Here is a 129,648-nt window from a genome sequence, read left to right as displayed (position 1 = left end):
GCCATAATCATAAATCATTACAAGAAATAAAGGCTTGAAATTTTTAACTACCACATTTTAATGAATCTATTTCATATATGAGTTTCACTTTCTGGAATGAGTGACAAAAATATTGAACTTTTTCACAATAATCGGTGCTGTACTTGTAGATCTCCTCAAGTTGAATCCCATATTCAATTACAAACATCATTATGACCCCTATTGTCTTCAGGCAACCTTTGTTCTAATGTTTAGCTTGTTTTTTCAAATGTGATTTATTAATATAGTTTCAGGAAATATAAAATGCAGCTGAACTGCTTTGCACAAAATGTAGATAAAAGCATGTTAGTTAAAAGTTTGCAGATTAATCAGCAGATATAGCATCCTGATTTAAAGGTTACTAAGAGCAAAAATGCCCAAAGCAGATAAACAACCTGACATGCATCAAACTTATTTTCTGATATTTTCTACATATTTTCATATTTAGGCTTGTTAGGGTACCAATCCTGACTACACTAGATGAGAAGAAACTAAGGTTCTCCTGGTGAGTCCGTTACAAATAACACAGACACCCAAACCCATAACCCTTCAAATAATTATTCCTGAGGTCAAGCAGCCGAATAACTAACACACACCGCAGCACCATCTGAGTCACAAAAATACAGTAAAGGGAAAAATTAAGTTTATAACCTTTTTCAATGTTTTGAAGAACCAGCAATAACTGGAATTTGTAATTTTCTTTAAGGACAGTCTTTCATATCATTGTAGATGAATTTTGCTCGACTCATCTTTACAACATTTCTTCCGATTAATGAGATTTGTTCATGCACAGCTCTCCTACGCTTAAACCACAGCATTTTAATCAGACTGATGTTTGGACTGTGCCTGGGTGATTGCACCTGTGGAAATCTTTTATTTCTCAGCCATTCTGTTGTAGGTCATTATTCTGTTGATGACCCAGTTTGAGCCATGCTTCATCTGTCATTGCCTCGCTTTGATTGCTTCACATTTAATTTTAGCATACTTTGGTAAACAGATGAGTTCATAGCAAGCTCAATATGGTCCTGTGGCTGCAAAACAAGCCCAAATCAACATCCCTCCACCACCATTTTTGACAGTTAGGATGAGGTGTTGCCTTGTTTTAACTTGATTGCTCTCTCCACACAGCAGCATGCATTGGGACCAAACCTCTTTACTTTAGATTCATCTGTTCTAAGGACACTGTTCCAGAAATCTCTTGGTTCATTCAGATTTAACTTTTCAAGACCTAAATCATGCTGCCATATTTCATAGAAAGGGGTTTATCTCAGACAACCCTACCAAACAATCCATAGTAAAGTAATAGTAGTAGTGATTGTAGTACTTCCTGATTTTACTCTCAAAAACTTTGCAATATCACATTTTTATACAAGCTTGCACATTCTGTTTGAATTTGCTGGGACATCAACTTCTGGGAAGATTGTAAGCACTTTGCACTTGGAAATAATCTTACTTACTTTACAATTATTATTTTACAATTAGAAAATAATGTCCTATAAACCTTCTCAGATTGATGGGCAGCAACATATTTTTCTCTAAGGTCATTGCTGATGACTTTCAGCATTGGCGTTGTCCAAACATACACCTTTCTGCTCCAGACCAGCAAAATGACAAAACTCCTGCTTGTATAGTAGTGATGACTTTGATGCTGATCAAATAATCAAGCACAAGTTTGTTTTGTTACAATGGAAATAACAAAGGTGTTCTTAGTTTTTCTCATGACTGTCAACACACTTATGAGAAAAACTAAGTACACCATGGGAAGTTTCTTTTTCCCGTTAATGTAATCAATACATCTGGATAACTTATGTTAATCTGAGGTTTTGTTAAAAAAGAGATTTGACAAAAAAAATGTGCACGCTGCATTTTATCCAAATCAACAAATAAGGATTTTTTTCCTTCTTAAACATTGTCAGAGTATAGTTGAACTCTGAATCATCCTGTGTGTTTTCTCTTTAAACCAGGTCTTAAGAACTAAGAACCTAAGTTTCCTAAGATTTCTCTTATCTACCTTCAGCCACCTCCTGCATGACTTTTCCACCTTGCTTCGGACCCCAGAGAAATAACGTCCAGAACAAAAAAGAGGAGCCTTAAAGTGGACAACAACACAAAAATGCAGTTGGAGGTCCAAATTACTTGTGCCGTTTTATCTGCAGTTCTAACAGTCATCCTAGGTTTATGGATTTCGTTTGCAGCTGATCTAGTTTTGATATCTTTAGTCAGTGTGTTCCTCAATACCAGGTCCTCCGGTAGCACAGGTTTGGTCTTCAGCCCGCTGTTTGGAGCGCTATTCCTGAGGGTGGCGGGCCATCTTGCAGTAATGTTTGTATTTTGGGCATCAGAAGTAATGTTTAGTTTTGTTCCAATAATTGAAATAGTAAAAATCCCATCTCAAGTGTGCCTTTCTTTTACAACAACCTTTGTAGCTTTGAGTGTATCTGATTACCCTGCTTAAGGTGGATGGTGAGTTTTAAAATATTAGACAGAACATCTAAATGTAGTTGAATATATTTACTTATACATTTTAATATTTGATAAGTGTGTTACATCTAGGCGTAAATTCAATTCAGTTTAATTTATTTATACAGCACCAACTCCCAACAGATGTCAAAGCAAGGTACTTTACAAGAAAGATATATCTGATTAATAAATAAAACTTTATGATACAATCAATCATTCATACATACACATATTTCAACCTGGAAAGAAACACAGAAAGGGCAATTAAAGGAGTTTATTAGCTGATGTTGGTTTTCTTTTGGCGCTGGAGCCGGTGGAAGACATGGGTGCTGATAATGACATGAGCTTGAATGAAAATCTTAGGGTTAGAATTAGAGAAGTCTTCCCCTTTGGGATCCTGATACTGGTGGTGGAGTGGAGGCTTGAGGAGATAAGGAAGTCGGAAGGAGCTTGAAGCTTGATGGTGGAGATGGGGTGGAGGAGGGTCGAAGCTCAGCTGAAGAGTAGGAGATTCTGCTTATGGAGGTCTTTTAAAGCGAAGCCTGGAGGGATGATTGGCTGAAGAGGAATGTAGATCAGGAGCTGATTGGTTGGAGCGGAGAATGTGGTGGAGTAGTTAGATAGAGCCGGAAGTGGAGGTGAGTCTTCCAAGTTGAATTTTCGTCAAAACTCCATATTCCAGTTTTATTCTAATTATAATAAAGTGCGTTCAAAGTCAGCCTATACTGTTAATATGTAAAACGGTTTATTTCTAAGGAAATCCCAGCTGATTGCATAGAATGACTTTGCAGCAATGCTTCATCCTGAGAAAGCATGTGGCAACAGTAGAAATGACTCCATTTGAACAGAAAGGATCCTCCAGCAGAACCAGAACCAGACTCAATATAACAGGATATCTTTCGTGGTCGACTAAGAAACAGAGACAACAGATTGGATAAGAAAAACACAGAAACACATCTACTGAAGAACTTTCTATTTTGACGAAAAAGCAAACATTCCTCCAAACCTCAGATACTAAATGATGTTTATAATAATAGTCCAAATAAACTGCTGACAGGGTTTTTTTCTAATCATGGAAATTATTTTTTCTTTTTATGTCGATTAAGTTGTTGGCATATTTGAAAGGATTTAATAAATTCAGATGGAAGTGAATTTATGTCAATGAATAAAATCAGTTTAATTTCTTTAAGCCCAGAGCTAATGCAAAACAACACAAAATGGATAGTAGAGATCCGGTCTTCAGAAAAATGAACTACTTATTTAGTATAAGTATAATAATAAAATGTAGAAATGCTTACAGTTTTGCTGTCATACACATTTCAGGCAGACACATTAGGTGTACCTGTTCAAGTTTTTATCTTTGCTGTATGGCTAGACGTATACATATGTGAATATGTATTTTATGTAGTTTTGAGTTTTGCATCTATAGACTCTGGCCCCATCACTCCATGATCAACAGAGATGGAAGAGAAGCAACTCGTTTATGCAGACATGCAGAGTGATGCAGCTCTAGCTTGCTCCGGATAAAGCCTATGTTAAGAAAACTGGAAATGTGTTTTGTTTTTAAAATAAATGTTTAGTGCTTGTTGCACACATGAAATTATTTGATGTTATTTGTCAGTAAAATGCAAAAGTACTGTTAAAATTGATAAAATATAAGTTTCAAATTATGTGAATAAGTGTGGTTTTATCTGTCTGTTTCAACCAGACCAATAACAAACCCACACAGCTTCTCAGTTCCAGTGATTATGGGCAGGATCCTTTTTCTTGCCTATAATATGAAAGGTCTCCATCAGTGGGCCGTTTTAATCTACATCAAATTATTTTTACATTCGATTTGATTATTCATCCACCCATTCTCTTTCATTTATCCAAGATAGGGTTCTGGGGTTAATAGGTCCAAAACCCAGATATCTCTCTCTAGTGACACTTTCCAGCTCATTCTTGGGGATCCCCCTGGCACTACAAGAGAGAAGATATAAATAGTTATTGAACAGTCATCTAGGCCTGCCTAACATCTCCTCCCAGTGATACATGCACAGAAAACCTCCAAGGGAGGCACCCAGAAGACAGCCTGATCAAATAGCCGAACCTTGTCAACCAACTCCCCTGATGTTTTTGATTATGACCTCTGAAATTTACAAAACTCTGAATGAAAGTGAGTATTTTTTAGGAGAAATACATTACCTTATTCCAAAAATTCTATTTTAGGAAGTATTTGATAAAAACAACCTTTTTTTAAGATTGATGTTTTACCAATAGTTGGTAAGTTTAACTTATGTAGAAGAAAATTGTCAAGCACTAAATCAATGTTATCTCTGTTAAAAAAAAAAAAACTTGACTTATATTTACACTGTAAATAAAAACTAAAAACAAAAAGGCAACATAAAACCAAATTAATGTTACAAAAATTAAATGCTGACAGACCCTCCCGTCCATTATATATTTTTCACATTACTATATATTTTGATAAAGTCTACACTTGACTATATATTGGGACTAAATGCTGGATACGTACTACAGGTCCTTCTCAAAATATTAGCATATTGTGATAAAGTTCATTATTTTCCATAATGTCATGATGAAAATTTTAGATTCATATATTTTAGATTCATTGCACACTAACTGAAATATTTCAGGTATTTTATTGTCTTAATACGGATGATTTTGGCATACAGCTCATGAAAACCCAAAATTCCTATCTCACAAAATTAGCATATCATTAAAAGGGTCTCTAAACGAGCTATGAACCTAATCATCTGAATCAACAAGTTAACTCTAAACACCTGCAAAAGATTCCTGAGGCCTTTAAAACTCCCAGCCTGGTTCATCACTCAAAACCCCAATCATGGGTAAGACTGCCGACCTGACTGCTGTCCAGAAGGCCACTATTGACACCCTCAAGCAAGAGGGTAAGACACAGAAAGACATTTCTGAACGAATAGGCTGTTCCCAGAGTGCTGTATCAAGGCACCTCAGTGGGAAGTCTATGGGAAGGAAAAAGTGTGGCAGAAAATGCTGCACAACAAGAAGAGGTGACCGGACCCTGAGGAAGATTGTGGAGAAGGGCCGATTCCAGATCTTGGGGGACCTGCGGAAGCAGTGGACTGAGTCTGGAGTAGAAACATCCAGAGCCACCGTGCACAGGCGTGTACAGGAAATGGGCTACAGGTGCCGCATTTGTACCAGAAACAGCGGCAGAAGCGTCTGACCTGGGCTACAGAGAAGCAGCACTGGACTGTTGCTCAGTGGTCCAAAGTACTTTTTTCGGATGAAAGCAAATTCTGCATGTCATTCGGAAATCAAGGTGCCAGAGTCTGGAGGAAGACTGGGGAGAAGGAAATGCCAAAATGCCAGAAGTCCAGTGTCAAGTACCCACAGTCAGTGATGGTCTGGGGTGCCGTGTCAGCTGCTGGTGTTGGTCCACTGTGTTTTATCAAGGGCAGGGTCAATGCAGCTAGCTATCAGGAGATTTTGGAGCACTTCATGCTTCCATCTGCTGAAAACGTTTATGGAGATGAAGATTTCATTTTTCAGCACGACCTGGCACCTGCTCACAGTGCCAAAACCACTGGTAAATGGTTTACTGACCATGGTATCACTGTGCTCAATTGGCCTGCCAACTCTCCTGACCTGAACCCCATAGAGAATCTGTGGGATATTGTGAAGAGAACGTTGAGAGACTCAAGACCCAACACTCTGGATGAGCTAAAGGCCGCTATCGAAGCATCCTGGGCCTCCATAAGACCTCAGCAGTGCCACAGGCTGATTGCCTCCATGCCACGCCGCATTGAAGCAGTCATTTCTGCAAAAGGATTTCCGACCAAGTATTGAGTGCATAACTGTACATGATTATTTGAAGGTTGACGTTTTTTGTATTAAAAACACTTTTCTTTTATTGGTCGGATGAAATATGCTAATTTTGTGAGATAGGAATTTTGGGTTTTCATGAGCTGTATGCCACAATCATCCGTATTAAGACAATAAAAGACCTGAAATATTTCAGTTAGTGTGCAATGAATCTAAAATATATGAATGTTAAATTTTCATCATGACATTATGGAAAATAATTAACTTTATCACAATATGCTAATATTTTGAGAAGGACCTGTATATATTCCTTTGATATGTGTTCATCCTGAGCGTTCAGAGATGCTGCATTTATACCAAATCATGACACTCACCTGTTTCCAATTAACCTGGTCACTTGAGGAATTTTATAAACAGGTGTTTTTGAGCATTCCTCAACTTTCCCAGTCTTATGTTGCCCCTGTCCCAGCTTTCTGGAATGTTTTGCAAGCAGCAAATTCAAATGAGTGAATATTTGCAAAACAATAAAGTTTATCAGTTTTAACATTAAATATCTTGTCTTTGTATTGTATTGAATTCCATATAGGTCGAACAGGATTTGCAAATCATTGTATTCTGTTTTTATTTACGTTTTACACAACGTTCCAATTTCATTGGAATTCGGGTTGTACATCCGAGTTGAGAGAAAGCAGGTATTAGTTGTCCACTCCATAAATAAGTCATCAGCTCCAGTTTAATGTTTGCTACTGTATGTAGGAGACACAGCAAACATTTAAAGGAATGTGCTCCACCTCAACTAAAGGGGAGCAATAATCAGAGCAGCAGCCAAGAGGCCCATGGCAGTTCTGGAGGAGATGCAGAGATCCACAGCTCAGCTGGGGAATCAGTTGACAGGACAACTATTAGTGGTGGACTCCACAAATCTGCTCTTTATGTAGGAAAGCCTTCTATACAAGGGTGGTTCTTTTATCAATGCTGCCCTGTGTGAGCACATCCTTCTGCACTGAAATTATGTGCAAACAAATATTAACTTAACAAGTGAATCCCATTTAAAACCTGCAGAACAAAACCAACAAAAAAATAGGCTGAACTCAAGTGTTCTAGAGATCCAGATCCAAAATAGGAATCGGCAGGTCGGACCTTGGAAACTGGTTCTGACAAGGAAGATCACCTGATTGTTGATTCTTTAAACTACACTGCTCAAAAAAATAAAGGGAACACTTAAACAACACAATATAACTCCAAGTAAATCAAAGTTCTGTGAAATCAAACTGTCCACTTAGGAAGCAACACTGATTGACAATTAATTTCACCTGCTGTTGTGCAAATAGACAACAGGGGGAAATCTTTGGCGATTAGCAAGACACTCAATAAAGGAGTGGTTCTGCAGGTAGGGACCACAGACCACTTCTCAGTACCTAAGCTTTCTGGCTGATGTTTTGGTCACTTTTGAATGTTGGTTGTGCTTTCACACTCGTGGCAGCATGAGACGGACTCTACAACCCACACAAGTGGCTCAGGTAGTGCAGCTCATCCAGGATGGCACATCAATGCGAGCTGTGACAGGAAGGTTTGCTGTGTCTGTCAGCGTAGTGTCCAGAGCCTGGAGGCGCTACCAGGAGACAGACCAGTACACCAGGAGATGTGGAGGAGGCCGTAGGAGGGCAACAACCCAGCAGCAGGACCACTACCTCCACCTTTGTGCAAGGAGGAACAGGAGCACAGCCAGAACCCTGCAAAATGACCTCCAGCAGGCCACAAATGCATGTATCTGCACAAACCGTTAGAAACCGACTCCATGAGGATGGTATGAGGGCCCAACGTCCACAAATGGGGGTTGTGCTCACAGCCCAACACTGTGCAGGATGCTTGGCATTTTCCAGAGAACACCAGGATTGGCAAATTCACCACTGGCGCCCTGTGCTCTTCACAGATGAAAGCAGGTTCACACTGAGCACATGTGACAGATATGACAGAGTCTGGAGACACCGTGGAGAGCGATCTGCTGCCTGCAACATCCTTCAGCATGACCGGTTTGGCAGTGGGTCAGGAATGGTGTGGGATGGCATTTCTTTGGAGGGCCGCATGGTCCTCCATGTGCTCACCAGAGGTAGCCTGACTGCCATTAGGTACCGAGATGAGATCCTCAGACCCCTTGTGAGACCATATGCTGGTGCGGTTGGCCCTGGGTTCCTCCTAATGCAGGACAATGCTAGACCTCATGTGGCTGGAGTGTGTCAGCAGTTCCTGCAAGATGAAGACATTGAAGCTATGAACTGGCCCGCCCGTTCCCCAGACCTGAATCCGATTGAGCACATCTGGGACATCATGTCTCGCTCCATCCACCAACGTCACGTTGCACCACAGACTGTCCAGGAGTTGGCGGATGCTTTAGTCCAGGTCTGGGAGGAGATCCCTCAGGAGACCATCAGCCGTCTCATCAGGAGCCCAGGCGTTGTAGGGAGGTCATACACAATATTGAGCCTCATTTTGACTTGTTTTAAAGACATTACATCAAAGTTGGATCAGCCTGTATTGTGTTTTTCCACTTAAATTGTATGTGTGACTCCAAATCCAGGCCTCCATTGGTTAATAAATTTGATTTCCATTGATGATTTTTGTTATCAGCACATTCAACTTTGTACAGAACAAAGTATTCAATGAGAATATTTCATTCATTCAGATCTAGGATGAGTTATTTGAGTGTTCCCTTTATTTTTTTGAACAGTGTACATTAAATGTTACAAAATAGTAAATGTAACTTTTACCTCCAGCTGTACATAACACAAACAATTTGATCAATCTGAAAAGCAAAACTGCATTTGCTCTTAATAGTTGTATTTAAGATTTATGTAATTAGTTGATAAAAATGTTGATTTTTGTGTAGGTTATACTATATATTTAGTCTTACATGAATTGGTCAGTAAAGATTTAAATATATATTTATTGTGATGTGAAATGTCCAAAAGAACAATACTGAAAAATATGCATTGTGTTGGATGTCTTCACATTTATCAAATATTGCAATGTTTAAATGATCCAGCATTACAAAATGTACCACGGGTGTTCCATGAGGATGAGCAATAGGCCCTTTTATGTTTGGTCTTTGGTATCAATGAACTTCCTGAACACTGTCTTGTTACAGATTGTCAAGGTAGGAAAACTTTACTGGCCGTCCGTTAACTCTTACATTACTCCTCACCTCTCATCGACTCTTTTTATTTGGCACCCCAAAGAACAATCCTCAGTCACAGATCAGTTGTACGTTTCCACAAGTTTATTAAAACCAGTCTGAATTCAGAGGGGGAGACATCACACTTACACTGCTACCTGGAAACATCTATGTGTTGTCTCACTGGGGGCTGCGTTACATTACATTTTATACCCCACGCTGCTATGCAGTACACATACACAATCATTCTGTCTGTGGATGTCTCCCCAGCAACAGTATCAAAGAAACAGAGATACATTTCATCATTTAATTAAAGAATTGTTTCCCACACGTCTTCAGGAATCTTCAGGGAGAGGAGTACCATGCCTCCCTAATACCCTGACAGCTTCTCACGATACAGACAGAAAACACCTGCAAGCTTTAACCTTGAATAATAAACACTCATTGTGTAAAAACTGGACTCTATAATACTAGAGGCTACTGTTATGTTTTTTCTAACTATCATAACTCAAAACTCCTAATAATAATCTATAAGCAGCAAAATCCCCAATATATCTTAGTCTTAGCTAGTAATAATAATGCATTTTATATTTCCACACTAAGAAAAGAAGCTTATGGCTGGTTACTGTTTCTTTAAAATCAAACATGTACCTTTAAAATACCAGCAATAAAAGGATCAAAATGCATACGTGTTGACGGCGCGTTATGGTCGATCTGTGTCATGGAATAAATATTAGTTAAGTTATTTTCATTGACTCTGACTGACTAATCTTCTCTGCACAAACACTACCTCTTACATGAACTGTGCTGAGGAAAAGGTTTCTGGGCAACGAGTTGAGGCAAGCAAAGCTGTCCGGTCATTCAAGTGTGGATTGAACCGTACAACATAGGCACGTTTTGCTCCTTCAGTGGCAGAGGTGTGGCGGGGCTACCTGGACATGCACCCAGGAAGGCGTGTGATGCTGCGGTCCTGATGCCTTCCTTTTTAGGCTATCTGAAAAAATCCGCTAGGGTTAGGGCTGCTTCTGGAGGCCTCAGAAAAAAGTCAAGCCATGCTTGTCTTACTACACCCTTTTTATGAATGAATGCAGGGTACTTTTTGAAAAACAATTATTACTTAATTTTGTTCATAGGATCGGTGTGATCGTAGACACTTTTGGATCCAAGTTGAAGAGTTATGTCTGCGCGCTGAGAAGGAGACATTTGCGTGTTGTGTCCCTCTGTCTGGTTGGATGGTTGAGGCCAAAATGTTGTAACAGGGCGTATTTGTTCAAACACTGAAGTCACAGGGAGTCAGCTACTCCTCCTCTTGCTGGGCTGGGTTAGGCACAAGTTAGTGTCACACTGAAAGGTGTGAAAAAGTTCATACTGGCCTTTCTTTATGTACAGTTCAGAGACCATGTTTATCTATGTTGTAATTCATGGCTGGGGTCCCAACAATTATTGTCATGTTTTAAAGAAAATCTCCCTGGGCTTCTGCTTGGCCTTGTCCCCCCTCTATTTTCCAATTTAGTTTACAGATACGGCTCACAGTGTCAGTGTATAATTTCACTCAGCAAATCAGCAGTGATTTTATTTTTGATCCCAACATCACATCAGTGGCATCCAACTGAGAATCTGTGACGAGATTTAAAAAAATGCTGTTTTAGGTGCTCTCCATCCAGTCTGACTGAGTTTTAGATATTTTGCAAAGAATAGGCAAGAATTTCAGTTTCTAGATGTGCTAAGTTGGTAGAGACATATTCTAACATGCTGCAGTGATTGTAATGAAAGGTTGTTATACCAAATTATATATATTTCAAAATATCACCTTAAGCAATGGAAATCGTGATGATCAAATTGCTTTATCTAAAACATGTTGCATCTTCTGGAACATGGACAACTGATCCAAGCACAACTGAAGATCTACTTGAAGATTAAAGAGTTGGTTGCTGTGAAAGTTTATGTCATGTGAAGCCCACAAAGAACAACACAAATGTTCTAAAATGTCAAGAATTACCACAATATGCTGGATAACATGGGATGGATAACAGTTTCTAACAAACCACTGGAATCAGTCAGAAATGCTGACGGTACAGGTTTTAAACTGAACTTCTTTTAAAAAGATTCCCATTAGAAGCCTTTTAAACGTCTCTCACCAGTTCACCTCGAAATTTGCTTCACCATGAAATGCACATGCAGAGACAGACAGTTTTCAGGGACATCAGTTTATTTTAACCCTACAAAAGACATAGGGTGAGAAAAAATACAAAACAAAAAAGTTATAGAAACAAAAAAAAAAGGTTCATTCTTGTACAAGTCTGAGAACTATCCATCAAACATGGACCACAGTTCAATTATTCATATTTTTAATATAACATTTTGTTGTAATGCTGTGTGTACATACAAAATATACCTAACTAAATAAGGCAAATAAATAGAGGTACAATGTACAGGAACAATGGAACATTCCTCAATGGTTTAATCTTTTTTTTTTTTTATCTTATCACAAACATCAACAAAGGTGTACAAAATGCTTTTCTTTTATCCAACTGTACATCTTTCAGTGGAGGATTTTTTTTTTTTGTTCATTTCCAACAGTAGAAAATATGGACTTCTCACAATTATACAAACTCGAAGAATGGGTGCAACCTTTCTCAGGCAATACAGACTGTGGTGTAACAGGTGGGTTGCATTTTGCAAGCAATGTTCTATTAAAAGATCAACAAATCAAACTTTGTGCAACCTTCTGTAGGCATGCAGATCAACGGCATGTGCATGTAATGACAGATACATTGGTGACAGAACCCATCCAAATCCCCCAAAAAGTTTTTTTTATTTTTTATTTTCCACATCCCATCCCTGCTACTCCACTTTCCGTTCTTTTCTCTACACAGCTTTCTTTTAGCAACACTCCTTTGCTGCATCACTATTGTCTTCAGAGGGTGCTGCAAATGGAAATGTCCCATCATCGTCATTATAAAAGTGCATTGAACAAGCTACTAATTTCTTTCCTTTGACTTCAGCCAGTCAATGGCCAAATAAACATCCAAACATGTAACAACACTTGTATTAATACTGACAACTTTTCAAATATCCCTCTGCACTGTAATGTGGGTCAAAGCTCTAAATGAAGAGTTTAGAATGGTCTGATGAAGTCTGGTATACTGACTGATAAACTGCAAGAAGAAGAAGGGCAGTGGTTACAAAAAGAAGAGCTCAAAAATACATCAAGATGCTGGTTTAAGAAGAGTTGATTCCTCACTTTGAATTTAAAGTGTCTAAATAATCTGGTTAAGGGGTTAATCTCTAAAGATTGCACTTATTTCTGCCATCTCACCTGCACATCAGGTTCTCTTTAGTCTGAAGAAAACAGAAATACAATATGATGAGGTGTACAGTGAAAAAATATGGATAAAGTAAAGCTACAGGTAATCATCTGTACATTATACAATCAGTCACAGCTAAAATAAAGTTGTGTTTAGGTGATTGTTTAGTACCTGGAGCTTGGATAGACTTGCAAAGCAATTGCACCATCTTTGACCACAAGATGGCGCCAGTTATAAACCAAATGTCATTTTATGAGTTTATGAAACTGATTTTTGAAAAGCCACAAGCACTAAAACACAGGAATGATTTGTGTGAAAAAAAAAACAGGATGTGAGGCACTTAAAGGTGAACATTTACACGTAATTAGCAGATAAGATGTGAGAATACTGATCAAAGAGAGAGGTCTTAGTTTAGTCCTCTTTTGTGACTACTTTTGGACTCAGGTATGGTGGAAATATTTCTTATTTAATATCAATATAACTGCAAACAGGTGGACCTGGTTTAGTTTAACCGTTACCATGGGAACAGCTGCTTCAGTTCTTCTCCAAACTGAATTAGCATCTCTTTTGCAATGTCTTGAGCCTTTCTGAACAAATTCAAGGAGTTCAAACATCTTAGTCCCATTGCAATAGTTTGGCACCTGAAACTGGTTCTTGCTGGTGATTTAAATTTAGATTAAACAAAAATAGGAAGTTTCATGATTTCTGAACTGGCTTATCTCTGTCAAGATGTTTAGACCTGGACATTTTGACCTGGTTTGTGAACCTTAGAGGCCTTCTTATTTCTCCGAGTCCGGATCGCTCCAGAATTACAACCCGCTTTGCCTCAAACTCCAACAGGTTAATGTATCCTTGGGAAATAGATCTACATATTACAAACCATTAAACCCTGAACACATTGTTGCAACTTGCATCATTCCTGATGCCGACGTTTTGGAAATGCACATGCAAATAAAAAAACACAGTAAAACTGGACAATTTTAAGAAATCATATAATGTTAACTTCTATGTTTTTTTGGCAACCAACTGCCTAAAATAAGCATATACTGAAGCTGTGGGTCTGGTGGGTGTCCAGTTAATTTACACCATTTTCAGGTGCGCTATTGTTCACGAATATTACAGTCTTCTTACAACGTAAGGTTTGACATTGGCATCTGAAGTAAAAGCACAGACAGATGAGTGATTCAGTGATGAAACTGATAAACTACACTATAGTCAGATCTGAGCCTGATGAAAGGGTGACTCCAAGGGTTAAATTTGTTTTTGGCATTCCTTCATCAGCTTTTGTTGGCTAGTGTTTGCATTTAATTGTTTGTCAAAAAAAGCCACAGTGCAAACAAGACATGAAGGAGTGAAAAAGGACAAGCATTTACCTCTCATTCATCAAGCTCAAAATGTTTAAGAAATTCACTTCAACAGCAATGTGAACCTGCAACACCAACAAAGAATGAATTGTGTGTACAAATCCCAAAATGTCGAAACATTAAACAGAAAAACTTCTACACCTTTGCAATTAGCTTGTCTGCATCTAAATATAAATATATATCAACGCCTAATTGCAGAATATTTAGTGTTATACATTTACATTACATGTTTCCTCTTTGCTTTGGCACTGCTTGATGCCAGAAAGATCTTGAAACCATTTACAGGTGTAGTTGAGGCTTAATTCTTGTGGCACAATAAATGTTTTAGTTTCCTATATGAAAAGTTGTTTGTTTCCTGGATAATTTGTGGTTGAGATCTTCTTGGAGATGCAGCCTGCTGTCAGAGGCCACCGGTAAGAATCCTTTGTTATGAGGCTAAAGGAGACTTCTTGACTCCATACCCGTTGTTGTAGTATTGGAAGTTTGCAAACACAGATCCATTCTGTGGCAGTAAAATTTTGTTTTTCTCAGGGAAAAAACACCAGGACTGTGAAAGTGATGGCTTAAACCCCCCTCATCTCTCTTTTGTGTTTTTATTTAATCTGCCAAGCTTCACAAGTTTCCAACTATCCAACTATTCATTTGGCGTCTATGTACAACGTGACTGTCTAATCCCAGAGTTCTGATCCCGATAACCAAACTTCAGCACCAAAGAGCTCTCAGAGGAACAGAGAAGGTTTCTGAGGAAGAGCAGGAGTGATCGACAAGGAGAACCTGAAGCACAGTGTTAAATGGATACAGTCAGATGACGCGTGACAGTGTGTCACAGTGGTCTGGTCCATCCGTCCATCCCAACTGTGGAGATAAACGGGTCGGAAATAGCTTTAAAAGAACAATCGGAGGGGAGTGCATTTTTTGAGGCAGTGTAGCTGTCCATGAATGTCTTTACATGTCCAGTCCAGCTGTTGCCATGATCTGCTCTGAAGGAGGCCATGACTGTTCAAAGATCTGGGCTAAAGTTGATCTTGGCCATAGCAAATTTCAGATCTCTAATGTTATGCTTTTAAATCTACATCCTTTTTCCAACCTTAGTAGTTCACCTTAGTGACGGCTCTCTCCCGGCCACCACCTTCCACTAGTTGGTTGACGGAACGCTTCCGGTTTCTCTTGAATTTGTTAAGGTCCTTGTCGAATACCTCGCCGGAGCGCAGCGCAGAGACAAGGTCGTCAAACTCCCCACCAACTTCTTCCGTGGCCCCGCCTTTCTTAACTCGCCGCTCACGCTCCCTCTGTTCCTTCAGCTGGAGAAAGATTATTGAAACGGTTATTATAGAGAAGAAGATAAATGTATTATAGATATAAATGTATTAAGCCATAGTTTCTCAAGAGTATCTTACCATGGCCTCCATCCGTGCCCTCCGCTCTTCTTCCTCCTTGCGCCGCTGCATGTTTTCCAGGTCCTGCCGAGCTTCGCTAAACGACTGCAAGAAGGTGTCGACGATCCCGAAGAACTCGTCAGGCTGCATCCTCCCTTCATCTTCCCCAAAGTGCTTCAGAGATTTGGCAAACTACAAAGAGAGATTTCAGATTTTGACATAAAAATTGATACAGAAACTAAATATTCTGAAATGACCCAGATCTCTCAGAAATAATCAAATGGTCATGCATATCCATGTCCTTCAAAATAAACTCTGCTGGTATGTAAAATTAATTTTCTTAAGAGCTGCAGGAACACACACAGCGTAGCTGGGCTGCATGATTTGACCACCGTATGTCCAAACAGTCCTGTTCAAGCTGTTCAGTGCTTAGCGCCAGGACGCCGCCTGCAGCCAAACTTTCCCACACAGTTGGCTCTGTTCTGCAGTACAGATACATCCTTAAATAGAAAGAACTTTAGTGCACTTTTACTCATTTAGAGCCAAAAAAATGTGTTCTCCGTAAGCCCCAGAGAAAGATACATTTTTAATTAAATTCAATTAAATTCAGTTTTATTTATATAGCGCCAATTCACAACACGTTGTCTCAAGGCACTTCACAACAGTCAGGTACATACATTCCAATTAATCCTAACCATTGAACACTGCAGTCAGATTCAGTTATTTATTCAAATTGGATAAAAAGTTTTTCTGTCTAAGGAAACCCAGCAGATTGCATCCAGTCAGTGACTTGCAGCATTCACACCTCCCGGATGAACATGTAGAGACAGTGGACAGTCACTGGTGTTGACTTTGCAGCAATCCCTCATACTGAGCATGCGTGTAGCGACAGTGGAGAGGAAAAACTCCCTTTTAACAGGAAGAAACCTCCAGCAGAACCAGGCTCAGTGTGAGCGGCCATCTGCCACGACCGACTGGGGGTTTGAGAGAACAGAGCAGAGACACAAAGAGAACAAAGAACTGATCCAGGAATACTTTCTATGGGAAGGAAAAGTAAATGTTAATGGATGTAGTTCCTTTAGTCGTTTCACCTAGAAAGAAAGAACAGATAAACTCTGAGCCAGTTTTCAAGGTTAGAGTCTGAAAGAGAGCACATACAGATCCTTCTCAAAAAATTAGCATATTGTGATAAAGTTCATTATTTTCTATAATGTAATGATGAAAATTTCATATTCATATTTTTTAGATTCATTGCACACTAACTGAAATATTTCAGGTCTTTTATTGTCTTAATACAGATGATTTTGGCATACAGCTCATGAAAACCCAAAATTCCTATCTCACAAAATTAGCATATTTCATCCGACCAATAAAAGAAAAGTGCTCCAAAATCTCCTGATAGCTAGCTGCATTGACACTGCCCTTGATAAAACACAGTGGACCAACACCAGCAGCTGACACGGCACCCCAGACCATCACTGACTGTGGGTACTTGACACTGGACTTCTGGCATTTCCTTCTCCCCAGTCTTCCTCCAGACTCTGGCACCTTGATTTCCGAATGACATGCAGAATTTGCTTTCATCCGAAAAAAGTACTTTGGACCACTGAGCAACAGTCCAGTGCTGCTTCTCTGTAGCCCAGGTCAGGCTTGACCTGGGGAATGCGGCACCTGTAGCCCATTTCCTGCACACGCCTGTGCACGGTGGCTCTGGATGTTTCTACTCCAGACTCAGTCCACTGCTTCCGGAGGTCCCCCAAGGTCTGGAATCGGCCCTTCTCCACAATCTTCCTCAGGGTCCGGTCACCTCTTCTCGTTGTGCAGCGTTTTCTGCCACACTTTTTCCTTCCCACAGACTTCCCATTGAGGCGCCTTGATACAGCACTCTGGGAACAGCCTATTCGTTCAGAAATTTCTTTCTGTGTCTTACCCTCTTGCTTGAGGGTGTCAATAGTGGCCTTCTGGACAGCAGTCAGGTCGGCAGTCTTACCCATGATTGGGGTTTTGAGTGATGAACCAGGCTGGGAGTTTTAAAGGCCTCAGGAATCTTTTGCAGGTGTTTAGAGTTAACTCGTTGATTCAGATGATTAGGTTCATAGCTCGTTTAGAGACCCTTTTAATGATATGCTAATTTTGTGAGATAGGAATTTTGGGTTTTCCTGAGCTGTATGCCAAAATCATCCGTATTAAGACAATAAAAGACCTGAAATATTTCAGTTAGTGTGCAATGAATCTAAAATATATGAATGTAAAATTTTCATCATGACATTATGGAAAATAATGAACTTTATCACAATATGCTAATTTTTTGAGAAGGACCTGTACAGTTAGTTACAGTTAAGCTCAGTCAATTGCCATTTCTAGGAGAGAGAAAGGGTTCATCGGTAGAGGGTGAGCATTAAGTTGTTGCCAGCAGAAGCTTAGACAATGCCCCTCTCCAGAAAGGTGTCACAGGTAGACACAGAGTCAGGCCAGGTGTAGCTTCTAGGAAGAGAAACGAGAGAAAACAAAGTTAAAAGCTGAAATAACAGCAAATAATGCAAAATTGGAGAGTAGTGTGAGAATGTAGCGAAGAGGGTGAAAGTGGTCATTATGTCCTCCAGCAGCCTAAGCCTATAGCAGCATAACTACACAGATAGTTTCAGTTCAGATTATTTAGTTAAACGGCGCTTATTTACAACAATGTCGTCTCAAGGAACCCCACAAAGGGTCCCACTGATTGTCATTGTTATACTAAAAACCACAAGGATTGGGATACCTCTCTCTGTCAGACTGATAACAACCATCGGAAAAGAGAAGGGGTCATACAGGTAGCAGAAATGAAGGGTGTGATAACCTAAGCCACTCTAACTATAAGCTTTATCAAAAAGGAAAGTTTTAAGCCTAGCCTTAAAAGTAGACAGGGTGTCTGCCTCACGGACTAAAACTGGGAGCTGGTTCCACAGGAGAGGAGCCTGATAACTAAAGGATCTGCCTCCCATTCTACTTCTAGAGACTCTAGGAACCACCAGTAAACCTGCAGTCTGAGAACGAAGTGCTCTGTTAGTAATATATGGAACAATCAGATCTCTGATGTATGATGGAGCTAAATCATTAAGGGCTTTATATGTGAGGAGGAGAATTTTAAATTATATTCTGGATAATCACATAAAAAGGAAATATTTTCCAATAAACACCTATGAAATGTCAGCAATTTTTGACACCATTTAATGTGCATTTACAAGTTATGAATTTATTTTGTTTAATCAAAAATGTATTTATTAAATGTTCACAAACACTGTACCTTGTCTAGTTACTTGTTGAGTGCAGACAAAATTTTACTTCACTTTTTCCACATATTATTATGTTATGCCTTATTCTAAAATGGAGTTCAGGCGGGCTGCCACGTCTTCTGTCTGTTTACTCTATTATACAGGCTTGATTGGGGGATTGCTGCAGAGACAGTTGTCCTTCTGGAAGGCTCTGCTGGAGCTTTGACAGAGTGACCATCGGGTTCTTGGTCTCCTCCTGACTAAGACCCATTCTCTCCCGATTGCTCAGTTGAGATGGCCAGCCTGCACTAGGAGAGTCCTGGTGGTACTGAACTTCTTACATTTACGGATAATGGAGGGCACTCTCCTCATTGGGACCTTCAAGGCAGTGGAATAGTTTCTGTACCCTTACCCAGATTTGTGCCTTGAGAGAATCCTGCCTTGAGGTCTACATACCTTTCCTTTGACTTCATGTTTGGTTTATGCTTTGAAAACTGTGGGACCTTATATAGACAGATGTTTGCCTGATCAAATCCTGACCAGCTAACCAGATTTACTACAGAAGGACTTCAATGAACCCGTGGAAACATCTCAGGATGATTAGTGTAAACAGTTACCAGTTTATGGGGGTGAATTTGCTGGTGAGTAAGCAGACAAACTACTCCACCTAAAAAATATGGATAGATGTATGCAACTAAAACTTCTTATAGTTGCACATGTACCATACCTGTGGGTTCGCTGTTTACTATAAGGAACCTTTAGAGACATGTACTAGAGGACAAAAGAAAGCCAGAATCCGTTTTCCAAATTTTATTTAATATTCTTCTCTTTTCTTTTTTCCCTTTGCTTGATTTTTTTCCCCACCTACCACCACACCACAAAGTGAAGACGTGATTACTTAGTTACCTATTGGTGGTATAAACAGGAGAGAACCGGAGAGGATCCCACAGCAGACAATAACCCTGATGAAGTTCAAGACTGATAGCAACACACTGGTATTGGTTTTATTTGAATTGCTCTGTAAAATAAAAGGCATTTCAACTATTTTTCCACCTACTTTATGGTGAGACTTGTGTCATTTTTATTGCCACATGCTCCTTTTACAACTTGGAGCTTTTTTGAATGTATTAATAAATAAAAGAAATCCTGATGTTAAATAAAGTACACACTAATCAGAAGAAATGCTTCCTGCAATAAAAATGTTGGAGCGATTTTAGGATTTAATCTAAGCAGTAAAATTAATCAGGTAGAAAGAAAATAAAATACAGCATGTCTGCTCCATTTATATGTTGGTGTCGAGTGACAGAGCATCATCAAATCCCTCTTGTTTATAACAGTCTAGTTTTCTGTATGTGGTCTCAGTGCTATGATAAAAAACACAGTTGCTCTTCTCTGAGGAAGCAAAACTATCCTGTCATTATGGGCCTGGTGTCCATGACAACAACCCCACCATCATCCCTCCTCTCTGCTTGTAATTATGTATTTCGTCAAAAGTGTTTCCTCTGGTCTCCCTTGGGTCTGAACAAAATGAGTAAACAGTCAAGAAAGTAAGGAATATGATTTTTACCGTGTCAGACAAAACAAAACCAAAGCAAACAATTATTATTCTCCTCTGACAGCACTTAGCACCTCCCTACTCACTTTAGTGACTAATTCACATTTGAGAGTGTTTAAAAGTATAAAGAGAAAACCTGATATAAATAATAAAGTGCATGAAAAATATTGTCCATGTTGAGGGTAACAATGGTAAATTGCTTGATCTGCATTTAACACCAAAATAAACAGATTTTTAAAAGCTAATTTTTAGGAGCATGACATGACCATTGATATGCAAATGTGGGACATGATTTAATAGATTTTGATAGTTCCATATTTAAGAAATCAAATATTAAATAATTTAAAGTATGTCTTTAAAATGCAAAATATTTTGTGAATATATGTACAGATTATTATTTTCAATAATTTCTTGATGTACCTCATTGAACCACATAGCATCACAGACTCATGTTGGCTGCCATTGAGTTGAGTTAGCATAATTCATCTTTAGTGCCAAGTTATAAACCCATTCACAATATTAAAAACTGAAGTTTTGAGTAAACGACGTGAGTTTGGACAAGGGGATGTAGGATGTGCTTCGATGGGAATAAATTGCTCTTTAAACTACATATTATTTGTTTTCAAGTAGCTGATGAGTGTTAGTTTCAAATTGTGATTTTGAATTTTTAGTAAAAGAAAATATTTAACTTTTATTTAAAACCTCTAAGTACCTCCATGACTTTTGCACCAGTAACCCTTTGTATTGTATGTAGTAATGTCTTGTTTCTATCACAGACACAGATCTGTTGCCATGGAGATTTATTAGCCTCTGCAGGCCAATCTGTTTGGTTATGCTCCACTTACTTAAAGAAGAAACATATCTTGACTCCCATATTTGTATTCCACTGGAAACCCACTAGGTCGTCAGAGGACCTTGACAAACACCCACTTACCAACCACGCAGACATACACAGCTGTGTGTTTGGAGTTTGGGCCGGCAAACACAGGTTCCTTTGTTTTACCGCACTAACTGGTGCCCTATTCTTCCCAGTTCGTCTCCCATGACGTCCAAACTATGTTCCCTCCAATTTTCACCTCTCCTTGAGCAAAAAATTAAAAAAGGGAGGCTCCACATAAAACCCATGGGCCTGGTCTCCTTTCTTTTTCTCCATCTGTCTTGCAAACTGTTGATTTTTCTGAGAAATACAGCTGTTCAGGTCTTCAACACTGTCATTAATTAGAATGGATAGATAGTGTAGTACAAAGTAATATCTATGCTAAAGCAACAGTCTGTAAGATTTTGAGAAATTCAGAGTGCTAAATGTGAGCTGGCGCACCAACAGCTTGCAAATTAAACATGTTCCCATAAATCTTTTCAACACTGACTTACTCCAACATCCCCTCAGTCCCACTGATGTCTTCAGCTGACACACTTCCTACAATATATCAGTACTCAAGCCAGCAGGGTTCAAAAGGCCAGTTGTTCCACTTGTAAATGGATGGAGAGGGGATTTAAAACACTAACTTAAAGAGACAAAGAGAAGGCGAGGGAGGGGGGATTCCTGGGTAATCTTTCAATTCTGGCTTTCCCAGCCCGGCTGAAAGCGCTCCGCCGGACTCAGAGGGATGTTAAGAGGCTTCACGCTTCTCAGATTCCGCTTTTTTGCTTTATTCTTCAGTCTGTCTGACATACAGGCCTGTCAGCGAGGATGACTAGTTTTGGATGCATAAAAGCCACCCACATGGACATTGGAGTTTACACTCTGATGGTCTCTTAAATTCTCATTCTTTGGTGTAGATATACATAATTGTAATTTGAAGCCAAGATATTCAAAGTAAAAACAGATTTGAAAACACCAAACTAATGACACCAGTTTGATGCAGTTTAAATGTAGAAAGTGAAAGAGTTACCTTTTCCTTGGCTTCGCTCAGCTGGTCCTCCAGTTCCGAGAAGCTAAACCCGGCCACTGTGATGAAGTCACCGATCACGGCCACAAACTTATCCCCACGTTCCCTCACCCTGCTCTGCTGGTAATGCAGCTCCTGGTGGGAAACGACAGATACGAGCTGTAACACATTTAGTCTGAAAGCTGGTCACTGAAAGTTTACCAAACGCCTAAATGATTTAGATTTGCTTCAGCCTTCTGTGTGTGGCACAGCCATGCGGCAGAGCGCCGAACATTACCAGCATTTAAACACCTCAGCATGGTGTACATCTCTGCTTCTGTTGAAAAACATAATTACAGGCAGCAGAAGAACCAGCGGGAGGAAAAAGGAAAATAACGCAACACAACTCACCGCCTCGAGAGCCTTCAGCCCACTTTTGATGTTGTGCACTTCTTTTTCCAACTCTGACAAACTGAGGAGTAAGGAGATCAACAAAGGTTTGCCGTTATCAATCATACTTGAGTACACTGCCCCTTCATTAGCCCACACATAATGCCACACAGTATCAAATTAACCTTCAGAGTACAGCTGACTCTGTTGGTATTACAAACCACATTAACTTAAAACTGAAACTTGGGGGTTCTGTATGCTTACTTGACTTTGGCGGCCTCAGGCACGCTCCTGAGGTCTTCCTGGATGTACAGCGTGTCAGGGTAGTTCTTCTCGAAGATCGTGATCAAGTAGTGCAACATGGTGATATTCCTGTCACATCAAAAACAATGTTTAATTAGATAAAAGTAAACTCTTGCTTTACGGGAAAATATCAAACAGTCCCATTTATAAACTTGAAGTTACACTGAGACTTGAAAAAGCTACACTGAAGGTAGGGGCAAGAACTGATCATGGTATTTTTGGTAAATCTTTCTCTTTAAATAGGCTTCCTTACTACATCAATAATAGTAAGAAGTGCAACTATGCTGTTAAACAGTGCATACCAGTGATTCCAATTAACCAAATTTTGAAAGAAAAAAAAAACCTTGCATTTATTACTGACAGCAGTGGAACAATTATTTAAATAGAAATCGTGACAACTACAACCGTATGATACGATTTGGGGGGTTGCAAGCATTCATATAGAGCAGGGGTTCTTTACTGTGCAGTGTAACATTACAAAAACTTAGATACAGAGACAGAAAAGAAGCAACCAAATGTGAAAAAACATAGCTGCAGTTTACAAAGCTTTAATAATGTTTTAACAACAATGTGCACAGGTTATGCACACTTTAACCTTTTTTCTGAAGTGCTAGGCCAATGTTAGCCGGTCTGCTCTCCTTTGTTGTGGTTACTATTACTCGTGTGCAGAAGAGTCGTCCTCCTGCTTCATAAACTAGATGCTTTGCTTTAAATGTTAAAGTATTTAGGGTGCAGTGTTAGAAGGGGCATGCTGCGCTGCACTAAGATATCTCCCACATATCTGTTGGTTGAAAATCAACTGAGTGCGCCCTAAACATACATGAGGACTGGGTCTGGATTAACTTGGCATTTGGTCCAGACCTGGATCGGACTCCAGACTTTTATGGAGTTAAATTTGTCTCAATATTATTCAATCAAACAAAAAACTAATCTCAATCAAAAAAATAATATTAAATAAAAACAAAACTAATCTAAATTAAAAAATATTAAGTTGTGATCAAAACCTTCAGAGTTTTTTCTCACAAAGAGAAAAAAGTTATTTGCAAAACATAAACTTTTATTTGCGCATGTCAAAAATCTTTGGTTACGAGTCTCGCTTTTTTGGTTTTGAAGCTCTCTGTTTTTGGTTGAACTCAACGAATTTTGAGTCCTGGGAACATGAACATCCTGGGCGGGGCCTAAAGACGAACGCTGTAAGACGTTTCCCTATTGGTTAGCGCTGACTAAAGCAGCAGACTCTGATCCCCCGCATCTCTGAACTTCTGCTCGAACTGCAGGGCTTGCGGCGTCGCTTCAGTGAGGAGACATCAACTGTACAGAAGAAAACTGCGGTCAAGTGAGCCGACAGTCAGAAATACGCGGTCACGCCAGCCGACACTAGCTCTCTCTTAAAGATTAGCGTCACGCATACAAGGTGCATTATATATACTACACTTGGGGTAGTTGTGTATTTCTCCAGAAACCTACAGTGAAATTATGAAATACTAATTCTGGTTATAATATAGATAACCCTCTAATATAATTGAAGAGATTGTGTTGTCACCTCTCATGGTTTTGGAGAAATAAATTCCTGAAAGTGGGACAAATGCATATAATGGTTGAGCATTTTGAGGTATTTTGACAAGATATTTCTCCAAAACTGTACAGTAAAATATTTATTCTTTTACATAAAACATGAATGTGAAAGTTGTAAAAATGTAATTAATATAAATGTTCTGTAGGTTACTTTTCTGTTTTCCTCTTATTTTCTCAACCGTTGCCAGGATCTGCGTCCTTTCTGCTCCATTACCGTAATGAACCTTGTATGCGTGACGCTAATCTTTAAGAGAGAGCTGGTGTCGGCTGGCGTGACCACGTATTTCTGACTGTCGGCTCACTTGACCGCAGTTTTCTTCTGTACAGTTGATGTCTCCTCACTGAAGCGACGCTGCAAGCTCTGCAGTTTGAGCAGAAGTTCAGAGATGCTGGGGATCAGAGTCTGCTGCTTTAGTCAGCGCTAACCAATAGGGAAACGTCTTACAGCGTTCGTCTTTAGGCCCCGCCCAGGATGTTCATGTTCCCAGAACTCAAAATTCGTTGAGTTCAACCAAAAACAGAGAGCGTCAAAACCAAAAAAGCGAGACTCGTAACCAAAGATTTTTGACCTGCGCAAATAAAAGTTTATGTTTTGCAAATAACTTTTTTCTCTTTGTGAGAAAAAACTCTGAAAGTTTTGATCACAACTTAATATTTTTTTGATTGAGATTAGTTTTTTTTTTATTGAGATCAGTTTTTTGTTTGATTGAATAATATTGAGACAAATTTAACTCCATAGACTTTGAGAATCATTCGCGGGAGTGTCAAACTCCAGTCCTCAAGGGCCGGTGTCCAGTAACATTTAGATGTGTTCCTGGTCCTACACACCTAAATCAAACGGTCTAATTACATCCTCAGTATGCAGTCAAATTCCCAGGAGTCCTGCTAATGACCTAATTGTTTGATTCAGGTGTGTTGAATCAGAGACACATCTAAAAGTTGCAGGACACCGGCCCTCGAGGACTGGAGTTTGACACCTGTGATATAGAGTTTATTGTTATTATTGGGAGATTATGCATCGTTATCACAGTAATTTATTTTTATGGTATGGAGTAAACCAGCCAATAATGGCCATGACTGGGTGAAAATGTTTGGTCTCGGAAACATTAGCAGTTTTATGACACTTTATTTCCAACATCAAACTCATGTTAGTCTAGATTTTTGCGGCTTTTATTTTTCTGCATCCAGCTGAATAGTTATTATTAAGCCACATATTAAATATTTTTTAAGTATCTAAAGATGTTAACATGCTAGTGGCTCAGTGCAGACCCTGCTATTGAATGAACAAGTTTATTACGTTTTTCTAGATTCTTTTTTTCTTGGCAATAACAAAATGTTCTTGCTGTCGCTACTGCTTTTAATTGACTGGTTCATACTTTTTTATGTGGATTGCAAAATGTAGCCTGAATTGTGGGAAAATATTGTGCATAATAACAGGCATAGGGCCTATTATAAATTACTTATATGTGTTATTCAGAAGAATAAAATGGATTGCTGTATTTTACCTGTTAATGATACATTAGGTCTCTCTGATGTGTTTAAGAGTTGATCTGTGCCAGCTTTATTAAGATTACTTGTTTTTTGGCACATGTGTCTGTGTAGAGTTTGTTGATTGGTTACCGTGGCAACACGCCTCTAAATACAGTAGCAGCTAGGCCCTCAGGAAGGGGTGTGATAATTATGAATATCACTTGCATCCGAAAATAAATGCTCCTACTTATTCTCTCAAACGTTCTGTGTTCAGAGAGTGGGATCGTATAAAGTTTCATATTCAGGATCCAAACCTGTTTAAAAAGCAGAGTGCACAGAAGAATTAGGTCATGGAGGCAGTGGAGTAAGAGTGGTGTGCTTCAGTTCATCTCCCTGTTTATATTAAGACTCATCTGAGTCACTGGAAATCATGCCAGTAGTTCCTGTTTCCGTGGAAACACCAACTGTACCGGACAACATTTCATTACTGTAAGGAGAAGAGAACTCCCACATGCTGTTTGTTTAAGTGCATCTGTCTTCACTGCAACATACTAAAGTAGCTCCATGTTTTTCTGTCAATTTATTTCAAATTCTGATGTTAACTTTTGTAAAGATAAAGAAGATATGGTTGAACAGCGGTGACCCACAGTGCGCTGAGGCACTCTTTGTTCATTCTGTTATTTTCTTCAAACTGGATTAGAATTTAAATCCTATTGAGATTAGATTTGCATTTATAACAAGCCAGAGATGTAATTTTTTCCAAGTTCAGGTCTCTAATGATATTTTACAGTGAATGCTTGCCATTTAATCTGCCTATATATCATATGTTATAGACAACGTAGTTATATTACATTATAAATTAAATTACTATATCAGCTTACAATTACGTTAAAGCAATGGCTAAATAAAGAGATTCTTATCAAAACTGCTTATTTTCAGTAGGTTCGATTATGTTAATATTTCCTAAAGAGGTCTCTGTAAAAAGCTGATCCAAAAGGCACTATTCTGCTCAACACCAGGAAACTGGATCATTTCAGTCCTTAAATCACTGTACGACTTTTTGTTTCTGAAAGAACAGATTTAAAACCTCGTTGATGATTCATAAGAAACTGAATGGTCTTGGGCCTAGAAGCATTTTAGAGTTGCTGGTCATAAATGAACCATATAGACCCCCCAGGTCATTAGAGACCTCTTAACTTTATTTTCGTGGGCCAAAACAAAGCATGGAGGGGCAGCTTTTGGTTTCTATGCACCCAGCTCTGACACACACTCCCAGAAAACCTGAGATGTGCAGAAACTGCTGGTTCTTTTAAATCAGGATTGAAAATCTAATCATTTACTCCAGCTGTTTGATAAAGAGCTGGAAGATTGCTTCATAAGTTCAGTTCTATCTTGTCTTCAGCTTTTTATATTTCATAATTGTTCTTTTATGTAAAGCTTAATTTTCACAGTTGTTCTTTCAATATATTTCATGCTTTTGATGTTTTTGGTGTTTTTAATAATGGGTTTTATCTCTTTCACTTTGTTTTACTGTGAAGCAGGTTAAATTAATCTGTGTAAGTAGTACTAAACCTAAACCTGCCTTGCCTGCATTCGTAGGCCTAATTTAACAAACTGACATTTACAAGCATCATTTTTAGGACATTAAATTAAAACAGCCAAAACAACTTTTCTGACCTGCTTTGAATTGTTTTGGAAATTTATCAAATTATTTATCTAATTTGAAATATGAATATGCAATTTTACTTAAAGAAAAGTAGTAGAAATAGGATAATATCAGTTAATATGAAATTTCTGAATGAATGAAACAGGAAGTGTTTCATTTTGAAAAAGAAAACTGTAAATGTCTTGAAAATGATGTAGCTGTGTTCATATTTCCTATCCCTTTACTTTATAGCATATTAGATTGGATTGGATGTTTTTTGTTCTTCTCCTTCATTTTCTAAATCTATATTTTAAAAGTTTGGCATCGAATGTAAATAGAAGACCTTCAAGATATTTTTCAGATTACAAAATAAAGAGCTACGTGTGGTTTACTGGGTGAATGAGAGAATATCAATTGTCTGAATGAACAGAATAGAAAATGCTTTTACTTTGAAAAGGCCAAAAATACCTTAGTTTGTGATGATTCCAGCTTAATATTGGGAGGAAAGTTTATTTTGTTTGGAGCTAAATGCAATTTTTATGGACTAACTGGGTTCTGCTGCTGTCATTCACCCCTTTTGTTCATGTATTGTAAGTCTGAGTACTTGAGTCAGGTTTTTATAGCTCAAGTCATGTCTGAAATATATATTTTTGTTTGCAACCTACGTGCAACTCAAGTTAAAAGTCTGAGACTCAGGTCAGGACCTCTGCAACAAGGATTAATTGAACATCCTTCCTGGCCCACCTGTCTATGCTGGACTTGGTGTCGACGATCTTATTCAGGCTGGAGACCTTGAATCCAAAGGCATTCCCCCGCTGGCCCTTGTTCATGAAATTTCCGAAGGCCAGCACAACCTCCAGGACCTGAGTCAGACGCTTGCTCCGAGCCACCTCTACAGAGGCGTTTAGGATGGCTGTAGGAAAATTGAGAAAGGAAAAACAACTGCTGAGATCACAAGTGAAACTTATTCATCTTTGTGCATTACATAACAAACTGGCCTTAAATTATTCCTTCCACTCTGTTCCTTTACTCAAACGCCACAGAGACACAGGAACTCCAAATTCAACTCAGTGTTTCCCCAGAATTTCCTTTATTTTAAAAATCATTCATGATGAGTGATCTGTGTTCTCCACAACAACTGGGCAGCTTGGTGGGAAACACATCCCGTCAGTCCATCCTTCAGTAAAACAGCAAGGGAGGACAGGAATATACTGAACATGAGCCAGCGCAATCCGTTTCATTTCCCCTGAGAAAAGACTGCCAGGCAAAGTGCAGGTGGTTCCCATTCTCCACAGAGGATACTGTCGGTGTGACTGTGAAAATCATTAACAAACATCATAGTGTTATTGTTGTGCTTCTTTGTGCTGTGATGAAGCATGGGAACCGTTGGTCTGGCTCTGACTGATGTAGCAGTCTTCTAAAAATGCTCCAATTGAACAGACTGGGTGGTCTGCAGACTTACAGTCTAATCTGCAGTATGTGACAAAGTTACATGAATAATAAAACAAGATGAGATTTTTTACTGTGTGCATCGATGAGCAGTGCGGTCAGGGAATTTTTGGATCCAACAATAGCAATTGTGGAGGTTTCTTTTCTCTTCCCAGGCCAGCACAGAGTGAAATGTATGTCAGAATATATTACCCTAACCTCAGACGGGAAGGAATTGAGTTTCTGACAAGACGTTTTGCAGCACAAACAGAACCGAACTGTCAGTGCAAATAAAATTGCCGACAATAATAGTGTGATGTTCTCATCAAAGCCCAGAAAAGCAGCCCTGGCTCTCAAAGCAACAACTCTAGCACACTGGAAAGCTTTTCTCTGACATCTTTGAAGTGAGATTCAGGGTTCACAACAGATGCTGTCCTGTCTTAACATGAGCCAGCTTTCCAAAACAGCATCTATGGTAACATGAATGCTGGCTGGAAGAGGGAAAAATTGCATTAAACTGAAATGTAGTTGAGCAGCATGCACATACACATGCATATAACCACACAATTAGCATTAAAAGCTTGTTCCCCCAATATTTATTTTATTTTTCATGTTTGTGTGTCGTAGGTTGCAGAAAGACATCTGTTCAGACAAATCTGGACGAGATCAACTGTTGGAAAGCTGTGCCACAGATTAAATCACAGCTGCATCATTTGTATCCGTACAGTCTGACTGAAATCCTATTTGATCAGGAAACTAAACTTTTTCACAGTCTGTGATTTTACAACTTCAAACTTTAGAGTAGTTAATTTTTCTGATAGATAAACACAAAGTTAATCTATATGTGAAGTTTGTTGTTGAATTTAAAAATTGAAACAGTATGGCATAACTACAAAACTATTGTGGCATGGGAATCCACCTAAACTGACAGGCTGGGCAAGGAGAGCATTAATCCGACCAGCAGCCAAGAGACTGATGGTAACTCTGTAAGACCTGCAGCACAGCTCAGGTGGGAGAATTTGTCAGAAGGCCAACTGTAAGTTTTGCACTCCACGAATCTGGCAGATGTTGAGTCCTTGAAAGAAAGCCAGAAGAAGTCCTGTTTGCCACAAGACATTACAAACATATGGAAGAGGGTGCTCTGGACTAAAATTTTACCCTTTGACCTACATGCAAAATGCTATCTGTGGCAGAAAACTACAATTACACATCACACTAAACACACCAAGACACAAGGCTGCGTCAGCATCATGCTTGGGGGATGCCTTTTCTCAGCAGGGCCTGGGAAACCTGTCTGGCTTGATGGGAAGATGAATGAAGCTAAACACAGGGCTATCCTGAAAGAGAGTCCATCACATGCAAAAAACACTGAATACTTCCTTCCAGCTTAAATGGTACCAGACATCAGTTATTTTAACATCTATCCACAGTGTTCTTATTCACTTGCTCAGCAAAGGCTTGAGATGAACCAAACCTGCAAACATAAATCAGTGTTAATCGTTTTGCACTGCTTTGCTAGATTTGTACGCAAGTCGATCCTGACATCCTCTGATATCTTGCAGGTTCAGAAAGAGTAATCTCATGCAGTATTGAGGCAGCTGAGAAACGATGGGAAAGATCTGGTTTAATCTGATCAGACATCTGACTGGTGAAGATGTCGGCTCAGCAGCTGTATATTTAATGGAATTTTAATTTGATTGGATCAAGTTTTCTGAACAAATCCAAAGAAAAATACTTTGTACCTTCAGTCTGGAAATCAGCTAACAGCTCATCTGTTCTGAGTCTTTTAAACATTTCTCAAAACAGACACATTCAGCTGCAAAATGATACGAGTTAAGATACATTTTTCATAGTTGTGCCTTTATGAAAGTTTTTTGAGATGAAAAAAGGAAATTTCAGTTTCATAATATCCATGAGCCATAATGATCAGGTAATTGTTTGTATTCTAAAACTATAAAACCTAAATATGACCACAGAGACACTTCAGAGTTATATTCAAAAACCACTGAACTATCGTGTTTGTTCTTACCTTCAACCTTAGGCTTGGTTTCAGCTAAACGCTCTGCAAACTTCTTCTTAAAGAACAGAGCCTGTAGTCTCTGCTGGTAGTGGTCAATTCTGACGAGCAGAACAAAGACAGGAGAAGAGGAGACAAACCGAATAAGAGGGGTCAGTTACATTTGTATTCAGGGGAGCGAAACTTCAAAGGTAGAAGTCACTGAATCGTGCAAACACCCCTTTCTCACTTTACCATGTTTTCTAAAGCCTCCACAGGGCTCTTGTCAAAAGGAAGAGATGACAAATGGGGATGTAAAACTCAACTAGAGCTTCATCAAAGCAGACGGGGAGACTTTCAAAGAGACGCAGGAGAAATTAAATGCCAAAAAGAAAATCTGTGCTGTGTGCCTCTGACCACAGGAGTTGCTTTTAAGGGGAAAGATAGTGGACAGTGATATATTTTACTTAATTATCTCAATCTTTTTACTGTCTGACTGCAGGCTTTACATGGAGTTAAGGACTTCTGTCAGTCCTCTGATGCATTTTCTTGATAAATTCTTTAAAAAGATGCAGCGTTTTCAAAACAGCTAATGTAAGGATGGTTTTGATTCTGCACAAAATCTGAAGATTTCTTCATTTTCATGTCACGGCAGACATAAAATATGATGAGAAATACCACCATATATCAGATCATTAAAGCTTACAAATAGGTGGCTATTTTAGTGTGACTCAGTACAGGCCCCAGTCGTCGCTGCTGTCTTTGAACTCTAAATGAAAGCTTGTTCTTATTAAGTAAAAAAATTCCTGGGCTCAGAGACTGACTGATTGGTTTTACTCAGGCACACTGGATTCTTGCATCAAAACACCAGAAGGACCCAGAAGAAGTTGGCTAAAAACGTAAACCAAAGCCGTCCCCTGATAAAGAGCGCGTCACATTTACCTGCTCATCTCAAAGAGGAAGCGGTCAGCTCGGGCCATCCTCTCCAGCTCATGTTTGTGCTCTTCTAAAAGATCTACGTCACTTTTCTCAGGGATGAATTTTAGCAGCTGAAAAAGGTGCAGAAGAAATGTTAATTAGAAACATCATAGCAGAAGTCTGTGCTGCAGTCAGCTGAAGTTTAACAGTAATTTTACTTTAAAAAAACAGAGAGATGCGTATGTCAATCAGTTTAAATATTTTGTTTTTCCCAATAGGGTTACGATTACTTCTATGATCCATTATACATGTTATTTTACTTCATGTGTACATTGTTTTGAAATCCTAAATCAGCTTGGTTGTATTTGTTACCAACTATGTGATGTCAAGTTGCTTACAAGTCACTCGTTTTATTTACGTTAAAAACTTGTTTGCATTAATTTTGTGTTGTTTTTTTGACAAATCTGTTTTAAAATTGAAACTTTTACATCCAAATTTTCTTCATCTAAGAAAAATAACTTTTTCCTAAAAATGTTCTTACCAATTTAAGTACAAGCATGTGCTTAAGTGCTTCATACAACTCCTTTTTAAATAAAATAGGGGATATTCTGTCACTTGAATTTCTAATTGAATTATAACATGAAACAGGGAGAATTCAGGTCCCCGACAGATTTCTGTTAAATCTTTTTTCCAACTAGTTCTCTATACTCAAAATCAAATCCACATCGCTGCTATGATGCTGATCATCAAACAGGGATACATACCTGCTCCAACATGTCTTTGGCCAGCTCCTCTCTCTCATCCATCTCTAGTATCGCCCTTTTGATTTCTTCATTTGTCATTTTCAGCCTGCAGCAACGCAAAACTTGCTTTACTGACATTAAATAAAAATAAAACCATAAGTATCCTGATGCTGACACTCTGAACACCAGTCTGAACTTGAGACAACTCCCTCCTGTCCCCCCGAGAGCAATGCCAGCTGTTTTCAGTGGTGTGTGTGCTGGGCTACATCAATAACAGGATTGTCAGTACGAGCATCAAAACTGTATTGACCATCTGCTGACCCCATCTGGGTCAGTCTGTAGCTTCGGGGTCATTTTTTATTGATACAAAAGAGAGAGCAGTGAGCGTGCCGCTTTTTTGTCAGATGCACAAAGGACTCAGGAAGCCCGTTTATTGATCTGCAGAGTGGGGTCAGCATTTAAACTGTCCAAAGGAGGCCCGGGACCACTGCTGGCTGGAGATTTAAAAGGGGGACATATTGTCAAGTGGATCTTAAAAGACAGAAATGGATTCAGCCTCATGTAGCGTTTCCTTTGGGAAAAGGGTCAATTAATGCATCTTCTATACAAGTTAACATTGACACTGATAGCACTTGAATGTTTAATTATAGATTGGATTTAACATAATGCAGTACTTCCAGATAAATCCTGTCTTGGATAAAGCACCCAACCCATTTTGTGGCTTAAACAGCTGTTTAGTGTAATTAATTCACATAGTTTATAAAATGTGGCCTTTTATGTAAAAACAACAACAAAAATCCAACAGAAGGCTGCCGGGTCTTCTTTAGTGCTGGAGACGTAAATCAAACCCAGATTATATCAGGTTATTTCAGGATTATTTTGGTTCTAAATTATTGCAAACAACATGAACCAAATACATTTGAATTTAAATTTAGATTTCATTTGTTGGTATAAATTAACTTATGTATTTTAAAGCTGCAACACACTCCAAAACAAGTGATGGAAAAACATTTTAATTCAGTTCAATATATGATTAATACAATGAGTAATTAAACCTCATATCCTTTATTGTACATATGTCTTTAAGGAGTGATTATAGGTGGCTATAGATGTGGGCAGGGAATATCTCCTGCAGCAGTCAGTGCTGCAGCTGATCTGTTGTTGAATTACTGTGCTGTAAGGAGGATGCTCAGAGATGTCCATTATGATTTTCATTTTATAAGCTCCAGAGAGCTTAAGAGCAGCAAGGGCAGAGCCAGCCTTCTTCGTCAGCTCGTTGAGCTTTTTAACGTAACTGGCTCTGATCTTGATGCCTATACAAATGGTGACAGCTAAGGCTGAAATCTCTACAACAGACATAGGTTCTGCAACATGTCACTTAAAGTCCTAAGCTTCCGCAAGAAGTACTATATGTTATGTCACTTACTTTACACGTCTTCGCTGTTATATGTATAGTCCAGGTAAGGCGTGACATATTTATAGTCCTCTGCCACTTCCACCTCTTCTCCCATGATTGAAATAGTATATGGCATAAACCCGTTTCTCCTAAAATCCACAGTGATCTTTTTTGTCGTGCTCATATTCAACATGTGATGTGATTTTTCACGCCCGAGTCAGTCCATTAAGGTTTAAAGTTGTATTTCTGCACGTAACTCTGTATCACAGACCCTCAGAGGTTTTCTCCAAAGTAATCTCATGTCTATGTAGCTCTACCAGCTGCTCATCAATAACTTTGGCATATAACACTTAGGTTTCTATGCCAATGCATTTAAATTCCAGCAGAATCCCTGAACAATTTTTTAATCATGTTCTGCTTTGCAGAGGCAGGAATCTGCACATCTCCTCTCAATCTTTCCTTTATTAAATTTATAATACGTTTATTGGTCATCATAAAGGTGTTGTGATATTAAAGGTTCATTGTTTACCTTCACTCCTCCAAGATGAATTTATTATTCCGTATAAACTAATAAAATGTTCAGCAGTGCATTTTAGGCCAGAAAACAATAGGCTGGATTTTTTAAAAATAAATTAATTAATGAAACAAGACTTAAAATCAGATCTCTTACTTTGAAAGCAGGATGACACAGTTCTGAGCACGTCTGCCGTCGATAACCGACAGCTCTTTGACCTTTCGTGTACTGACGTAGATGTCATCCATAGAGCCTGTCTCTTTCTGTAAAATAAAAGAGAAAATTGGTTCAATTTGTAGCTTAGATTAATGATTGTTCACATAAAATCCAAAGAATACACATTAACATCTCCTTCTTACTACTTTGTAACATCTTTAACTAATCAAGGAACGACCTTTTCTGGGATTTAATAAGTTGGTAATGAAGAGACATAACCCAGAACAGCAGAAGAAAACGTTTTGCATTGAACACAGACTAAAAGGACTGCACTGGCTGCAGATCAAGTTACCAGCAGATACAGTGACAGCTTCCATAAAGGAACAAGGATCAGAAACAGGCCATGACAATGCAACACCTCATCATAAACTCACAGAGGAACAGTGAAAAATATGATCCAATCAAAGCCTGTTAGATATTTGTTTAACCTTACATAAATGTAGTATTAATATCCCCAAAGGAAATAATAAATTCTGAGAGGTCTGTTTGGACCTGCATGTTAAACACATTCTATTTATGGTCCAGGCTGGTTTCTTGCTTGCCAGAAAACTCTCTGTTTTTGAGGTTGCCAGGCATGACATATGTAAAACAGATGTGAATAGTGAAGAAAGTGTGTCCGTGTTGACCTGGGGTGTTTGGCAGCTGAAAAGGGTTGGCAACAGGTTAGGGGGACAACTCCCATCCATCGAAACAATTCAGAGCTCTCTCTCAGCCCACAGACTGGAACCAACTCTGCCAGAGTGTGTGCATCATAGGCACTTATATGACAAGTGACTAAAATGTTCAACTTTTCTAACAGTTAACAAGTGACACTGACTGAAATGTGAGGGGTTGTGCTTTAAGCATTCAAGCAGAAACCCTGAAATCTACAGCTTCCAACATCAGATTGTGATTACATCTTACAGCACAAATAAAACACAACACTGTACTTGTTTGAATTTAATAGCTAAAGATAGACATGGTGAAATAATATATGTCCGTAAAAGTGCTGATTATGTTCCTCTGTATAATAATGAGTAAACAAATATGCCTTGTAATCTACAGTCATTGCAGAATGCAGAAGACTTTGGTTCAAGTGACAATTCAGAAATTTCTGACTACTTTCATAAAAAAGGACAGCCTATGTCATTGTAAGGTTATTACATATCAGGAAACAGAGCTAGTCCTTACCAGGTTCTACGTTAATTGAACCTAACCTTCAGGGCTAAACAATAGTCAAGTGGGGTGCGACGCTGGTGGTCTAGGGGTTAAGCATGCAACCCATATATAGAGGCTACAGTCCTCAAAGCAGCCGTCACGGGTTCAAGTCCCAGAAAGGGTTCGCCAAATGTCTTCCCCCTCTCTCTGCCCCTATTTCCTGACTGCCTACTGTTGGAAAAATTGAAAAATAAAGGCCTCAAGTGCCGTAAAAAAAAAAAAAAAAACTTAAGTGAACTAAGCACACAGATGATTCTGCAGTTTGTAAAACCACTTTTAGCAGCGATAACTCAGTTGTTGTTCTTGTACATGACTTTAACAGTTTTTGGCACTGTTGTAGAGAAGGTTTGGCCTAGTGTTCTTTCTACAACATTGCTTCACTGCTTAGATCAACCAGTTTTCCCCAAGCTTTACACAGATGTCTTCACATTTGACTGTAGAATATACTGGTGTTCAGGGTCGACTCAAAGAGTGAAACGTGGACAGGTCCTGTGGCTGCAAAAACAAGTCCTAATCATCACCCCTCCACCACCATGTAAATCAGTTGAGATGAGCTGTTTGGTGCATTTGGTTTTCTCCATAAATGGCACTTTACATTTTAGAAAAATATCTCTACTTTGCTCTTAGAATTGCTCAAAAGGACATCGGTCCAGAGGTATTGCGGTTCACTCAGATCCAGGTTTGCAAACCTATTGAGTCAGACACAGAACTCTCTGATTTTTTTTTGCAATTTCTTGAGCTTCATGGTCTTAACTTGAGGTGAATTTTCTGAGATGTTCTACTCCTGGAACGTTTGATAGCTGTCTTAAATATTTTCCACTTGTAAATATTTCTTTGTTAAATGGCGTTATCTAATTTCAAATTGTTTACAAATGGCCTTATGACCATTCCCAGAATAAAGGTCTGCAACAATTTCTTGTCTTGGTTCATTGCTGGTATTTTCCCATCTTGGCAATTAGCAGCTCTAGTAAGATTAAAGTAGAGACTTTGAGAGAAAAACAACCTCAGAGAAAATAACTCATTCAATTTGCAAGCTGCTCTTTGCCTGGCCGCTGCAAGGCAGAAGGTGAGCTGATAGAAGCAATGAAGGCGGGTAACCCTTGTGGTCAGGAAGCTCAAAGATGTTTAACTCACCTGTTTGAAGGATTGGTTAGTTAGCAGGTCCTGCCCAGGCAGTCGGAGAGTGCAGAGACAAACAAATTGAGAACACATGCAAAGATTAGCACTTAAGGCTGGAAAGGCTAAAGCAAAGAACTACAACTACTATATGCAAACTACAAGCTGAAGCTGGAAAGCTTTCTTTGAGAATAACAATTATATATTGTTCAATTTGTCAAGGGCTGAAAATATCTGCATAGGAAGCTGAAAGAAATCGTTTTCTACTATGGCTTTTAGTGTTTTTAAAGAGGTCATGGATGCTTTAATGCCTTTCATTTTGACTGCATCTACGTCCGTCCGACTAGAAAAAACAGAACCATGAAATATGACTATGGTGGACAATCCTACAGAGTGCAGATGTAAATAAGATACCATTTTGACAGAAAGACCAATGAAAAGCTCTAAAACAAAAGTATGTCATGTATAAACACACCATTACAGTCCATTTGAATTTAAATTGAATTTGGCTCTTTCCAAACAGGAACTAGGCTGTCAAAGACAGGAAGATGTTGGGTTTTTATGCGAATGCATCCACTGGGTTCCCCATTTAAGCATTGGCCAGTGCCAATAAAAACCTGCTCTGCACAAATAAATACCTGCAGTATATCACTGTCAGCAACAACCCCAAATGACCCATTGCTCTTTATTAAAAGCTTACAAAGAGACACTGTGATTGTAACCGTCTGTAAAATGCATTAACTTAACAACGGTGATGCCTCAGCAGAGGTGATTGACTGCTCTTTAATCGAGTCTTTGCAGACCTCACTTTAAACAGTTTTTGCTAGAAACCAATTAGAGTAAATTAACCATCCATTTAAACCCATTTAAAGCTGTGCAATGTATCAGTTTGTGCAATGACACCTAATATCGTTGTATGACAAGAGTGCAATTAAGAGTGCAATTCAAGAGGAGAGTAATTGCTATGCAAGAGATATTACAATTATCTTTTCAGTTGGTCTCTGGTTCAACATGATTTACTGAATAAATCTTTTTACTTTTACTACATCTCAGTCATAACTTTTGTGTTTTTCCTTGTGAGTTCAGTGTTGACCCTGATTATAGACCTGCAGTCAGTTCTCACACCAAAGTTCTGTAGACACCAGCAGAAGATACAATGTGCCATTCAGCAGCCAACAGCTGCTCATATTAGCCTGACGCTGGACCACTTACACCCTAAAAGAGTCATTTTGAAACATCCTCTGCTCAGTCATGCACACACACCTTCCCCTACACCTACATTGCAAGGATCTAGTTCAACCCAATTGATTTTACACAGTGCTTACTCAGCATCCAAAACACACACACACACACACACACACACACGCACACACACACAACTCTAGTAATTAGTAATATATAACACACAGTCAAATCCAAACCTGCTGTCTCTGATAGGCTGAGAACATCTTCTCTATGTCCTTCAGGTCCAGAATCTTGAATGCCCTCAGGTCGTCAATTTCATTCCAGATAGTGCCATTGATCATGTTCTAAAACAGGAGAGAAAGGGGGTTAATGTTTAAACTCTCATTACCAAACAAGCTGGGTTTTTTTTAATTAAGAACCAGGCAGATGAAGACATCAGATTCCTGTAAAACACTAAAAAATCAGGGTGAAGAGCAAAGTGATGGAGGTTAAATGTATGTTGGATCAAACTATAGAGAAAAACCCAGCTGCCACATTAGAGAATATGCTGCTATGGGTTTTTGGTCAATTTGTATCCCCATTTCCCACACATGCTTCATCACCCTTTCATCCATTGTTTCTTCCATTTTGGACCAATAATAATAAAAAAAAAAAACATTTCATACCCCTGTCCTTAAATAGTGGCGTATGACTTTATTTTTCATGAATAATGGAGATAAGTAGTTGTAAAATGTATAATTTGATACAATTTTAAATAACCAGGAAAACTTTGCATTACACGCCTTTCTGTTTATTTTGGTTCTGATTCCAGTTTAGGACAGTTAACCCTTATGAAATATGAAAGATTACGACCCCTGATAAACCAAAATAACTCCAGCCAGTTCTCCATTATTTATTTAAGTCATACAACCACATTTCCTTAGTGCAGACCATGAGGAGAATACAGAAAACTACTTTGAATTTTCGTTAGTAAAAGTGGGTACAAAACCTCCTCCTGATGAATGGTGGGTACGAAACATCCCGCAGTAGACAGCACAATTTCATACCTTAAAATGTTTGGCACAAAATGAGCAAAACTATAATTGATGAAATAGGGCTAGCATCCCTTTGATATTTTGTGGATATTTGTTTCTACTTTACACTGTCAGGTAGTCCTCGGCTGACACACCTTGGAAAAAAACAAGTTCTTAGAAATCCAATATGGTTTGAAGATTGGAGATTGGACATATCAAATGGACTGTATCTGTTAGTGAAACCATGTGGATCCTTTCAGGCTGCCACAAACTATAATCCAGAAATGTAGGTAAAACTGCTGTGAAGTGACTAGGAAAAAAAAAAAATCTAGACTTATCTTTAACGTTGGGACAGATATATTAAATCACCATGCATTGCTTACATGTTCATTTTTATATACTATCACAAAATATTGTGCAAAAATCTCATCTCACCTCGCCTAATTTGCTCCAGTTGAAGGACTTTAGTGGATGAGAAGGCTGAGGAATGGACTTTGATCGCATCGTGTTCATGGAGTTGAATGAGGAAGGGATGGGAGGGGGCGGTGCTCCAAAAAGAGGAGGAGCCCCAGGTGGAAGAGGCGGTGCCCCCGGCGGAGGAGGTGGTGGCGGTGGAGGTGGGCAGCTGAACGGAAGTGGTGGCGGTGGTGGAGGAAAGCCACCACACATAGGTGGAGGAGGTGGAGGCACTGGTGCTCCAGGAGGCGGAGGTGGAGGCATGGACAAACTGCTGCCCTGCTGTAGGATAAATAGATAAAAGTTAAATATCTTGAATAAAACCACATTTTCAAGTACTTCTTTTCAAAAACATTTTAGATGGATAATGAATTAAACTTTTATTTTAAAGTAATAATATTATAATTATAATTTAAACAAAATCTGAGAGACCTGATATTAAAAGCATAAAATCTTAATTTATCAATGGCTACATATTAAAGAAATCATACCAATTACAGTAAAACTACCCATATAGAAGGATTTATAAACAGTAAATAATGCTGTTATTGAAGTTTTTACAGTTATAAAGCAGCCATGGGGGACTTAACCAACAATAATAGAGACCCTCCTTTCTTGCCTGTTAACTAATGCAGTATAACTGGTTACTAATGATTTATTAAGTGCTTACAGAACACTTAATGACTGCTTATTAGCCATTTGTAAAGTTGTACCAAAAAAAGTGAAAAAGTTAAGGAATTTTTATTCAATGTACTTCAAATGTTGCTTGGCAGGTCACATATTACGAAATATATATTTATTATTTATATTCATTCAAACATTTGTAACAAAAATGTAATAACCAACACCATTTACTCTGAGTCACCTTTTTAAATATAAATTCTTTTTAAATATGAATGCTTTGATGCATACAATAAATGGGGATAATGTAAATAATACTATTATTGTAATAATAAATGATATAATATTTAATTTCCTTAATTTTCGGATTCTATGCCATGTGTGGTCTGATCTTAAATCACTACTTCCAAATAAATCATTTATTTATGTTATAGCTGTTATAAGAAAAGTGTAATTCACAGGGTCAGACCTCAAAGAAAACCAGAAATCAGTCAGAAAAAGCCTGATTGGTGTAACTCTGTTAAGAACTGATAAAGCAGAAGTTCCTACTGCAATGTCATTGATGCGTGACGACAGGTCCAGCACTTGCTCTCTGGCCGAACGCAGTTCCACACCCTCACGTTGCAGCTTGTCCTTCATCTTGTTCAGAGTCTTCATCATCTCATCCTTCTCCTGTGTCTTTGTCTCACACTCCCTCTCTTTCCTCTCCAGTTTAGCCAGTAGCTCTGCATGGTCTGCAGTTCAACAAGGAGGGGAAAAAGGTTTTCATTTGATGCAGATTTTGTTAATACAACCCATACAGGCTGGTAACAAGCTCCTCACCTTTCCTGAACTTCTCGGCCTGTTCTCGCCACAGTTTTACCTCATTTTCATTGACCAGCCTGTGAAGCACACAGACAGAAATAAGCACAGCCTTGCAGACGAATGCTCACACATAGGGGCAACTGCACTCCAACTGAGTCAAGCCGGGACGTTCTGCGGGAATTTGATCATTGGATTGAAAACCCATTGATCAATGACACTAATCCTCCATTTCCCTTTTAGTGACGACATTGACCAGCATTGACTGAGTTGAAGCAGTTGGTACTTTTAAGCTCAAAAGGGCAATGTTAGTGCTGGGATAATCCCTGCTGGGCTGAAAGTGGTTATGTTTTCTCAGGTATTAACTTTGGGATTTGACTGAGCTTGGAAAGTGGTCATGTAATGTAAGAAATTAGACTTAAGAGAGGCAACAATGATATGAGAAACGAAAATTGAAGATTAGCAACCGGGTATTTCATGAAGTGATTTGGGATAATGAAAGACTGGAAAGTGAAACCTTGAGGAGTGGTGGTAGCCTTGGCTGGAAACAAGAGAATAAACATGTTTCAGCAGCAATAATCAGACATCACAAATTATAATGCAAAATCAGGAAGGAAACAACTACCGAGGTGGAAACCAAAATAAGTAAACAGTGCCTTACAATTGTATTTATTGTCCTTTGACCTTTTTTTTTATATTTTGTCATGGTAAAACGACAAACCTCAATGTACTTGATTGGTATTTTATGTACTAGACCAACACAAAATTGTGCACATAAGTGGAACGAGAAGCACGCAGGTTTCAAATTGCGTGGTGTGCCTTTGTACTCTGATACTCCTAAATAAAACCAACTGAAACTAATTGTCTTCAGAACTCACCTAATTAGTAAATTTAGTTTAATGTCATGATAAGGGGTTTGTTAGAGAACATTAGGGAACACAGAGCAACATGAAGACCAAGGAATGTCGGAGAGAAAATTAATGCAGCGTTACATTATGAAACAATTTGTTAAGCATCAAACATCTTACAGAGCCCTGTTAAACCAGTCATCTGATAATGCACACAACTACAAAGCTACTAAGACATGACGCAAACAGGCTGTGCAAAAAGAGCATTAATCAGAGAAACAGCCAAGAGGTTCATGGTAACTCTGGAGGAGTTGTAGAGATCCACACCTCAGGTGGAAGAATTTAGACAGGACAGCTATTTGCAACACACTCCACAAATCTCCTCTTTATCAAGAGGAGGGAAGAGGAAGAGTTGCTTTTTAGGGAATAAAAAAAAAACAAAAAACCTTTTGACCTACATGCAAGGTGCTGTAAGAGGCAGTAAATTAACAGTGAATATCAACCTCAACACATTGTGCTGACAATGATACATGGTGCTGGAGGAATCATGCTGTGGGAATGCTGTGGTTAGTGCTGAAAATAAACATTTTAGAGCAGTGGTCTCTAACTCCAGTCTTCGAGGTCAAGTGTCCTGCAACTTTTAGATGTCTTAGAGGCTATAAAAGACTAAATACTGCGGTGAAGATTTACTTCCCAACAGGGCAATAACACTAAACATACAGCCAGACCTCTAATGGCATGGCTTAGATCAAAGCATATCCATAAGTTAGAATGACCCAGTCAAAGGCCAGACCTAAATGCAATTCAGAATGAGTGACAATAATAGAAGATTGATGTTCAGAGATGTTCTCCATCTAATCTGACCAAGCCTGAGCTATTTTGCAGAGAGGAATTGTCAACGACTTTGTGGATGTGCAACAAATGACTTGCAGCAAAAGGTGGTTCGACAAAGTATAGATTCAGGAGGCTGAATACTGATGCACTTTTCCCATTTATATTTGCTAAAAAAAAAAAAAAAAAATCAACAATTACCTTCCACTTCACAATTATATACTACTTTGTGCTGGTCTATCACATTTAATCTTATTAATACATACTTAAGTTTGAGGTTGTCATATGAGAAAATATGAAAAAGAGTATTAATACTTTTGCAAGACATTGTAGCTACTTGAGGACACTGATTCACACTTAACTGCTTATACTCAGTTCATAGCAGTTTGATAACAAAGTGCTCAATAATCAAGGTAATAATCTTTCTTAACCTGATTATAAAATCATTACTTCTTTAATTAAACCTGGAATGAATAAAACAAATCATTTTTCTTTATCAACCAGTCAAAGGAATCCCTTTATATTGCTGTGGAAAACTCTGCTTCTACAAACGCCTTGATTTCATGCCCTGCACTCGTGTCCTTCATCATCACAGTGACCGCAGATGATGAATGACTTCTTCTGCAAGTTGTTTTAACAGTTGCTCCAACACGCCCCATCCTCCCTCCGAGTTTTCACGGCACGAGCCTTACATTTTCACCCGTTCACCGTCAAGCCAATGCAATGTCGAAACTTCCGTTTATGTTCTCTTTTTCCAGGCACAATTTATTCTCCAAGAGTTTATGGAAACACACAATAAGACTTTGGCCGAGACGTAAAGTGAGTGGGTAGAGTTTGACCAATGTGGTGGATCTATGACGGGATTCTGCAAGCTCCTGGAAAGGATCGCACTCGAGTGATTGCAAAAACAATGGTGGTTGAATTAGTGAACAAAGCAGGAGCTGGCAGGGGCCAAAGTGAGCCACGGTACATGCTTTATGGTGCTTTCACCACAAAGACTAAACATATTAATCACCGATCAGAAGCTTGGTTTAAACATAACAAAACTGAGAAGAAGACAGATGGTGAAAACAGGAATGGAAGCCTGTCAGAAGGAGAAACTGAGGCAATGTGGTGTGCAGAACATGGCTTTGAATGTCATCTCTTAACACTGCCAACAAAATGTATTAAATGAGCTGAAAACAACATCAGGTCAGCCTCTGAAATCAGTGAAACGTCCACAGTGGATAACAGGAAATGTCAATGATAATTTGGAAAACATTCCTGTTGAGCAACAACCCCAGTGACACATCCAAAACCACCAATTCATAATTCTTGCTTCTCCTGTATAAAATAATGCTGCCTCCTTGTCGCTTCCCCACCTGGTGAAGAGCGCTTGTTTCACTGCGTCTCAAGAAGGCTGACTTGGTCGACTCTGTATGCAATTGGAGCACTTTTCCTTTGATATTTGACTTTTGCTTTTATGCCAACTCACGCTCTGAGTTTGGCTGATATTTCGCTGATATTTCTGCTGCTGCTTTCATATCGTCTCATCTTTTCTAAGAAGTCTAATTCCTATCTCCCTTCACAAGTATCACAGCACTGGAGTGTTGTTCATTTTAAAATGGATTTTATTCCAGAGTTTCTCTTTGTCGCATTGTGGTGTTTTCATCATGTTTTGATTTTAACTGAAAGCAGTGCTGATTGGATGCTTTAACCGCTAATTGGAGCAAGTTCATTAGAATTAAAGCTTTCTAAATGCCGTGGCGGGAGTACTAAAACTACATTATTTACAGTGTAATGATTGGCCAAAAAAACTTCAAAAGACTGCTTTTCTACATGCCAAAACTAAGCCATTCATTGTTTTTACTTTAAAACATAATTGAAAAGCTAAATTTATTTCAGTGATTTAATTTAAAAGGTGAACAAAAATTGAAGTGATTACCTTAAAACAAAACTAATATTTGATTATAAGTGACCAAATTAATTTCTAAAATTAAGTTTTGAAATGTTTTGACTTATTTAATGCAATATCAAAACACAAACTCTTTGGAAACACAATGAATAATTTCATTCTGAACATGATACAACATTTTATTTATTGTTCTTGCCAAGTAATAGGCAGGCTCTAACTTTAGTCATTAAAATATATTTTGTACTGTTTTTTATTTATTTGACATGAAGCTAGAATCCTGTTTTTGCCAGTTTATTACTGAGTTGTAATGTAAAGCGCCAATAAACTGTAGAGTGAGGGATGCTTTCACTTACATGCGAATAATGTTTTTAACACTGAAGTTGTCGAGTGGGGAGACGTCGGGGTCCTCTCCCTTTTCGTCCTGCAGGACGATCTGCTGAAGGATCCTGTCTAAAAGCTGCCAATGCTGCAGGCTGCAACCTCCACGTTTATCTAAGAAAAAGACTCCTGATTAATGCATTTATGTGAGTCCATCTTAACCTCATGTGAAAGCATAAAACCCTTTTCATCCAAACTGAAGAGAGTTTGGACCGTTTCTAATTGCACTCACAGGGCATCTGCAAGCAGTGTTGAAGGATTGAGAGAAGATGTGGGTAGGAATCTGTGTGGCTCAGTTTCTTCTTGATCAGCTCAAACATGGCACCAGCGCTCTTTGTGTCTACATGGGTCTGGAAAAGAAAAGAGAAAGTTTTGTTTATAACACGGATCTAAGTTTGGAATAAAATGTTTTCCAATAAAAGATGGAAACCCACCATATCGAATCTTTTGGCCAACTCAGAGTCATCCTCATTTCTCACCATCTCAAAAAAGTCCAAATGTCTGAAGAAACAAAGTAACAGTAAGACATTTATGCATTTATAGCACCAATGTTTGAAAATGAACTACAATGAAAATGATTGTGGTTGGTAATTTTTTTTCATACATGTAAATGTTAACACAATGTCACAGTAGAACTTCATACCATTCTGGCTAAAATCTTCAGTTTATGGATTTTAGATTTTGTGTGACTGATTGTTTGCCTTGACGTTTTATCCAAAACTGCGAAGATGTCGATGAATTGTGACATCAGGCCTGAAAATTAACCCATGTATGAAGCTTAAGACTAATATGTTAAGAAAAACAATCGGTTGTTCTTGCTGAAAGAGCAACAGGTTGTGCAGTTGTTAAAATGCCTTTTCGATACACAGCAGCACTGACAGCCCTACAACGGATGACCACTCACCTGTCTAGAGTGGCGTTATCGTGCTCTCTGAGCTTATCAATGACCGGCTGAATGCCCAACATCAGGAACTCGTACCTCAGGTGGAGCCGAAACTCCAGGTTGTCCTGAAAGCAGCACACAGTACAACAGAATTAGAAAGAACTGCAACTGCATAATTGCTGGTGTTAATTTAATATTTAATGTCAAAGATTGTAAATATCTATCAAAGATGTTAAAACTGTAACAAATAGGACACATTTAGTTTGAGCTTTTAGAAACATTTAACTGAAAATGTTCCAGAGATTAAGGTGTGCGTTTATCGACGGGTAAGAAATACAAATATGGTATTTGGCATATTTTAAATAAAGATTCTGTGGAATGACAAAGATTTTCCACATTGTGATTTTTACCCAAAGATCTGTGGTGGTTTTTACTGCAACTTTTGAAAGAAAACATAAAAAGGTTTAGACCTCTCCAGCTCCAGCGTTCAGCACCGCGTTGATGAACGACATAATCGCTGTCTTCAAGTTGACTTCGTCCCTGTAGCGGCCGGTGCTTCTGTCCAGCTCATTCAGGAGTGTCTGGATGTTCAGGACAGATTGGGAAATCAGTCAAAATCCAATTCAGTGGTCAAACTGTAATAAGCAGTAATGCAGGCATGCTAAGAAAGCTGCAATATTCTGACAATACCAAAGAAAAGAAGGTAACATAGGGTCAATGCTCTCAGTTCTTCAACCTTTTATCGTCTCTTAAACTGACCCCCAACATACTTTAGAAGTTTAATCATAACTCAAACCAACATTTAAAGCCTCCATATGCTCACAATGATTCAGCTCCTGGGGTGTTAGTGGCATCATTTACCACAAACCCCCCTCCCTGACGCCACTCCCAGGAGGATGTGTAAGATGTGGTGTGTTGACTCAGTCCTACCACTCACTAAACCATTTAGCACTGAGTGACCTCCAGAAGTCTCAAATCTAGTGAAACGAGTACATAAACCTGAAGCCAACTGGTTGACGTGCACATGTAACCATATTTATAATTGCAGCAATGATTTATGTGAGCATCTTGAGATTTTGTGTCAGCCCCATGAATCCATGTTTGTACTACAGTCATATGCTAAAGGTTTGAGCCACTGCTTCTTTCTCCAAGGTGGCAGACTGTGCTGTTATTTGGCTTGAGCAAATGCTCTTTGGGTTTTCTAAAAGTCTTTCTTAGTTCTTCCTCTAAGGATTAGACTTAAAAATGTGTCAAAACTGACAATTGGTTATTGTTTACTTTGGCAGAAAACTAAACTATTCAGAAAAATTGTGAAATGTAACATATCGGATCATGATAAAGACTCATCAGTGTAGGAGTTGTTACAGAAAGAAAAAAGGTTCACACTTAACAAGACTAACTCAAACTTTTGTCAGCATCAGTGAGGTGTTTAACATGATGTTAGAGGAAACACAAAAATGAAAGAACATCCCAAGAAATGAATGTAATTCTTTCACATTGCTACAGAGCGAGAGAGAGAAACACTTATCAGCTAACAAAAAGGCTGAATGGAGTACTGGTTCATCCTTTTGGGTTTGTGATCCAAATGAAATAATTAATGACCGCTCACTGTAGTAAGCTAGAAAAAATATTGTATGTGCTGTTCTTCTGTCATTCTATATGTAACAGTTCCTAAAGAGAAATCAAAATTGGCTAAAATGGGAATCAGCAGGCCAAGCTTTTACAAAAAATCAAGATCGAAAATCGGACACAAAAATAAAAGAATTTAGAATTTATAATTAAGTCGACATGAAAAGATTCCAGGAAAGTCTGGCTGATGGGAAACAAAATCTAAAGAAATGGTGAGTACCTAAAGATTACTGTACATGATCCACAATTACAGGAATATAGTGTCAGTTCAAATTTCTTTACCTGGAATCGGGTCCTCTCAGCAGAGTATTTCTGGTAATGCTCCATGGCCTGCAGCACCTTCTTGTGTCCATCCGGCACCAAGCAAACGGCCCCGAGAATCTCCAGCACCGCCACTTTGGTTTTAACGTTCTCTGTCCGCAGGCTCTGAGAAATGGTGTTGATGCTCTGAGGATGGGCCAAGACATGCGCTCGCCCCTGCGAGTTGTTCATCAGGGCCTTGATGCAGCCGATAACCGAAGTGTGGATGCGGCTCTCTGACGTCTCGTAGTCCATGCTGCGCAGGAAATTGAGCAGGCAGGTGAGTCCGTCGAGTTCGATGAATCGTGTGACAAACCTAAAAGAAGGGAGTAATGAAAATGGAGAAAAAAGGACAAATCAATTTATGCACCAAGCAAATTGTTGCTCTTTATCATTTGATGACCCATTTAGGTCTCTAGTAGTGGTGAACTCCAAACTTAGCACCAGTACGGGGAAGAGAAGAGGTTTATTTGACTTTAAAGTGTTTTAGTTGTTAGTGTGAGATGGGCTGGTCTTAATCTTTCAGAAACTGATGATTCACACACAACCATCTCTCAGGTTTATAGAGAATGAGACCGAAAGTGAAAATATCCTAAGAGCAGCAGATGAGTGGATGAAAATGCCTGATTGTCTGATGCCAGAGGAGAATGGGCAGACTGGTTCGAGATAATAGAAAGGCACCAAGGGTTTCAACTAAGGTTTGCTGAATACCATCTCTAAAGGTGAAAAAAATCAAACCTAGAAGAAGATGGGGTTGCAGCAGCAAAGGACGACACCGTGTGCCACTGCTGTCAGCTAAGAGCAGAAAACCCAGCTCAGACTCACCAATGTTAAATAATAAGAGACTGGAAAAACATTTTCAATTTTGATGGTTCTGGACTTTAGCTGCAACATCCAGATGGTAGGGTCAGAATTTGGTGCAAACTGCATAAAGCTCAAATCATCTTAAACTGATTTCTTAAACATGATAATACATTTCTGAAGTCTAATGTCCTCCACAGTCAAATATTTCAAGTTTTGCACTGACAGACACAACATACAAAAAGCACAATTATTGCATGATCTTAAAACAATCCTGCTACTTTGTCATAAGTGGTCTGTCCTTGTATATTTGATATTACTGGACAGGCTCTATGTTATTATAATTAATTATGTTTACGTGTATCTGAGTTTTTCTCTGTCACTTTGTTGCTGATACATTTGAATTTCCCCACTGAGAGACAAATAAAAGATTATTTAATTTAATTTAAATAACTTGCTCAGGATACTTTCAGGCAAGAACTGCAACTATTTACAGCGACCTGTTTTATTTTTTTTCAATTCTACAGGGTTAATTTTGCTTCAGTAAACTATAGGATTCACAATGAATTTTCTTCATTCCATTCAAACACACAACACCTTTTGTTCATTTCACTTGAATAATTTTCTCCACCCCAGACTCAACATCAAAAGGCCACCAAAGCAAAACCAAAGACTTCCTAAAACTTCACCACCTCTAGTTCACCAAGTTCCCCAGTTCAAAGCTCCCATTAGCTGAACTAATTCAAATCTGTGAGTCAATGACCTCTACAGGAGAGAAGTGAAAAACAGGATGTGTAAACACTCAGGGATGTCATGATAAGCGAGCACAGCGTGGGCTGCTTTGTAAATGAGTATCCCACTCAATAAGATTCCTGATGAACCTCATAAATTATTTCAGATAAATGAGCGTTTGTGAAATGGAGAGATAGAGGACATACGTGACAAAGACTTGCAGAGAGGAGGTCAAAGTGACAGTCAAAGTTATGATTTACTGCAACTTGTGGCAGATTGTGGACTTTGTCTAGAATTATGTAATCAATGTTGAATCTGCCCCTACTGCTGTTCTGGCTGAAACATGTAAAAAATACAAACAATTTATACAATTTACTTTGAGGTAAGGGTTCCCCCTCTGCTCACCATGCATAGATAAGAGATCTCAAGCAGATGTCTGGATGAGACTGACAACCTCTGCCCTGCAATGTTTGTGATTTTCTTTCTGATTGAAAAGATCTATATGCATGTGTGCAATCAGCCACTCTAAAATCCTAGAGGTCACAAATAAACACCAAGAAGACAATGTGCTTCTTGTTTGAGCACAAAAGCGGCAGCCTCTACTCTGCACCAAGGTGGTGACAAATAAATCCTATGCATTAAATATGAATTGATTTAAATTCAACACAGACACTGGTAGCTAGAACGTGACAGAACTGATCCAACTGTAATAGATGAATATTTGATATCTGTGAGGAGTGTTTAAATTGCATGCAGGACTAGCTCTTCGCCTGCTCATGAACCAAGGCCCTCTCTGGTAGAGCTTTCATGGTGAAAGAGAAATTAGGCTGAACATCTCTGTGATTAATGTATGGAAAGCAGAGGGTGAGAGCTGTTGTTCTTGGAGTCTGAATTCAAAAGCATGGACGAGATTCAAGGCTCTGCACAATGCCTGCTTCGAATCACTCTGCTGAATTGTCGACATTTTGCCAGAAAATACACACACAACACACAAACTATGCACCATAACCTAACGCAATGGATGTGCGTTGAATTCATGCAAGACATTTGCATAAACATGCATGCAGGGCTCTGTACGGGAGATTTGTTTGTGTCTAATCCTCTGCTGTCTCCTCTTTTTCCAGTGAGCTCTTAAATAAATTAATCTCCTCCTGTGTCCTATAACTGACATTAACACTCAGCTGACTGGCATAAAGGTCTTATTACTTTTTGTTCCCGTTGGAACAAGTAGTGCATACTTTAAACCCCACCTGGGATCAGCTAATGCTGCATATGAACTGAGGAGAATGAAGGCTGCTGAATAGCACTTCAAGTAGTTCAACCGCACACATTGTAGGGAAAAACTAAAAACAGGCATTAGTTAAATCTAGGCTCAGATTATTCAAGGATAACATTAGATTTAAAGCAGATATGGATTTAAAGCAAATTGTGGGAAGTATCTTTTATTGTGCAATAAGGTGATTTCTTGTTGTTGTAAATTAGTAGTTGTGATTTGTGGGGATCATGCAGTTTCCACCGATCTTAAAGTCTGAACTTTAATCTGGATTGAAAGGAATGTCAATCCAGAATAAGCTGACACGTTAATTTTAATGCCGTATGATTTCTGCAATGTAATAATTTTTGATTTAATATCAAAACTCTGGGTTTCTTTCAACAATCTTAATGCCAGTGTTCATCTCTGCTGCTACTCTACTGTACATGTGATGTAATTAGTTCAGCGGAGGATATATGTATGAGAGACCTGAATACATCACTTGTCATTAATTATTACGATATCTACAAACGTATATCTTTAAATGGTAAAGGGTGTACCATAGTGCTTTATTAAACCCGAGGACTCTAAATGCTTAACACTACAATCATTCATCCACCCATTCATACACTAACAGAGGTAGAGTACACTGTAGCCACAGCTGCCCGGGGGCGAACTGACAGAAGTGAGGCTGCCATACAATCGGCGCTACAGGGCCCTTTGGCAACTATCAGCAGGCAAGGCAGGTGAAATGTCTTGCCCAAGGACACAACGGCTGAGACAGATGTCAGGGGTTTGAACTGGCAACCCACTGGTTATAGGACGACAGTTACAGGACAAAGGTTACTATATATTATTATTCTTTCTGGATATTTGTAGGTTTTATTTCAGTTGCCTAAATGTTACAGGATGTTGTTACACTTCAGTTTTATTCATTCTCTGTACTCCTGTGCGTGAAGAAAGGCACTTTAGTTGCTCAGGCATGAAAAGTAATTAAGTGAATCAAGTCTTGGTTAAAAGTTCTTATATAATTAAAGTACTCATTAAAATTTACGGCAAAAAAATTTGAGCAGCTTAGCGTCACAAACAAACATTTGTAGGCATAATATCTAATTTCTCATGCTTTCGAGTTGTGAGCAATCTTAATAAAAAGTGTTGCTCATCAGTGGTTTCCCAGACCTTTGACCTTATCTTGAAATCTGTTAGACTTAAGCAGAATGAAGTGGAAAAGTAATCCAGAAGCTCAAATTTTAATTCAGAACCTGAGTCCAGCTAAATGTATTGTTTGAGGTTTCAGCTTTAGAAGCAAACTTGTTTTCCTGTTTGAACTGAGGATGACCACAGAGTGGCAGACAGTCTGCCTCGAAGCACAGCCACACACACTTATCCAAGTCCAGCCCTTCCAAATGCACAAACTCAAATGATCATGTGCTCCCTGGAGCCTTTCTGCTGCCCACCATTATCCCCACCATATTCAAACATACTGATAGTCTCCTTCAAACACCCACTCACCTAAATCCAGCGACACTCAGTCCCACATAGATCTGGTTTGACTAAAAAAAGGATCAAACTGTGAATAAGAGGCAGAGGAAGGCTGTCAAAGGTGCCAATTACAGCTCACTGACTGAAAGTTTTTGCAGGAACAGGACAAGAAATCATAAAATATCAGAACAGTTCTCTTTCAAATACGTTTTACTTGTGAGGCCTTGTGTTGAACTGAGGTAACATGAGGGCTGAACAAGAGACAATGCACATAAAACTGACAAACAGAATACAATTAAAGTCTCAGCCAAAGTGCACATCTGGAACAAATGTGTATACAATATATCAAGGCTTGGACAGAGGGGTTCTCATGGACTAAGTTTATAGGCAAATCCAATAGGAGCTGTTCATGTAATGGATCAACCAGTCTCAGGTGGGCCATTGTATCATCCTGTCTCTTGTGACATTATAGCCACCAGGATATACAGCAGTGCACTCATCTAGAACTCAAGTTAAAAAAGCCTTTTTATATTAAGATGGGATGAAATAAAAAAAAAGACCATCATACTGTATGACGAATGACTCGAAACTAGCTTTGAGAGATTAGGAAATTGTTTTCTCAGACATAGTATTTGTTAAAATGAGGTGGCCTGTGTAGTCAGACCATAGGAAGCACTCCCTGATGTCAGTTAAAAATAAAAATCCCTGATTCACTCTTTTTCCATCCATTCAACAAAAAATTTCCAACAAATGTGTGCAGCATCTTTTTTTTCTGAATTAAAATACAAATTAATTATATTCTACAGTACAGAGGTGTGGCATTGTATCTATCATACAGTACTGAATCAAAGTATTATGATATTTAGGTGCCCACTGATAATTATAAACTTACACAGCTCTGCAGTTAATCAAGATTCTACTACTATTTCAAAACAATGAAAACATGATTACTGAGCCGATATTTTAAACTCTCCTCACCATCTTATATTATTAAAACTGTAAACAATGTCTGTGGAAAAAGTAAGTCAAAATGTCTAACCTCCATAGAAAGTTTAATTTCTAAATGCTTCCTTTTTGCTTCCTCTGACCTTATTTTTAAACAACTCACTGATGGTGAAAATAGCTAGTTGAGTCTTCTTCGCTCAGTAACAGTTTCACAACTAAAGAGTGTCGCCATGACCGGTTAGCGGTTATGTATAATTCATTCACTGAGAAAATATCTAATTTGCAGTTTCTGAGAAGCAGATCACTGATCAGCTTCTCAGAAACTGTTTATTATCACGTACATAAATATATCAATAAATTCCAAATAATAATGTGATAAACATAAGTGCATATCACTCATCTTTACTCCATTATGTTGAATGAAGGTTAAAAAAAGGTCTGCATTATAGGTGACACCATTTTACTTCCAACTACTAACTCAAATTAACATTGTGTGGAAGAAAATTGTTAATCTCATTATCTAATGAGTTATGTTTTCTTTTCTTTGACATTTCTATTGTTCTTAAAATAGACAAAAACCTAAAACCAAGCACCACTAACCACAAGTCAGATTAGTAAGGTGAGGAGAGGAGACTTTTTCTATCCTCAACTACAGAAACATAAAAAATGTACCAGAGGATTGACCAAAGATCATATTGGGTATTTTTACACTTTTGTAATTACAGACATTAGGGTTTCAAGATATGGTCTATTTTGCAACACTGCTTTGGTTCTGCTTGTCGGTTATGTTACAATATAAATGTTTTGTGGTGTAAATAGTCATCTGGTGATGAAGTGATGAGGTACAAAAAGCTTCAGCAGAGAGTCCACTGGAACCGATATGAAACTGTTGAGGTTTGAGTTGTTATAGATGGACACAGGCACACAAACTCTCCTACACATCATAAATCCTGTCTGAGTCTCCACACACAAAGAGTGCTCATCGCTTTCTACTCAAGATAGTACACAGACACTACTTATAAGTACATCACAGAGACCCACTAATTACAGAAAAATTAGCACATGCTACACTGCATTACCTGACTGGTAAAGATTCAACATTACGACAACAACCATCAAACTTATGACTTTTTGCCTTATTTGCCTCATTTGACTTTGTGACTGAAGTGTTTTCTTTCTCTTTAAAGAGGCAATGTGTAAGATTCAGCGACATCTAGTGGCAACTCTGCAGACTGCCACCAACTATGAGTTTTTACCCAAACCTGGTAGTTGTCAACTTTTTGAACTTTTGTGAGTACAATGCTATATAAAATATTAGAACATCTTGAACATTCTCACATTTTGTCACACTCCAACCATAAACTTCAATTTGGGATTTTATGAGACAGACCAACACAAACTAGTGCATATTGTAGAAGGAGAATATTTCTTTTATTATTATTTACAATTAAAAACCTGTTAACACATAAAGTGCGGCATGGATTTATTCGTACTTAGCTCACATGAACTGATTCCTTGTAGAACCAGCTTTTGCTACATGTACAGCTGCAAGTCATTTGCAGGTATCTAAAAGGTATATAAAGCTGTACCAGCTTTGCACATCTAGAAACTGATTTTTTACCCATCTTTCTTTGTAAAATGGCCCAGGCTCAGTCTTTTGAGTGAGAGAATGAGTGAACAGCAATTTTCTAATTTTGCCAAAGATTCTCTATTCTGGATGTTGACTGGACCTATTTAACACACTGAACCATTAAATTGTAACTCTGACTGTATGTTTTGGTCCATTGTCCTGTTTGATGGTGAACTATCACTCCAGTCTCAAGTATTTTAATGCTTGCAACAGGTTTTCCTCTAGGATTTTCCTGATAATAGCTTATCCAACCTATCATTTCTATAAACTCTGACAAGATTCCCTGTCTGTGCAGAATAAAAATCTCCTTTCAGAATGATTGCGCCACTACCGTGTATCACTGCGAAGATGGTACATGCAGGGTGTTGTACAGTGCCACACCTGGCATTTTTCATGAAAGCCAAAACATTTAATTTTGGTCTCATCTGGCCAGAGCACTTTCATCCACATATGTCCCATATCCCCCTACATGACTATTTACTAATTGGGTGGCATCTGTTGGGAATTGGTTGCACTTTTGATTAGGGGTATTAGATTAAAGGAGAAAATATGTTTTAATGCATTATTTTCCTTCCATCTCAGAATTATGTACAACTTTTGGTCCTTCACAAAAACACACTGGAACAAATTCTGGAATACCGCATTGCATATCTGCTAATATACAAAGCCAAATGTCACACACTGGAAGTGTCAGAGTTATTAATTCATGTGACTACATAACATGTCAGATCACAGTATAAGCCATTTCAGTATTGTCTCTATTCTGTGCATGTTAAGCAGTAACAGCAAAGACTCCATCTATCTTTGACTGTAACCCTCCACCTGGCTCTAATCTATGTTTAAACTCCCCTTTCACTGCTCTGTATCACTGTGAGATAAATCAGACATTTAAGAGAAGCAAACACATCTTTGTCTCAAATGATCTTTAAAGATGTAATGCTCTGCTCTGCCACTGACACATACTGGGTAATGTGAAAACAGAAATTTAACTCCCATTTAAGCAGAACTTTTCGAGATCTGACTGTTCTGAATAATAATATATGCTTGTGTTGGTAGCAGATCATCTAAAGGGTTATTGACTCAGGAGCAGTTGAATAGACTGCATAAGGGGCTCAAGTCAACATTTCTATTAGAAGAGATTTGCAAAAACAGTCTCCAGACAGGCATCTTGGGAAGCACTGCGATGTTCTACTGAAATTGGTCTTGGACTGCAGATCATTATGGGTCACATCGGCCTCATTGACCTGCAAGGAAGCTTGGCTTTCTGCCCTCCTGGAATAATGTTACAACCAAATGGCAGCAATTGAGAAATGTAATGTCTTAGATGCAAGAATGCACACACAGATGCTTTCTGTAGAACCACAAATATCAGCACAGATGTGGATATTTAGCTCGAGAGGTCAACAGTTACGCAACAGTTTCGACATGCACACTTAGCATGCTACAAATATTCAAATATTTGGAAGATGAATTAAAGTACAACGCAGACTGTGTATTTACCACACGACCACAGAGTTTGTATGTGCCGTTTAGCCCTCACATGCCTGAGTTTAGATTTAGCTTTTTGTGGGTAAATAGACAAGCCCAACTTCATTTGATGGATTATAAACAATATAGAACTGACAGATAGAGGAAAATTTGATGTGCTACAAATTTTTAGGATGCCTCTATTTGTCTGTCCAGAATGACATTTGATGAATAACTTGAAATATTAATTGTAGCATCACTCAGTATAAACCCTCCTGATGGCTTCTATTTACTTTGGCTCGTCAAGGTCCACTTGTAATGCCGCAAAGCGGCGTCTTTCTGTTTTATGTGTTGCAACAAATTTGTTGGGATCCAATTTTCTTACTTGACGTCACCTATAAGAAAAGGTCACAAATTGTGCCGAATAATAGGCCAAAAGTTTTATAGGCATCAAAAACATATTATACAATATTTCACTGAATTGATGCTAGAAATGTGACTATCATCATTTACAGGTAATGGAGAAATACTAGCAATAAAATGATTTATGGGATTTAGGTTTGGATGAAGTTATTTGGATGTTGAGAGTGAAACTGTCATTAAAATGAAACAATCTCAAAGTGGATTCTCAAGACTTGTGTTCCAGATAAATGCGCCTGTTCTAATTTTAGGCTCTGCAAACAAAATGCTTATGAGATACTTGCACATTAAGAAACTACAAGTTGAAGCTGGAACAATGAAACAAATCCACACCTTGTGCAACACAAAAAAAGATGAAACATGTCACCTTGCAATACAAAGTGCAACACCAATGGATGGATCATTGACAATGTGTTCTTTTAGTGCCTTCTGCCTGGCACCCTGCATACCCAGCATGTGTTTAGCTCCTGCGGCCCTGCAAAACAAGCTGATGGTAACAAGGCCCCCTCTTCACAGCCAGGCCCAGCTGCCTCTGGAAAGATGCCAGAAGGAAAAAGAGAGGGAGACAACTTAAGGCAGGCATGAATCAAAGCCGCACACAGACAGGCACAACCATGTCTCACAAGAGTTGGACAGAAAGACAGCATGACGACCCACCAAGGGCGCAGAGAAACAACCCATAAAGTTGGCGACAAGCTCAGATTTCTGCCCGACCTTTAAGCTTGGAACCATCTTTTTTCCTTTAAATGCTCACTTGTCTCGAATTTGACAAAGGCAGGAATTAACTTGCTGCCCCAGTTTTTCCCCAGACACCCATATTCTGGGGGGCACACCTGGAACCCACATCACGTTTACAGTAGTAAGAAACATCTGCGGGTTAATGGGCCATAACTCGTCCTGAGAAGAACAGCACTGGTGCAGGTGCATCACTAAAGAGCGTTCAGTGAGCCGTTACAGTTTGATGAGGTAAATTATCTGAATAAAATACAAGTAAACACCAGAAGGAGACACAGGAATACGAACAGAGATCCAAAGATGTTGGAAAAACAAACAAAAAAATAAAATAAAACATTATAATGACATGGAGATTATGCAATATTATACAATGCTCAGCTCTGCTTATAATATACTCATAAGAGTGCATTTTCTTTCCAAGCACCCCAAAAGAAGAACACATTTTACATTGTTGCACTAAAATTATAGTATTTAGTATTTATAAAGGCACTGCAAAAATATTGCTCCAAGTTTTAAGTTGAAAGAAAGTTCTACATTTAAAGTGTTTTCTTTCTCGTAAATCAAACTGATCAGGATACAGATTTTAGGTGTTGAAGAGCAATCTGATGAAATGCAAAACACTGTAAAGTTAATAGAAATTACACAAGGTCCACGTTTGAACTGCTTCAGCCCTGCCACAGTGTGATCTGCATCTCAATGATCCTCTTGTTAGGTAAGGGGACAGAGTTAGCGAGGACAGGATAGCAGATAAATTCTGTCACTCGGATCGAATTTAAAGAGCAAAGAGGTTGCAATAAAAGGCAGTGATTGTTTAAAATATTCTTGTTAAACGAGAAACCGCAATGGAAACATGAGCTGTCATCATTGCTTTGCATGAAAAACAGTCCACAGGCAAGATTATTGCCACACGACTGCAACCAAATCAGCCATTTATCAAATAATACAGAAATTTGACAAGAGATGTTGAATTGCTGTGAAGAAAGCTTCGGGGCACCTACGAAAGTCCATGAAAGACTAACAAGTGCCAGGACAATCCCTCTGCTCTCACAATGAGGAAAAGGCTTTTGGAGGCTGGTCTAGTGTTAAGAAGAACAACAAATAGGTAACTTCAAGAAAACCCATCAAAGACAGACTGACATTCTGCAGGAGGTGGCAAGATTGGCCTGCAGAGGCCTGTGGTAAGGTTATTTTCTCCAATGTCTTTTAACACTGATACAAACAGGGGTTTCTGAAGAAGAAAATGTGACCATTACCAAGAGTCCTGTGTCATACCAACAGAGGAGCTTCCTTGGAGCTGTATGTGTGATGCTGGATCTCAAGATCCCCAACAGGGTGGGCTCAGTCACTATTTTGCCTAAAACTGATAAAAATCATTAAAGGTCATGATCAAACCATCATCCAGCAAGCAACTCTGCTCAATCATCTCAATCATCTAGGAGCACTTTGGGGATAAAAGTGCTGTTTTGTAAAAAACTAACTTCCTGTGGGACTCACAAATTCTGGCCACAACTTAATAGTTTTCTAGAAAAGAAGATGATATGTCTCAATTTGATCCTTCCAGTTAAACAGACACAGAATAAAAAAAATGCATCAACATTTGGCTTTTTCCTTATTTGCAGATAAAGGGATCAAATCAAAAATATAGATTTCCAGATTACCATTACATCATTTCACTGAATTTAGGTTAGGATGGGTTTGCTAAATAAAAATCTTGATTTATGTTTTAAAATTGATTTGAAAGGTGAACTGGCATCAAATACTAACAGGAGAGTTGAGTGTTTATTTCCTCCTGATAGGCTCTGACCGATCAGTGAAAATGTTTATTTTCCTGTTCTTTAAATTATTCAAAATGAAAATCTTCCACTACTTTTTTCTTGATAGCAACATAAAACAACATGTTCAGGGACATTTGCTTTGAAACATAAATGGGGATAATCTTGTAAATCCTTTATTTTCTGTAGGATTGGCAAACTACTATCTCCATCAATGAACTAGCAAAAGATGATCCCTTTATGTTAAATTTTGTTAAGTTTAATTGTTGCATTAAATAAAATTTACGTAAATTGATTTGGATCCATAGCCTAAAAAAAACCCATACATCCATTACTGAGTTCAAAAGCCCAATCAGCAAGCTTAATAATTCAGAAGAGGAGAACACAAAATGGTTGAAGAGACAGATTGACTGTTTAGATGACAAACAGGCCAACTTAATGACATTTTAGGATAAAAGACGGCTGATTATTTCTCAGCATCTGTCGCTGGTTATTTCATTAGGCTGGTAAACAAACAGCGCATGTGGACACATGTGCAGAGCAGACAGCCTCATCAGCATGGCTGCTTCCCATTACCTGCACATAGCTAAGATAATTGGAAATAACTGCAAAGCAGACAGAGCAAAGAAGAAAGGAGGCCAACAAAAGTAAACTGAGACAATGAAGGTAGAATTTAAAGAGATCTGGGATGAAAATGTGTCATCTTTCCTGTCCGGTAGAATTAGCTGTAATTTCCTATATGCAAAAACAGAACCAACCAAATTTGGTGAATCACCAGCAACAAGTCAGTTAATTTACATTACAGGTGTCAAACTCAAGTCCTCAAGAGCTGGTGTCCATAAACTTTTAAATGTAAATCTGGTTCAACACACCCTAATCAAGTAATTATGTAATTAGAGGGGCAACATAGAACTTGCCTGCATGCTTAGAAGGTGATTCACTCATTTGATAAAGTTGTGTGGACTATGGCTGGTGCCTCGAGGATGGGAGTTTGACACTACTGATGTATATGGTGCCATTTCAGAGCAAAATTAACCTCAAGGCCTGAAAAAAAGCAAATGGGCCCGTGTGCAGTTGGAGCACAAACCCAAGCAGGTTTACATGCACTTGACCTACAAACACAAAACCCAGATGTGACCCAGACTTCAATGCTGCACAGAGTTTTTGCCACTCTGTAGAGTCAGTCTATCACTTTATATCTCCCCATGAAAAAACTCAGCCCCACTTTGGTTCAGACCACCACATCATAAGAGTGGCTGATAGATGGATGTAAAGGTCTGCAGACTGCAAGAGGAGGGCAGTTTGTATTACTGAGACGTCCCATGTCCTTGAATGGCTCTTTGTGTTGAAGTGTGAGGCCCAACAGCTGCCGATGACCATGTCAGGGGAGGAAAAAGTTAAACTGCAGTGCTAAAAATACCTCTAATTGGTTGTATTTCAGTTGGAAGTAATTAAATGGAGATAATTCCAAATGACAAGAGGCGCTATTATTGTAAAGCAAATCTTTCCAGTAGTATGTTACATTATTAGCTGTAATTAGTTTGTGGGATATTACCTCAGCAAGTCAAATGGTAGGAATGCATGACTTGAATGAGAGCCATGTAATGCGGAGTTTCTGGCACTCTGCAGCTCAGAAAAACTCCAGACGATGAGGACTTACCTCATTGGCTGAGTTCGGAGTGCTGTCTTCAGATCTTCCACCACTTTGTTCCGCATTTCCATTTCCTCTTCATCGAAAGCAAACAATGTCTGCATCTGCAAGTATAACAAGGAATTCAGATGATTGTGGATTACAGTTTGACAAACTATTCAATATTGCAGTATATAACTGCAGTCCACAAGGAAACACCTCAGAGAGTTTTTAAAAACAATTTTTTTTTCCACCAAAACTCCACTTGCGTGAGGATAAGACGTGCAAACGCAGAAAACAATCTTTGCAAATTATCCTCGTTAGTATGAACAGGCCCTGATGGTCTCAAGCTGTGTAGGAAGCTACAAAGCAGATGCTAACATTGGTGCTGTAGCAGCTAACTGTTTGCCAAATATGGTACCCTCACAGTGCTTGTAAATTAATCATATCTTATTTGCCTCTCTGTCTGCATCTTTTCTCCATTGTGTACCCAAAACCCCACCACACAAATGATTTGGTGTAGGACTGCTTTTGTAACAAAGCGTTGTCGGACATATTGATGAGCAGTTTTTATAAGCTGACTATGTCACCACATAAAGCAAAAACCCAAGAACTGTGTGCTTTTTTACTTTAAATTAAAAGCCCCAAAGACTAATACAGATTGCCATGTTTTCACCTTCTTATCCAGGGCCCATACTAATAGATTAGACTTTCTTCACTCGAACAGTCACACACAGCAACTTGAAAGCACTTAATGAAAAATAATTTTGTCCAGAAATATTGTGCAATTTTTAATATCTTGACACCTAAGGTGCAATCTCGTTAATACCCTACTATGTTAACTTTTTTCAGTGACTTTTATTTAAAGAGAAAATAAACAACATGTCAAAAAATGTCAAGCAGGAAACTAGCTCTAATAATGCTAGCAACAAATAGAGCAAATAATGAAGAAGCACTTGAACCAGTGTTAGTGTTAATGCATCTCTGCATCACTTAAAAGGTTTTGTCTGTAACATCAAAGAGCTGCTGTGCTCCCGTTAGGCACGGCTTCTGTTCAGCCTCTCAGGGCTTTTTCCATGGCTGCTCACTGCCAAACTGTGTTTGTTTCCGCATTGGAGTCAGCTTGCCATAGCACTGCAGGCTCAAAAAAAGATATCCTCTTTTCTGGTCCGTTAACAGGGCATCCAGGTTGAAGTTGGGTTCTGAAATTCTACAGCATTAAACTACAGTCTATTAAAGTTAACTCAAGCTCAACAGTATGTTTGACTACTCTACAATGTCTCTACTTTGTACAGTAGAGTCAGTGCATATTTAAAAACGGTACAGTCAAAACATTTATCAAGTTGACTTACTTTCTGCAGACAGTCCAGAAACCCTGAAGAGGCTGTTCTCTGAGCCAGCACTCCATGTCAGACAGTCTAGCCAAAAGCCTCCTTCTTACATCTGCTATTTGTAAGCTCATTCATACCTGTGGCCAACATCCTCACAAGGATACCATTAGTGCCTGTTGGTAAACCAGCAGATGGTAATTCCCAGAGACTTTATTATAGGAAATGGAGCCCAGAGCCAGAGCTTTGCCTTAGAGCTACTCATCAGTGCATTGTTACCCGACTGATTGGTGCTGCTCTTCTAAAACTGAATTGGGACCACATGGGTCACTGAAGTGCCAATTAAAAATATGGTTTCACTGTAAAAGGGACCAATGAGAAAATGATTGTGTTTAACAACAAAAAAAATAACATTAGAAAAAAATATTAAACAAATTAACCAGTAAAATGGACACATCACTGAATTCCTTTCAGAGAAAATGCTAAAAAATGTTAAACATCAAATGTCATTTTTTTAGGTGTAGATTTAAAGTTATAATGCTGTTTTCGAGATGCATATATTTTTTGAAGATCACTTTTATAACATTTAGAATAATCTGTTTGTAGGAATCCATACATAATATTCATACCACTGCCTCTAAGGTAATGATTTTGTTTTTTAAGAGCAATCATAGTTCTTTAGTAGACTTAAGGAATTTAGTTGTTTGTGAACTCTTCATTGTTGACCATAAATATAAAAACAATAGTTGGTTACTAAACTCTGAAAAGTGTATTCACTAATAGCACACATTTGCATAGTCTTTAAATACTGTAAGTAAAGTTATTAAAGTATAATACCAGACAGGATTTTTATGATGGGAATACCTGAATGTACACCTGAGATCACAAGTGATGTGGCCCATCTACAAAAATGAGATAGACTAATGATTCAAATAAAAAATACCTGGAGATTATACCACTGTGTAAATCTGTGTAAATCTTTCTTTATACCAACAACAAGGACAAATTTTCTTGCACAAAAAAATATTTAAGATGTTGTTTTCCAAGGTCATTCTTCAGAAATTCTTCACAAACAAAGTCATGTAGCATGATTACTATTGTGGCATTTATTGAATTGGTAATAAAAGCCAAAGTGTAAACAAAGATCGATTGCACTGAAACATAAATCAGGTAAACCAGTATTTGTTTGCAGACGTATTGTCCAAATGGCCAAAGGGGAACAGTTTATGAGAAGATCTGAAGTCTTCTGTTATGCAGTTAATGTAATTTATTTTTGTAATTACAATTATTATGGTGTAATTATTAGATTCCTGCTGGTATTTAGTCTGGTTCATTAAGCTGCAGCCATGTCATAGCTGAGTGATTTGTCTAATCCCAGGTAACAGTTTATAATCTTTTCTTTCTCCAGACCTTGTTTGGGAGTTACTTATCCCATCACTAGGTTAGAAACACCAGGGCTACAGTTATTGCTGCCAGAGTCACAAGTACATTTGAGGTATAACCGTATGGTCAGTAAACAACCTCTAAGCTCTGACATGAGTTTATGAATGAATGTCAAGATGCTGGTCGTAAGGCAATCTCTTAGGCGGATGAAGCCAGAGTGAGATCATCCAATAACTCAGCTACTGTAGAAGGTTTGTCCTCTGTGAGCCTGATTGCAAGCCAAGATATGAAGTCATGGATCTGCTGTGTGGGGTTAGGAGCTCCAAGTGGAAGAACAAGGAGGTCTACAAATAAGGATGAAAAACTGTTTGGAGATTGGAAGGATGAATAACGGAGCCTAAAGGAAAGATTTGAACAAATGAGTGTTTGTCCAAATCTGGCATTAAAAAAAATATCTGAACAGAATCATAAGATTGTAATCTTAATACAAGCTAAACTATAAACTGTTTGTTTGCAGTGTCTAAATCCTATCCCCGATATAAGAGTAATGACTTTTACACTATTACAACCAAGCCTGTGGGGCGTTAAAATGACTGGGGTCTCATGCAGAATCAGTTGACCCTTTTTTGACTTCCCTTCTGTAAGGTCACAGAAGATTGATTTAAATTGATTTACGTGTCTATCAATCAAAGCTTTTGTTTACTGTTTTTTTTTTAAATCATATATTTAATAGTTAAAGTGGCTAACCTGGACACAGTTTAAGAGTTTGTTACACTGATGAAATAATTAGAGAGAAATCCCATCTCTACAGCAGGTTTTGTATGAATGATTTGTACAAACTGTTTTGCAGCACGGGAAAGACTGAAACATAACTCTGACAGTGTGTCTGATGACAGCGTGTCTGACACCTAATAGCACAGAAGGCACTGCTGCGGTGTTGATTTTTTAGTCCTTGGCAGCTTACAAATCAGAAGTTATCTCTGGGCTCAGCTTGCAATGCAGTGCAGTTTATTATAGTGTGGGTGCTGCCGGACCCAAACAGTAAAAACTGTTCACCCAGATTCTGAGAGTAAGCTTCAGTAATGGAAATGTAGCAGCTCAATTTATCTATGCCAAGTGAAGGGAGTAAACAAAAAATGTTATCAGAATGCAAAACTAAACAGCTGCAACATGTGTTTCCCAAAGAAAAATGCAAGCTGTCCTTGTACAGATTTCTTCTGTTTTTGCTTTTTTGCTACCGTTTTATATTTCTTATCAAACAAATTTAAATATCAGACCACGATAAACCTGAATAACTATGAATAGATTTAATTAAGCCAAAAAAGCAGTTTGAACCAATCTAGCCCTATGTGAAAGGGTAATTACCCCCCCGAACCTAATGACTAGTTGTCCCACCAAAGGCAGCAATAACTGCATAACATTTGTGATAAATGGAAATAATGTTATTATTTTGATCTGCAGGAAAACGTGGCCCATTCTTTGCAGAATCGTTTTTCATGGTTGGAACATGAGCTGCCTATTTAAGACCATCCCACATTAAGGAAATCCGATTTAACTCTAGACTTTGACTGGGCAACTCAAAATGGTTCATTTTAAAACAAGGGGTGATAAATCTTTTAGAGCATTGGCCGCCAGGCTGTTGCAGGCCTTGCTTTCATCTTTGCACTTTCTTAATTCTAGCGAATGTTTTAAGAAGGAGCTAAAGACTAGACTGGCTTTTAACTAGATTTGGGCCATATGATTCTTTCATGTTTTTTTTTTTTGTATGCCATTTTACACTTTTAAGAACTTTTGTGTTTGTATGTTTATGTTGTCATTTTATTTTAAAGCACTTTGTGTCTTTTAACCTGTGAAGGGAGCTATATGAATTAAGCTACTTACTAGAAATTTGGGCTTCTTGGAATCTTGGACTTGCTTGTCTGTTTTGGATCACGGTCCTCCTACATAAAGACAAGTGCGCTTGAGGTCCAATTTTGTCTGATCAGTCAACAGATTTTGTTTGGCTCTAAAGTCTTATAAATCATTAAGATGTCTTAAGATATACATAGATTCCTGTTTTGCCCGGTCACTTTCTTATTGTTGAATTATGAACATTAACCTTAGTTGAGGCAAGTGGGCTGCAGTGTCTTTGACATATGTCAATGACAGTTCTTTAATTTTATTAGATTAGGGCATGATGTGTTGCTTTTTGACCCTACTTCATGTTATGAGACAGGTTCAAACTTTGATGTGGCTAGCAAAATTAACCTCAACTGTTTAAAAATGTGGTCATTTATTGTTAATTCATGATTTTACAAAGAGGGGCAGTGGCTTTTCCACATACAACCAGGTGTGTTTGAATGCTTTCCCCCCCATTCACCTTGAAAGGGTTTATTAGGGGGAAAAATGGGGAAAAAAAGAAGAAAAAATGGGTTTTATTTTTACACAAGTTATCTTTGTCCAATTATAAAATGTGATGATCTGAAATATTTAAGTGCTATATCACTACTTAATTATTTATATTGAACATCATAAATCATGACAGTTAGCTGATCTATAACTTTGAAAGACTCACATTGCTCATCTCAAGTTCATGCTTACATGTCGACCTCTTATGATATCATGTTTTATGACTCCCGAACATTTTTGGAGCCAACAAGTCGTCCACATAAGGACTCCAGGCCTGAGGTCAATGGCACTAAAGGGTCACTGGTCGACTGAATCAAATAACGCAAATTCCCAATAAGCGCACATGTTAAATGACAGTGAGCTCACATGAGATGAAAGGTTTGTGATGGTGTCAAGCTGTTTTCACTGGCAGCTATACTGGTCAGAAAATAATGAATATTGTCATCTTGGCGCTGACAGTTATTTTCACTCAGTGAACTGCTGAGTGTCTAAATGGTCTGTTTGTCATCACAGTGTGTGTGTGAATGCAGGGGTCAAAAAGAAGGAATGTGGTCATGTGAGGATAATCAGCAGTCAGCAGGGACACGATAAAATATTCGCCCTGAGAGACGTCTGAGAAAGAATGGCTGAGAGACCAGTGACCTCTCAGGAGGAGAGTGCTTGGATTAGGTGGGGTATAATAAAAAAGGCATGCAAAGTCAGGGTAAAAAGAAAGCACACCCTCTGTCAATACTAGAATTTGATTTGAACAAGACATGATAAAAATGGGATTCTAAAATAATTTAAATCCACTCATAAGTGTACAACATCACACAAAAGAGCCCACCAAGTCATTAATTAAAAAAAGATGAAGCCAAAATAGGAAAGATGCATGTAAAAAAAAAAGTAAGTACACTCCATGATTCAACAGCTTGTAGAACAACCTCCTCTCACATAATTATGGAGAAATTTTGGACCACTCCCTTCAAATGCTCTTTCAATTCATTGAGGTTTACAGACCATTGTTAAGGCCTGGACTTTGACTGGGCCATTGCAGCACCTTGATTCCTTTCTCCAAGAGCAATACCGTGGTAAGTTTCCTGATGTGTTCTGGATTGTTGTGTTGCTGTGTTTGGACCAGCTTCAGCTGTCGTATACATGGCCTCCAATTTCTCTCTTGAATATTTTGGTATAGAGACATGTTCAAGACCAACTTGACATTGTTTCAGAGCTTTTCTGATTCATTCAGAACTTTCCAACCCTACGTATTACAAACAAGCAGCAACAGCTTCTCCAAGGTCATTCCTGCTGTCTCTCCACATTGGCATTGTGTTATTCCTGCTTTTACAAAGGTGGCCATGCTGATGATCAACAGGTAATCACGTATATTTACCAGAACCTGGCTGCTTTGTTCACTTTTAGATCCTGTTTAACCTGTTGTGCGGTTTTTACATGCAGATTTACATTATTTTAGAACCTGGAGACCACTTGATTATGTTCTTATACACGAAACCCCAGATTTGAAGAAGAGTGTACTCTCCTTTTTAACAATGCTGTATGTGCAAGCTAAAATAGAGGGTCTAAACTTTTTACACAAAAAGGGACAAGAACAAGTTTAACTTACAGCAGCCATGGAGTTAATGCGGTCTATGTAGTAGTCGGGCCAGCTGGTGGCAAGCTTGTTGGGGTCCTCTTGCTCCTAAACAGAAAGAAACAGAATTAAACATTTTTAAATGTTTCTGTGCCGCCACGATTTAACAGGAAAACTGTTAAACGTTGAAACATTTGTTGTCCCAGCTCAGGTCACAATCAAGTTCCTATCGCATTCAGCATGACGAAAAGTATAAGCCAACATTTGTGCTCTATTCCTGGCTCAGAATTTCAGCCAGCATGTCTTACAGGCTAAAGCAACATGATTTGACAGCTACTAGAGACACTTTTAGGAAGATGAATATGAATATTCACGGTCCAAACAGGTCATTTCGGTTTTTTTATATTTGCTCGTCCAAAAGCAATAATCATGTTAGTGGTTTTAGTTTTTTAAACCGGGGCGCCTTTAATTAAACTAACCAGTATTTAGAGGAATCCTAAGCAATAAATAAACTATCAATACAAATTATTACCCCTTTGAGCTATTTTCCTTCTAAAAAGAAAGAGCTGCCTGAGGAAAGCTAAACAATAGCTATTTCAGCCAGTGATGAATTTGCTCCATCTAATGCGGGCAAGCTTGATGCCACAAGCAGCCCTGACCTTGTTCCTCAGTCACACCTCACCCTGTTTGACCCAGGCTTGAAGCTTCAATGTTGGACAAATATTTTTCCAAAAAAACAGCATCACAAAGACCAAAGAACACTAAGACAGATCGGGATAAAGTTGTGGAGAAATTTAATTACATAAAATCCCAGTAAAAGACATTAAGGCTTGTGGTCATATTGAGAAAAATGTGAAAACTTTCTAGAAGTATTAATACTCTTGCAAAGCCTGAATATCAAAGATTATTTTCCAGATACAAACATTAGGATTTTGCAAACAAATCTATTTGTTTTCTGTAGATGTGATGAGGAAAGCTGGACTGTGACTGATTTCTGCTTTATAAACAGTTTGTTGTTCTCTTGTTTTCTCATTTATTGTGTGCTAATACTCTTTAAATGACCACTAGATAAATGACACAAATCAAAACTTCAGCATGCCCCAGTCATTTCTTGATATTTTTCAGCTAAAATCACAACAGAGACAGGAACCCTTTTAGGGAGGTTTGGGTAAAAACAACAGCAGTTTAATTGGTGGGAAGTGCGTCTGACTATTTGTACTTTAACAACTTTATTTATTCTGAAAGTGTGTTTGTGCTGCAGCAAGAACCCATTTGCTCTGTAATCAAAATTAACAACTTAAAGTGCTGCTTCAATACTTGCATCAGGGCACCTCACAGCTAAAAGCAAATTAGCCTTTCTGCTGATCAAGTCGGTCAAAGTCCAAAATGAAACTTGGCTTAATTGATTTTCCCTGAGACATAACATCCTTTAATTGTCTACATTTAAAAGGGGGGATTTAAGTTTGGATATATAATGAGCAACAGAATCAGCAATTCCTCTGATTGTGGAAAACAGCTCCAGCTTTCCTGGACTCTGTACAAGTTTGGTCAATGTACATTTCAGTCCACATAATGACCATTGTTTCTGAATACTAGCACTTGGTGCCAGAAAGCCGGTTCAATCCTAAAGAGCTAAAAGGAAACAAAAACAATAAAACTCACTGTAATGCTAAGGCCCGTGATTTTCAAGCTGGCCCCGTCTTTCCCAATGCAGCGCTGACACGCTCAGGACGCAATGCCAGACAGATTCTAACGCTTAGATTAACAAGTCAGCTGCCCCTCTATGACCCTTCGGCCAAATTACAGCCACCCAAACATTTACTTTGGCGACTGCAAGTACTGTAATTTTCACCATGTTCCAGGACAAATTAAAAATGATGACAAGGTTTGTTTTAGGGGGTCCTAATCATATCAGTCTACACACTTCCTTTGTTTAAGCCCTTATAATGGAATAGTTAAGGGGTGAAATGGTACAGAGTCTGTTCTTGTGTGTTGCTGGCTCCATCAAACCATTCTGGAAAGTAATCACAGTTTATGACAGGTATTAGAGTTGTGTGATAAGAACTGAACAATGCTTGGAGCAAAAAACACCAACTTCAGCCTTTCGAAAGTAGATAGGAATTGTTTATATGTGCTTAGCACACAACAACCTACGTATTACCAGTATCAGCCAACATCTTCACAAGGTCTTTCGGTTTTGTTCTGGGGTTTATCTGCACATTTTACACCAAAACAGGTTCATCTATGGGACACAGAACTCATCTCCTTCCACACATTCCCATGGTGTTTATACTTGTGTATAATTGTTGAACAGATGAACGTGAAAACATTTAGGCATCTGGAATTGAAACTTGACACAAGGATGAACCACATTTGTGGAGGTCCGCCATTCTCTTCCTGATATCTTGGCTGATTTAATTCAAATCTCCCATGAAGGAAGCATTGTGTTTCTGGTGTTGTCTTAAGATACATCCACAGGTGTGTCTTTATTTAACTCTAATGTTGTAATTTATTCTATAAGAAGGTCACAAAGCAAACTAAATTACAGTACATTTTTGAATTTGAAGTAACTGAAGAAATATCTCATATTACTCCGGCATTTGATAAAAAAAATAAGAAAATGTAATGTAAGGCAGTGAGAACAAAAGGTTAGCTGTCTTTTTTTTTACAATGCAAGTAAAAATCAGTTTTCAGCTGGTTGTACAAATGTGAACTGCAGCTGATGTTCTTCCACAGGCTGAAAGGGTTTTGGTGCTTTAGGCTGCTGCAGTTTAGGGTCGACCCCGTCACTCTGCTGCAACAATTACACACTTTCACCACACATTCCTTATGTCTGCTAACATTAAATATGATTTACAGTGTGAGGCGCTGCAAAGAAAGACAGGAATCCCCAACAGCATATCAGGTATGTATATCTGTAAGGTGTTTCACTTATTACAACCATCTGCTGAGGAAAATATTGCGCCCCTGAAGACCTGAATACCAGGCAAACGCCAGCATGCAGGCATATTTCTCTGTCTGGCAGACTATTGTGTTTGCAGAGGCACCTGTTGAAAGAAAAGATGAAATAACATACTCCAGCTTCCCCGCTGTCATGTAACAAGCTGCCTTAAACATTATGAACCCCCTCAGAGGTTTCGCTGACAAATAATTGAGCTCACAGCCTGGAAGAATCTGTTGCATATATAGCTTTCAAGGCATGATTTCAGGAGCTATAGGAGGTGAGATTCCAACTGCTCAGCTGGCCACATTGAATAAAAAGAAGTTTGAAATGTGGAAAGATTTTACAGTTTGCCTGAAGGAAATGGTCTCACCTTTAGGTGATGACCAGCAAGTGAGTAAATTACAAATAAATAATATAATGCCCTGGACACCTCTAAAGGAGCACATAATCATACAGATTTTCTGAACAACAGTAAGTTTTCCAGCTTTGGAAGCCAACTAGACACAATCATTTGACTGTATAAAGGGCCAGCATTCTACATTAACTCTGAGAGACATGCTAACATGTTCCCAAGAGGGCTCCAATTTCGCTGTGGGATTGGACTGATTGCCTCCGATTCTGATACAGTGTTCTCAGAGAGGCCCGGAGGGGATTACAGAGGTAAAGTGGGGACCTTCAGAATAAGTTCTAAAATCCTGAGAACCCCAGCAAGAAAAAGGAAAAATGAATAAAATACGCAAGATATCGTGACATGTGCTACCTAAGGTTGGATATTGTTTTGCTAGAATAAGCAAATGATGATCTAATAATGATGTTGTCTAAATGCTCAGAGAGGTCCAAAACTGCACCCTGAAGACTGTAAATAACTTTCGAACCCTCATGAGAGGTCCACAATATTAAAGATACTAGAAAGAATCAGCAAGCAAACTTCCATTAATTTGAAATTTGTGATGAACCGATTAGGTTTTTCCTGGAGGATACAGAATTTCAATTTTCTTGGAAGTGCGACCTGCTGTTTTTAAATTTTCTTTTTGAGGAATATAACACACAAAAAGTAATCTTTGTTGCTGCTGCCTAAATGCAAATTAGGGATGTGCGATATTGGGAAAAACCTGCACTTGCAACATTACTGCTCAACAGTGCAATGACAAAAACCCAATTTTTTCTCACTCGCTTTACCATCATCACAATGTCCCATAACGATGGTAACCACCAGAGATCCACCACTCTCTGTGAGCCCTAGCATCCTGGCTGCTAAAATCTACCTCAGGTTTGGCCAGCAAGGCTGAGGAGAGTTCAGTCAACTGGTCAAAGATAAATTAGCATGCAGAATGTGAATGCAAAGCACCTGAAATGTTATAGTCTACCAAATACTAGAAAATATTAGATTTTTACTAAACTCAAGTCCAAATAATATTCTGTTTGGTGCATTAATACTGAAAGGTAATAGAGAATATTTATTTTTGTTTTGCAGAAAAAGGGAGTAAATCTGCCTTGACAAGTTAGAGTATTTGACAATACATAAATCATTTTTATTTCTTAACTATACTTTATAAAAAAAAAAAAAACATGATCATGCATCTTTAAAATTTTGTCCATAATAAACAAATCTGAAAATTTGTGATACAGGTTATAATCGAAGAATTTACTTGCAGAGGACATAGAAAGGTTAACACTATGTATGAGACAGATTATTGAATATTAAGTTGTTAAGAATGTCAAAGTCCTGTGTTTTTATCTAAATAAGAAAGGATGAGATAAACAAAAGACCGAATGAAAAACTGGTATTTGTATGACTGTCCAATCCAAGGAGCATAGAACCATAAAAACAATCTCGATGGTCCAGAGGAACTTTGAAGGAAAATGAGAGAAATAGAGGGCAATGATTTTCATGAAAGAGGTATAAGATATATAAACTATACACATTATACACATCATATTTCTGTGTCCCCCTGTAATGGAGATTAGGGGCTCCATCCCTATAAGTGATTATTGATATTATATTTATTTATAGAACAAATGCTGTTTGTTTAGTTTTATTTCAGTTATAGTGATATTTAGTTAAAAAATTATTTCAGGCAGAAGGACTGGCCATCCTTCTTTGACAGGGGGAATGTGGGGAAATGTCAGGTTAGTGGTTGAGTCTTACCTTTGGTTGTGTCTCCTTGGTAGCATGGAGCATACCATTGTCAACTAAGAGGGGAGGTGCTCTTCAGAGTTAGATTAAGTTAAATTAAATTTTTGATTGATTGTAGATTAGTTTAGTCTAATGATTTGCATGCATGTAAATGTGTATTGGTACCATTTATTGTTTGTTCGGTGGGGTGAATTATTGCGGTATATTATTTCTTGTTTTATTTTGTCACCCCTTCAGCTGGTATGAGTGGTGGAACTACCTTAAGGTAGAAAGCCGGCTTCTTTGTTCACGGTGTGAGTAGAAAAATGTGACCTGCAGTTTCAAATAAAAGCCATCTCAACTGCATTCTGTGGCCTCGCCTCTTTCCCACACGCAGAACGATCCGCCGATGGGATGATGACACCCCCCGTTTAGATATATTTTTCATTTTCCTCCTGTTCAGTAATATATTATGATATGAATCATAAAATAAAGAAAATGGGATGCATTATATTCTTAACTAAAGCTAGAAGCTACAATTTCTCCAAATTCTCTGCTCAAAATGTCACCTCAATATGTTCCTGTCTGTGGAAAGAGGGTAATCCTGACTTTCCAAGGTGTCCACAGGGGACATTTATCCCCTGAAATAAGCAGGTCTTACCCTACGATGAAGAAAATGGACAGTATATTGAATCCCTAAAGATTGTGTTACACCTACCATTTATTTATTTTCTTTTTGTTTTTACAGATACAATTATATAATTTTGCAACGGATCACAGTGAGTGCTGGGATAAAACCCATGCGCCTGATAATTGAAGACATGAGCTGCTGTAGTTTTCAGAGATTTGTAGCTCTGTGCTGTAGTAACAGTCAGCTTGTGTTATGTAATGGCATTCCTGATGGGCATTTGAGATGTAGGATAATGTGAGGTATGCTTCTGGGCCGTATTCAGGAAATTAAAAGGAAATTTAGAAATTTTTTTTTTAGAACTTGTGTATCTTTAACCCACAAAAATAAAACAAAATGTACTCACTTTGAACTAAATAAATATTGTGTTTGGAAATGTAATAAAACTGCATCTGTTAAAAAAAAAAAAAAAAGTCATGTGCCTGTATTGCATGACAACAATATAAGTTCAACTTAGATACCAGATTTAAAAGAGACAATCCAATGCACGCTGGGTGTTGGAGGCCTCCATTGGTCTGGATACAAGCAGCAATTCAGGGCAGGATGGAGTTCTAAAACTGCTTTCTCCTCTTAGATGGCAAGTGAGCCTAAAGCTGCTTTAAGTTCTGGCAGATCAGCATTGGGTTGGAGCAGAGCTAGAATGATCTAACATATCTTTGATTGAGGATAGATCCAGGAGATCTGTATGAAAAGACTTCAGCTTGAGGCTTGATTCCCATTAAGTCTAAAAACACATGGGAAACTGGCTGATGACAGGAATCAATTGTTTTACAGCTTAATTGTCCCTGATTGGTGACCAATTGGTTAGAAACTAAAAAATAACTTTTTCTGACGAGTGTATGAGGCACAGTTTGATTGTCCTTTTTGGACATGAAAAGGAGACATGTGCCACAGGATGCTGACTTGTACCCGCCTCTCTGATGTTCTGTGGAATTACTGAAGGAACAACCTGGAACCAACTTCAGCAGAAAGTTGAACACAGTACAGCAAAAATGCTGTTTTAGGCATTTGAGTTTTTCAACCTCCTTCTCAATTGTTGTAACGCTTCTGAAAATTTCAGGCTAAAGTAAGGATCAAGTACAGGTCAAATCCCAAATCTGAGATTTCTGCATCTACACATGTGTGCAGACTGGCATCTTCTTAACTAGGATGCCAGGTCCTCAAGAGGGTTGTGACATGAAAACACTGGAATACCCATCTGCTTTAGTATACCAAAAATCCCAACCAGGAGTGACGAGAGGTCATACACTATTGAGTCTAAACACCACAGTTCTAGAAGTAATGGCATCCCTTCATAACGTTGACAGCATTGATTCTCTCCCTTCAGGGCTGACAAGTCATCCATGGTAACGAAGAACTAAGTACATGATAGGAAGTCACTCTTCATGAGTCCGTACTTCACCATCATGACATCACCTCTAATGCAGCTCTACTGTTACAGGCAGCCCATGCATAGGACAGTCAACACATAATCTGTGTGATGGAAATCGTTGAGAAAACACAATATAACAGGGCGTTATGAAGACTCATAAATCAAGATGTAAAGATGTAATCCTGTTTTGTCAACAATTCTTAATTACTGATGTACAGTATAATAAATTTAGATTGCTGTGATCTGTTTGAGCAACCTTAAACTTCACAAGCACACTCACAAAATCACTGGTTTCAATCTGGGCCCAGCACAACATGCATTTGCTCGCCCATGATAATTGCACAATAAGATTTTTTATCCAAACCAACAACTCAACACCTACCTAACTTTATTAAGTGCTGCTAATGCGGTCTTCTGAATCTGCAAGTTATGCTCTGTGTCAGCTGACCTTCACTCATGACTTTGCTGAAAATCTGGTGGTATGGCAACTGAGTGTAACACTATGACTGCAGTCCTGAAGACACCATTTTGATTAAAGGACCATTTATAGCCTTATTCCATGTGTATATTTTTGAGGAATGAATAATAAATTAGTAAATGCTTGCAACTGGGACGTTGGTTCTTGTATTTTTGGGAAGAACTTAAGCTTGCATTTTTAAACTATGCCTCTGGCAGCAAACAGGAAATTTCATATTTTAAAAATTTTAGTTACTTTTAGTTACTTTTTATTTATGGTTTAAACCACCCCTACGCTTTTTAGTGTTTAGTCAGGGACATGCTGTGTGATCATGGCCTGAAAACACAAGAGTGTGTGTTTGTGTGTCAGTGCAGCGCGACTAATGAGAATCAGGAGACCCTGTTTGGCTTCCTGTGCTGTACGATTATAAAGAGTTACTAGATGTTACATAATGTTCTCTACCTGCGGGCAACTCGATGCAAGTCATGCAAAAACAAGAATATACAGCCTCACAGGCACGAATGTGATACTCTCATATAAAGGCCAAACTGATGGCATCTCTATATTCGTATGAGGCGTGTGTGTATTTCATTCACTTACTAACAGAACCAAGTCTTAGGAGATGGTGTATTGGCTTATGCAAGACAAATGGTCAATAGTATAATGGTCGATACTCTCAATTACTGTTGGACCTTATTATAATCTACATATTTATATTTTTGATGTTTGAGTTTTTCAGTCTTGTTCAGATCGCAGTTTTTGTGACCCTTGCTGTAATCACTAGCATGTTTACTAATTTTACCAGTTTAGATGTATGGCAGCTTGATTTAGATCTCTGCAGCTACCTTAAAGCTAAAGCAATTATTCATTTATTCAAAGGTTCATGCACTGGAATGAGGTTTGTGGGATTCTGCTTGCAAGCTAACATTAATGACCAATTTTTGGTTGAGCTGTTTGCATTCATGTTACAAACTAAACAAATTATCACTCTCACAAGGTGCTGGGCGAAGCCCAGTTTAGAAACAATGGGTGTAATCTAATAAGACCAGCACTGGATACCTTGGACACCACGACTGTGTGGTATTTGAAAGGAAAAAAGTAAAGATGCGCCAAGAAATTGTCTGGTGATGGGAATTAGACATTTTTCAGCTTGTCCAGTCCTGACCGTTTTGCCCAGCATGGATCGCACTGACAACAACGCTTCGTGTGGAAGTTATTACTGAATAAAGGTGATTCAAAGGTAGACAATTAAGGCATCAATGAAATATATAAAGTCAAAGGAATCACAGAGATGTAAGATGCTATTTAAAGGAAAACTATTTTCTACAATATATTGAGATATTTCTGCCGTTCATTTGGGCTGCGGGGGAGTCGAAGAGAAAGCAAGAATGTTATCAGATAACAGGAAGGCTGAATAAATCACAGCAAAGTCACCTTATTTCTTCCGTTTGAGCTTTCAGTCTCTGTCTCTTATTTTATTTTAAGTTTATAATTATCTTTATTTTTATGTTTGGACAGAAGTTAAACTGAAACACTTGGTTTGATTCAAGCAGCAGTTTATGTAGTACTGCTGTAGTATAACAGGCTAAGTGGATAATTACTACAATAAGCCAGTGTTAAAACATTTCATTTGGTTATCTGGGAGAATATTTTTGCAGTTCTACACATCAACACATATTTAAAAGGGTTTATTTATTTTTAAAGATAAAAACTATTAGTTATTTCACATGAAAGCTCTGTTTAGGGAGCTCACTAGAATATGCCAAAATGAAGGTGGAATATGTTATTAGTTTTACTGTAAATGTGTTGTGCAGTTTGTTTTGCAGTGGGATAATGATAGATTTTCTTTGTTCCTACCTCAAAGAATTGTCTAACCACAACAAGTGGAGCCGTCTCTTCACTAGAGCAGACACGACAACCAGTGTTCATCTCTAACATGACCGTCCAAGGGAAACGCTGCTCTCTATTCAAATTGCTGTCATGTGTTCATTCTGTGCAACAGAGGGTACTACTGTGTGGTGCCCTTGAGTTATTTCTGCATAACCTGCAATGCTTTATTTTCCTTCCAACTGTATGCATGTTTATATTTTTTATGTTTGTCTGAGGCTGTGCATGTTAGGGAAATATTCATTCCTTCCTGACTGCACACACATACAAAAAGAATGATTTTTATCTGATATTGCACACCAGTTGTTTTTTTCCCTCTCTCTCTCATTCTCCATTACAATGGCTCTCTCCATGAATGAACGGTTTGTTTAGATTTTCCTCCTGCTTTCCGCTGTTCACTGTCACCCTGGTTTTGCTCTTTGTTTTCTGGCCTGGACACAAAACTTTGCAAAGGAAATGACTTCTGACTGGGAGAGATGGAGGAGGAATGACAAACTAATATATCCTAGCTATGAGCCCGGCTTAGATGCACATAGCTCCAAAGTGCCCAGGCTGCTGCCAAAACTTTGTTTCCACTACCTTTTGCTGCAGCACAGACAGTCCTCATAAAAGTCTGTGGCTGCCTTAGTGAGTTATTCAATAACTGATACATGAGTTTTATTGAACTCTACTGCAGGTTCGTGTGTACGAATGTGAATTTGGCCAAGAGTCCAATCCTCTTTGATGCAGTGCAGAGCATCCAAAGGCACAGTAGCTTATCATAGTGCGATAAAAGTTTAATAGTATTTTTCTTGTGTACTTCTGCTCATATTCCAGTTTCTACTTCACATTGACATCCCTCTAAACATCCCACAACTCTGCTGCTCAATTTTGTTTCATATATCCAGAACACATGAAGGTGCACACACAACGGTGCCAACGCACAAAAACAATGTATATGTTTATTCCCTTACAATAGCTTATCAGAGCATATCACAACAAGAGAATCTGAGCCTTGGAAAGTAGAACCTTGTCCTGTACCTAACCTAAAAAGCAACAAAGCAAAGAGACACAATGGATATTTACTAACAAGCAAGAGGGCTGTCCAAGAATTGTCATTCTACTTCAAGCACAATGCTGTTGCTTTAGATGTTCGCCCACAAAATGGGACCAGAGTTTTTGTGGAGAAGTAGATCGAAGGCAATTAAGATGTTTTCCTGCAAGGAAAGACATTGAAGATAGGGTGAAAGAAAACATTCTGCAGTTGTGCTGGTATGATCACAATTCCTTAGCAATTTGAGGAAAATGCTTGCTCAACGATGAGAGAGGGTTTGCAGCACAAATGGACTCTTAAATCCTGCCATAAACCCACTGCAGCTTGCAAAAATAAATTGCTGTAGTACGTGTACATGTTTACGTCAAAGAAGAAATTAAAAGCAGAAACGTGGGCCGGCTTTGTGGTTGAGCTAATACAAAACCGTAAGGGAATGCTTTTTTTTCCCCCTTCACCGAAGGTTGACATTAAGTTCTAAACTGTGGCTTCAGGCAGCCAGTCAACAGAAGGCCAGCCAGAGGATCAGAGCTGATGTATGATAAAGTACAACAGAGGCCAACTCACCTTCTTCTTGCTGCAGTAGATCTGCCATTTCTTCTCATCAGCCAGAGCAAACATGGCCTCTCTGTTCTTGTCAGTCAAGTCAAGTTCATCCTGCAACAACAACAGAAAAGAGAAGCTTAACCCACGACCTTCCTTTCTGTCTGTCACAAAGAAATGTGCATAAAACAATAATTAGAAAAATCTGTGGCACAGAAAAAGGAAGTACTGCCATGTATATTTAGTTTTCATTGAGACTTTCAAATGGTGATAGAATACATTTTAGAAAAGACAGATCAGTGGATCAGTTAAGTCGGGTTACTGGTGGTTTAACCCTTATGCCATTTTGTACTTTTGCAGTTTTCATTGTTTTATACCCAGCTATTTCATGTAAAAAAAAAAGGTTCCTTCTACCGCAGGACATTTTATTCTACAATGCTTCTATTCGTTCCTGCCAGGAATACCTTTCGTACCCGTTCGGACAGATCACAATTTTATGTATTTTTTGGTTCTCTACTCATAGTCTACTTTTAAAAAAGGTGGAAATATGACTTCTGTAAATAGTAGTTACCAGCATGAGGTCACTGAGGTGCTTTGGTGATCAGGGGGATCAATAGATCAGTTCATTGTCTATACCTGAGGCAACTGGCCCAAATGTTGTCTAGAACCAAAATAAATGAGAACAGAATCTAATGTAAAGTTTCTAGATAACAACATATATTCATTAGTCACAACTGTTCAGTTGTTTGTTAATGCCATTGGTCAATTAGGCAGTCACATAGCTGCAACTCAATGCATTTAGGTGGTGAAGCCAACTGACTGAAGTTCAAAGTGAATTCAGAAAAGGTAATAAAAAAAGATTCAAGTGACTTTGAACATTGCATGGAACTGCTGATATGCTGAAAAGTTTCACCAATTTTTGTGCTTAGAGAGAATGGTCAGGAAAACAGAGAAAATCCTGTGTCCTGGCAGTTAAGTGGATGTAAATGCCTTGTTAATGCCAGCAAAACTTGTTTTGAGATGATAGAAAGTCAACAGTAGCTCAAATAACCATCCATAACAACCAAGGAATGCAAAATGCTATTAGCCTGGATTTCAGCAGCAACATTCAGATGGTAGGATCAGAATTTGGTCTAAGTTCCGAAAAAAAAAAAAAACGGGGGCCCAACCCCATTCTGGTTGGGTGTACCTAATGAAGCGACCAGTGAACACAGACAACACCTCAAATTTAAGTCAGATTTGAGAATTTTGAATCACAATTGTTTTTCATAATTTCATAAAACTACAACAATTGTTGGCTACAAAATAGTTTGTTTACATGTATAAAACCGAAGCAGGAATGGTAGTAATGGCAATATGTAGAAATGAAATGGGGATAAGAATTGGCAAAGGGGTGAACTGACCCAGAGCCATCAGGTTTACACAGTGAGCTTTGATAGTCTGGTTGAGAACTGTCTCCACTCACTACAGAGGAGCGTTTTAAAATTCAGCCTGCTGCTTGGCTCAATTCTTCATGTTAGCACAAGGAGCCCCCTGCACCTTTTGAAATGCATATGAGGCCTGGAAATGAGTCTCTGCATGCCAGGGAGAAAAAGCAAAGTTTGAGAAACAAAATGGGATACATTGGACAAGACGGGAGTCAAATAACAGACGAACAGAGAAAGAGAGATGCATTAAAAAACAGCAAAGTGTGGATGTGGAAACCGATAGGACAAGAAGCACAATAAAAGAGGAGGATGCCTTTAGTGCTGAGGATTTGTCCTCAACTCAGACTAATCTCCTCATAATGGTCTTGCTACCATGACACCAGCCACAGTCCGCTGGCCTCCAAGAAAGCCCAGAATGAAGATGACCACTGGTGACAGAGGCGGGACCCCCTTTATTCCATCCAGAGTTTGTTTTCAACAACTCTGCTGGAAAGGGATGGCTGAGGCCGCCCAAATTCAGAGAATTTGACACTGTGAAGAATGACATCATCCCTGGCCCAGTCCTTTCAATGGGATAACCAGCAGAAGCATTGCTGTGGCTTTGGTAGAGAGGAAAATATCTGAGGGGTGTGAATTTAAAATAGGGTATAACACAGACAGAAACCACAAAGAAGCCTTAGAATCTTTAGTTAGAGCATTTTTCATTTTAACAGCAGGATTTAAGTATCTCACACCAAGATTAAAACAATCTAAGATCAAGGGTAAAACTTGCCATCAGGTGGCAGCTGAATATTTAATCTCTGTCACAGTGTCCTTTAATATCAACAGATTTTGTTCTCGAGCACAGTCCTGTCTCCTCGTACTCAGCTCATCTCTGGCCTATTGCCTGGTCGCAGGGTCAAAACCCCACTGTCAGATCTGATGTTCATTGGAAGAGTTACATTCTGTGAGCCTGTGAGAAAATAGACCCCTGGATTTTGAGTTGAGCCCAGCATCCTATCGCTATGCAGTTAGCGTTCTACTTCCTGCTACTACTAAGACTTCTACATTCAGAGGTTTTACATTGTGGGAAGCAATGTGCACTGCAGGATGTTACAACCTTCTATATAAAAGAAAAACATCCCAGACAATGTGACAAATGTATGTTGAATTTAAAGCATGGAATTGTCTGCATATATGGTCATTTTAAAACTGAAAGAGTGGAATCAGTTGATTAAATGTCTGCTCAGTTTGTTTTAGTTTTGTGTTAAAAAGAACAATATATTGTAAACAACATGGCTGCAAACAATGTCTTTCCAAATCCTGCACATATCCATCACTACTATTGTTGCATTCAATAAAAGTTACATATGTTTTGAATGCTAATTTACTCAAATGTGATTATAATTTCCCTGAATACTCTTAATACCAATCCATGCGGGTCTCTGCCTTTCTTTACATATTTCCTTTAAAAAGAAGATCAGATAGAGAAAAATAGGCAGAAAACCAGGTTTTATTTGAGTTTTAATGTAAATGTTATTTCTTTTAGAAACATGTCTGTTTTAATCAATTGGTGCTTACCTACTTGGCCATCAAATAATGGGAGGCCAGATCAATTGGAATGGAAATCTCTAAATCTTGTGGAGATTCACTATATACAATGAAGTATGCAAATTTCTTCAAATATCAAAATGAAAAATGTAGTTCCTAAGTCTGTTTCAATGGTTAAAATCAACAACGCACTTTTATAGAAAATACCAACCCCCTGATGAAATGCCATATTTCTGTGATGCAATAAATGTTGGCCATAATAAATAATTTCATACACAGGTGAAACATCTTCCGCCTTTTAACTTCAACAATTTCTTTAATAAAATGTAAAATATGAATAGGGTGCAATAACCTGGTTACATAAATGCAAACACCCTTAATTTATTCCACATGCCACATCATGACTTGTGTATACTTGTTAAAAATTCTCCAAAGTTGTCAGATTTTTAAGATATTGCTTATCCAGTCTCACCAAACGCTTCCATGACATTTAGTTTGGAACCGACTAGACCTAAACCATCAATTTTATTCTAGCGATGGTGTAACTTGTGAAAGCCTGACCCTTTCATTGTCTCCTTCTCCTGACTAAGACATTTGTAAAATTAGATCCTTCTAGTGCAAATGTGAGGAAATTTAACCCATCCACCTATCCATCAATCGATCCATCTATTTATCTGTTAGGAGAGCTGAATGGCAGGATAACTGAAGGCAGGTGTGAACTCCAGAACAGTAAATATGGAAATTAAACTAAAAACTGTATAAAATTAATGCAACCCGTTTTTGCAGTCTTTTATTTTCGTGTACTAGATTTGTTTTTCAGTTAAAACAGGCAGGATAAATGTCACATTAAAGGTGGAAAAGGGTTTGAAATGATTTATCATTGTCTGATTTGTCTAGCATGCTAACAGGAAAGTACACTTTCGATATGTACATTGTATTTTAATAATTTACACTGTACTGCATTCTGTTTTACTTCATTCCTAATTGTTTTCAAAAATTACAGTTTGGTGATAGATTAACTGTTTTAGAGGACTTGCGTAAGAAGACGAACGTGTATAATCACTTAGGATTATATAAGGTGCCAAGGGGAGGAATACAATAGTAGCAAAGCAGTGAAAACAGACTGGGGCAGCGGAAGTATGTTTAAGGAACTCAAAATGTAACATGCATAATTCAATTATTGTCAGATTGAAACATTAGTAGCAGTAGTAGTAGTAGTCAGTATTTAATATAGAGAAAAGGGAGAATATAAAGGTATGGATGAGAACATAGGGGGGATTTTCTTGTCATTGCAGTTGGAGGAATTTTCGTTTTCTAGTTATGTAACTTTCCTGTGTTCCTCCACCTCCATCTTGCCCCCTACCTTTCAAGCAGGCTCCAAAATCACATTCACATCACATGGATCGCCTCATGACCCGAGCAGCACCCCAGAAAACAGGTAATTCCTTCACTCTTCCAAAACAACACCCAGGACTTTACTCTTTGTAGCAGTAAGCTCCCCTCTAAATGTGCCCCCTTCTTCCTACACCAGCACGTTTCAGTCGGGAAATCACATAAACCAAAGCCAATGTTGTTACACCTGCTGCTTGAGAAGGGGAAAAGTACACAACTCCAAATCCTTTCATATTTCTCGCAGAGCAACCAGCTGAAAAATGTTACCTCCACAACCTTCAAGAATAGGGTACGATCTGATCGTCATGTTTGCTGCAGATTAATCTCTTCTGTCACTTAATTTCCTGCTTCCAAAGGCTTGTGAGCTTCTCAGATTAGCCAATATGATTTAAAAGATATGGTAGTGTTACAATACAGCAACTTTCAAAACCAAAACAGCTTCAGAAGGATTTAGCCTTTGGTACACTAAAGTCAAACAAAAGGTGTAGCATTGCTCCAAAATAGGGGAAAAACTGGCAATATGCAATGTTACTTTTGCCTGTTGTGACAATTTTAGGGTTTGAGACAGAAGAGGTACACTACCAGTCCAAAGCTTGGACACACCTTTATTTTATTGGCTTTTCTTTATTTTTATTACTCTCTACATACATACTAATGACATCAAAACTATGAAGCAAATGTATATAGAATTATATAGCTAACAGAAAATTGTGAAATAACTCAGAACATCTTTTATACTTTAGATATTTTAGAAAATAGCCCCCCTTTTGCTTTGCACACTCTTGGCGTTCTCTCCATGAGCTTCATGAGGTTGTCACCTAAATTGGTTTTCCAGCAGTCTTGAAGTTCCCAGAATAAAAATGAAGACAAACCATTGAATGAGAAGGCGTGTATTCTTTTGACTGGTAGTGTATATTTGTGTTGAAAGGTCAGCATTATGAAACATAAAAAGTATGAAGGCCAACAGCTTCACCATGTCTCCATGTTTTATGCTGAGGCTAAGCTAACCACATTTTGAGTGCAGGGCTTTTCATTTACTCCCAAAACCAAATAACCATATCCTCCCTCATGCTAAACTCTTTAGACACCGAAATGTCTTGTCAGTTTTGCCCGGCAGATTTCATGTTGGCCTACAGTCAAGTAATGCAGAAATCTGGAATCCACGCCCCTGAAATGACACGCATGTGCAGAAAAAGATGCCACAGCACTTTTTTTCAAGGTACTAAATACGAATACTACACATGTTGGAGTGTGTGTGAAATCGTTCTGAAATTGTTGTAAGGTACAACACTGCATTTGCATGGGCCAGAAAGGATATTAAACAACTAAAGACAGATGATCAAAGAGAGGCGGTATGTAAAACACTGAACATTGCATGTAGAATTAAGATGGAAGCCGATATCTAGACAGATTCTGAGGAATAAAGAATCAGAGCAAGAGTTGGTGTGAATCTTTGAAGTGGGACTATCTTTGTGGACTGGAAATACTTGTGGCTTCACATACATGTTGAGAATGGGACATCCTCCCTCATGCATGCCTGTCTATGAAGTGGCATTTACAGGGTGGATACAAATGTCTTTACTTCCTGTTAGCTCTTGTAGCATAAGCTGGGAGGACAGATGCATGGACTGTACACATTGTCCTGCTACAGTCTATATGCGAGACAGTGAGGCAGAGGAAAAAGACTGGCAGGAAGTCATATTAGACCTCCAGGGAGACCACAGGAAGCTGGAGCAGCCATTATTGACCTAAACAAAATACAGTGAGCTCACTCACGTGTCTCAGCTTCTTTTAACAATACCTTGTTGTAGATTGTTGCAGAATATCAGCTTTGACTTAATTAAAACAAGTAGAGTAAAACTTTAAGTGAATGTAGAGAATGTTGAATTTTCACATTGCTACTCGTCTTTGCACATGATTAATACTGCTTCAGACACACACTGTTCAGAAGCATTCAGATGAGTCATAACCACTCTTTGATGATTCAGTCAGTAGCTGCTTCTAGCCAACAGCTCGTCTAAACAAGCTTTGGCCACGTTCATAAGGCTGACTCAGGACACTGAGCACCGACTTTACTGCAGTTTCGGAAGAAAGCATTAAAAAAGTGGAATTGCAAGAGGAGGAACGGAGGGAAACAGAAAGGAAAGATGGGTGCATCCCAGGGCGTGCACAAGGAAGGAAATTCACTCCCATTACCTAGAGGGAAGAGAACATTTCCATTTACTGCCGTTATGCAACAGATTTGATTTGTGTCCAGTTAGAAAAATCAAACTGCATGGAACACTGGGGATAGATTTATGTTTTAAAATGTTTCAAACATTTTCCTGGAATTTCAATTCAGAAATCCTGAGGACTACACCCTGAGGAATACATATTCCTTATAAGAAAATACAGACAGTGGACGCTGCAGAGGGTCACTGCTGAGCAATATAGTAAATGATTCTGCATGTGGACCACAGCTGGACCACTACAGAACGTTCAGATTAAAGTTGTTCTAAATTATGATAGAGGGCAAAAGGAAAACAAAAACAGACAGAGAGAAAAAGAAGGCAGAGAGCAAAGCAGAGGAAACATTAATCTCATGTCTGCCAGTATTGTATAATACAGATGTTGGCCTAGTACAGCAGATTTAATTTGGCAGATACACTGTGTGCTACATCCTCCCAACAAATTATTACAGGTGGACAAAACACACACTCTTCCTTTTTTAGATTTACAAAAATCTGGGAGAGAACTTTTAAAAATTAAAATGATTGAAATATAAAATGTGGCCTTTACAACCTTATAAATGTCTAAACAGATTGTTGCCAAATGCCGACTTTTCCACAGTAAACACTTCTTGTTATCAGCTTTAACGCGTAAATGCCAGCATAGCTGTCCCTGAACAACCTCACACTTGGCTTCTCTTTAAAGAAACAAAAGGTTCATTTTGGTTTACTGAGCTGCCACCAGTGAGAAATGAACCAAAGGGCCAAACCTATTCAGGCAAACCGACTTTAAATTATCAAACCATGAGAGCAATTGCTCAGTTGATGATAAAAGGTATTAGCAGGGAATGGTCCTGACAAACAAAAATAAAGCTGTTGATGTTTTTTGGTGCGCCGCCAGACTTCACACATGGCCAATATATCAACTATGCATGCAAGCCTTGAAGTTCTTGTGGAAAAAGGTTAAACCTATGCTCTGATCCAAAAAGCAGACCTGGAACACAGGCAGCTGCTGCCAGATGCAATATGTATAGTTTAACTGAATTGATGCTTATACTGTCAAAATCAGCAACGATTGTTTCCAGGTCCTTACTGGGCTTTTATTTGGGTTTATGACAGACTCGGCAGCAGGTTTATTATTAACACTTTCTGCAGGGTGACCTGTGCATCTGACAGAACGGACCTATGTTTACACAAGAGAACAAAGTATGAATCCCACACATGCTCATCCTGCTACAGCATTTTCCTGATCTACACACAGGGAACTATACGTCATGTCAGTTCTGCTTCATTACTAGTCCCATAGGTCATACACCAGCATTTTGCAAGGACAAGAGCTTGCTAGAAACGATGGGTTGGGATGTGTTTCTTGCAGAGTTCTATGGAGAACTTATACACAGTCAGGATCTTTGAACTCAGAGTACTCTCACTTTAGAGAAGTAGGCAAAGAGATTGCTCTTTGCATTGGGGAAAAAAATGCTAATTTGTTTTTATGATGTCATGAACATTATATTGTTCAAAGTTTTAAAATGCTCCCCTTTACAGATATAAACTTTAATGACACCCCATTCTTAATACAAAGGCTTCAATCTGAAATTGCTCACTCTTTCCATCTATAACTGCTTCAACTCTTTTATTACGGCTGTTCACAAGGTATAGGCGTTTGTGGAAATGTTTTTTCAGGTGAGCATTGGTGAGGTCAGGTACTGATTTGGAACAAGATGGTCTGGCTCAGTCTCCTCTCTCAGGTGCTCTGTTGGGGTGAGCTCAGCACTCTGTGCAGGCCAGTCAAAATCCTCCACACCAAGCTCACTCATCCATATCCTTATGGGCATTACTTTGTGGCTTGATGTGCAGCCATGTTGGGATTGGAAGGGTACATCCCCAAGCTGTCCCCACATAGTTGGGAGTGTGAAGTTGTCCCAGATGTCTTAAACTTAATACATTAAGGGGCCAGGCCAAACCACTCCAAGACAATCCACAGCCTAATTGGACTCTAAAATGGACAGAATAACAAATGTGGTGAATGCTATGCAGCTGAACATTGTTTTTATTCCCCAATAAGAAAGATATATCGGCAAGTTTAGATTAAACAAAGTATGCATTTAAAGTAATGCATTTTTTGATGAAGCACACACAGTGATAACGTTATTGCTGACTGTGCATTGTGTCATATTCTGGCACTAAAATATGACCCTATTATGCATATGAGGACACATGTAGGTGGTTTACTTTTTCACAAGGCCCAGATCTGTCAGTCTCACTCCAAAAACTACCAGAGTCTCTTTCCTTTAGTCAGGAAAAACAATAATCCCCGTCTCACATTACCATGGAAACAGACCATGGTATGTATTATTTATCTGTCCTTCCTGCCCTTCTCCTGCACACATCCGCTCTCTGCTTGAGTTACAAACAGAGAACCCAAGATGACCGACTCTAAGAGGTCTGGTTGGATCAATGTTTGGATGACTTGTCAAAACTATGTCATGTTGTCTGCTGCATCGGCGAAACAGACATCGAGAACCCAGGTGCCCCCGGCTTCATAAAATATGTTCATGCAGAGGTCATGAAAAAAGCAGACATGAATAAAGTTGTCAGGGACTGGGCGATCAACCAACTGGAATTTATTTTTATCTTTTCAAACTTTATAGCAAGAATGGATCACAACCTGCATGTATGGAAAGTTGTTTTTTGCAAAAAAGCAGATGTACAGAGCGTTCTAAACCTTCTCACTTTTTTTGGTTAAAGAAAGAAAAATGTAAGAGTTTAATAAGTTGGTGACAGATAATTTTGGCCTTTTTCCCTCCTCACTTAGACATCTGTCTTGCTTTCATCTTAATTTGAGACGTTTATCCCAGAAGAAGCTATGGGTTCGGTCCTCTCAACCACAAGGATTGCTGCTGTGATTTGGCTAAATGTTCCCACATGACAAGCAGGCAGGAAAAACTCAAAACAATCTCTGATTGTTTTAATTTTTTTTTCAGTTAAAGTTAAAACACAATTAATGGAAAACATTACTGTTAAGCCTTGTCTTGTTTCAATCCTGTGAACTAGCAACCTATGGTTTTACATATCAGACACTTGAAAGGCCAGTGGCTCTTCCACTTTAAAGAAAACCATTGTGGCATATAATGATGTGATAGCTGCAATCTCATTATTACATTTTCTTCAATCATGACAATAAATATCTGTGGGTCCTGAGACTTAATGGTTTATACTTCACAAGTGCTTACAGAAGATCTACACTGCAAACTTTGTGTCTGTCATTCATAACATGTTGCTTTATCTCCTGACTTTAAATCGACAATGAAGTGACACATCCTGCAGACACTGACTTTTAGCTTTCTCTGAGAAGTTAGAGAAAGGCTGTCCTGCAGGCACAACGTTAGGCATAATGTTGGGAGGGAATAAATAAAGTAGGATATCCAAGCCCAAAGGGGAACGAGAAGGGCGCTACGATGGAAGCAGACAAGACTGAGAGAAACCATGAGACAGGAACTGAGCAAATGGACAGAAACAGCACAGCCCTGTTCTTGTATAGCAGCTGAAACTCACTGCAACCCTCTCCATTCTGACAGCTGTGCCATGATCTCTCTGCACAGCCTGGGCACATGTCAGCACAGCAATCTCTATCTGGCACTGGTGCAGACGTTAAGCTTCTGCTAGTAAGTGTGATCTGTGCACGGGATGTGGACTGTGTTTGTCTGAGTTTGATGATGGGTGCTGGGGCATGGCCTCAGCCAACCATCAAAACAACTTCCGCAAGACCCAAGCATTTTAATTCCTGTCTCTAATCCTATTTGTTCAGGATAATGAGCAACACGCAAACTATCAGGCTGCAAGCCAAGAAGGAAAACAGTAAGAAGAGCCTTGTTCTGCTTTTATACAAAAAAAAAAAATCACTGAAAATTTAATTTGTTTCAATAATTCAATTAAAAATGTGAAACTCCTATATTACATCAATTCACTACTTACAGAATTATCTCTTCAAGCGTTTATTTCAATTAATTATGATGATTATGGCTTACAGCCAAAAATTCTGTATGTATGAAAATAGGAACATTACAAAACACAGATGAAAGAGATGCTTTAATACACAAATGTTATGTTATTTGCATGTTATGGACAACACAATCACAAGTAAGACTGCAACCTTAACAGTTGACCTGCAGACAGTCACTGACAATCTATGAGGTGCTTAAGCCAGAAAAGGTCATTGCTAAAGAAGCTGACAATTCAAAATGCTACATGCAGGCATATTAATAGAGAGACAAGTGGAATGAAATATTGTGGTTGAAAAAGGTGCAGATGCAACCAAGATAACTGCAACCTTGAGAGGAACTTTAGAAAACAAAAGCCAGTTCAATAGCATTAGGGGAGTTCACGAGTTGTGGACATAGTTTTTGTAGTACACCTTGTAAATGTTCCACTAAATCCTGGATGATGGCGTTAACCCTGTTGCTTCTGCAGCTTTTTCTGCCACACTTTTTCCTTTCACTCAATTTTCAGTTAATATACGTGAATCAGAACTCTGAACAGTCAGATTCTTTAGCAGTGGTCTTGTGGCTGACCTTGCTTATGAAGGTTGTCAATGACTGGTGGATAACTGTCAAAATACATTTCTGTATTAAAAACTATTTTTTTTTTTGGTTTTGTGTAATCTAATTTCCTGAGAAAAGTCATCTTCATCGAAATTAACAGAAATAAACACCTGAAATATATAGCTATGACTGTAATAAATCTAAATAATGTATGCGTTGAAATAATTTAGTTATGAGTAGAGATTTTGAAGAGATGAAACCATATGTTTAACATAATAAAAAACAGCTCATTTTACCTGAAAGTTTTCATTTATCTCACAAGAGGGGAAATTACTGTAAATCTGTACATGCACTGTATAAAAGAATTACTGTGATTAAAATAAAAACAGCAGTTCTGGTGCCAAACATCAAAATGCTCCTTAATCAGACAGATATTGGCATCTTTACTCACCACCAGTTCAGAGAAGCGTGCATGCAGCTCCTCTGCAGGTGGCATGGGGGAGCTGAACTCCAGCAGCTGCAGTGGCACAGTGTCCTTTAGGTTGATCTCCAGGGGCTCGCTGCTGCCGAAGCAGCACAGAAACCCCAGTCCCGCCCGTGTCCTCTTTCTGGGGGGCATCGTGGCTAAGGTGGTGTAGCTGACACTGGTGGTGCTGGACCAGGAAGATAGAGGAAGGGGCCAAGGGGCAAGGGAGGGGGGAGTGGAAAGGATGACGAGACTGCTATCTGGGGGGCATGATCTGTAGAAGAAAGAAGAAAAAGGGAGGGATTAGAGACACTGAGAATCCCAGATGTCCCATGTTGTTTGTATTTACTGTATAATTCATGGTTTATGAAGATTTAAACTGGTTTGGCTGTGGTTTTTTCTCTGGAAAAGTTTTTTATTTATTTATTTTTTTTCAGAGGCTGAGAGGAGATTTCTGTTTCGAGTAGTCTGATATCGTTTGGAAAAAAAACATGAGTAACATATACCACATTCAAACAAATATCACAAAGCCACCTGCAGAAACTGTTTCAAGAGAAAATACAAGCAATAAGTGTTTTTCACAAGCCAGGATGGGGATTTTCTTTTGCTGTGTGAGCTAAAAAGACACTTTGATCGCAAGCATCATCACAACATCATTTTGACAGTGGTTGCAATTGTACCACAATATAAATCTCCCACAAAGAATTCACCACAACAAATATCTTGTCTAAGAGGTATAATGGTGGACCTGTGGAGAATACATGACTACTGCAAGACCAAAAAAACGTAACTGTGCTGCAGCGACTTCCTGAGTGCTTTGAAAAGGACTTTGGTGGCACCTACTACATACATTCTAGTCTTTACAGTATATCCTGTCCTATGAGATGCAAATATTGTGACCCATCTCAGCAGAACAGTTGCCTCAGCTCATTTGTTTGCTTCAATTCAACATATTTGTGAATGAAATACCTCCAACATGCAAATCCAGCACAGTTGCTTGACCGAGAAATCAATTTTAAAGCAACAAAATGCTCAACGTTTCACAGCTTATACCACAAAAAAAAAAAAAAAAATGTCTATAAAAGTTTTGCCCCTCTGAAATTTTTACATTACTTGGGAGGAACTAGGTACAACCTGGAACCATGAACTCATATGTTCAATGAGGTAGTCAAATGTTATACCTTCAGTATCCACAAAAAGCCATTCCAACATATTGTATCCTGACTGAGCTTGCATCTCCACCATCCCTTGTCCACATCTGTGTGGTGTAGGAGTTCTCACTGTGCCGTCTAAAATTAGCAGTGTGGTAAATTCTTTATGAATGTACTGGACCCTCAACAGGAACATGACAGGAAAGAAAAAATGAAGAAAAAAACCACCACATTTCCATTTTGCCCTTTCAACGTTTGCTTTTACCAGCTTTTCAATTTCTGTGGTTTTTTTGCCATCATCTCAACAAATACACTGGAAGAAGAGATGCTGCCTCTGAATAGGACATTTCTTGCTAAATCACTATTTATTATTTTTTATCATTATTTTCATTTTCTATATTTATAAACATTATTGTTTATAAACACATTATTATCAGTATACATTATGTGTAATATTTGTGTTATTACGTTTTATCTTTGAATTTTTTTATTAACCTTTTTTTATCTTCATAATTTTTATTCAGGTTTTTCAATGTACTTTTTATTTTCCATTTGCAGTTTGACACCATTTTACTAATCTATAATTACCTGACTCTACCCTCTTCTTTTCCATCATCACAATGTCCCCACCACTCCCTGTGAGCTTTAACATCCGGGTCATTAAAGTTATTATTGTGTGGCCATCAAGGTCAGTGACAGTCCATCAAGGTGGCTAAATAAATATCTGGCATAATGAGTGCGAATGAATGTTACTTGAAATATACACAGACTACCAAATATTCCATCCAAGCAATCTTTGGAATTGCACACAATAATCTGATGATGCCGGCTGTGATTTGATATCTTGTGCAGCTATACACTGAACCTTTAAAACCATTAACAATGGACCAGTTAATCACTTATGTTTGAAATCTTAACATATCAAAACTGTTTTCTGAATATGTTGCCTTTTTACAATTTCTTCTCCAACACATCAAAACACTTTATTATGAGGTAAAGTTAACCTTTTAGCTTGTTGCCAGTTTTCACAGACTCCTGAGAATGAGGGTTGCAAAGGTAGCTGTTGGTTTAAAAACTTGCCAAAGTAAACATACATTCTGCTAAGCAGACAGTGGAGTGGCTCTCTGAAATCCCGCCACTAAAGGAAAGTGACAATCTAAAAATGAATGCTAAACCAATCTATAGGAAATCATTTCTGTTGTGCAAGCTCTCAACTGGACTGCTCTGATGGCAATAGTTTCTAAAAAGATGAGAAACAAAATATAATATGAGAATAAAAGATCACAAGGTAGGTTTCCCAGAATGTAACTGGGTTGGAATGTTGATTATGCAAATTTACCTGAAATGATGCCAGCAATACAAGCTGCATATTACTTTAACTTCTACTGGAAACAGCAGTCAAAGTATTTATTGCATATGATGGACAGAGATACAAGAAAAAAAATCTACTGTTCAGAAAGGTAATACGTTTAACTTAGCTGCAATAAGTCTTTACAGTAGTGAGCAATGTTTCATTGCTGTAGACAGTTGGTGGAGCCTAATGGAAAAGAGGCTGCGCTGCAGGGGTATTATAGCCTTTCTGCATAACACACAACTTAACCCTCCTGCCCTGTATCTCTCAGTGTCTGTTTCCATCGTCACTCGCCCACCAAGGTCCACGTGCAGGCAGTCCTCACTCAACACCAGTCCAGTTGGCCTGTTTCCAGCTCAGAGGAAGCAGGGCAGGGAATCCATCCAAACACACAGCATACATTATACAGAGTCAGAATTTAATGCAGTTAGAAATTTAAGAACAGGCTGTTTATGTAACCTTTATCTGAATGCAATGTCATTCCAGATTGACAGTGTCCACTGCCATCTGACCATTTCTGGGCTTTTCATTTCCTCCCCTCTGTCATTTTCTATTATTCCTCTCTTTTAGGCTAAATCACAGTGACGGTTCCCTGCAACAACCCTCCCTCTCACAGTAACATCTGTCTTTTTTCCTTGCCACTGCTTACCATCCACTTATTCCATCTTTAATCCTCCTTCTGTTTCCTGTCTCTTACTAAATCCTCAGCTCTGGGCTGCTGTATTTCATTCTGAAAGTGGTTTCGCACAAGTAAACTTTTACTGTTGAGGGACTGATTTGCTGGATTGAGAACATAATTTGCCTACTTTTATGCATTTAAGATATCCAATCTAAATAAAAAGGAAAAAACTGATTAGTGTCTCTTTGCTTTTAAGACCACTGTGACATTATTGTTAATCTTACACTGGGGGTTTAGCCTATCAATCTGTAACACAATAGGTTTTTATAAAGGTACTGACGGAGCTTAATTTTAAATGCAACACACTCTACCTGATATGTTGTTTTTTTTCTCTTCTAGGTTCTACCATTTGCTTTTACAAAGCTTGTACTGATTTACTTGTCACCTGATTTTAGTCATGCCTACCAAATAGTCCCACTGTCACCATTATCAACTGTCAGCTCCCCTACAGCTACTATTAAAAAAAGTAATCTGCATGTACAAAGGGTAACATTTTTTTTTTTTCAAAAAGCAGAGTACAGGCACTTGTGCTACATCAAAAAGTCATATTTCAAACACACTACCATAAAACTCAGATGTATGCACATACACACTTTAGATATTTAGGTTAAAAAAAATGCCATAACCCCTGAAGCAAAGACAGTAGATGTTCCCCTATTTTAAGCCAAGAGGGTTTAAGGAACAGCTAGGCAACAAGACAGATACGAAGGATGGGGATAAAGGGAGATGCTGCTGCCACTTTGTATTCAGACCACTACTTCATCTCCTTCTTCCCGGCAGTGGGAAGTAGGTCAGTGGAAGAGAAGGAGGAAGAGGATGAGGACGGTGCAGCACTAAGCAGGTAATGGGCTGCTCCTGCTGATGTTTTACTTTTTATTGTGAGGAAAATGAAAAACTTTATTTCACTCATTAGCATCTGCCACATACACATGTTCTATTCTTGCATGAAAAAAAATAGTCCAAAATGAAGTCACTTTTTTCAGTCACTTTTCAAAACGTAACTCCTGGTGCCTCAAGTTTACACATACTGTGCATATTTGGATCTCACTAAAGAAAAACTCCATCACTCAATTAGTAATTTGTGAAATGACAGACACTTCAAAACTTTTATTCCCTTATGCCAACACCCTTCTTTAGCAATCACAAACCAACAGTGGTGGATTCTAAGAGCTTTTCCTTCTCTGATCATTATCTAAGTTAGAGAATAGAAGTATGAATGGGAGGAAAAACAAGCATCAACAATAAAACGTAGCAAGGAGAACGATAAAAAAAGAAAAGAACGACTGCATTTTTACGCACACTGACTAAAAGATCAGAGTTAAACTTGTGGTTCACACTTTTTTGCCACACAATTGTTTCTGGGTTCCACAAATGAGGACCATTCCTGCATGGTGCTGGGCCATGGAAGGAAGAAGAGGAAGAGGAGGAGGAATAGTCTGGCTTACATAAGCAGACAACACCAGGGATGGGGGAGCAGTGCCACGCTGGCACAAACATGGCCAAGATGCAAAAATGCAAAAATGTAAAGCAGAAGAACAGATAGGTTATACATGTTATCTGGCAACAATGGGAAGGAGACTTTATCACACCTAAATATATGACAATGTGGCCCATTTGGCTACATTTTCGGTAAAATAAATAGGAGAGCTGGAATAGTTTAACGCTATTAACGGGAATGCTATTTAGGAAAATGCGTCAAGTTTTAATGAGAAAATTTAAACAGGTCAAAATACAAAGTATCATCTGAAAATAAAAACATTAATCTTGAAAGCCTAAATCCAAACCATCTAGACTAAAGACAGACTTTAAATTTGTGCAAGTGGAACCATACTTGGGTGGAACACTAAATAAAAAGCTGCATCCTTTAATAATCCGCTAAAATTAAACAATTTTTCAAAAGTATCATTGTCCTAAATCTAGAGACCATTACTGTGCCTGAAAAAGTATTTTCTGGGGTAATATTGATTTGCCCCTCCCCGAGTCAATATTTTGTAGAACTGCATTTTGTTATGATTACAGCTGCAAGACTTTTCTAAGATTTTTCCAGATCTACATGTCTAAATCCCACATTTTTGACCATTTTTGCCAAGCAATGTTTAAATGTTACTACAGAACTGAACTCAGGTCTGGACTTTGACTGGGCCATTCCAACACATACATATGCTTTGAACTAAACAGTCTCTTTCAACAGCTGGTTCCCTTTCCCAGATTTGTGGAGTGCAGAACAGCTGTCCTGCAACCATATTGTTCCACCTGAGCTACGCATCGCTGCAGCTCCTCCAGAATTACTATGAGGCTTTTGGCTGCTTCTCTGATCAATCCTCTACTTGCGTGGCCTATATCAGAGTAAAGAGGGCAGAATACAAATCCATGCCACACTTTTCAGACTTTTCTGTAAAACGATAACCATCTATCTTTTTCCTTCCAACTCTCCTTTGTTTCACATAAATCCCAATAAAATATACTAAAGATTGTTGGTGTATTATAACAAAATATAAAAAAGGTTGAGGGGTAAGAATAGGTGAGCAAGTATTTGAGTGTAGTCCTAATGTGGCACTGCTGTGTGAAAGCTGCATGTGTCGTTTGACTTGAAAGTGAACTAGTCAGTCATTAATTCGACATGAAGCCGCCATTCAGCCATGCCTTTGAGCACTTTGGACCCTTGCCACTTTTTTGTCTGTTGCTGCCCCAGACTTGCCCCCTCCAACATGCTATCCTGCTCTCCATCCTACTTCCCAACTGTCTGTTCAAAGACTGATGGGACAACCCCACAATTAGCCCCCAACCCCAAATCAACTGGGACACTGAAAACACGTTCCCTTTTGGATCCCATCAGATCTGATGCCCACCCACAAGCCAACCTCAGAATTGGTTAGGGCATGTACACACTATACAACCTTGCCTGTTACCGCCAAGGTTAAATCAGTTACATTAGAGCAACATATGTGTAAGCACTCCATCAATCCACCACAACACAGATGCACATATGCAAACATACAAAATTATTGTCTGTTCCTTCTCACAAGACTAAAGTCATCTTGTTCATGCATAACTTCCTCAATTACAGGGATTTTAGCAACATGGGTGGGCAGATTAATGGAGAGAAATGACAACATGTGTTCTGAAACAACTGGCATGACTAATGACCAAATACACACACAGTCTAAATAATATTAACATATATATACAATAGAGACACAAAGCAATAAATCTCCAGAATATAATGTGCATTCCTGAGGTATGATTTCAACCATCTCTTGCACTGAAAACTCTCAATGGTTATCAGTGAGCTTCAGCCTAGACTTACAAATGACCCGAGCTGACAGTGGAAGAGGTGCCATTATTCCACGGTGCATTTGCTAGCGCTGCATTCCTGCGCTCACTGTGAAAGCACACATTCTACCAGGGATTTCATGTTCAAACGCCAGCTCTTTCATGAATCTGTACACAGCCTTCTCATGTGTAATTAGACAACAGGCCTGATGATTTGGTCTGAACCTTTCTGCAGAGGCCCGACAGGGTAGTTAACTGGCAAACCAGTCCATGTGCATTTAATCCAGAAGAGAGCTGTACCTTTTATTTAATTGACGCCATGACGAAGGGGATCTAGACAAACCATTAGAACTCAATTTGTTTGTATATAACTTCTGACAGCATTTTTTTTTATCAAACCGTGCTTATACTAGCATTTTACTTTTGCAAGTCTGCCATTCTTTTCAGTGGTGTGGACAAACACAATGTAATAAGAAAAAAGCCATCGATTTATTAAACATTTGAATTTGTCACATACACAAATTTATCATGAGATAAGCAAGACTGTCAGGACAGAATCAAAGATCCCTGTAGTGACCCTATAATACTTTCACTTCATACCAGCTTGACCTACACTGACAAGGATTCACTCAACTCGGCATGTTGGGTGCTTGAAACTGAATGCGCAACTCCTGGTGTTTGATTTATTGGGTCAAAAGTTGTCTGAGCTGTTGGGGGCATAAAATATTAGTCCTAGATGGTCAGCTGATCCTTAATTATGAAAAAACAAAACAAGACAGTGGATGTTACAGCAAAAGTAACATACCCCATCCTCACAGAAGAACAACGTGAATCCAAAACTCTTGTTCCCAAAACACATATGCTAATCAGCAGACCTTATCAAAAGCAACACACATACTTTAAAAACATGACTAGACTTAACGTTACACACAACCACCCTTATTTCCTCAGGTGTAGACCCATGTAACACATGCCTTTTAATACACCATCATAAATGGCAAGGTAGGGAACAGTCTGACAGCAGCTTTACACTTACACTCAACTGCTTTCCAAAGGATCTGGAGGTTGTTGATAAGGATGTCCGCTGCTCTTATGACTAAATACATCTTCCAAGGGAAAATAAAGAAAAAAAAAGAGTCCAGTATCAGAAACCCTCTATTTTCTTCACCCTCTTCTTTTCTTATTCCTATGAGCAGTGTTCCTTTCATTGCTTGCAGCTGAAAATCTGGTCAACTTGTGAACTTGGAGCGGCACCTTAGACGATGCCACCAGGGCATAGTAAGGGGCAAGACCGTCTGGGTCTGAGGCAAAACATGCTTCAGGAAACCTCCTGGTGGAATGCTCCTTCTGAAATAGTATGACCCTGTAGAGAGGGTTTCACATGATCCCATTTCTCTTCATCTACCAGGCTGATTCATATACCAAGGCTGAACAATAGATGGAGAAAAATGTTAAGGAGGTTTAGAGTTGAATCAAAACCAAAAGCTAGATTGTAGTGCCTGCACCTTATGTAAGAAAAAGCTGCCAAAGTTCCACTACCTAAGGCTATCAGCAATTATTATCAATTATTTTATTAGCATGAAGTTATCAGTATTGCCTAAATATTTTTCATAAAAGCTCTGAAGCAAATGCAGTATTACTAGATTATTGATGCATGGTCTTCTGTTTACAAATGGGAAATTTCATGTACTTGCCCCTCATTTGCACAGTTCTTAAAAGGGAACAATGGAAGGATTTGTCAAATCAAGAGCATCTAGACTGATAATGTGACAATCTTTTTTTCAGATGATCATCCCTGACTGAGGTTGACACTTTTTTACTTTTAGTGCACAGTTAAAAATTGCAAACCATTTAGGCAAAGACATTATAATTAATGTCATGGTAGTCAGTGGCATCTCAGAAGGTCTGCAATCCAGTAAGTAAAACCATCATGGTGTTTCAGTGTAATGCTTCAACAAAGCCTTTATGTGAGTGGACTGAATCTTCTGTATTGAGCCAAGTGTTTAAACTTCACAACAGGTGTCTAATGGAGTCAGTAGGATTAAATAAAGCTCTTTTACTGCCGACAAGTAAACCTGCAGACATAACAAAAAGCTGCTCCTGTTTTAAATATTAAATCAGTTCCCATTTACAGCCATATTGCAGCACTCCTGTCACATTTTTACAGTGGCTGCCTTACATTGCATCTACAACAAAACAATACAGGTAGGTGTGTTATTATGCTGATATTCCTTGATGGGAAACCAATACCACAGATTTGATTGAGAGATCACTACTGACACAAACCTTAGCACAACAAAATAAGCCCAACTATTTATTGCCATGTTTCTAGTCATCTTCATTGGACTTATGCGTTGTTTTTGTATTTACATATTGTATTACATGAGCTGCCAGTCCAAAATAAAGAAATAAAGAATCCCAGATATTCTACTCAAAAACTGGAGGTGTTAGAGCATCCCCCAGTTCAACATTCAATAAGGCTGCCAGGCCTGTGAAACCTAGTAACAGTTACAGGTATAAACTACTTTGTAACATTTATGTGGCAGTCTTTGAATAAATAAAATGACAAAACCTGGATAAACGTATGATGGGTGTTTATACAATCATTTCCAATCCACCGCAAAGCAGTTGTTTTTACTTTAACTAATTTTTTCCTGTTGCTGGGTAAAACTAAAGGGCCCAAACAGAAATAAGAAGCTACATTTTAAAAACGATATATTTTTATCAATGAACCTTATAGTGGTTGCAGCCAAACATGGATTGATTACTCATATGAAGGCATACCAAGGTTTAAAAAAAGTTATGGTTTGAAGACAGCCAACATTTTCCTACATACTGATCCTACAGGTTAAAGTCCTTTTAATAAAATTTCAGAGAAAGTGTCAGAGTGACCAGAGTTTTCTCCAGCTGTACACAGCTTACAGTAGAGCAGAGCGCTAGCACAAGTAAAATAAATTCAGCTTTTAAGAAATATTTCTTGGGCAGTCATGGGAGGGGGGACTAAAGCCATTCATCACTCTTTCAAAATAGCAGATTAAAAATGTAAGTTGGAAAGCTTTGAGTTGCATGTCAGTTCAGGAGCCCAAGCAGATTGCCTGATTAATTAATCAGCTAAAATCAGCTTTTATTCTTTTGCAACTCTATAAAGAGTGAAAGAACAAAAACATGTCATATTTAAAAAACTGATAATGGTTTCTTGTTTTATATTTGCTTAAGTAAATGTATTGAAATAAAAACAAAAAATAAACGTTGGAGAAACTATATATAACTTCAATATATTCAAATTTTAGCAGCAGAAAGAATAACTGTTGCTTCTCTATTTTAAATGAAAGGAAATACATCATGTAATTCATGTTCTCCAAAACTTACAATGCAAAATACACAGCAAGATTCGATAAATGTATTACCAACGTACTACAAAATTATTCACTCTCCTGTTAAAGTCAGATACAACATGACCTCATCTTCTTTCTTCATCAGTTCAGTGGCATGCAGTACTAGATTACAACCTCTACAGGGAAGTAATTTAAAATTACATACAGAGTATCTTCGGTGGTCTTATTGGCTGCAACATCACCAAAAACATATATATAAAAGCACAGTTGGCTTTAACAAGGCTGTGAGGCAAGGTAACCCAGCTACCCCATTAAACGGGAAATGCCTCAGCTAAACCCACTGGAAAAAGAGTGACGGAGACTTCTTCCAATCCTCCAGGGGTGTCATTAAGAGCTATTTCATTTAGTTTGATTTATTAAAAATGTAATTTCCTGCTGGAAGGAACATTCATTATTGGGGCAGACCACATGAAACAGCAGACAGTGGAGTTGTTACAATGATGCTGTCGGTTTTGATGCCTTAACCAAAACAAATGTTGAAACAGCAGCAGCCCTGCCATTCTCAGTGTGCTGTTTGTGGCAAATATTCTAAACATGCTGGATGCCTTGACCCAAGCCAAGAACCAGACGCTGAATCTTTGCAAACGCAGAGAACTTGGGAGTAGCTATTGAGTATTCAACCTTTCATTTGCTTTTCTGAAAAGAGTTTTTTTGCTCTGCCATAAGAAAAATCTTTATTTTTAGGCCTGACTACTAGCTGCTATATCTTAAAGGTGATTTCCAAAATAAGAAGAAGCGTGTAAGCCAAATGCTGCATGGGACTCTAGCAACACTGATGTTAAACTTGGTTTGGGTGAAGGTCAAACACTGCTGACCCAGTTCTCCACTGGGCATCGGGTGGATCTCTGCCCATCAAACTGACTGGAGCACTTGCTATTAATATTGGTAAGGAGAGGAAAGTGGACCACACCACATTCCAAAGGCTCCCCAACATTCCCACATATTAACAGGGTTCGGATTGAAATCCGGTACTTGGCATCCATATCCCTCGGAGCCCAATGTGCTATCCTGCCATGTCAAATTGCTTTCTTATTTCATCAGGGAGGAACTTACCAGAGTCATGAGGGCCACTTAAAGACATGTTATTATGTTTGGGGAAAAAACTTGGCAGTGATACAGCCTCTGAGCTAGTTACCATGACTCTCAGGAGAGAAAGGATGCCGTACTTCCCAGGGACTCCATGTCCTTCCAACACACCAGGGCCTTTTCATTTTGAAAGAATTGCAGTGAACTCATCCAAAATACACGGATGTTTCTAACTTAAAAAAAAGAAAAAAAAATCTGCTTTTAAATTAGCAGAGGAAACAAAAAAACAGGACTATTTGCAAGTTTGATATCATCCACCTTCTTTCGTCCACTCGGCAGGTCCCTGTGGATTCACTAACTTGCCATTGTTTGACTTCTTATTCTTTGCACCAAGGTCCGAATAGCAACCAATCTTGCCTGGGTGAAAGGTCAACAGCTGCAGGATCGAGGACAGAAGGCTTCTGGTTAATGTCTGGAATGCTTCTCTGGGACACTTATAGCTTATAGCAAAAATGGACGGACCCCCAAAGTGAGCAGTACGTTTTCCTAAATAGCCTCCAGTAATACTGTACTGAATTGTGGCACTGTAAAAGGATATTCACACACATCATGAGCTGCAGAAAGTGTGTCACTGGCACACATACAATAGCGTCATTTGCACTGAAGTGTGTGAACTTAAGGGAGGGAAAGAAATATGCAACCTTTCTTGGGGAGACTTAGAGTTTTGCTAGTCAATCATTCTAACTGCTCCATCACAAACACAACATAAAGATGATCCCAAATGTCAGATTAAAGCAGCTTTACCAACGTCATCCTGTCGTCTCGATCATCAAGTACATGATGTCAGTTGGTTGCAGGCGCTTAATGTATGTCCCTCATTCTCCCTCTAATCCTGACAGATCAGCTCATCTATCCGTACTGGACGATGAATTATGAAAAAGCCTAATGAGTGCTGACAGTGCAGAGACTGCACTGATTTTGTTGATATCTATCTAGAAACACTAAATGTTGCAAGGTCCCAACGCTTGAGGACTGTGATTTAAGACCGCTGGCCTAAAACAAAAAAGATATTTATTTGTGAAAGCTACCTGAGAATCTTGACAAATACAAAAAACTACTGTTTGTTGTTTTAATGTATAGAAATGAGAAGGAATAGAACAGAAACTGTATGGACCAGTTAACAGTTTTTAAAAATGATGATTTCAAAACCTGTAAAGGTTTTGGTCATGCTGTTTCAATGGCATAATCTTCTTTTAATGAGAAGCCAGAGAAGGTGCTGGAATAATTTGAGTTTTGTCCAACTAACACAAAGCTACCTAAACCCCATCTGTTGCTATGCATTGTCGCTCAGATGGCTCAAAGAAGGCTATGATGCTTTTCTCTTACTAACCGAAAAGACAAATTGTTTCGTTTAGTCATAATGTGGAAACAAAAGAAACGTCACCCATTCTTATTAATTAAGCAAACTACAGTTAGCAAAGAATAAGCAACATCTTTGATAAGTAGCTGAATGCAGAATTGCAACCCAACCAGATAGCCTGACTAATTATCCAGCACATATCAGCTGGTTATGTCCCTTGTGTTACGCTACAAGAACAACAAGGGAAAATAGTCTATTCTGTGCAAAACAATGTTTTTAAATTACTACCAAATTAAGTGTATTCTATATTTTGCTAAAGCCTATATATAAAAAATAAAAATATTATAACTGTGTTAATTAAGCAGAAATACAACAGAAATAATTGTGTCTTCTGTTTTAAATAGAAGGCAAATAGATCATATTACATTTTGTTTTAAGTCTTTGTTTTAAAACCATGATGCCGTGAAACTGTCGTACTTTTATTAAAGGTTATAATATATATTGTGAGAAACTCATGCGGAATCATGCCTTGTACAGAGAATGATGCCAATATCTTCAGTCCTTTCAGGATATGTGGAATGTGTGGCTGTCAGGCTGAATACTGAGCTGACAGCCAGCACCAAAGGCTTTGGCAACGTGATTGATGTGCAATGAGCTATAGTCTGATGCCTGAAATAGGTTTTCTCCATCACATGACACATCTCATTCTCCTTTGGTTTTTGACATGCTGAGCGATTCTCAGATTTTTACGAATTAAATACAATACAACTTAGGAATTCCTCCTATTCTATTCTAACTCCTTATAACAAGATTAACACTGAAAGAAAAAAAAAAGAGCAGAGTGCCGTACATTTGCAAAATTCTGAGAAAATTACTTTTCATGGAACAAAACATCTGGGAAGTAAAGCTAAAAATAAACCCCAATGTATCACCAGTCTGCACTAGTAGATTTGGGGGTCCAACAGGAAGTGCTGTCAACGCAGCTGAATAAAGAGCCCAAACATTAAGAGCCACACACATTTCACATCCCTGCCGTTACTGCTGCTCATGACCTACAAAACATGTCCACAAGTTACAACATAAAATGTAGAATGTTTATCATGAAGAAACAGAAGCTCTTTGTTGCCCTGCTGCTACGATTCTGCAGAACCTTTAGCTGTTTATTTTATAAGCAACAGCAGAGTGGTTTTCCCTGGTGGGACTGAGCAGAAGGATACAATGCATGGACAGACAGACTGTATTGAACATCTGTGGGTTTCTATGTAATCTCCTACAGACTGAACAAAACTTTCCCCCATAGTCAGGGAACGTTGTAGGCATCAAAAATCTGATAAATTCTACTTACCCAGTTCAGAGAGGCTGCACTAAGAGATGAATATTCCTTCTTTCCCTTTACTACGACACAAAAGAAATAACCACTCCACAAAAGAACTTTACAAAAGAAATTCAAAGCACCCCCTGCATCTTCTGGGCTTAGATAACTTCTTCCAGATCCCCTGTCTTTTTTTTTTTCTCTAAAGGGGCCAATGTGTTTTGTCCACTTACGATCTGAGCTTCATAGTCGAGCCGTAGATTTCAGCTGACTGAGCTCGAAGCGGAGCTGTTGACACTGTCCCCTCTAACTCTCCCCCACCCTCTCCCTCTTTTGATCGCTCTTCCCTCCTACCCTCCCTTTCTGGATTCCAGCCCTAGCATATGACAGCATCCATGTGGGCTTCAGTTACAAGGTGATAGATTTTCTGTGGTAATAGCTGCATTGATGTACAGTATAGATATGTTATGTGAGGCCAAGGGAGAAGGTAAAATGAGAGGAAGTGACCCTCGGTGGCTTGCGTTTCCCACAGTGTGTGCAACCCTAACTCCACCCGAAGCATTCCTTTACTGAGAGAAAAGAACAGATCAAGGCATATCAAGAGCTGCCCAAGGGGAGGCCACCTTCCTGTTGCGGGAGTCTCATTGTTAGCAAACACACTGGCACGAAAACATAAACATGGCTTTATTCATTAGTATTTACCACCGTGACACAACCAGGAAAAGTATTTTCCTGAGATCCAATCGGTGCTCTTTGAGAAGGTGAGATGGCATGATAGATAATAAAACAACTCAGCTGGCTTTGTCAAGTTCACAGCATTAGCTCAGCCTAATGTCATGCATGGAATTGCAGGGGGGAGGGTCATGTCATAGCTACATCTGAGAAGCAGAGGTCATGCTTGGATAAAGGTCAGTGGCTGCAAAGATCAGCGCCAGAAACTCCCAACAGCAACAGTCAGGATGAACACCATTCTGCCATCCCTAAAACCCCAGGGCCATCAATCTTTAAAAGTAAAAATGTAACCAGGACTAGAAAATACTGCATGGCATGCAGCATTGGGTTGAAGCAGGGGCCTCACAAATTAGATTCATCTATTGACTCTACATTCAGATACAGCGCCAATAAGAGGCATTAGCTCCCTTACATATGTCTTTTGCTTTGGTTTTTTTCCCAATGAAATGTTCCAGATCATCAAATAAATTTCAAAATCAGACAAAGATAACCTAAGTAAATACAAATGATGACATCCCCGAGTAAGAAAAAAAACCAGCTAAATTGTCTGTGTAATGATGAGTGTAAAGAGGAATGTTTTGGAAGGTGCATGGTTTCTGAAACACAGTTTCAGAAAAACGACATCATATCTAGCGTTAAAGAAGCCCTTGGGAGTGTGATGATCTGGATCTTGGATGATGTCTATGGGAAGAAAGTTGTGCTATCAGAAACTGAATTTGAATTGCTCTGACTGAGTTTGTATTTGTGTAATTTGAAATTAAATGCATTGGTTTGAAAATGAATTTCATTAACTGAAACTGAATTTGATGGTTTGAATCTGAATAAATTTGCTTTTAAAATGTATTTTGTTGTATTAAAAATTCAGTTGACTACTTTCACTTTCATGTCTGTAATTCAATTTCAGTTCCAAAATTCAGTTTTTTGTGTCACACTTCCGGGTCCTTGAGGATGGCCACAGATTAATCAAACATAGATTAATCGATTTACGTTTCACATCAGGTTAAACTTCCTTTACGGCATGTTGAGCTGGAGCAGTGCAGCATACATGAGCTTGGCGGATGTCAATCACCAAGTCAAATAAACATCTATAAGAAGCGTCATGTAAACACATGGTGGTCAAACAGCAATACTTATGCTACCTGTAGCTATTAGCTAAACATGAAAGATTAGCCTAGTTTGCCGCCGGTGTTACGTCGGTCTGCGCTTCTCTTGCCCTTACCTCAGAGTAACTTCTGTTGCCTAGCAACCGTGTTAGCGTGCAGAGCTGTGAAGCCGAACAAATGGAGCCCGGAGGTTAATAACGCTGTCTCTACTGTAAATGACTACACAGTTTTTATTTACCCTTTTACATATTGCTGATGGCTTATAATGCTGTGTTGTTTTAAAATGTTATTGTTTTATGATCTTGTTCATTATTCAGCCACTTAAAATGTTGAAAACATGTTTTGTGTTCATAGATATAAAAATCTAACACTAGATAAAATACAGTGATGACAAATACCATTTGTTTAATTTATTTGTAAAGATTTCAACAACTTAAACACTAACATATTAACTTTAGGAACAATGTTTAAATCAGTTTATTTGCAGAGCATAATAATAATTATAATAAATAAACCAAACATTAATATTAGATTTCATCTGACTGAATTATATCTGTTTAACTTCCACCCATTGGGGAAACCCAGCGGGATTTTGAAAACAATGTGCCGGCAGTCAGCTGTTCTCTCGGGGTTTAGCTCACCTCAACCACCCGGTCAACTGACAGCTGGCGAGGCGAGTCGGCTGCTGGGTCATCGGCGTATTTGTGCAATTAAGCGATATCTTGATAAACTGATCAGATATTTTAGGTTTACACAACTACATTCTCGTCTAAAAACATTGTAAAAGTTCAGTTGTTTCACAGAATGCGCAATATATCCAATTTTGTTCACATCTTTTCTCTCTCCTCCGGCATTTGCTACTTCCGTTTGAACAATCTACTTCGACCCGCAATGAATCATGGGATAGGGTGGGACACGGAGGATACACTGGACCCATCCTTCACACCTGGGAAAAAGAAGGACGCATTTGTTGGAACCTTAGAGATTGTACAGCATTCGTCGCCTCATCCAGGACGTTATCGGCCTACAAATGCATCCTTCAAAGGATGTAGCCCCTGAATTTGGACACAGCAATAGAGAATGACATCCGTGAATCAGTAAATCTGTGTTTGATTAATCTGTGGATTCAAGAACCCGGATGTGTGACACAAAAAAACTGAATTTTGGAACTGAAACTGAATTTCAGACCTGAAAGTGAAAGTAATCAAACTGAATTTTCAATACAAAGCAAAACAATTTTCAAAGCAAACAAATTCAGTTTTAAACCATTATATTCAGTCTCAGTTTAGTGAAATTCATTTTCAAACCAATGCATTTAAATTCAAATTACACAAATACAGATTCAGTCTGAGCAATTAAAATTCAGTTTCATCAAATAGATTTCCACTCTATATCTGAAAATCTTGAAGGAAATTGTCTAGTCTTAGTGTGTGACTTTTGACGCAAGGACCCTTTGGTTATGCAGCAGGGCAATAACCCAAAGCACACCAGCAAGTCCGGTCTTAAATGGTTAAAAAACTTAAGGTAGTGAAATGGCCTAGTCAAAGTCCACACATCCTTTAAATCTAATTCAGATTATGGTTGACTTTAAACAACCTGTTTATGTTAGCAAATGTGGCTGAAATACAACAATTCTGAAAATAACAACAAAAATCTCCACAACAAATACAAGGCGGACTACCAGTTATCTCTGATGCTAATGGCAGTTTTCTCCACAAAGGGTGGCACAACCAGATATTAGGTTTATGGGCCAATTAATTTTCACATAAAGCCAGGATGCTTGGATAGCGCTATTCCCTTAATCAATGTAATAATTTGAAAAGTGCAGTTTTTGTATTTCTGTCCTTTGGTTTTATTTGTCTGGAGTTAAAATTTGTTCGATGATCCAAAACATGTAGGTGAGATGCAAAACAGAAAGTGAAGAAATCTGTAAGGAAGTTCAATTCCTTTCTAACCCCAACAAGGTAATAACAGAAAAAACAAAAAACAGTCCAGTTAAAGCAAACTGCATTTGAAAGTCACAGAATAGGGCACATGCTTTTTTGCAAGTCAAATGATTATCATTTCGTCCTATTTTGTTTTATTTTAGTAAAAAAAAGATCACCTGCTCTCTACACTGCCTAATCCTTTCAGAGCTGAATGCATTTACATTTTTTTTTTACAAACATGCTTAAAAGGAAATGCACATTAATTAGATTAAATCCTCAAACGCGATTAGAGACAGATAATTGTGGCTTAATGACTGTATGCGGAAGTATACAGCACACAACTATTCAACTTGTCTTTCCGTATTACATTTTACATTTTGTAAAGAAAATGCAGTGATTGATAATTATACGCAAAGGACAATAGGCGACGTCAGAGCATGTGACTGAGAAAGAGCAGTCAGTGTTACATCTTTCTGCAAGTAAACAGGATTAGGGTAGAGTAACCTATAAAAGATTATTTTGAAGAAAATACATTTGTAAATGTATATGGATTTGCCAAGTGATTAGTTAGTAAAATACTAATATATTTTAAGTCTCTAGATACTTTTATTAACATTTATTAGGACATATAGGATAACTAACATCAGTCTTCTGCACAGTAAACACAATCTCAATTTAAACATGACATTTCCAAAAGCTAGACAATTCTTACTCCAGCGCGTCCAATGACATAGAACTGGACACTTCAAAAGGGTAATGATGAGCTATTATACTTTCAGCTTCCTTTTATTTTTATCAACTTCCACATCGAAGAGCGGTATGCTAACAGGTTAGTATGATGCATTTGTTGATAGAAAAAAGGATGGAATTTTTAGTTTCCAACGAGCTAAAACCAATAAGGGTAGTCAAGTGTAGAAATTGTCCAATTCCAGACACCAGCCGCTTTGTCAGTGCATCTATACTGATACCTTTGCATATCCAACGCTAAACAGCAAATATATACTTGGATGGTGCTATATAATGGCCTAAGAATATATCACTATAATAAGGGAATAACAGCAACTATCAATTCTTATTGACACAGAAAGGCGTCCTCACACAAAGTGAAGCCATTTATTTGCAAAAGGAATGGGAAAAGAGAAATGATTATAATGCCATTTTCCATTTTTCTCAGGGGACAGAAGACAGATGACATCACGTCGCAGGCAGTAATGCCTTGGTGCATTCCTGAGCTAGCCCTTGGGACGTATCCATTAACCCAGCTAGGAGACAAAGTAGGTTTATCTCTAAGACATCCACTTCCGCTCCGGTCTTTTTCCTTTCTCTTTTACAGCAGTATCACTTCCACTTTCTCTTCAGGGTGACCTCACAATCCCCACAGCACTGGAGGAAAGCCCTAGGAAGGCCCCCAGGAGCAAGCTAAGCCCTACCTCCTGCTCCAGTCTGGCTAAGTGCACTTCAACTACTCCTGTATCATCCATCATAGTGTGGTAATTCAAGCAAATGGATCCAGTTTGACATGCTTGAAATAAGCATCATACCCCCAACCAACTAAACTATAAGGCCATCTGCTCTTTTATTTTTTGAGGGCATGCTTGATTTTATTTTTCCTACTCATCTGCTTTTCCATATTGTCACTTGAATTCAAGTAGAGCCAAACACAATATGACTTCACCTTTGGTGAACTTTCACTTGTCATTCTTTACAATACAACCAAAGCCAAGAGTTTATCTGTCCACAGTGAATCATTGTCAAAGACTAATGTCATCACTGATAATCCAGTTGCAAGGCATTCTTCAGTAAGATGAGCATGTGTGCAACGAATTGACACAAAGCTTTCAAATGTCTGCCAGTCACCGAAGTTCTGCATGACAGTCATTCAAGAACAGGTTTCCCACTAAAAGGTTGGCACACCCTATTACTTCACTTGATGCATGCAGCAGCATTGTAGCAATCAAACTTGATAGTCTGCAAAGAAACAGCTGTTTAGCTCCAGAGATGTTGGCATTTCTTCAAGCTACTCATTGAAGAGAAGATTCAAGTCCTCCTTAAAGCCAACGGCTGCAGGAGCCAACATGGCAAGCAGTCATGTTTCACAACATACCGTTCCTAACGGTATTATTTAGGGTTTCTCTGGACCAGACAGCTCTCATTTAAGTTTGTTTTGTTTAAGCCAGGAATTCCTCATGGCAGCACTTTGCACACAAGCAATTCTTTCACGCCCGCGCAGAGTAAATTGCCACTGAGAAAAGTACCGCTGCTGTCACAAAGCCTGAACTCTTGACAATGTAAAAGTGAAGGAACATCCTGTGTACATGGTCAAATTGTATGTTAGCTACAAATCACAACTGCTAGGAGCTCTATACCATCCATCTTTTTTAAAGTAATCATAGCAAGGCAGCAAATTGTACTTAGAGCAGACTGTACTTCTTGAGGAAGCTTAGGTCCTTTTGTGCTTGCAGCAAGATGCTGCATGTCTTCTATAAGTCTGTTGTGGAAAGTGTGATTTCTTCTGCCATCATCTGCTGGGGTAGCAGCATCAGAGCCAGGGACTTAAAAAAGCTCAACAAGCTGATAAAAAAGGCTGGCTCTGTTCTGGGGACTCCTCTGGAACCTCTGGAGATCATTGTAGAAAGAAGGATTCTTCATAAAATGAAGAACATTATGGAGAACTCTGAGCATCCTCTTCATGAGACTGTCCTACAACAACAAAGTGTCTTCAGTCAGAGGCTTCTTCACATCTGTTGTAAGATGGACCGCTACAGGAGATCCTTCCTGCCCACAGCCATCAGCATCTACAACGGATATTTGAAGAAACCTTCATAATGAGCTACAACATTTAATTTCCCTTTGGGGTTAATAAAGTATTTTTTGAATTGAATTGAAATAATAAATACAAATTTAAACTGTATCTTTGTGGTGAATCATTAAACTCTCCAGGTAGTTAGGTAGCATTTAACCTCAACCCCAGGATAACTCGTAATAAGCAAATTCTTTTTATTTTTTGCTGGAAGCTATGGGCATTCGAATGGCTCTTTTCTCAGAGAGGCAGACTAGGCCAGGTCAAAGGTCATCCAACCGCCAGCTCCCATAGTACGTCTTGTGTCTGCGTGGATGAGTGCCAACTAAACGCTGTTATGTTTGGACAATGGTTTGACTTTCCCCTGCCTGAGTCATGACAGCTCCATCATGTTAACCGATGATGTAATACTTTCATCTCTGGATATGAAGGGCATCAGTATTAGTCTTTGATTGACTGTGCAATGATTTCATTCAGTCTAGCAGAGATAATAAAAAGGCTATATTAAGATTTCTGGTTTTCCCCTTTTTAATATTCTATATCAGTTTTTTAGCAGGCACAAAGTGCAATTGCTCTGCCACAAAAAGAACAGCAGCTGAACTGTCTACAATGCGTTGTCGGTAAATAAAATAAATCTGTTGTTGTGGGAAATGTAAAAGGAGTTCAAATCTAACAATCTTAGTACAGTTTGCAGTGTTTTCAAGCTTTCTTTTGGTAAATGGAAAGATATTTTCCTAAAATATGATTTCATGGTTCAATTCTTATGTGGATCTGGAAAATACCTTTCCAAATCCAAACTTTTCCAGACTTCCACAGACTGCATATGGAACCCTGTTAACAGACTTCATTTTTGGTTGATTTTGGTTTAATTTTGTAGCAAATCAGAACAATTTAGCATTTTAAGAAAGTCCTTAAATGAGATAGGAGCTATAACAGGGATATTAGATACAGTACATTAAAGACGTTAAGCAATGAGCAATAAAGTATAACAATGTGAACATTCAAGCTTGTAAGCCATGTGCTGGAGTCTACACATGCAATGGTGAACTTTCTATTGTAGAATGGAACCTTTAAAATTGAATGAAGCACAGTTTCTTCATAATGGCCAACACCTTTAGGATTTAGAAATATGAGATGTTAGCTACAAAGGGTCCACATGAAAACCATACCTCCTGTGCAATGACTCATATTTCATAGCTCCCCTTTGGCCACTATGAACCCAGGTGTGTTCATTTTAAAGAGAAGAACACTGACTGACAAAAAAAAAAGTAGACTTTGCTCTTTTTCCAGATGCCTTTATTCAAGAGAAAGCTTTATATATTTCAGTTGCTATTAAATTGACAGCATGGGGTCTTGCATATATAAGGGAACCAAATTCAGCTGTTCAACTGACATTGTAATTTATTATATTTTCTTTTACAACCATCCAAATCCCGACTTCAGTCTGAACCCAAAAGTTAAATGTTCCTCAGTCTTTCCAAGTTCAATAACGGCTCTTCTTAGATCCGATCCAAAGCTTCATAAATCAAGGCCTCTGTATCTGTCGAGGGCTGATCACAGGTTAATGTGTGGTGAAGAATGTCTGGGAAGTGCGACAAAAATGTTTTGATCTGTTTTAAACACTGGGTATGAAATGTCTGCCCCCTGCTCCGTGGGAAACCAACACACTGGGTCAAGACTGTCGCAGATTCACAATGAATAGATCTGTGGGTCGTGCCCTGTGAACAGGTGTGTCTGCATTCATGAACCTTCTTTCCTGGCCCCTGTGCTCTAGTTATTGGTGTGAAGCTTTCAAAAGTGCAGTAACTACAGTGGCGGTCTGAACAACCAAGGTCACTTCCCTCAAGATTCCAGCAACAGCAGCACAATTAGTGATTTAAAAAACAAAAAGTTAGTTAGTAACTAATGGAATTTAGCTAGCAGAATCTGGGCTAAGTTTTTGTAGCATTACTTAAAATGCTTGTTATTTTGTGAGATTTACAAAATACTGCAACATGTGGTTCTGCACTTAAATATTTAGTCATGTTTATGTTGCCCTTTCTTTGTGTATATACAGATTTTCATACGGAAGGTATCGGACTAACATCTTTAAGCCGTAAACTGTTCTTTTTATTAAGATGGTGTTTATCTATCAGCTAAACTGTGCAAGAACAAGTAGGGCAGAATAGCAATCTAAATTGTCTGTAATTATATGTCTGTATTTTGTTTAGCACCTCTGCTTTTAATAGTGACATGAATAGGAGTGAAGTTAATTAGCACTCCTAATTTTACTTCTTCATTAGTCTAATTGCCTAAGCCATGATTGATAGCTTGTGCAAAAATGTGCAAAAACAAAATGAACCATTTTCAAAATGTTGTTACTGCAAAAGCAACAGTTGCACAAACATTTAGACCACAGTTTTAGCCTTCAAACCTTCTGGTGCTGAGTGACCAACAGGTCCAATGAAATCTTTAGAAAACTTGTGAAAATAAGCATAAAGTTCCCTTTTATTATGCCTTTCTTTTTATGTGTTGCAATGCAAGGCATGAAATATGGGTGTTGCACTTTGCTGGAGTGAATCTTATGAGCTCTCTGGGGATGTCAGAAGAATAACAAACACTTCCTGTTTATCTCTGCACTTGGTTGGAACAGTTTGTTCTGATCTACTGCTCCTTCCAACACAGATTCAGTATTTATTACTTCTGGGCGTAATAGAAAGCATGACAATTTGCAATCTTGGAAATGGTGCAAAGAGCAAATTTAAGAATTGATCATGGAATACCAAATATCTGGTGCCTAACACATTAACAGATTATCGTAGCAAATGAAAGACATGCAATTAAATGTAAGGATCTGTTTATAAAAACATCTGACCACGTTATCAGTTGGCCTTTGACTTAACAACATCACTCAAACACAGTGAGCCCATCTGTCCAGCTGTATTGTATATGGAGGGAGAGGTCAGACCTCATAAATGTTAACTTTAGCTGAGAGGCTCCCTGAACATTATCCTCCAGCTCATTGTCAACACATCCTCCAGCGGTTAAGAGGAACATATAAGGGGTCTGTGAGATGCCTTAAGTTTCAGGGCCGGGTCAGAACTAGCCCAGTTTAAGCTGATAAGCAAAAGTCAACCCTGCCTGCAGGAAGCTATCAGACCTGTATGTACACAGATGGAGCGAGGGCTGATTACACACAACTTGAACTGATAAGATTCCCAATCTTAATTAGTCACTCCATTCTTTTCTACTTGTGCCACAGAATATGGATGAATATCCCCTCTGCAGATCTTCCCAGCCTTCATAACTGCTACTGAGCCATACAGCAACAGCAAGTAGGCAGGTTTCAGGCAGTTTGTCATGTTAGAATGATAAAATGTTGATTTTCAGCCAGTATACAGGTAATGAAAGTAAAGAAATTGATTATGGGTTTAATACCTATTCAGTCAAAGTAGGTTTCTGTTACAAAACTTGTTTTCTAGTCAGTTTTTTTCCATTTGCTTAGTCACACCTAGACCCTACCATCTAGCCTCAAACTATAGTGCTTTAAAGCATATCCATACCTCCTGAACGTTCTCATTTTGTCAGGTTACAACCACAAACTTGAAGGTACTTTATTGTGACTTATTGTGATAGACAGACATAATGGGGTTCTTGTCATGTTGGAACCTAGACCCTAGTCTCAAGCCTGTTGCAACAGAGTCTTCTAGCTCCTCCATCTTCCTATCATTTTGGCCAGCTTTGCTGTCCCCACTTGATGAAGGCATCCCCACCAGCACAATGCTGCCTCCACGTTTCACTGTAGGAATGGTGTGCCCATGATGATGTGCAGTGTTATTTTGTTTTTCATGTAGGCCAAAAAGTTAGATGTTGGTGTCAGCTGAGAAGAGGCATCTTCTTCCAGGCATCTGCTGTGTCCTCTACATGGGGTGTGGCTGATTTCTACTAGCTTTGTTTAAACACTTGCTTTCTTCTCCCCACTTTTCCATAAAGGCCAGATTTGTGAAGTGCACGACTAATAGTTGTCCTGTCAACACTTGTCAACAGATTCTTCCACCTGAGCTGTGGGTCATTGCAGCTCCTCCAAAGTTACCATGTTTTTTTTATTTTATTTAAAAAGAATTTTATTTTATTTAAAATTGTATTTTTTCTGAAGACTTTAGATTATACCCCATTTCTCCTGTCTTAGTTCTGAATCTGTTTTTGTCCACTTGACTTCTATAAAATATGACAATATGACCTCTGATCACACTAAAATAAATTATGAGCAGCCTCCTTTGTAGATAATTTTGGACTCACATAACCTCAAACTATTAATAGATTATAGAAATTTTCTTTAAATCATTGGTTGCAGAAGCAAGTAGCAAATATAGCATGGGAGTATGAACAGTCTGGTGGTTAGCGTCTCCTTTTGGACCCGCTATTTTTGGTAGGAAACCTAAAATATAAACTCTACAAAATGGCCAAGAGGTAACATGACTGCCACCTGAAATTACGACAAAACTCTTAAAAGTAAGTCTTAATATAAATGTAGAAATTACTGTAAGCCTATAGGTACGTGTATTTATGTCTACTGGAATGACTAAATAAACAGATGGAAGTGTGGGAGCGCATATTCAGTCTACCTCTTCTTACTGTTGTGTGCTTAGGAGAGACAATGTAAATATATTCTGTATCACTCCATGCTGTGTGGAGAGTTGTTAGAGAGCAGAGGTGGAAGGGGACGTGTTGCTCAGGGATCCATCGAGCAGCACTCACCCACCCGAGAGGTAAATGATTGCGTTGATTAAAGCCAGCTGAGCTCCAAGTGGGCTCCTTAGGCTGGAAACTAGTGGCACGTGGCCTGGAAATCCATCTGCTTTCTCAATGACACACACAAACATGCCCATACAACATGTTGGATCATTTTGTGCTGCTAAAAATTTATAAAAAACATCCAAACACCCACAATGCTTGTGAAATCAAGCTAACAAACAAGTCTCTCCATCTTAAGAATGAAGGCTAAATTAAGCAAAGTTGGTGCAATTGAAATCAAATCATTGTGGCACAACAAACACATCCACAAATCAAGATTTTCCTCTGACTGCCTGCAGATCCACACTGAAAAATAAAAAAAACAAGAAGACCAAACTCAGACAGTGATGCTGTCTAAAAATGTGCAGGCCTTTAATCATCTGAACAACAACAGATTGCTAGCACAGCAAGAGCAGCATGACAAGAGGTTAAGTAAAAAACAAAACACATGATCTGACTGGTGCACGCATATTTATCTCAAAAATATTTTTAAGCATGTGAGAAACTGGAAGATTTTGCCAAATGTGTGTGAAAGCTGGCAGGCCTTGTGTTTCTGTTAATTTCACACCTTAAAATGTGACCATACTTATATGCAGAAGGGCTCTGTGGTAACGCTAGCCCTATCATTTATAGGACAGCCAAACTATGTTGTCTACACCAATCCCCTTAGCAGACCATCAACAACCATTTAACAGAATTACATTTCCCTTGTCTGGATCATTTCAATGAAGTTACATCTTCCTTCAGATTGTATTAGGTCAAACAAACTAGACAAATGGGCAGATAGGCATTCGTCCATCTCCAAAAAAGTGTTGCATCCAGCCTCAATGAAGTCCAACTAAAGGATTTACTCAGTCTCATCACAGAGTATAAATGTAAAAATGTACTGAAGATGTTTCCATGTCCAGTGTCTGGGCAAGAACAGGTTACAAGCAAAGAAAGTTTCTAACAATATAAGCAGCCATCTCATTTTTTTGAAACCCCAACAGGATGACAACCTGCTCAAAAACCTTGACCCCTGTACTTCAAATCCGAGTTACTCACATCTGCTCTGGCAGCGACCTGTCAACACACATTGTTTCAATTACATGCCGTTTAAGCTAAATGGTCAGGTTCTAACGCTGCGTCCCAGTGGAAACTCCAACAAAAATGTGGGTCAGCAGTTTTTTTCCTCCCGCTGCGCTTCCTCTCTCTGCATCTTGGTTTCCTTGCCCAAAACAATGAGTCTGACTTTTCTCTTTTCCTCCCACAACAGCAAGACTGTAGTGGGAACAGAGCTACATCTCCACTTTTTACAGTTCTTGGATAGAATATAACGAAAACAAAGTCAGGATGGTAAGAATGTGTTTTTCATTATAATATGTGAATTTTTGAATTAAATAAACCCAAGAATGATGGATTATGTGAAATATTCCAGTGTTTCAACAGTATGAGCACTTCTTATTTCAACTCTGTCTCAACAAACTTCTTTTATCCTTTCCCAAACAGTATGAGCGGTTGAGACCTCAAAGACTTCATATGTTAGCCTTGTAAAAAAGGGGTAAAATCAAAGCAAATAGATGAACAAGCCCCAGATTGCTGATGTGGTTTCTGTACTATCCAATACGGAGAGAGGGATAAAGAATGCACAAAAGTTCCTGCACTGCGTTCGCCAGAAGTCGGTCGATTTGTGTACTGAGGCAATCGCTAAGGCAACCAGGCAGCAAATCGGGGCACTGCTAAAGAGCAGTAGTGATGTGAGGAAGGGAAGGACTAAAAGAAAGGGGCTGAGCCAGTTTTAGACATGGAATAACCACTGTCCTCAAATGGAGTGCTATCAATATTTGCATGGTATAAGTTCGGGATCTTGAGCAGGGTTGGACATGTTGGTGGATGGACGTAGCAGCATTTGCACGCCGTCTGAACCTAGGGTCAGGTTTGTCTGCCTAATACCTTTAATCCACCCCCACTGCCACCATAAATCCCTGCAGATGATGTTGAGGGCAGCAAGGCAGCATCACTACACTGACCTCTCGTCACCCCTATTTGCCCCTCTGATGATCACAATATCGGTTTGGTCTGAAATATCTGTCCGGACGAATGGTGCGTTAGTGAGGAGAAACCTGAGATGATGGAGAGAGAGTGGACGTAATAAGGTTGTTTAAAAGATGGATCACGGTCTGAAGGAACACACTGGCAACGACACTGAACAAAATGAGCCATCAGGCTAAGTTGTTGGAAAGGATATCGACCTCCTACACTGTTAATCCAGATCTGTTCCTGCATTTAATGCATGCCTGGTGGTTTGGCACACAGAGAGAAGGTTTACTGGTTATTTCCCAATCACTCCGTTGCTCCCAGATTTTGCCATTCACAACATAAGTGCACACAGACAACAAATAAATTGCAAAGTCTTATTTCTACTTATTTCTTTATTACTTTTTCTCCAAAACGGCTAGACTGTCTTGTAATCATTTAAAATGAAGAAATATCAAATTTTTGAAGGTCTTTCAAAGTTTTTTGGATGCATTTTCACACATTTAAAAAATAAATCCTTTTTATTTTGTTTGTTTGAGCCACCTATCTCTGACAAATGTCAATAAAAGATACATCAACACTTAACAGACACTATTTGCTTCCATTTTTTATTGACTTGAATTTTGAGAAATAGCAACAAAGAGGTGAGCTATCAGCTGAAAACCTGGCATAAAACAGATAGGGGAGGACCGAAGTAAAGGATGTCTCAGAAACTGTTATATTTTTGCTGGATTTTTCCTGCTTCCAGAAAAACTTTACTTTCAGATATTGTAGATGATCTTGAGTCCTGAGTCCTTTTTGTCTTTTTTTTTTTTTTTACTTTATTTCACTCATAGTAAAAGTTTCTAACAGTCTTTTTCCCTCTATAAAAACCACTTTAGCAAGAATGTTAGCGTGACCTTGTAGGCTTCTGGTGTGGTGTGTTCACTGATCGCAAAAAGACTGTATTTTGGACCGTCTGAACAGCTGGTCACCAGTCTGAGATGATAATACTGAACATCTGCATTTATCCGTCAAGCTGTATCACATACGGCTATGGTCACACGTCAGAACTGGACAGAAAGAGTAAAAAAGCTGTGAAAGTCTGATAATAACATTATAAAAATGGCAAAGGTCCCGTTTGTTGTACAAACCCTAAGGAAAATAATATAGAGACTTGAATCTAAAAATATCCTCATCTCCACGGTTACTAGGGCATGATCGGGTCATATGAGTTTATCCATCAGGCCGCTGTCGTTTGTTTACCCCCAGGACTTCCTAAACGCTGATGGCTGATAGTTTAAACAAGGAGACAGAGAAGAAAAACATCACTCTCCTCAGAGGTTGCTGACCGAAGCAAGGGAGTAAGAAGAGGAGGTTGATTGGGGTGGGGAGGTATCTTAGCAACCAAAAGAAGAACAGCAGGGTTGGTGGAGGAAGGGGCATCAGCTGGGGATATTTACCACAAGGGAGTGGTAGAGTGCGATGGCATCTGTTTTATAAGGCTTCCTCTTCCCTCTGCAGAACAGGAATTTAGAAATTGGAACCAGAATCGACATAAGCACCTGTGTTTTTCATCAGCAATGGTCAGTTATGGCACACAAAGTTACAGAAAACACCAACGTGCAGGGAGAGAAGGAGAACTGAGGTCAAAGTTGCAGGTGAATGTTAGAATTACTGAAGCAAGGGGAAATGGGATGGTCTGTTAATGTTTCCAGATGATGGTGAACACTCCAATGAAGTTAAATCTAAATCTGGAGAAATGGTGCCGTTTATAAAAACGGAACAAATAAACACCTCACCTTTCAACAGTCCATTTAAACCTGCTGGAGATCAATCTGCTCTCCCGAAGGATGGAAGCAGAAGGCCCCTTTTTTCAGCAAGCCTCTCCAGAGACAGAACCGTATTCATTCCTCTCCTGAATGCTGTATTCGCTGCCAAGCAAGCAGTTTGTCATTCGGAATGAAGACGTTTCTGGCATGGAAGACATGGCTCAGGTCCACTGTGTTTTTTTTTTTTTAGTTACATGAAGAAAAAAAAAAAAGACAGAACCATTTCTGGATCTATAACTGCTAAATCCATCTGAAAGCTCAGACTGAGAGCAATGGCAGTGAGCTCAGAAGATGCATTAGGGTCTGGGAGAAGCCTGAAGCCTGCAGTAAAAATGCCAGTCAATGGTTTCTATTCTACTTAAGAGGCTTTGAAGTGTAACACAAAGTCATTACATGATTAGAAAAAAATGCATGGGAAGATGATAGAAGCCAAATTTAGTTCTCTAAAACTTGGTAGAAGAGTTATTCAAATTTAACTCCTAGGAGTTTGAGATTTCAGCCTGATAATGTGTACATTTTCATCCAATCTTCCCGTTTGTGTTTGTTTGAGTTCCAGCCCCTGAAGATAGCTTCAGGATAAGAATATTATGATGGATTAGTGAAAATACAATAAGTGAATAGGATCCATCTGCTTCCTAAATCTTGTTAAATTGAGGCGCTCCTGCGTTAGAAAACCTGAGTAAAACTGATTAGTCACACCGATAAAGTGAATTACTGAAATTGAATTGAGGATTGAGAAGGAAGGTTTGCCATTTGGAGGGCTTATGTACCTTTGGTTAAATTTACAGATAAATACGATTTTCTTAGAAAAGTCAAACTCCTGTGTTCCAACCCATTCTTCATGGAAAAATGTCAGACTTTTCCAAACTCACAATTCCTGAGTTCTCAATCATTTTCAATCATTTCAAAATATGAATACAAAAGCTCCTAAGAATCTATGGCAGATATTTCTATAGTAAAGGAATGAAGACCTCACCCACTGAATGCTAGGGATGGAAGGAAGGATGAAAGGACATAAGGAATGAAGGAAGCATGCAAAGAAAGAAAGAAAAAAAAATACGGAAGAAAGGAAGGACACAAGTTAGGAAAGAAGGATACAAGGAAGGAAGGAAAGAGCTGGGAGTAAGGGAGGAACATTAGACAAGGTAGAGAAAGAAAGAAGGATGGCACAACTACACAGCCAAGCAGGAAGGAAGGAATGAAGATCTAGACAATGAGATTTGAAAAAATTGTGAAAACCAATATTTCCTTCTGTATACATATCCAGACCTGGAAAACACTTAAATCAAATTCCAGATTTTTATATATTTTTCCAGACTGCTGAGGAACCCTGGCAGACACAACAGACAGGAATTAAATATACAATTTTTAACCCCTGAGCTGTTGCAAAACAACCTGTATTTCAGGGCAATCCCACAAAGATCTTAAAATAAAACCAATTTAAGCATCCAAAAGAAAAATGAAAAACTCTCCTTGCCAAAAGCGACAAACAGATTTTATGAACAGAAATTTTCAAATTAAAAGTGGAAGAGCTTGAAAAAAGGCATCCTCATGAGGCTAGAGTCAAATGGCAAAATTGATTAACAAAACTATTTTTCTTACGATAAAAACTTCACATATGAAGGTCAATAACAAGAAAATATTGTGCATAGAGGGCCGAAGTAAACCCTCAACAGACTGGGCCTTTCTCAAGTCTGTGACACACCAAGAGTTGACCTAATCTCGGCCAAGCATCTGAAGTGATTTATTAGTAAGGAGTTCTTTATGCCAGTCTTCCTTATGACCGTGCTGAAAGCCTTAAACCTCCCTACCAAAACCTGAAAAGAAAAATTGTGCTGTCGAGCCAGACAATAAAAATGAGGGTCTAGGTCAAACAAATACCTTAGAAATACTGTTTGAGAGAGTCTAAAGACACGGCAAATGAATTCTGCTCCTTACCACGAGTGGTTGCTGAGACAACAAGGGCCCCAAAGCCCATCAGTGGAGGGGCCCAGTGTATCAGAGTATGGAGGACACCCAAGGGAAAAGCCAGTCCAGGGAGCGGGGGACTCTCACGGACAGTGGAGACATTTTCCCACAATCAAACACAAACAGAGCCGCAGAGAGCAGTGAAAAAGAAAAAAGAAGGAAGGAGGGAGGTTGGGAGTTAACATCTGATAGTTAGAAAAACACATCCGAAAGAATACAAAACTATAATACTTTTTGAAAGACCAGATTCTACTAAAAGTATGTTTAGTAATCCAAGGATGGACACATTATTCTTACCAACATGTTTAACCTATAAGTCACCTTAAGTTTCCGAGGCCTAGAGGGCCTCCACTAGATAATTTGGCCAAATCCACACAGTTCACTGGTAAATGACCTCATTAAGGTAATCTGTTTTGTGGAAAATCCACTGCTAAAAATACCATCTGTTGCAAATTAAATAGGGTGTCAGGACACAGAGGACATCTGGACCATTAATGTAGAAGAGTTCGAGCCAATTGAGGGAGCACTTGATCCCAAGAATCAACAACATGGAAAAAAATAAAATAAAACTCAGTAGCAATTCATCCCCTCAGGAGAAGGTGGATGAAACAAAGAAGAATCAAGCATGCTCTGCCACATGGACAACAGGTTGAAAGGCTCATGTTCGACATCTTAGTTACTGTCTTATTGGTTTTGAGAGCAGACATGATAAGAAAGACATGGATTTGACCAAAGAACAATAATCTGTCAAAGACTTCTGAAACACAAGGTTTTAATTCCAGGGGTGGCTGGTCATTTCCCTCCTTCTCAATTATGCATCATTTTAGTCATTTCATACCTGACATCTTCTACTATGAAATTAAACTATGCATCAGTGTGTACAATTCATAATCCGTTTAACAACCAATGAGTAGAGTCGAATTGAGTTGGAGCCTTCTTCTGAGGAAATAAAAAAGATTTGCTGATGATTTGCATATGATGACCAATGACTTCCAACTTGAAATCTAAAGATTGCATCTTCAAAAAAATGCAGCAGACAAGCCTCCGTTTTTGTGAAGGTCTGCAAAACTTTGCAAACTTCCTTTTATAGAAGTAGCCCCCGGTGCCAGAGATCATGGCAATTATAAATAAGAAGCTGGAATGCAGTGGGGGGGGCGGGGGTGGGGGTGGTGAAAAATAAACATCCATGCTGCTCCGTTATCTGCACCCAGCTGAGAAGTTTAGAGGCCAGTCCATGTAGATGATGTCACACTGGCACGGTGTTACTGTTCAAGTAGTGGATCTAAAAGGTTGCATTTAATTTCACCATTTATGAACGGATTGATTTATTAAGCAGCCAAACAGGACCTTGAATAAATACAACTTTTAAAGAAATACCTTCTACGAAGACAGACAGTGATTTCCAAATAAACCATACCAGCTAGAAATATATCTAAATGCATTTCAATGGGTTTGCATCAAGCAGGATCAAGAGAAGCAGTGGTGCAACACATCCAGGCACCACTTTTTATCACACATTTAGCAACAAAGTGAATATAAAATGTGAAGGTGAATGGAAACCTGCAGCCATGAGAGTAAGATTGGAGGAGTTGGCGCATTGGAGGTTTGGTAAATGATGCCATATGTGCGCCAGATCCCAAGTGAAAGAGCTGCTTTGTGTTCGGTGACGTAGCATGCGACCGGGTCCTAAGTGGACTCCCCTTCCACTTCCCTTCACTGACAAAACCCTTTCTCGGTAGCTCAGGGTTACGCCAGTCATGGCACAGAAACATGGCGTTTGGATGCCCGAGTCTCAACCCGCCTTCCTGCTGCCTATTTTGACGGGAGCCAATTACCTGTGACTACTTGGACACCGAAACAACCAGCACATTGATGTTTGATGGGCAAAAAGAGACGGTGGGTAGAGGCGACTGACCAAAGAGGGGGAGATGCCTGTCACACAGCAAAGAAATATTAGGACATTCTCAACTTCTATTACCCCCTGAGCTAAATGGCTCCTATTCATGGAGAAATAATTGTCAGAAGCAATCTTACTTGCCCACCTGCTCCCTGGACTCTGCTGTGATTCCCAAACTAATCATCCAACAATCATGCAGTTTTACGGAGGGTTTAGAAAAGAACAATGCACAGTAAACCCAAGCCTCAAAGTACCTTCAGTTTATATGCGAGGTATTAATAGCAGCGGTGGAAACATGCACGTTTAATCAGGTAGTCAAAGCAGCAAACTACTGTTTCCAAAAACAGCACCACAACTCAGAAAAGCTTTGCAACCTCATCACTGACAGGGATTTGAGGTATTTTTTTCATATTTCAGGGGAAAGCTTTTAATTAATGGCCACTGTGTTGTGCTACTTCTCTTTTTTTTCTGAAAAGAGAAGAGCCGAACTACTGTATGGAAGAAACAGACCAGATCCTGCTGCAGCCACCCACCATTACACTGCTGATTGTCCCATTATACTCTGAATTATTCTGAAATTTTAGTCCACCAAAAGAAAACAGGTGTAGTATAGTAAAACTAAACCTCCGGAAAAGTTTGTCAGTCAACTTTTGCATATTTGTTTCTCCTTTTAGATTTCCAGTGTACAATTGTACCACCCAAAAAACAGCCAATTAAAAAAAGACATTCTACATTTTGACAGCATTTGCACACTAGGTAAGAAGGTTTGCATTAAACCACATTTAGACTCTGGCCAATTGATTAGTATTTTCAATGCTTATTAAACAACATGATATGCAGTAGGTGCAATGTTAAAAGAACACTTCAGCAAAGACAAAAAACCTAAAACATACTGATGTTCCTAATTTAGTAAACACATCAGCTCACACAAGAACTGATTCAAAAAGAAAGATGCACCGATCTGAATTTTGTAGCAGATTACCAATCTCTGGTAAAATCAGTTTTAGTGGATTCCAATGTCTCTTTTGATTTCTCTTCAAGAACCACAAAAAATATAACACTGGGCTTCCTCTGACCAAATTTTTTAAGCACTTCACTCATTCTGGCAAATGCTATCTTTGAATCCTCTTTACTCAATAACCGCATCCGCAACAAAGAGTGTTATTGTCACCTCAACCTGATAGTGATTGTGTATACTGACTTCAGTTATCTTAAAAAAAAAGAAAAAAGGATCTTCTAGTTTCTGACCGGCCCTTCACCAGTTAGGGTCAACCAAGCTGAAAATCGGCTTGTTATGATCCCCAGCCAATCTGCGGGCGCCTATCTAATCATAAAACTGACTAAAAAGGACTAAGTACTAATATGACACAGAGTAAATAATTAAAGCTGACCCTTTACTTCAATAAAGGGTCTTAAAAAAGAAAATCACATAGTTTTCACTTTTTTAATATGCAAGTCCAACCACAAGGAAAGGTGGTGGGATGTGGCCAACACTGTCTGGTTTTGCCTTAAACCATCACAGCTAATTAGTCCCAGACATCTTTTTGTGCTGAGAAACTCTGCAGAGATACATTGAACCAGTGAGTCACCACACAAAGAGAAGCAGAGACTGGCTCAGAGCCTGACATAACTACGCTGTGATCACTCAAGAATATGTTCATTTTAGGCATAGAATCAGTAGATCTTCTGAGCATGATACATTCAAGCTTAGGCATTAACCAGCAGGTGACAGTTGTTCACTTTGATTTTTATTTGCATTATTTATTTTGATGGACTGGTAATCGGACCACTGTGTACCATGGTTTACTGTCACCAACTTCTTGAGACCCAGATTCTACATAGAATTACTGATACTGTGCAGTAAACTGTAGTTGCACTTCTTGATTGACTATGCTTTTAAGTGACTCATCTGGCTATAATGAGTCACTTAAAATCTTCTCATCATTTATAGACAATTTATGTATCGGCTACAGTGAAACAAGTAAACCTTTTTGGTTTAGATGCAGCTACACACAAGTTACACCTGGGTAATATATCTAGGCATCTAAATTTTATTGCACCTGATAAAACTGACACTAAATTATATTTTAAGCTGCAGATGTACATTGAGAAGAAGAAAAGTTGAGCAACATGGCCCACCTTTCCTCTGGCAAAACAAGCTTAGACCCACAACACAAGACTCTCAGCTTGGACACTCAAATGTGAGAAGGATCTGCCAATCTAAGTCACAGGCACTGTAAGACCTGACTGAACCTCCTCCTCAGGTGCTGGCCACCAAACAGCGGTCCTGTCTTTTCACTCCTGCGTGGCATGGTGGTTTAGACTCTGTTAAAATCAGAACTTCTGTGTGGCAGCTCCCAGCCACGCCGTGCTGATCACTCATCCTTCTTACCACAAAAACACACTTACACACACAAGCAGAAGTGTTTTACCCTCTGCTCAGTCAGCAGGGCTGCAGCCAAAAAGCAGAACACCTCATCCCAGTGGCTCTGTTACTCTTGGATGTCAGACATATTTTCTTTCCCCCCCGCCTCCGATAACACACAGGTACCTGCATTAGGATTTTGCTCTTACTAAAAATACTGAGCAGGATCACACTTTTCCAGACTGACTGAGGAACAAGCAGACAGATATTCCTGTTTTGCATGTGAAATCCAACATGCAGCTGAACCTGTAGAAAAGCCAAAAGGCCATTAAGAGCTCAGTGGATTACAGCTCTGCCCAGAGAGCTGCGGCCTGCAAGAGAGCGGGGCTTTTCAATTAATCCATCCATTGCCGATAGCCATTAACACAGCCCAGTGGGTTTGAAGTGAGCAGCCTGTTGATGCCTGTGCTGTGTGTATCAGACATTGTGGAAAATAACTTGAGCAGCCTTGTATGGACAAATCCAGCACTTAAGCATTAGGCCAGCATTATTAAAATGTCATTTCTATGTCATAATCCATTCCAATCCTCAAACCCATAATGCTCTTTATAAAAATGTTTTTGTCTTTGCTGGGAGCCATTCCAAATCAGTTAAGGCCTAACAAGATTCCCTTAAAGGAGCCAAAGTGTTAACATCAAAATACATTTTTCCCCAATTTGTTATATCACAAACACAAAATTTAGTGTATATTTGGGAATTTATGTGACAGACCAACACATAGTATTTCAGAACTGTGAAGTGAAAAGTACTAAATGTAGTTTGTTCATCTGGACATTGACATATTTGCCCATTTTTCTTTGCAAAATACCTCAAGCTCAGTCAGTTGAGCGGGAGGGTTCCACCTCTGCCCCAGTCTCAAATCTTTTGCGGCAACTAGAGGTTTTCTTCCAGCTCCATCCATCATGCCACTAATTCTGATCAGTTTCCCGGTCCCTGCTGAAGAACAGGGTCTCTACAACATGACATTGCCACTGTTGTGTGTCAACATGGAGATGGTGGTGTACAGTATTAGTTTTGTTCATGCTGTGAAGGTTGAAAGGCTTTATTTAAGTTTTATCTGACCAGAGCACTTTCTTCTTGGTTTGTAGGAAACTTTAATAAACCTTCTTGTGTCTTTTTTTAAAACAACAGCTTTTATCTTGTCACTCTACCATAAACACCATATTTGTGGAGGGGACCACTAATTATTGTGTCAACAAGGTGCCCCAGTTGATCCATGGATGTCTGCAGCTCTTCCAGAGTTACTGTGGGAAAACAATGTATTTTTTTATTCCACCTTACAATTATACGCTACTTTGTGTTGGTCTATTCCATAAAATCACAAATAAAAAAACATTGAAGTTTGTGGATAAAACCCAAAAACACAATGTGGAAAATTGAGTGTAAACTTGTGCAAGGCACTGCAGTCAAATCCAGTGACGAGGAATGTTGCATGTGCTAATAACCCCTAAGTGAAAGCTGTGTGGGTGATCGTTTTGTGCTTAGCATGGTGCTATGCTTGTTAAGTATCAGCAACCGGCCAAGAAGACCCATCGCTGCATTACTACCAGATGTTCAATCAGATTAAACAGATCTCAATGCCTCCTCAATCCCATAAACCAACAAGCTGCATGGGCCATACGAGTGGAAGATGCCTTTGAGGCTCAAAGCATTTGGTTCAACTCTCCTTGTCTTCTTCTTTATTATATTTATATGACTTAGTTTCACAACACACATATCCACCTTGATTAATAGGTGTCAGTTCCTTTATTTCTGATATTTAGACAGCCAAACTCCTGGTTTATGTTAGAGAAATAAATATTTTGACCTGCCAGTGTTTGGATGGGAAACAGAACCGGTAGAGCTCCTGCAGCCAACTTTAATTCAGGGGAATGGCAAACTGCAGCTTACCACAAGCAGGATAGTTTGTCACATCTAGTATATTACTGACATTCTCATACAAACAAATCTAGTATGCAAACAGGACAATTACATTTAATTAATTCTAATTAACTTTCCCTTAGAGTAATATGTCAATCTTTATATAAAAAAACAACTTTCTCGGGTATAAGAAATGAATACCAGCAAAATAAAGGCAAAGAATGAAATAGCTCTTCTAATTCATTTGAAACGTGCTCAGAGATCAGAACCATCATGCACATCATTAAAAAACCACAACAAAAACCCGTTTAGATGAAGAAGAACTAGGATGACACAGCAGCTGAGGTGCCACAGCGCCCTCTATGGACGCACGGTGGGATTAACGTGTGCACGATTAGCCCAGTGAACGCAAGACTCCGGGATAAAAGGTCAAATGTGTGTGAATACACGCTGCAGCCCGTCTTTATACCATATCCGCTCACTAGTTGCTAAAATAAAAAAGGTAGTGTAAGAAAATATAGAGCACAAAAAACTGTCATGCGCAGAAGTGCTTGTAAATTAACCAATAAGCTTCTAATGGCGGCCTATAAGGTCTTATTTCATGGGATAGGGTGGATTTGAACAATATTTTCATCTGCAGTCAAAAGAATATGTCAAAAAGCACTCTAGAAAGCTTAAAATCCATTGCTAGATTCTAATAGCCACCTCCAGCTGGAAAACAAATATCAATTTCCCATTTAATGCTGTGAGACACGTTTACATTTTATCAAATGATAACAGGAGAATTGTCCAAATGAGCAATACTGCACCGGTTTCCCACCAAAACCCTAGTCTAAAGATTATCCAGCCTATGGCAGTCAGCGCCGCTACTGATCCGAGCTGCGGGGTAGAACCAGCACGGCACGCCGCTGCCTTCACCATCCATACCCGGAGAGATCAGAGACTCACCTTCCAGATTCTGTACGAGGAAATTGTCACCACTCGGTAATAATAATCCTGGGAGGCTGTCAGAGGGCAGACAGGGGCAGAAGATGCGGGTTCGGAGCGGAGAGCAGATCCTCCTGTTCTGACTGTAGTAGGCTGTTCATTCAGCTGAGGGTGTAGTGAGGAGAGACGGCTCTGACAAGTCGGTCAAAACAGCAGCACCACGCCTCCCTCCTTAAAGCCGCCGCGCTCCGGATGGCTGTCAACATGTCAGATTCCCAAATCACAGGACAGGTTTTTAAAACATCACCCACACAAAGATAAATCACTGACATTATTATTATTATTATTATTATTATTATTGTTACTCAGAAGATTTTTTTATCTTATTTTATTTGCAAGGTAAATACAAATGCTTACAATTACGTGTCAAACTCACATCCCTGGCAGAATTATAAATAAAATATTACCCAGGAAGTTACTGATAGGAAACGAAACGAGACGGACATCTCTCCAGAGATAATAGAAAAATGTAAAAGATTATCAATTTTAAGGAAGGAAACTATGTTTTAATTTACATTTTAATAAAAATTGTGGGGCTGAAAATTATTTATACCCTGTTCAATAACAATATTTTTGTTATTACAGCAATCAGGCCATCTTTACACTGGAGTTTTAACTCTTTCATCTTTGATGATGGGATTTTAATTCTTTGAGGCTTATTGCCTTGCCATCACCCTAATTTTTACCTCACTTCACAGATTGTTTATATCAGATTCAAGTCGGGTCACTCCAAATCAGTAATATTACTTCCAGTCAGAAAAAAGATGAATTAAAACAACAATCAAAAGATTATTTTAAACCTTAATCTGACAGGATTGTGAATAATCTTTAAAGCAACACCTGTTTTGATTTGAAAATCATTCTTTTGTGGCTTCCTTAAGTTGTCTGTGATCACTTCATGAAACTTGATATCGAAAACATATCAAGTGTGCAAACAGAAACCAGTTCCAGTGAAAAACGTTTGTGTTTCATGCTTGTAATTCAAATAAAGGCCAGTTTCCATGATCCAGGATGAAGGTTCTGCTGTCCCAGCTGCCAAGCACCTAATCCTTTAAAATATGAAGAAAACTGTGTGACTGGCTGTGTTTTGATCTCCTCACAGTTTGTAATCCTTCATTAATTTCAAAATTCTGGGCACAACTGCTGACGTGGGCTCAAACTTGGACATGAGCTGTAAAATTCACATGTGATTTAAAACGAAAGTAAGTCCTGCTGTAATGTTTGTGCAGACTGAGTGAGATAATTCCTCCTGAAGGTCAGTAAACAGGCCTGAATGTGAATTAGTTGGCCTAAACTGAACTCAAGGTTATCCATAGTTTTTGTCCATGTGACATTTTAGATCAATCAGACTGTGGAGACTGTCTGGATGAATGAATTGGAGGCTGAGACCTGACTTGTCTGTCAGAGGAAACGTGTTAAGGTCACGTTTAGGGTCTGCCAGTTTAGCAAGGTCTGTTTCCTGTCAACACACAAGACAATCATTCAACAACAGCCTTACTGTGAACAACACTAGATAAGCAGGACACCTTGAGCACCATTGAGAAACATCTTCTCTGGGGCTGGAATATAATATTTCAATCTCCAGGTCAGTATTTTACCAAAAAAACATGTATAAACATGTTTTTAATTTATTTTAATAAACTGTTGATTGATTTTAATCCACATTGACTGGGAGCTAAGGTGAAATCTAAATAGGAAATCTAAAGGACTTGGAAGTAGACAGCAGACTGGAAAAAAT

The 129,648-nt window shown here is 38.7% G+C and overlaps 1 protein-coding gene and 1 long non-coding RNA gene across 7 annotated transcripts; one reads left to right on the top strand and one right to left on the bottom strand.

The window, feature by feature from the left end:
* Positions 1-11,651: 11,651 nt before the first annotated feature.
* Positions 11,652-128,027, bottom strand: daam2 (dishevelled associated activator of morphogenesis 2). 6 transcript variants are annotated; one of them, XR_007035041.1, is made up of 29 exons: positions 127,872-128,027; positions 90,049-90,337; positions 78,525-78,614; positions 67,497-67,571; positions 60,825-60,919; positions 47,911-48,244; positions 46,470-46,580; positions 46,021-46,124; positions 45,551-45,617; positions 45,349-45,466; positions 45,092-45,230; positions 41,683-41,706; positions 41,187-41,245; positions 40,914-41,098; positions 39,723-40,025; positions 38,511-38,618; positions 37,108-37,137; positions 34,717-34,823; positions 32,672-32,756; positions 31,932-32,038; positions 31,023-31,111; positions 28,310-28,478; positions 22,837-22,944; positions 22,594-22,654; positions 22,207-22,338; positions 15,530-15,700; positions 15,233-15,433; positions 12,780-14,197; positions 11,652-12,618 (listed from the first exon to the last, which is right to left on the bottom strand). XR_007035041.1 is itself a non-coding variant. In XM_047344988.1 (28 exons), the coding sequence occupies exons 2-28, from the start codon at positions 90,214-90,216 to the stop codon at positions 14,934-14,936; spliced, it is 3,294 nt and encodes a 1,097-aa protein (XP_047200944.1). In that variant the 5' UTR covers positions 90,217-90,337; positions 127,872-128,027; the 3' UTR covers positions 11,652-14,933. The 6 variants fall into 6 exon arrangements, 5 of the variants coding, with proteins under 5 accessions (XP_047200944.1, XP_047200943.1, XP_047200942.1 ...); XM_047344988.1 differs by having other exon boundaries at positions 11,652-14,987; XM_047344987.1 differs by having other exon boundaries at positions 11,652-14,197.
* On the top strand, positions 105,609-109,037 carry LOC124855264. Its single transcript, XR_007035042.1, has 3 exons — positions 105,609-105,656; positions 108,548-108,647; positions 108,733-109,037. It is a non-coding gene; the product is annotated as an uncharacterized LOC124855264 (long non-coding RNA).
* Positions 128,028-129,648: the final 1,621 nt, after the last annotated feature.

Source organism: Girardinichthys multiradiatus, chromosome 19 (genome assembly GCF_021462225.1).
Source record: "Girardinichthys multiradiatus isolate DD_20200921_A chromosome 19, DD_fGirMul_XY1, whole genome shotgun sequence".
NCBI lineage: Eukaryota > Metazoa > Chordata > Actinopteri > Cyprinodontiformes > Goodeidae > Girardinichthys > Girardinichthys multiradiatus.
The sequence above is the reverse complement of the archived record's forward strand: the minus strand, read 5'-3'. Positions and strand labels throughout refer to the sequence as shown.

Excerpts from the sequence above, each read along its gene's own strand:
- daam2 (XM_047344986.1), bottom strand. The coding sequence starts at position 90,216 with ATGCCCCCCAGAAAGAGGACACGGGCGGGACTGGGGTTTCTGTGCTGC. Across the intron at positions 32,039-32,671 it reads CCAAAGACATGTTGGAGCAG|CTGCTAAAATTCATCCCTGA; the intron begins GTATGTATCCCT and ends CACCTTTTTCAG. Across the intron at positions 31,112-31,931 it reads TTCCTCTTTGAGATGAGCAG|AATTGACCACTACCAGCAGA; the intron begins GTAAATGTGACG and ends TCTGCTCGTCAG.